The 106225-nt window shown below is 52.4% G+C and overlaps 2 protein-coding genes across 5 annotated transcripts; one reads left to right on the forward strand and one right to left on the reverse strand.

Moving 5' to 3' along the window:
• The first annotated feature begins 16187 nt into the window (after positions 1–16187).
• Positions 16188–75558, forward strand: HK1 (hexokinase 1). Of its 4 annotated transcripts, none has more exons than XM_040975876.1 (18): positions 16188–16381; positions 38402–38564; positions 47983–48131; positions 51992–52111; positions 54026–54121; positions 54505–54604; positions 54691–54874; positions 59481–59636; positions 60862–61095; positions 63210–63514; positions 64562–64710; positions 64972–65091; positions 66383–66478; positions 66909–67008; positions 69938–70121; positions 70470–70625; positions 73153–73386; positions 74653–75558. In XM_040975876.1, exons 1-18 carry the CDS (start codon positions 16322–16324, stop codon positions 74795–74797), a joined length of 2751 nt encoding a protein of 916 aa, XP_040831810.1. In that variant the 5' UTR covers positions 16188–16321; the 3' UTR covers positions 74798–75558. The 4 variants fall into 4 exon arrangements, with proteins under 4 accessions (XP_040831810.1, XP_040831813.1, XP_040831812.1 ...); XM_040975879.1 differs by lacking the exon at positions 16188–16381 and adding an exon at positions 18886–19031; XM_040975877.1 differs by lacking the exon at positions 16188–16381 and adding an exon at positions 30010–30115.
• Positions 75559–77139: 1581 nt separating this feature from the next.
• TACR2 (tachykinin receptor 2) lies at positions 77140–85622 on the reverse strand. Its single transcript, XM_040976076.1, has 5 exons — positions 85231–85622; positions 81920–82114; positions 79453–79606; positions 78874–79070; positions 77140–77529 (listed from the first exon to the last, which is right to left on the reverse strand). Exons 1-5 carry the CDS (start codon positions 85620–85622, stop codon positions 77313–77315), a joined length of 1155 nt encoding a protein of 384 aa, XP_040832010.1. The 3' UTR covers positions 77140–77312.
• Positions 85623–106225: the final 20603 nt, after the last annotated feature.

The following is a 106225-nucleotide window of genomic DNA, read 5'->3' on the forward strand; positions in this document are numbered from 1 at the left end:
TGCCGTGGCGGGTGGGGGTAGGGGAGACACTGATTGGTAGTGGATGGTCAGGCTGAAAGGCAGTTATCTGTGTTGTATTCCTTCCTGGCCGCCAGTTTAGTTCTTCTCAAAGTAGACTAGTCATCTGTCCATCCTCTTCCTCATGGTGCCAGGGATATTGGGATAGGGTGCAAATACAAGTTCAAAACAGAATTTATGCTATTCTTTTGTGCTCAGCTATATTTTGGTTTATCTGAGTTGGAGCGTCTGTTGGCATACTCTTCTGAGTGGAATGGTTGGCTTTGACTTTTCTATTTAGAGAAGAAATTAGGCAGTGTCCATTTGCTGGTAGGCATGGGAGGATGGACTGGAACTGGATGGAGCTTGTGAGAATATGCAGAATGGCTGAATGAATGAACATACAACTGGCTGAATATGATGAGGAGCCTCAGAATGGAATAGGGAATTTATCCCTCTAGAAGCTAAGTAGATCCAGGGCTGGGCAGTAGTTACTATCCATGAAAAACAGTGATAATTTAAATGCAAGGAGTACTGAGGAGTCCTCAAAAAGTTTGTGAGAAATACCTACTATAAAAAAAAGCTTGGGGCCTGGCACGGTGGCCTAGCAATTGAAGTCCTTGCCTTGAACGCCCCGGGACCCCATGTGCTCGCTGGTTCTTCTGCTCGCCGGCAGCTCCACTTCCCATCCAGCTCCCTGCTTGTGACCTGGGAAAGCAGTCAAGGACGGCCCAAAGCCTTGGGACCCGGCACCCACATGGGAGACTTGAAGGAGGTTCCTGGCTCCTGGTTCCGGATCGGCACAGCACCAGCCGTTGAGGTCACTTGGGAGTGAATCATCAGACGGAGGATCTTCCTCACTGTCTCTCTTCCTCTCTGTACATCTGATTTTGCAATACAAAAAAAGCTTGAACACATATTTCATTTGGTTTTTCTTGCGCCAAAATAACATTATCTTTTAAATTTACTTTCCATGAACTATTTGAGGTACTCTCCTATCTGGTTCCTAAATTTCTTCCTAACCCCAATTAAGTCATGAGTGTAGGACTTAAGAAAAGCCACATGGGAGAGGTGACCATGACCTCAAGAACCCCGGAGGCTGGGCCAGACTTGGGAATGGGGTCCTAGGGACCTGACTTTATCATTTTCCAGAATATGGGCCAGTCTGCAAAGCCAAGCCTCATGTTAGCTGGCTCGGCTGGAGGCAGCGTGTAACTCAAAGCTTCCATCACCTTTGCCCCTGTTTACTAGAAACCTTGTAAGTGTAGGATCCTTTCTTAGGCTGGAGTTAGTGGCTGATGGTGTGTTCACAAACAACCACAGATGAGCATGATTTTCATTCTTGTCAGTTTTGACCAAGAATGATCAGGTTTGCCTTTAAGAATCCAGAGAACTAAGCTTACTTCAAGAGAGTCAGAGGGAAGCAGATTTTGTCTTGAGCATCACCAGCCATAGATGGCAAGGCTGCTGTAAGAGTGACACATCATTCATCCAGGTCTTGGGTGGATACCTTGGTCTGAAGGTTAGAATTGATGGAATTAAGCATGGGCCTTTGAAAGGTGATTAGGTGTGAGGACAGAGCCTTGTGAAAGAGATTAGTCCCCTCACATAAGAGGCCTCAGGAGGAGTCAGGGTGTGGTGTGCTGGTTTGAGCTGCTGCCATGATGCTGTCAACCTAGAGTGGAGCTCTGGTTCAAATCCTGACTGTTCCACTTCCTACATAACTCCTGGTGATGCACCTGGGAACACAGTGGGGATGGCTCAAGTACCTGGATGCTTGCCACTCATATGCAAACCTTGAATGGAGTTCTTGGTTCTTGTCTTTGACCTGGTCCAGCCATTTGGGAGTGAGCCAGTAGTTGAGTCTCCCTCTACTTCTCCCTCCTTTTGTCCTTCCTCCTCTCCCTCCCCTATCCTCCTCTCTCCCTTCTTTTGGTCACTCTGCCTTTCAGATAAAATAAATAAGTCTTGAGATTGCGTTGTGGCGTAGCATCACAACATGTTAAGCTGTTGCCCATGACACTGGCATCCCATAAGGATGCTACCTTGAGTCTTGGCCGCTCCACTTCTGGTGCAATTCCCTGCTAATGTGCCTAGAAGAATTGGAGGGATGGCCCAAGTACTTAGGCCCCAGTAATCTACATGGGAGACCTAGAAGCCCCTGGCTGCTGGCTTCAACCTGGCACTGCAGTCTACTAGGGAACAGGTGGTATGGTTGAGTGGGAAACATTGGCAGCCACCCCTAGGTCTTCACTAAAGATGGTGAAGGGACAGGAGGTTTTGTCTTTGAAGGAAGCAAAGGAGGAAGAAGAAAGGAAGTAGCCTGAGACATTTGTTACAACCCCAGCACGAGCCAGAGGTCAGCCTTCTTGATTTTGTCCACTAACCTGGGCAGGTTTTAAGACCTAAGTGCTTTCATTAGTGCTGAGCTGTGGGTGCTTTGCCCATAAAATAGTTAAGGCTTGTGGCTAAAGAGCCCCAAGTTTAAAACCCAGCCCTGCTGCTGCAGCTCCATTTGCACACGGATTAACTCGTCCATGCTTCAGTCTCTCCATCCATGACATTATTTCTCCTTCTTTGTATTATTGGGAAGCTTCTAGCCGTCCACATGCATCAAATCCTCAGCCCCATGCCTGGTACACATGAGTGCTCAGTGCACAACGCCACCATTGTCATCACCTCTCATCATTGTTGTCTTCCCCGCCATTGCCACTATTCCTGTCCTTCTCACTCCAGGTTCTTTTGGGAGCTCAGTGGCAATAAAGCATTTCAAAGCTAAAAGTGCCATGGCACTTGCCCCCGAGGCCCTCATCCCTCCTCCTTCCCAAGAACCTGAGCACAGGCTGTCCCCCTTTCGGCCCCCTGGTGCCTCTTGATTTTATGACAAACCCATCTTCTCTCTCCTTCTGTTCTCAGGACCTCAACTAACCAGCTATAAAACTTTCCCAGAGCATTGTTCCCAAGGAGGAAGAGAGCTACAGCTCCCACCCATACCTGCTCTGTGCCAAGAATCTGCATTTGGGCTGCAAGGAAAGCTTATGTTCTCTTGGGAAAAATGAAAGTGAGCCCAAGTAAAGAACCAGCCAAGCTGTTGTACATCCTCCCAAGGCAAGTGGGCAGGCAGCCTGGGTGTGCACGCCCCAGTCACACAGCCATCAGGCCCTGTCTGGCCTTTTGTATTAAGTGGCTTGCTGTCCTCCTCAAAATGGATAAGGAAATACACAAACCTTAGGATCTCAAAAGGAGAACCCTGGAGGTGAAACTCATTTATGTTACTGAGGAGGGCCAGGGAAGAACAAACACTGTCCCAGAGTCACCGAGCATAACTGGAAGGGACAAAATATAATTGAATTGTGGATTTGTTGGTTGTAAAATCAGTATCCCTAAATTCAGGTTAAGTACCCCAAGCAATGAGACATCTAATTTGAAATCATGGTTGTTAGGGCACCTGGACTAGAATGCTTTAGAAGGGAAGTGTTTGGTTTACTCAGATGCTCTAGATCCCAAGGGAGTGGGAGGCTCCCAGTTCTGAAAGAGCTGGGCCAGTCTGAAAGGAATCCATGGGCTTCCCAGGCCATGGAATGAGGGGACAAGGTGGCTCCCACAGAAAGGCAGCACTAACTATAGACTGTCCCCTGTGCAGGGCCATGGAAAATGCCACCGACATCTCCATGATCTCTAACCAAGTCTTCAAGAGAACTCCACTCTGCACAACCTTTACACTGAGTGCTCTAGGACTGCTTTGGGCTCCTCCCCGGCTCCCAGCCCCCGGAGTAGCAGCAGTGGTACTAGGGAGGAGAAAGGGAGTAGCAGCAGCTCTTCCTATTGAGCCTGGGAGCCTGTCAGAACTCAGGCGGATCCCCTAGAGGGCGCATCTGTGACTCAGGGCAGTGCTTGAACCAGACTTCAAAGTTGCACTGGTTCAGAAAAGGAGGCCAGAGTGGCTGTGGGAACTGTCACCTTTGTCAGGCCGCATAGCATAAGTTGGAAAATTTCTTTTTTCTTTTCTTTTTTTTTTTTTTAATAAAAACAAAGTTAAACCCTAAATGACAAGCTCTATATTTTATTTTATTTTTAGATTCATTTTATTTGAAGAGCACAGCTACAGAAAGATGGAGGGAGAGACGCACAGAGATCTTCCATCTGCCTGTTCACCCCCCAAACAGTTACAACAGACAGGCCAGGCCAAAGCCAGGGACATCTGAGTCTGCCATGTGGATGCAGAGACCCACTTGCTCATCTTCTGCTTTCCCAGGAGCATTAGCAGGAAGCTGCATCAGAAGTGGAACAGCTAGGACTTGAATCAGCACTCATATAGCATGCTGGCATTGCAGGTGGCAGCTTAACCTGATGTGCTACAGCACAGACCCTGAAAATCTGTATTTTATATTCAGTTGTTTTCTGCTTTGGACTATGTCAGATGTATGGATTTTGTTAGCACAGCTTGAGGTAGCCCAGGTCACCTGTCAGTTCCCCTGCAGAAGGAGCTAATGCAGAAAGCAGATGCAAATCAGAAGCCATACACTTCCTGTCATGTCCCTGCAGACCTGTCTGTTCAGGCACGTTCAGCCAAAGTGTTTTCACAGGCACTTTACCTAACAGGTGTGTTTTAATGCATAGGCATGGATGATTCCACTTGGATAAGATGTTCAGGACAGGCAAATCCATGGATATAGAAAGGAGCATCATGGTTGCAGTAGCTGGGAGAGGTAGAAAGGAATAAGTGTTCATGGCTGTGGGTTCCTTTGTGGGGGATGACAGGTGTGTTGGAATGAGTGCTGATGGTGACACAGTCCTGTGAATATTCCACAACCGCTGAATGTTGCACTTTAAAGGGTGAATCTGGGACCCCCAGATTAAGTCTACACCTGCAATTCTGTTATCCCATTTTGAAGTCCTGGCTGCCCCGCTTCCCATCTAGCCCCTTCTCATGTGCCTGGGGAAAGTAGTGGAAGGTGAGCCAAGTATCTGGGCTCCTGCATGCACATGGAGACCGGAGTTCCTGGCTCTGGGCTTCTGCCTGGCCTAGCCTTGGTGGTCACAGACTGAGGAAGTGAACCAGTAGATACATGGTCTCTCTGTGTCTTTCCCCCTCTCTCTGCCTCACTCTGCCTTTCAGATAAATCTTAAAAAAAAAAAAAAAGGTGAATATTTTGGGATATGAGTTATATCTCAGTTTTTAGAGTTATAGAAGTTTAGTTACATATATAATAAGTTTAGCAATGTATATAATATATATAATATCTTATGTACAAAAAATAACCTAGGGGTTATGGGGTAAGATTAAAAAGTCATAAATATAAGTTCTAATATTTTCTTCCCTTATCTCAACAAATTATTTTGTGTTTCCCCAAGGAAGTGGTCATTTAAACACCTTTGAATGGGCCACATCCCCAGTTAGAAGTCAAGTGAATGTTTGGCCCTAGCGGTTAAGCCAAAGCTTGAATGCCCGTGGCTTGTGTTAGAGTACCTAGTTGGAGTCCTGGCTTCATTCCTGATTCCTGCTCCTGCTACTGTTGTGTCCTTGGCGGCATTGCCACTTTGTAGTAGGGCTAGTAGTTAGATCACTTTTTCCACGTAGGAAACCTGGATTGAGTTCCCAGCTCCTTTGACCAGTCCCAGCTCTGTTTGTTATGGGTATGTGTGTGTGGAAGATGGAGCTCTGTCCGTCTTCCTCTACTTCCCAAATTAATGAAGAGAAACCAAATTTAAATAACTAAAAACCAAATTTAAAAACTATTATTTAAAAACAAACTAAAACTTGGTTGGTGTTGTGTTGCAGTGGGTCAATGCCATAGCTTGCAATACCTTGCATCCTGTATTGGGGTGCTTGTTTTTGAGTCTTGGTTACTCTACTTCTGATTCAATTCTATGATAGCGCTCCTGGGAAAACAACAGGAGATGGTCCGAATGCTTGGTCCTCTGCCCCCACATGGGAAACCCTGATGGAGTTTGGGAATCTTGGTTTAACCCTGGTTCAACCCCAGTCGTTGAAACCATCTGGGGAATGAACCAGCAGAAGGAAAATCTCACTGTTTCCCTTTCTCTCCCTGTCATTTGGCTTTTCAAATAAATTAATTAATTAAAGAATCTAGGAGTCTGGTGTTGTGACATGGTATATTAAGATGTTACCTATGATACTAGTATCCTGTGTGGGCATCCCAGTTACTTTACAACTGGCCCAGCTCCCTGGTATTGCACCTGAGAAAGCAATGGAAGATGGCCCAAATGCTTGAGCTCCTGCCATCATGGGGGAGACCCAGAGGAAGCTTATGGTTCAGAGTGGCCCATCCTTGACTCTTCTGGAAATTGGGAAGTGAACCAACAGATGGAAGATTTTCCTCTGTATGGGTAACTCCACTTTTCAATAAGTAAACCTTTTTTTTTTTAAAAAAAAGATGGAACTTAAGTGAGCAGCTCTTTGTTTGTTTATTTGTTTGAAAGACAGATTTTACAGAGAAGGAGAAAGAGAGAGAAATCTTTCATCTGCTGCTTCACTCCCCAAATGGCTGTAACAGCCAGAGCTGAACTGATCTGAACGGGGGGGCAACTTCCTCCATGTCTTCCACACGGGTGCAGGGGCCCAAGGACTTGAGCCATTCTCTGCTGCTTTCCCAGGCTGTAAGCAGAGAGTTGGATTGGAAGTAGAGCAGCTGGGACATGAAGCAGAGCCCGTATAGTATGCTGGTGCTTCAGGGTAGAGGATTAGTGTGCCTTCATGCCAGCCCCAGCCCTTTTTGTTTTGACAATTGTTTTGAATTTCAGTAAAACCGACAATGAATCATTCAACACTAGTAACAGTTAATTTATATTGAATAGTCAGTGCCAAGCATTTTATTCTGAGGATTCTGTTTATGTAATAATATTTTCCAAGCCTGTGGGCCTTGACTACTTTGTTAATATCTATTTTACAGTTGAGAAAACTGAGCTTCAGATAGTTGAAGTAGCTTTTCCATAGTCAAAGCTATTACGTAGACCAGAGCTTTAAACCAAGCAGGTTGGCATTGGCACCGTCTGATTTCAACACCTACTGTGTGCCAAGAAGTATAAACACACAAAATTCATATGATAGAACTGTCTGAGTCTCTCCTCTCACATAATACCCTGGGGAGAGCAGATTAAATATGAATGTTAAAGCAGATCTTGCTTGATTTAGCAAACCAGTAACAAAAATTCCCACAACATTTGTGTGTGCCTTTGGGTTGGGCTGGGCTGGGGAGGGTCTGAGGTGTGAGCAGTGACAAGTGTTTTTGCTATGGCTCTGGCAGAGTTCCCCTCTGCCTGAGCCTCAGGGGTTGACAGGGCACCCAGCATTAGCCAGGACTGTAATCACCAACTCTTGGCTCACTCCCCTTAGAGCTGGGAGGGCCTTGCCTGGAAGTAACACACTGGGATCTGCAGCACAAATGGACTTGCCTAAGGGCAAAGCACTGCACCGGTCAGCTGTGCAGGACCCCTCAGTGACAGCCAAGTTTCTACTTAGGATATCTGATCTGTGTTAAACAAGCATGATTACCTCCTTCACTCAGCATAACCTCCTCCAAATTTGCCCATGCCATTGCCAACAGCAGGGAGTCCTTGTTATTAAGGCTGGATAGTACTTCATTAAAAAAATAGATGTACATATTTTCTGTATCCATTCACCGTTCACCTACTTTATATATATAAATGTTTATATATTATTTATTTATTATCATATAATAATAAATTACTATTAATATTATATTGTTATATAAAATACATTATATAATATATTATATATTGTTATATATTATTTATATATATACAAATGTTTATAGGTGTTTATGTAGCACTCTCATAGCTAGAAAACTAGGTTTTAGTCCCTTAAAACTTCCCATTTACGTTTGTCTGGTATGGAAAGCAGTGAAATGGTGACGGAGAGCACACTTGTGAAAAAAATTTGTACCTTTGAAGATTTGGAGTCTTGACTCATTCCCATTTCTACTGGATTCCTTCCCAAAGCAGGTACCCTCTTTAGATCTGGCTGGCCACAAGGGTGTTAGCTCCCAAACAAGGCTCTAGGGAGTTTTCTTCTAGAACAGTGTCCTGCCAGAAGCCTCTGGACTCACCCTGTTCCTGGCTTGGCTTTCCCAGTTGGTGAGGACAGAGGCAAGACTGCCAGACCCTGACCCACTACCTTTGAACTTGACTTCTCTCCAGGCATTGGAACCTCTGCTGCTGAGGACAGCGGTGAACGGGACAGGACTCTGACAGCACAGACACCTTCACCACCATGGGGCAGAACTGCCAGCGAGGACAGGTAAGCTGGCTCTGGCCCTTGTTGGCTGCTGCTTTCCCCAGGAGGGAGGGGTTCACAGAGCACTGCCTGATCAGCACCGTCTCTTGGGGCTGCAACAGTGAGTGAAATGCCCCCCTTTCTCTGCTCACAGCTCATAGCCTCCCTACCCCACAAGGCTTTGTGAAAGTTGAGTTCCATCCTGTGTCCAACACCCAGGTTCTCGTGCAGAGTCTAAGGTGCCTACGTGGTTTACAATGGGGCTGGGGATCAGTAAGCACATAAATCTGAAGAATCAATTCATACATTAATCTGAGGATGCCCTTTGTCCAGTAGACCCCCATGGCTGTTTGCTTCTATCTGCTGGCACCTCACAAGCATGTTGGAAGTCTTCCTGGCTCTGGGAAAAGAGGTGAATTTCCAAGCCAGAAACTTGTTTGGGGTGTTGTTGCCACCTCTCATGGCCCACACCATCCCCTGCCTGTGCCTTCCTAACTTTGCCAGCCCCAGGCAGACTGCCACTCAGGGTTTAAAGCAGGCTAGACCAGCCTTGGAGAGGTAGCACAAAGTAGTCAGTGTCACAGGCACCATGTGGCAATCTGCAGGTTTGGGCGCTGGAGTTCAATGTTGATTGTGGATCTGAGGTTAGCAGGTAAGGATCCAGAGAGGATCATGGACTCCAAGGTATCAAATGCAAGGCAGAAATCCAGGAGTTGGAAATTGGTTTGATTTCTCAAGTACATTTCTCACTTAAAAAGAAAAGATGTATTTGAAATGGTTGCAACAACTCGGGTTGGTTCAGGCTACAGCCAGGAGCCAAGGACTTCATCCAGGTTTCACATGTGGGTGGCAGGGAACAAGTACTTGGGTCTTTTTCTGCTGCTTTTCCAGGTGCATTAGCAGGGAGTGGGACAGAAAACAAAACAACTGGTACTTCAGCTTGCACTCTATAATGGGATGTCAGTATTGCAAGGGGTGGCTTAACTCACTGCACCGCAATGCCAGCTCCAAGTTCAGTTCTTACTGTTCTGTTCTATGTCAGTCAATAATGTTTGCTATAGATTCTGCCATTTAATAAGTGGTTGAGGCAGATGTGTGGCACATCAGGTTGAGCTGCCACCTGTGACAACCAGATCCCATATCAGAGTGCTCATTGGAGTCATGGCTGCTGTGTCTTCCCAGTTTTCTGCTAATGCATCCTGGGAAGGCAGTTGAGGCTCAAGTGCTTGGGTCCCTGCCACCCCACATGCAAGACTCAGATGAAGCTCCAGCTTCTGCCTGAACCAGTCCCAGCTGTTGCAGGCATATGGAGAATGAACTAGCCAGAGGAAGATACCACTCCCTCTTCTATCACTCTGCATTTCAAACAAACATAGTTTTAGCAAAAGAAAAAGGAAACCATAGAAATCATGGTCCTAGGGAAGTAAAAGAAAGGGTGGGGAGACCTCTAGGCAACCCATTTACCCAGCAGCATCTAGGCAAGTTCTCCACATGCCCAAGACTCAAACCATCTAGATCTTCACCTGTACCCCACAGACATGAGCTTCCCATGCAAGGGCTCTGTGGCAACCTTGTAGATGTCCCAGGCTTATGTGAGAATTTGGAGAAAGACTGCAGGCAAAGGTGCTGTCTGCTGCTGGCTGGCAGCCATTAGGCAGACCATGAGAGAGACCCTGAGCAGAACTTAAAGTAAAAGTAGGAAATCAGCATAGCACAGCCTTTCTCAGGCTGGACCAACTCAACATCTATCCATCCTTAGGAATATGTGGTTGGAGGGCCCCCATTTTCTGTGTCTTAAATTATACACTTCTGGGTCCAGCATGATGGCTCAGTGGCAAAATCCTTGCCTTGTATGTGCCGGAATCCCAGCTGGGTGTTGGTTTATATTCTGGCTGCTCCATTTTCCATCTAGCTCCATGTTTGTGGCCTGGGAAAGCAGTAGAAGATGGCCCAAGACTCTGGGATCCTGCACCTGTGTGGGGGACCCAGAAGAAACTCCTGGCTTCAGATCAACTCAGCTCCAGCCATTGTGGCCACTTTGGGAGTGAACCAGTAATGGAAGATCTTTCTCTTTGTCTCTCCTCTCTGTGAATTCTTTCCAGTAAAAATAAATCTTTAAAAAAATTATATATATCCAAGTATGTGAGGGAGAGAGACATATAGACATTTAAAGACAGAGACAAAGCAGAGACAGACATGCCCCAGCTGCTGTGTTACTCCTCACGCGGCCACAGAAGTGTTGGCTGGACTGAGCTAGACTGGGCTGGAGTGGACTGGACTGGGCTGGAACCAAAGCTGGGAGCTAGAACTCAACCCAGGTCTCCCATGAGATTTTGGTGGTTGGGGGTCACTCCTGCTTCTGCCTCCTAGGTTCTACATTGGCAGGAAGCTGGAGTCAGAAGCCAAAGCTGGCTGTTGAACACAGGTCTTCCTATGTGGGACACGGGCATCTTAACTGGCATTTTTAACTGCGAGGCCAAATGTTCCACCTCTCAGGCCATCTTGGTTGTATTTTTTCTCCCCTGGTTTCGCTTTGATTTCACACAGAACTGCAAGGGTAAGTGGAGACTGGCAGAATCCTGTGAGATCTCCAAGTTGGCAGCACAGTCCTTTGAGGCCTCTAGTCAGGACTGATGCATGTACCTGTCCTTGGACCACATCTGTTCTGGCATGGGGTTTCCCAGGAAGGCTGTCTCTAGCAGGTCCCGGGTTGAAACCAGGACTGCTTCATCCTGCCAGTTGGAATGAAAGTGCACAGCCAGGCTCTGATCATCTGACTGATCTCCCTTCTTGCTGGCTGTGATGCAGGCCTGCTGGCCACATGAGTGTCCCCAACATTCATTACTGGAGGTCTGATTTCAGTCTGCCTGGGAGCATTGTAACTCATCTCTCCAGTCCCTTCATGGCAGCTTAACTAGACTGTGGGTCTCCAGCAGAGACTCATTCATGGCAAGGACCCTAGGAGCAGCAAAAGGGAGCGGGCCCCCCAAAATGCATGCAATCCATTGCAATTATCCTACTGACCAAACCAAGCCACATGGCCATCCCCAGAGCCACAGTGGGTAGACTCTACAAGAGCATGAACTAGAAGCAGTTACTGTGGCTATTCCTGGCAAACACTTTATTGTGCCCTCCAGCTATGATCTTGAAAAATTTCATGTGGGCTTTTGTCTGGATCAGCTGCAGCTTCACCAATCCATCAGAGAAGGGGAGTTATACAAGAGCAGGATGGCAGATCCTTCCCAGACTCTACCAAGTGCTAGCTGTCCCTCCATGGCCCTGTTCCCTTCAGAATCACCTAGAGAGCTCTGCATCCTGCAGTTTTGAGACAGTGGGAGATAGTCTTGAGGCTTGGTGGGGCTGGTGGTTGAGCAGGAATTAGAACCCCGTGGTCTGTGGGACAGCCCCTCTCTGGGCCTCTCCAGCAGGTCAGCGGGAGCCGTACTTTTACTGGTGATGACACATCTGCCTTCCCAAATGGACTGTGAGTTTCCTGTGGCAGAGCCTCTGTTTTATAGTGTTAGTCCTCCAGAGCCTAGCACAAGGTGGGCACCTTTAGAAGCACCCAGGAAGTATTCATGTATCTGCATTTGTAAATTGCATATTTCTGAGCTCTGGTGAACTTCATGCAGAAAATTGTTCATTTCTGTTAGAATTTGCTTAGACCTTTCAAGGTTGTTTGAGCACCTTACTTAGGAGCATTAGTATGTTGTGATTGCAAGTTGCCTTAAGAAGCTTTTTTTTAAAGATTTATTTATTTTTATTACAAAGTCAGATATACAGAGAAGAGGAGAGACAGTGAGGAAGATCTTCCATCTGATGATTCACTCCCCAAGTGAGCACAATGGCCGGTACTGTGCCGATTCAGAGCCAGGAGCCAGGAGCCAGGAGCCAGGGACTTCCTCCAGGTCTCCCACGTGGGTGCAGGGTCCTAAGGCTTTGGGCCGTCCTTGACTGCTTTCCCAGGCCACAAGCAGGGAGCTGGATGGGAAGTGAAGCTGCCAGGATAGAACCAGTGCCGATATGGGATCCCTGCGCGTTCAAGGTGAGGACTTTAGCCACTAGGCCACGCCACCGGGCCCAGAAGCTTTTGTAATACTTCATCTTATTCTGCCTCTCTTTCAGGCCACAGAACCTCAAGTGGCAATGCAGCCACCACTCACTGAAAGCAAGGTAAGAAACGTTCTTCTCATTTCCTCTGTAACATTGACTGTGAAATGTAGATATTGCATTGACAATTTCTTTGGGGCATTCTGATCATAGTTTGAAGCTAGTCATACAGCTCTACTGTGGATTGCCTGGAGGGGCAGCAGGGACCTCTCACCTACTCTCTTCTGGGCCAAGCATACCTCTCCAGGGCCTCTGTTACAAGGCTCTCCTTCTTAGCTGTTTATTGGAAGCAAAATGCTAAGCATCAGAGTCACACACAGGGCCCATGTGTGCCAAAACTGCATGGTATACAGACAATGGGAGAGGCCTGGCAGAGGATACGGGAGGATCTCTCCTGCCTGTCTCACATGTGTAACATCAGGCTGGCCAGGAAATTGGCCTCTGGCCCCTCTGCACTTCAACACAGAAATATTTCACAGCATTCCTACTGACAATCCCATGTGGCCCCAAGTCAAAGTTTCCTGGGTTGTTCGCAATGCCTCCCCTGCCCAGGTACTTTGTGCCTTTAAAACTTTGTGCCTTTGTGATCCAGTGGGGCTCAGTTATGTGAGGGTAGTAAAGACCTTAAGAATCTGCTTCTTGGGAGAAGGGCTGGTGCCTTTGTTTCCCTCTACCTGGGCCTATTACCTGGTCCCAGGTGAGACCCAAGGCTGTGTGTGGATTCATCACCGCCTCTGCCCTGATCCTTACTCCACCTGTTAAGTAGCAACTTTATTGTTCTTGCAAAAATGAACAAGAGGACGTTCTCAGTCTCAAAGGAGTTAGGGCTGAGAAATGAAGCTCAGCATGAAAATAAAAAGTTGCAACACTGAATGGCAAGATAGAAGGTCAGTGAGATGTGGCAAGACTTGCAATCATGATGCAAATGAATGTGCCAGCTCAGAAGGGATGTACTAAGCTGAGACAGCAGCAAGTGCAGGATTGTGGATGGAGAAGCTGGAGGAGGCTGATGAAGTGGACTAAGGTTGGTTGCCCAGGTAAGGGACTCTGGTATTCTTGTTGAGCCGTCACATGATGAGATTGGTTTTGGTCTTCAGTAGCCAAAAAAAAAATGTTATTTTTTTTTAAGGTTTATTTATTTTTATTACAAACTCAGATATACAGAGAGGAGGAAAGACAGACAGGAAGATCTTCTGTCCAATGATTCACTCCCCAAGTGACTACAACAGCTGGTGCTGTGTCTATCTGAAGCCAGGAGCCAGGAGCTCTTCCAGGTCTCCCACGTGGGTGCAGGAACCCAAAGCTTTGGGCCGTCCTCAACTGCTTTCCCGGGCCACAAGCAGGGAGCTGGATGGGAAGTGGGGCCGCCAGGATTAGAGCCAGTGACCATATGGGATCCCGGGGCGTTCAAGGCGAGGACTTTAGCTGCTAGGCCACCATACCGGCCCTCTACTTGCGATTGATTAATCTGTCGATGGGAAACCTGCAGGTAGCAATGGCTCACTGTATACTTGCAGAGATTTGTGCCCAACACATTCTCACCAGCAGGATTTCCTGGACAGTTAGTTCCAGAAGCTGGATTGAGGGGAGAGCTGATATACTGGGAAGGGCCTTGTCTTGGTTTCTTGAAGTTGCCATACCATCACAACCTGCCAGCTTAAGCAACGGAAAACATTTTTAAATGTATTGATTTATATCTTATTTGAGAGGTGAACAGAAAAAAAATCTCCCATCTGCTGATTAGACTACAAATATCCATAACAGCTGGGGGCTGGATCAAGGCAAGGCTGGGAACCAGGAACTGAGTCCAGGTCTCTTATGGGTGGCATACTCAACAGCTTGAGCTATTGCTGCTCTATCCCAGGGTACAGTATTAGTAGGAAGCTGTATCCCAAGCAGCATCTTACCTGCTATTCTAAACACCCAACCCCAGCCACAGACACTTGTCAGGGGAAGCTGGTTCTGCAGCTACCTCCAGACTGGGGCGCCGATGAGGATAAAGCAGAAATAGACATTGTGAGATGAAGCCAGACTAGCTCTAGCCTGCTTTGATTTCTCTGCCTTGCCCTATGTGTGTATAACCAGTGATTTGTTTACTGTCACCTACAGATTGTGGGCAAGGATTCTGCCTCTGCTACTTTTTAAAGATTTATTTATTTATTTGAAAATTGGAATTACAGGGGAGAGACAGAAATCTTCCATTTGTTGATTCCCTCCCAACTTGGCCGCAACACACAGAGGGGGATCGCATCAAAGCCAGGAGCCAGGAGTTTCCTTTGGGTCTCCTATATGGGTACAGTGGTCCAAGTCTGAACCACTTTCCTCTGCTTTCCCAGGCCATTAGCAGGGAGCTGGATTGGAAAGTGAAGCAACCAGTACTTGAACCAGTACCCACATGGGATGCCACCACGCCACAAGGCGAAGCCTAGTTGTCATTGCTTCTTGGTGAGAAGCAAATGTGGGACACATGAAATGCTTTACAAATATTGGTCGAGGGGATACATGACCAGAGGGGCACTTGAGAAGATTCAGCTTGGGAGAAACATTGAATTCTGAGTGCTGGGCATGTCTAGGGTTTTGGAAGAGCTTTGGGGAGAGGTGGAAGCTGAGGCTCAGCAAGGGCTTGTTGAAACAGACTATGGGTGTTTGTGAGCTGTTCCTCAGGAGGTGGCTCTTCTGTGAAGCCAGGCTGAAAACCAGGAATCAGCAAGGTCAACATTCCCTCCTGGGGTACCTACTCAGGACATGCAGGTCTCCAGCTCTCACCTCTCCACCAGGTCAAGATTCCAAAATACCCCAGGGCTGGAATTTCTTTTCTGGCTCTCTGGTCATCTTTGAGACCTTGGTAAACTTTACAAGCACCATACCTGCATTGATTGGTTCAGAGCAGATAATGATATTTGCTCTTCTAACCTCACTAGACTGTTACCTGGAGAAATGAGGCAGTTAATAAGAAGGCACTTTATAAACTGTCAATGTTGTACAAACACAGTTGCTGTTCCTGCTGCTCCCAGGGGTGGGGGTACAGTTTCCATCTGCTGGGCAACATTTCTGCAGTGCTCCTGTTGCTGCTGCTGTGGGTCAGGTGGGAAACTATACCTGCTGACACAGGATGCAGCCCACACTCTCCTACAGGCAGGTGTGTGATTTTCTTAAGTCATTCTATATTCATTTTATTAAAAAGGCTTGCTGGTTCAGTCCCTCAAATGCCTTCCAACAGCTAGGACTGGGTCAGGTTGAAGCCAGGAGCCAAGAACTCAATCTGGGTCTCCTTAAGTGGGTGGCAGGAGCCCAAGTCACGGAGCCATTGACTGCTGCCTCCTAGGGTATGTGTGAGCAAGAATCCAGGCACTGACACTGGAAAAAGGTCCCAAGTGGTGTCTTAACCAGAGCACCAAGCACCTATCTCAGACAGGTATATTTCAAGGCCTGGCGGCCTGTTAGATCACCTTACCCTAACCCAGATGGGAGAACCATAATAACTGAGCCAAGTTCAGGGTACCTGAGGGAGAGGTCAGGGCCAGCTGGAGGGGTAGGGAACTAAAGACCCTTTGGGTTGAGGTTCTCCTGGGAGTCCAAGGAGTAGGCACCAAAGCTGGGGGTAGAACAGTTAAGTGACAGTAAAAAGAGGGGGGGACAGAACAGAACTGAAAGTAGAGGGGACACTTGCAGGGCAGCATGAGCTCTGGCCTCAGGGAGCTGTCTGATTGGGGCAGATAAGCCCAGCCCCTTAGGAGACAGAAAGCCCTATCACGCAGGCGGTTGTGACCTAGCGTCACTTATCTGAGGCCCCGGCTGCACTGGGTGGCAGGGTGGTATGGACAAGGCTCTGGCTTGGCATCAGAACTGGGTCTGAGTCCCGGCTCCAAACGCACCCAAGCCGACACTGGGCAAGATGGCCCACTGGCTGCAGCTCAGGCTCCTGGTCTGTCACCAAGAGCCTTGGTCCAGATCCGGATGGACTCTGAGCACAGTGCATGCCCAGTCTGTGCTGGGGCTGTGGCCTGGGAGCCTGAGGTGAGTAGCTGTGGACAGATGAGGCTCTGTGAAGAAGGTAGGTGAGCTGGGTCTTGGCAGAGAAGGGACACTTGGTCATGGCACGCAAAGAAACAGGAGCAGGGCACTAGAGGAACAGCCTTGATGCTGGAAGGTTGGGGAGAGGGCAAGATTGGGGGAAATGGCTTTGCTGTGGCCCCTGGTACAGGAGAGATAATGGTAAAGATGGAATCCGATGACAGAAGAACTGGGACAGCAGGCAGTGGACCAGGAAGGATGGGACAAGGCAGGGATTTGGGGACAAGCCCACAATGTGATTAGGTGGCTTTTTAGCAGGGTTAATGTGGTCTGGAGCTCCAAATGAGAGGTGGTATGGTGGGGAGCCAGGAGCCAGTGAGAACAGACCAGAAGATTCCTGTGATATTTCTATCCTGGGAGCTGAGGGATGGGTCAGGCCTAGAGCTGGTTCTCAGTAAACACAGACAGGCTTGGGGGCCTGCTTGTACTCACTAGGTGGGAAGCAGCGAGTCACCTTCAAAGGCAGCTGTGCTCTTAAAGGCAGATATCCTGCTGGCTACTAGATGTCTCAGGGTAACCAGGTCAGAGAAGGGTTATAGCTTGGGTGTGTATGTGGGGGGTTACGTGCTCTTGACTACTGCACTGGTCTGTGCAACTTGCAGAGAGCCAGGCCTGAGCTCGGTGTGGGGGATGGAGCCATCGGCAAAGCCAGAGCCTTCCTCCAAGAGGAACGTTGGCAGCACCACATTCGAAGCAATCAAATCAGTCGGTGCTCGAGAGCCAGCTTGCTCTCATTCTGACCATGAAGGGGCTGTGTTTGATGTGTGCCAGAAAATAAAAATTCTCGCTGTTTCTGGCAGCAGCTGCTGCTGCTTATCCGAGGGGCAGGTCCAGTTTCTGTGGGGCCAGAAGCTTAAATAATGTTGTGGCGGAAGAGATGAAGTCTTTTTTAGAAAGGAACTCAAACATAAACATGAAGATATAAAACTGCTAGGCCTACCCAAGGCCTAAGAGGAGGGGATGCAGGGGCGAGGCCTCATCCACTTCCCAGCGTTATTCCAGGAGTCTATTCCCTAAGTGGCCATCAGAGGCAGGGGTTTAGCTATACCGTGCCATGGCAGCAGGGGATAAGGGCTGGGCACTGTTAACTCTGTCTTACGGGCTGTTTCTCTGCATTGGTCCTGGACAGGGGTGGGGGCTGTGCCCTGGCTCTGGCTTCAAGAGCACCAACCAGACTCCCCAGGTGGTAAGGGTAGCTGCCAGGACTTTGGAGGTTCTTGAGGGCTCTGTCCTGGACCCAAGTCTCTCTCATCTCCCTTTCCAATCAACCCACACATTTGCTAGGCTTGGCTAGGGTACCATGGGAACCCTCTTCCCTTGGGACGAGTGGACTCATCTCAGATTACCAAATGGTTCTGCTTGGTTCCATAGCCATTGGAGAAGTTGGTAGTCCCCAGGGGTGGGCAGGCAATAGGTAGTTGCACAGAGCCCAGCTCTCATTCTGTATCTCCCATTTGCTGGCTGCACAGGGTCCAGCAGGACTGAGGCCTCCCTAGGGCTTGGTTTCCTCAGCTGTTCAGTCAGCCTGGACGGCATCCAGCACACACAAGGCCATTATCAGTCCTAGGAGCAGACACCTCCTCTCCACCCCCTTGAACCGGTTTTGGCTTTTGGTGAAGGGGAGAACTCCCTGCCACCCCACCTAATTTTCTCTAATGAAGTGAAAAAGAAGGCAGCCCTAGACTCCTGCAGGGCCCCCAAACCAGAGAGAAGCCAGGAGGATGGAGACTGGCTTAGAGGCCTGTGCCCAGGTCCTGCGCTGCAGGCATACGCCTTCGGGGCAGCTGGTGGCTCAGGGGTGGGCGCGCCGGGTAGAGGCTGTCCAATCTGCTAGCTACAGTTTGGGTCGAGCGGCCCTGGACTATGGCTAGGCCCATGAGGACCCTGACGGATCGCCACGCTCAGAGTGAGGGACCAGGGTCCCGCAAGAGCCAACTGGAGCAGACACCCAAGTGCGAGGTCGCCCCTGGCGCGCCCGCTTCCGCCCGCTTTCCACGCCCATTTCTGCGAGTCCCCTCCCCGCGCCTCCGCGTCCATGGGCATCCCCTGGCCGAGGCTCCCTTTTCCATGGAAGGAGCTTGCTCCCAGCCTCCGAGCCGGGTGGCGCCTCCCACTCGTGCTCCGCACCACCACTTGCGCCCAGGCACGGCGCCTCCACGCGTGACGGTACGCGCCGCTCCCCTACGTGGGGGACGTGCCGGGTGATGCGGGCGTCGGGGGGGTGGCCTCGGCGCGTCGCCCGCCCCCTTTCCGGTGAGAGAGGGCGCGGCCGCCCCCTCCCTCCTCGGCCAGGACGCCGCGCCCGGCGCTGCAGAGGCGCGCGGCAGCCAATGGGCGCTGAGGAGGGGCCGACGGGTGGCTGTCACCCTGCGGGGCACGGGAGCGCGCGAGCCGCCGCCGCCGCCGCCGCGCCCGGGCCCAGGGGGCGGAGCCGCGGGCCGAGGGGAGGAGGCGGAGCGGCTGCGCCGCCGCAAGAGGACCACTGCTCGCCCGGCCACCCGCCTGCCGACCCGCGCGCCCGGCCGCCAGCATGATCGCCGCGCAGCTCCTGGCGTACTACTTCACCGAGCTCAAGGATGACCAGGTCAAGAAGGTGAGTCCCCGGCCACCGCGCACGCTCCTCGTCAGCCGGGGCCGGTTTCTGCCCGGCGAGGGGGCTTCCTTCGCGCTGTTCTTCTCTCCGGCATTGTGTATGCGAGTTGGCGCGGGCGGCGGGGCGGAGACCCCTGGGCTGGGCTGTTGCTGGCCGCAGTGTCCTTGAGACAGGCCGAGGGATGTCCGATGGGCACCCCGGGCACGCGGGGCTGGCTGCGAGGGGGCAGCCTTTGGTACCGGGCCTGTGTGCAGGATCGGATCTCCCGAGGGTGATAACCGGGATGCCGAGGAGGTGAGGCGGCCGCGGGCAGTCGTGCTGGCTGCAGGCCAGGCGCTCGGTGTTTGGGGTTCCCAGCGGGAAACGCTGGGCTTGCCCAACAGTTGCAGCTGCTCTTTAGGCTGAGGACCAAGCGACCTGCCTGGTTTTCCGGAATGGAGAGGGCTGCGTAGGCCACCGGAAACTTTGCTCAGAGGCCTTGGGTCTTGGAGTCGCACGTCTCAGTGGAATTTTTTATTCCTTTTGAGATGTAATTTCCAGCCAGCCCGGGAGCTCTCAGTAGGAGACCCTGGGCGCAGGCTGCGGACCGAGGCCTTGGCATGTGTGCTTGTTCGCTTGTGGCCTGTGTGTTCCGGCTCAGGGATGCAAATGCGGCTCTGTTCTAAGGGAGTGACTACCTTTGCTTGAGGTCTGCCCTGTGGCCGAGATCTGAAAGGTGTTAACATTCCCTCCCTCCTAGCCTTGTTTGCAAGGCACAGCCCAAGCTGCAGGGAGTGGGTTTTATCAGCTCCTGGTGTGGCTAAGGCTCCAGACCCACCCACCTGGGTGTGAGTGACTTCCCAATCTACCAGGGATGGACCTGCCAAGTCAGCCTGACTTTTAAGTTCATACAGGGAGTGCTTCCTACAGGTGAGAGGGAGGAGTGGCAGGCCTTGATTTGCTGCCCTGCAAGTCACATGGTGTCCCCAATCCTCTGGTCTACCCAAGACCACCCTTTCATCTGAGCAAGCAGGAAGCAGGCCTTCTGAGAGCCGCAGCTCATCCTCAAGGTCACCCTGCCAATGAGAGGTGGAGCCAGGGTGGGGTCTCCCCCCTCCCTCTGCTAGGACGCTTGACTTCCTCCTGAAAGTCAGCTGGAGAGAGACAGGCAGGCCCCTGGGGATCCTGCTTCTGAGGCTGATTCTGTGCTGTGGGTGGGGATTGTGCCATGACATGCCAGGGGACTCAACACCTTCTGCCAGCCGGCATGCTGGTCTCCCTTCTGGCTGCTGACCTGGAGCCGTGTGTGCCAACACGCTTCATCACAGCCCCAACGTCCTTCCCATGGGAGGAGGCAGGCCAGTTCTCTAGCCATGGCCGAAGCAGACTATACAGGGGGAAGCCTGCTCTTCCTCCTGAGCCTGCAGTGTCCACACCCTGAACCACTGCCTGCAGGGCTGCTGGCCCAGGGTGTTGTGGCCTCCGGGGGCTGAGTTGGCTGAGGCTGGCCCTGCCCCTACCCTGGGTGGGATGTCTGACTCATCAGCTGGTGGCCTGTGTCTGGGGTCAGTTCAGAGCTCCCCACCATTGCAGTACCCTGGCTTGGTAGTGCCCATGTTCCCCTTACCTGCTCCCCAGCAGGTGGCTAAGGATGTGACTTATAATTCACATGTCCGTCCTGAGGTTATAACTCTGGGGCTGCTTCTCTTCTGGCCCCAGAACCTTGCTGGTGGAGGGTTTTGAGGCCAGAGCTTCCTCCAGATAATATTAGCCGAGGAGAATGTCACGTAGGTTTTGGCATGCCACTCAGGTACTGCCAGGACCTGCAAGATATGATGTGTGGTATGGTCCCCAGGAGTCTTTGCTGTTCCCCACTGATGAGCGTACAGGTATGGGGGAGTCACACCCCGCTACCCCAGGCCACGTGGCTTGCTAGACACCAGCCCTTTCTCCAACACTCGCATGGTGTATGGGAAAAGAGTGGGTAGGAACACTGGACTCTAAGCCCAGGGCTTCCCATGAGGTTGGGTCCTGCCCACCGCCCCCAGGTGTGGGTGGCCATGATGATTCAGCCTTTGGGGTCCTGGAGACAGACCTGGTAACCTGGAGGTGGCAGGAGGGAAAGTGGGTGTTGCAGCGGAGTCTTCCAGTTATTGAGGACACAGACAAGCACGGGTCTCTTGGCTGCCTGTGTGGTGTGGCAGCCGGGCAGCCTCCTGCAGTCGGTTCTGGGCTGAGGTAGTGCAGGTGTCCCACTCCCCATGTAGAGCTCTGTTTTCCAGACTTCACACACAGCTTTAGCAGCTGCAGTGAAGAAGTGTCCTGGCATGGGGCTGAGCCACGCCTCAAACACAAGCTTCCCTTCCACTCTTCAGGGCTTTGTGCAGGAGAGGCAGGCACGGGCTTGTGTGTTCTTTTGACCAGTACCATTCATCAGAAGCCCAGATGCTTGCTAGCTTGGCAACTGGAGGCACATCTTGCCACCTCTCAGCAACTTTCGTGGCCTGGCCTCTTGCCAGCTCCCTCTGCTTGGGTTGGTTGGTAGGAGCCTGGAATAGGGCAAGGGTAAAGCAGATGCTTGCTTCTCAAAAGACTTGCTTTTCTCCAGGTTTTTCCATAACCTTACATAGTCCTTGCAAGTTAGGGGAGCAAGCAGGTGTGATTTGGGTAATGTCCAAACCCAGGCATCCTTGAGCTTGGCCTATAAGGTTTGGGAATCCAGGGCATGCAGGTATTCTAGCTGCCCAAGCAAGTATTGGGGTGAGAGCAATGAAAGTTGCAAAATAATGCAGACCTCTTGCTCTAGGGGTTGCACTGCCAGTCTGGGAGAGCTCAGGCAGCCAGGGAGAGCCTTATTGCTTAGTGAGTCTGCATTTTGTATTCTCTGTCCCCACCTCCGTGCCTGCTCCTGGGGTTTCTGCCCACGACAACCCCCGCTGCTTCAGCTGCATGGATAATTTGGGAATGTCGTGAGGGGATGCACTGAGCATACTGGGTGGCCATGCTGTGCTTTCACATCTGGCCACGCTGCACGCTACTCCCACGCTCCTGCTGTTCTCTGGAGAAGCCACAGGCACAGCCACAGGCTCTTTCCCTAAAAGACTGATTTGGCGTGACTGGGTCCGTCTCTGGTTGTGTCTGCATGCAGGGAGTCCTGACCTAGAATTAGCATTGAGCATGCCTGAGCAGCTCCAGGGAAATCTGGCTACACAGACCCCTGTGTTCAGTTGTCCTTGGTTATGGCCAGACTGCTGGCATCTCCTCATTGATTGATGGACTTCTGGAATGAAACCTTGCCCCAGGAATCCAGTTGTTTCTGTAGAAATTCTTGGGTGTATTCTGTATGAAGTATTGGGCAGGGCTGACAACTGTCAGTCATGTGGATGTGGTCCCTGGGCTCAAGGGGTATAGGTGACTATATATTACAGGCGCCATGCAATGTGGGCAGTTCATTGAGACCTGCCCGTGTGTCCTGGGGAATCACTCACTCTGGAACAGCTCAAACCAGGCTCCTGAAGTTATTCCAGGAGGGGATGCAAGTAGGCAGCCCTGTTTGAGCTAGCAAGTCAGGTGCCTACCACCTTCCAGACCAGTAAACGGAACTGTGGGATCTGACGAAACCACTTCCTGTGCAGAGCTGTTTGCCTGGGACCTGATCCTTAAAATGAGTGTACACTTTTCTGATGGATAGGTTTTTGCTTCTGGAAATAACATTTATTGTTCATAAGCAGTATAAGTGGCAATATTATGCTTTGCAAGGTGGAATTAAATGGGCAAATCACTCAGATGTGATTTTACTTTTTGTTTTAGTGATCTGTTGTGTCTGCACATGCTCCCAACACTGGGTGGGTGTCCTAGCAGACATCAGTTTGTAATGTGATGTCTGTAATTGATAAACTATCACAAGTGTCACATGCACACAAATGTGTTAACATACGTGTAAATGCATAGAGGCAGTCATTGGCGTTTTCAGAGACTTCCTCAAGGGTGTCAGGACAGGAAGCAGTATTTCTGATCTTCCGGAAGCTCCCTCCCCTCCAGAGAGAGACAGAGGTTTTAATCCCCATTTAGAAACCTCCAACAAAGGCTCCTCTGGAAGAGATAAGCAGTTTTTCCCAGGTCACAGGAAAGTCAGGAATGGCTCCAGATGACTCTGCCTGCTTCCTCTGCATCTCTTTTCCCTTTGGGAGGGGAAAAACAACCCATCTTAAACTTGGGTTTACCATGGAATTTTAAAATTCCCTACACAAATCAGCAAATAGAAGAGTTAATTTTTGTACTGTGGACATGAATGAGACTGAGCTGAGCATGACACATATCCATGTAGCCACTTTTTGGCTTGAGAAGTTACAGGCACAATTGTAATTGTTACACACACCGTGGAGCGTCAGCTAGTCCCACCTCCCATCCATCCCATTTGCTGCTTTCTCCCCAAGAGGTGACCTTTATTCTGAATGTCACTGCCTTGCAAGTTTGTATATATCTATTTCCTTATGTGTGTCATCTAGAAACAGAGTTTTACTGTTTGTGGTTTGGAAAAGTGTCCTGCTTGCATTCATGCAATATATGTTACTTTGTATGGTTTTGAATTTATATAAGGTAATGCTGTATTATGCATTCTGCTGTAACTTGCTTTTTTTTTTAAGCTGAACATGTTTTGAATATTTTTTGGCATTGGGGGGGTGGGAATCCATGTAGCTATTTCGTTGAAACTGTTTTATTTCTGTTCTCTCATTTGTAAATACTCTACAGCTGATTTTACCCTCTTGATGAACATTTGCGTTTTAAGTGACCGCTACAGCTTCTCTCTGGAACATAGTCCTTTAGCAAGCCTGCCCTGGCCGTAAGCTGCATGCCTTGGGCTGGAACAAGCAGGTGGAGGAGTTGTGCATATTTCCATTTACATGGCTGTACTTCAGCATCATGCCCCTCACTCACACTCCTGTCAGGAGCAGCCCTTGGTGTTTGGTCAAACCTTTGCAGGTTCCACTCCCATCACTTTGGTGGAGCTTAGTTTAAAATTAGTGCACTTCCTAACTTACCTAGCTTATCAAACGACTCTTGTTGCTGTCCATAGGCAGTGAAGTGGATGAGTGATGGGACAGCCGTGAGCTTTTTATTCTGCTGATTGCTTCAGGGTAAGGGGAGGTCCATGAAGTGCTGGGGATGGGGGTAGGTGTAGAGGAAGGCTTGGGTTGACTGGCTGTGGCTCTGGTGCTGGGGGTGATGCGCCCTTGTGCTTCCCACTCCGGCACTCCCCCTTCCTTGGTGGCTGCACTGGGTAGGGTTTTATCAGTTCCCTAAATGAGCCTGGCCCTTCCAGAGATCACTGCAGGCAGCAGCCTCTTCCGTAAAAGGAGAAGGTGGCTGCCTCCTGCAGTTGGTAAGACAGAAACCTGAGGTCTGCAGCCCAGCTCTGCAAATGGGAGCTGAGCAGGAAATGGGCTTGCCTGCTAGGGTCACAGAATCCATGCTGAGACCTTCAGGGTGCCTTCCTGGGGCATTCAGCCTTTTAAAGTGCTCAGCCTTGCGTCTCTTTGAATTGTGATTAGTGACAATATTGATCGGAAGCCCCACCCTGTAATGCCACCAATTGCACCTGCCTGGGAATGTGCTGTAGGCTGGCTTCCTTCATGCCCCACCTCTCTGGAGGTGGGTCCTACCGCCATCTCCCATGCCGCTCAATAGGAAATGGTGGAGTCTGCGTCCAGAACCATATCAACGTTTGACTCAGCCCGTGCTGAATAGCTGTAAGTCCCATAGCAGTAAACTCACTATTTTAAAGTGCACAGTTCAAGTTAAGAGTTTTCTAATCCAGTTCACAAGGCTTTGCCCTGCCCTCATGACTATCAAATTCCAGAATGTTTCCTTCACCCTCCTAAAATAAATCCTCTCCCAGTAGGAGCCATTCCCCATCTTTCCCTCCATCCAGCTCCTGGCAACCACTAATCTTACCTTTGTAGGATTTACCTCTTCTGGGCATTTTCTGTTAATCTATAAATGCCATGTAGCATAAAGTTCTCAGGGTCTGTCTGTGCTATAGTGTGTCTGTACTTTTTTTTTTAAACAAAGCAATTCAGTCAAGTTGGATGGACTTTAGGGTCTGTTTTTTTTTTTTTAAGATTTATTTAATTTTTATTGGAAAGTCAGATTTATAGAGAGAGGGAGAGACAAAGATCTTCTGTCCGGTTCACTCCCCAAGTAACTGCAACAGCCAGAGTTGCACTGATCTGAAGCCAGGAACTTCTCTTGGGTCTCCCAGGCGGGTGCAGGGTCCCAAGGCTTCCAGGCCACAAGCAGGGAGCTGGATGAGAGGTGGAACATCCAGGGCATGAATCAGTACCCATACGGGATCCTGGTGGTTGCAAGGCAAGGATTTAGCCATGAGGCTATTGTGCCAGGTCCAGTTGATTGCTTTTTATGGCTGAATGATAAAACTTAGTTATTTAAAACAGTTTGAGTTCTAGTTCATATATTACAATATTATTACGCACAGCTGAAAGTATCTTAGGAGGTTTATTCCAGTGGGGCAGGAACGGGGCGGGGGGGGGGGGGGAGGGGGGGGGAGGGGGTGAATGTGGTGATCAACGGAAAAGGGGAAGGGAGGCCAGAAGAGACAGAGCCGCACCTGGGGGCCTTTTTTTCTGCAAGGTGTGGGGGGCAGGGTTGGGAGGGATTGAGGGCAGGCCCCAGGGGATTGGTGCCTGCAGGTGAATGCCTAGGGATGACTGGTGAGTAGGCAGGGTTGGGGCTGGAAGATTGGGGGTGGGATTCTCCGGTGGAATGCCAGGTTACATCTGATTGGTGGATGGCTAGACTGGCGCGAATTTAATGAGGAAGAGGAAATGGCGCCAGGTCCAGGGTGGGATATTTTGTGTAACTCCTTACAAAACCCCCATCATTTCTTTGTGCCAGGCTGTTTTTACCTATTGATTCTTAGGGATAATGCTGTCGTATCTTCTGGGTATCACTCCAGGAAGCCATCCTCTCAGACGTCACAGGGGTGAAGTGACTGGCAGGGGACCCCTCACAGCTCTTGAGTAATGGGGACCGGAAACTCCCACCTCGTTCTTTTCCACCATCCCACAATGACTGGTTTGCTAATGTGGGTGGGGAAGCAGGTTTGAACGGGGAGGCTTGTGTGTGTGTGTGTGTGTGTGTCTGTCTGTCTGTGGGGGGAATGATGGGGCTGGCAGAGCAAACTTGAGGATCCCCCTGTCTCTGGCCCCTGGGTCCTCAGTGACTTATTCCTGCCCCACACGAGCGCTCTGCCTGCTGCTTGCCCATCCACTGAGGTCACAAGTAGTCATGTTGTGCCCAGATTGAGAGCCCCAAAAATCACCTGGAGTCTGAAATCAATCCAAGTGCACAAGGAGGGTTTATTTAAGTTTGGCATGTCCGAGCTTGGGTTCTTGGTTGAGAGTAGGCAGCTGGCAGACTGACCGGCTGGCTGGCCAGCCGGGGGCCAACACCCTTTGCTAGAGTGTGGCCCTGAACAGCACATTTGCAAAGTCTTTATAGGGCAGTCCATAATAGCTTGAAAATGGGCAATTCACAATAGCCTGCAAGGTGAGGGGAAATACCACACATTCCCTACCTATCTCGGCTGGACAGCCCATGAGCAACTAATGTAAGCACCCACTTAATTACTTGGAGCCACCCATGAAATAACCAGACTTGGGTGGGCCTTGATTCATGAGAATTGGGGCTCATCAGTGCTGAAGGTCACATAGGCCGTTTGGCCTGCAAGCTCACACAGTTTCTTAGTAGCCATGAGCCATGAACAAATGGTTGGGATTTTGATACTGAAGTTCCTCAGTCAGTGTGTTGGAGGAGTCCCTTCTGCCTGTGAAGGAAGTTGGTCATTTGCAGTGACATGACTGGGGCCTTGTCCTTGTTTTCAAATTTCTCCCCAGTCCCGCAGCCCCCATCTTAGAGAGGGCTGCCTGCCAGTAGAGGGCAGGGCTCATTATAATGCTCGCTTCATCCTGTCTGGTCATGCTTTGAGCTGCCATTGATTTCATCTATTGATTGACATGTGGGGTCTGCCTTCCCTCTTGTGATTCAGCCATACATCTTTCCCCTGATGTCTCTGGGTGTTTAGCAGAGACCCCATCTTACTGGTACAGACTTCCCCACAAGATCCTGGATATTTTGCTACATGCTTATAGGGTGGTTGGGTCCTTCCAGAAGGTGAGTTGGTAGGAATCTCTTCTTCCTGCCTCTTACTGAGGCCCTGGGGAGGGTGGGGGAGAATGGAGGCAGTCTTATAGGGGGAAGGGGCGGCAGAAAGCAGGGGAGCCAGGATGGGGACAGGCCTCCCTGACACCTCTGTCTTATGTTTACAATAACTGGAGCTGTCATCTGGGGCTTCAGAACCAAAGTACTGATGCTTGTCCTTCCCCCCAGATGTCCCTTGGCATTTAAGGAAGCAGCAGATGTGACACCTGTCCCACCTGCAGAAAAGTGTGTGTTCAAACATCAAGACACAGAGTTTGAAGGACGAAGCCTGCCAGGTTCCCGCAGGTCACTGCTCTTCCACCCACATTGTCATGGCCTGTTTCTCCAAGTCTTCACTTGCTGTGAAGACTTGTCTTGAAGAACTTCTTACATCCTTGTGTTTTTCTTGCGTGAGTCTGGTGCTCGTTTTGGAGCTCCAACTGTGAACCCAAGGTGTGCAGGAAAGGGCTTCTCCTGGCAGCATGTTCTGTCATGCAGTGTCCTCTCAGTGGATACTGTGTGCCCGGAGCAGCAACCTTCAGCCCCACATGGCTGTTGTGTGCTCCAAAGGGGACAGATCTGATTTCAGAAATGCTAAGTGTGAAATCCACACAGGTATTCCCAACCTTGAAGTATGGAGAGAAAGCAAGGGTTCATTTATAATTGTTTAGTGTTAATTGTGTGTTAAAGTGCTGTTTGGATATATGGCATTAAGTAAAATACTAAAGTAAAGTTCATGTGTTTTTTTCTTTTAATGTGGTGACTAGAAAATTTATTTTTTAAAGGGTTATTTATCTGAAAGGCAGACTTAGGGAAGAGAAAGATCTTCCATCCACTGGTTGATTGCCCGGATGGTGGCATTGGCTGGCGTAGGCCAAAACTTAGAGCCCTATCTGGGTCTCCACGTTTTTGAGGCAGGGATCCCAGCACTCGGTCCATCTTCTGCTTCTTTTCCAGGCATGTTAACTTGGAGCTGGTTCAGAAGCAAGTAAGTTTGGACCTGAACCCATGCCCAAACTAGATGTTGGTGTGGCAGGCAGAGGTTTAACTTGCCGCACCACAATGTTGGTTCCTGGAAAACTGAAAGACTGTGTGGCTTGCACTGTATACTCTTTGTGTGGAGTTTGGACCAGCCACCTGCATTAAAAGCAGTGGCTGCCTGTGGATCCTCAGGCCCCAGTTTCCTTACCTGCAAGGCAGGGAGGCTGGAGTCTCTTAGAGGCCCTGCAGCTTGCACAGTAATGTTGAGGGGTCGTCCAGCTCTCTTGGCCTCAATTTACTTATCTGTCAGATGCGGTAAGCCATTCCAGATTGGCTGTCTTCTGGATAAGAGGTAGCAGAGCTGTGAGCCTGGCCTTTGCTGTGAACTGTGGGACCCCCATGTCCATATGGCCTGGACTCCGGTGCCTTTGATAGTTGAGGGCAAGGGGTCAGTTTTCAGTCTTACTGCCTGTGCTGACAGGTACAGGCACATGGAGGAGTGCTCAAGATCACAGAGGGAGGTTGGGTTGTCACAGGGAAGGCAGCCCTGTCTGCTAGCACTCCAGGGCCCCTCCTCCCTCCTCTGGTCTGCAGGGATCCAGACTTCAGGAGCTGTGAGACTGGATGCTTGTCTGTCCCAGATCCTGGGCAGGGAGAAGGCAGAGAATCAGCCCGTTGTTCCTGTCCCGCCACATTCCAGGGCTGCTCTGTTCCCCTTGAGGGACCTGGAACCTCCTGTACTCTTAGCAAGTTAAGGGTTGGGCCAAACTTACCAGCCAGAAAGCTCCTGTTTGTAGGTACCAGGGTCACCAGGAGGACCCTGAGTGTGACTTCAGAGCCTCACACTAGTCTCCCAATAAGAGGGATCTTGGAGTGGGGGAAGGGAAGGGACTGAGTTTGGAGTTCCAGTTGTAGCTGCTCTGATGGCTGGGTGGTTAACTGCAGAACCCCATGGTTCTTTGTTGTAAGATAGTGTGGATGAAGTGTCCTCACAAGTTGTGCAGAGTTGGCTTGGGCTGCATCTGTGTTCTCCATCATAGAAGCTGAGCCTCCTCCTCAAGAGTGGGAATCTCACTCAGAGCAGGTATTTGGTAACACCTGCCACTAGTTCTGGCTCTGTTAATCCACACTCTGGGAGGCAGCAGTGATGACTCAAGTCCTTGTGACCAGCTCTGGCTGTTGTGGTCATTTGGAGAGTGAATCAGTGGATGGGAAATCTCTGTCTGTTTTCAAAGTCAATAGATGAGCAATCAGGATCTCCCTCCTGATTGGTGTGAGTTCTTGGATGTGTAAATAAGCCAGCTGGTAGTCCATGTTCGTGGAAACAGCCAAGATTCACAAACACAGACATCATGACAAGCAAGCCACTGGGACAGTAGGAAAGAAGCTGGCATGGGGGAATCTCCCCATCATGGTGTTTGTGCATTCCCAGGGACATGGCTCTCTGCTTTGAAGATATTCGCAGGCATGGGGTTTATTTTCTGAATGCATTAGGAGGCTCCCATAGGAAAGTGAGGGAAGAAGGAATAACTGCCTGGGACTCGGCCACAATTCAGAAGGAGAGAGAAAGAGGCTGGGGAGAAGGGCTGGGCTATTCGGGGAAGAGTTCTGCCTTGGCCTTATCTGAGCCAGCAACCCTCTAAGACCTCCCACCAGTGGCCTCACACCCTGCCCAGCCCAGCCCAGGAGCACACAGAGGGCCCTGGAAGACATGGCCCCTGCCCCACTGGCACTCATGAGCTAGCTGGAGGCCTGCACCATGTGCGTGTCCCTACAACCTCAAGGAGAGATACCTCCCACGCTGTGTCCCTTGGATCTGCAGTGGACACTTGGGGCCAAGGGGATGCTGAGGAGAGGCACAGACCGTGTGGGTGGGGCGGATCATGGCAGGTGCACCGGACAAGGTGAGTTGGGAAGAGGGGGTGGAGGATAGAGTCCAGCGAGTGGTTTCTCTGGCACAGATCTGGGGCTTCTGGCTGGCAGTTGAATGGGGTGGGAGGCATCCTGAGGGGACCTCCCTAGGTCAGAGGTCTTGCTTATACCCTCTATGCTCCTCCCTGTTCAGAGTTGGGCTGCTAAGTGCGCAGGAGAAACTTGTTTCCCCTGCTGGCACCCAGCAGTGAGGGTGCCTGGCAGCTGAAAGAAACCACATGCAGAAAGGGGAGTCCGGAGGCCCTCGCTGGTGCAGGCCGTCTGGAGTATCTGGCTGAACCAGGCCTTTAGCTGGCTGCGGCTTTTGAACTTCCTTCCTAAGACTAGGTGAGAGAGGAAAAGAACAGGCAGGCAGCTTGTCACGGGCCTGGTTCCGGAAGTAGGGAGCAAGGCTTCCCACGTGTCTCCCTGGCACTACATGCTCTCAGCAGGCCTGGCGGTGGGGGTTGGGACACGCAGCTTTCACACTAATGTCTCCCGTACTCTTGGCTCCTACATGGGCACGCTGGGCTGAGAGGAAGGAACACAGGGTTTGAAGAGCGTGGTGCCTGCCCCACCAGATCCCCACTGGATAGTGGGTCACTGTGGCCCATGCAGGAACCTCCCAGCCTTGGGACCTTGGAAGTAATGCTATCCGCCCTACTTCTGTAGACTACCCCGGGCAGCAAAGGGAATTCTTCACCTAGCACAGTTCCAGGATCAGGCTCATTTGATGGATGGCAAGGCTAAGGCACCATGAGGCCAGCAGAGCCTGAGTCAAAGGTGGGTGTCTCTGGGGCTCTTTCTGTGTTTCCCGTGGAAGCAGGTGGGGTCCTGAGGGAATCTTGGGTGAGGTTTCCAGTGCTTATCTGAGGGGCATTTGCCAGAGGAACTTAAGAAAGTGGAGGAAGGTTTCAAACCAGAAAGTATTTATGTTGTAATTCACTTAAAATTGTTAATTTTGTTTGTTTTAAAAGAGATAGAGATGGTGGGGGGGAGTATCTTCCAATCTGAAGCCAGGAGCCTGGAGCTTCTTACAGGTCTCCCACATGAGAGCAGGGTCCCAAGCACTTGGGCCATCTTCTGCTGCTTTCCCAGGCACATTAGCAGGAACCTGGATCAGTAGTAGAGAAGCCAGGACTCAAACTGGTGCTCATATGGGATGCCGATGCCATAGATAGAGGCTTATTAACCTATGCCATAGCACTGGCTCATGTAATTTTTTAAAAAGAGCAAAATTAAGAAACTGTATGTATGTGTGTGTGTGTGTGTGTGTGTGTGTGTGTGTGTGTGTGTTTAGGTATAAAAAAAAAGCCCTAGCACATAAAGCTATGATAATAGGAATTTGTTTAAGGAGATTGGGGAAGGAACACTTAATTTTTTTTTAAAGACTTTAATATATATGTATTTGACAATCTTTACATAGTTAATTGGGGCTAGGGTCAAGGGCTACAGGAAAGTGGGTAAGACTATTGTTTCCACATTATTGCTTTTTTTCTGCTCTGTGTCTGGGGTAAGAGGGGAGATAAAGGGAGAAGCCCCGCCCAGCCTCCCACCCTTCCCAGGTCCTCAATGTGGGGCATGCTCCAAGGGTCTTGCTCAAGTGGTTTGGATAGTTCAACAGTTATGAGTTGCTGCCAATCTCGCCATTTCAAGCATGATGAAATCGCTGCAGAATCCACTGGTTGACATAGTCCATCTTAGAGTTCCCTTTGCCCAGATTTTCACTGCCAACATATGGCTGGGGTGGTTGATCGATTTGTTCTGTCCTCTGTTGTGGTGCCAGGTATCCTCTGCAGGTTCTAATAGACTACCATATCCTCCATGTGCACCTGGATATGCTGACCACTGCTCCGTCTGAGCCACTGAGGAGGCTCGGCTCTGGCGTTTGCACTCCATGGCAGACCATGGGACCTGCAGTTCTTTTCATGATTGGAGTTCTGAGTCTTGTTCGATTGGGGAGATCCCTAAAGAAACTAAGGTGATCCCAGACCTGATTCTTGTGTGTGCTTGCCAGTACAGGCCCGGCACAGTCCATCACCTTAATCTGCTGGTGGCTGCAATTGTTGCTGCGTCAGTTCTGTTTCCAGCCCTGTCTTCCACATGAACTAATGGGTGTTGCAGTCCAGCCTGATTCTGCCCACCTAACACTCAGCCCTCACAGAAACCAGTGGGAGCTGCAGCCTAGTTGGAGCGACCCACAATAACCCCTACCAGGCCCGCCCCCTGCCCTGCTTCCTGTGCTTGCCTGTATGTAGCGCAGACTTATCCAGCCTGTCCCATATCCCATTCAGCTCTTCTACATGTCAATGGGCATTGAAGCCTGGTTCAGTCCAGCAGGGCCCACTAACCAGTCCACGTACATACTGGTGGGCGCCATTCTGTCCAGCCAGATTTGCCCTAGTCCGGATTTTCATGCTCTCCAGTGAGAGTGATAACCCAAGAGGGAGGTACCCACTATTTCCCTCCTGGGCCCACTCACAGACCGTGCACTTTCTAGGTGGTTCTGCAGTTTAACTTGACAGAATTAGCCCACATCTGCCAGCTGATGCTGTGGCAAAGCTCAACTAACTCTTACCCATTCAGATTTATGCTTGTACCAGTAGACAGTCAACCAGCTCACATGAGGCCCACAGATGTTGTAGCCCTGCCCAGTCTGATCTGCCCCCATCCTAACTCATACTTTCCTGTGGGTGAGGGGGGAACACTTACTTTTTACTTTAATGTGTTTGTACATTACTTGAATTTTTTTGGTGGTAAGTATATATTGCTGTTGTTAATAAAATAGTTCTGCATCTTGAAGGGGTTTTGCTAGAATCTTTGGTTTGCCAACTTTCTTGGCACCCTGCTGCCTACTTTTAGTTTTCTACAGACTGGGTCGGTATCATTTGCAGTAGATGCTGTTTTAGGCATTTAGGTGAAAAGAGTAGGAGGCTGGTGGTTATGCCACTAGGCAGGGTGACAGGGAGGAGGTGACACGGAATGCTTTGTTGCTAGGAACCTCCCCATGGTCTTCTCATGGCACTACTGCCTCCATCTTAGCAAGTGAGGGAAGCATAACTTGGGCTGAGTGGCTTATACCAAGTTACGCAGGTAGTGAAAAGGCGTATTTTTGCCCTGAGCCTGGCCCTGGTTGTCCACAATCCCACGCTCTCCGCGCTCTCCCCACTGTGTCTAAGGAGAGGCCCTGAATGATGGGTTTAGGAAGCCTGGCTCTGAGGCTCAGCTGCCACTTACAGATCCTGTGATCCCATGTGAGTCATGGCTTTGTGCTTTCCGCTCTTACTAAAGTGCAGGTAATGAGATATTTCCTGCTTGCTGTACTGGCTTGTGGTGGGCAGGAAGGGTGAGAAAGTGGGGGCACTAACTCAGCAAAGCACCTATGTTGTGCTCAGGATGCAGCATCTGTGGGCTCCTGCTGTCTTTCCGGGAGGTGCCATTGGGATCACACAAGGCAGGTCATCTTGAAACTCGTGGACAGTGCATATTGGGGAAAAGCTATGCATGGATTATCAAATGTTTTTGCACCCAAACTGACCTTTTCATTTCACCTCCATGAGCTTTTGGAAAAGCTCCCATAAGCAACAGGGCTGTGTGTGGCCAGCACAGGCATGCACACGTGGAAGCGCTGACCGCTGCCGAGGACACTCACAAACACATGGGGACCCAGCCTCCCCTTGGCCTTTCTAGGAGAGAACCCAGGGTCTGAGGCCATGGCCCTGCCCTACAGCTGGTGTCCCTGGGCTTTTGCCACCAGCTCTCTGTCTGTCCAGGCAGCGTCTCATTCTGCGAAGTTCGTTTTGGAGTCCTGGGTGCAGCAGCTTCCATCTCACTTACTTTTTTCCCCTATCCATGCCTCACGAGGGAGTAGACCAGAGAGGAAGTGATGGTTTCCATGGCTGAGCTCCTTCTGCGGAGTTACCTATGGTTCCAACACCTCCTACTGTGGTTGGCTCGCTCACCTGGGCATGTCTAGACTTGAAATTTCGCACTCCTGGGAGCAGGACGTGGACCTGGGGTCGGGTGCAGACATGTTTGGGTTTAGCCTGGTGCCAGGCTATTGGGTTCCCTCCTGGGTAGATAGCTCTGGGCCAGGCTTTGCTCGCTTTGTGCTTAGGGATCTGCCTCCTCTGGGGTCCAGCTTTGGGAGCTGCTGTCAGCTCCAGGGCACTCTTGGTCCCCAGAAGGACAAGTATCTGGACAAAATTTGGGAAGAGTGTCTGTCCCGGGCAGCCAGCCTGGTCCTACTGCACAGGAAGGGCTATCTCCCTTCAGGAGGTGATGGAAGTGGTTCAGGTCCTGGATGTGGGGGAGGGAGTCTCATGAGTGTCATGCAGGAGTTGGCAGAGCACAGTCTGCCATGGGGCATCTGGTGGCTGGCCCTGGCTTCCTCCCAGTCTGCCCGAATCATCTGTGCTTATGTCAGGGCTCCGCTTAGAGCAGCAGAGGGTCCCGGAGTTCCAGATGTTCTGTAGGTGGAGGTTTGGGGTAGAAGCTGCCCAGAGGAGGTGTGGTACTGGGCCCTGCCCATCATCTAGTGTGGGCCTGGGTTAGGGGGCTGGAGGGATTATGGGCACCAGTATGTATCCAGCATGGCAATGGCTTGCAGACAACCTCCTGAGTAAGGAACAGGCTGTTGGAGATGAAGGAGGGGGATGGGGGGAGGCAGAGAGAGAGTGTGTGTGTGTGTAGGGGCCTGGGAGGGAGAGAAAGAGGAAGAGATCTAGAAAAGTCCCAGGACAAAATAGGCCTTGGGGGATCCCAACTGCAAAGACTGGCCAGTCTTTCTTGCTAGTTTCCTGCGAAGTGTGAAGATGCAGGAGTGCCTCCTTCATGCCCTCTCCCCACCACCTCCTGCTTTCAGTCTGCCCTTCCCATGAGGCCAGGGGTGGCCTAGGTGGGTGCCAGCAGGGCTGGTCTGACCAAGGGGAAAGGCTCAGTGCTCAGCCAGCTGCTAGGTGCCCAGGGAATGTCCTACAGGTGTCTCGGCGTGCTTTCCTCCATCAGTTCCAGCTGCTTACAGGGCCACACAGTCTGTGGGATAGGTGTCACCTGGTCCAGCATGGGCTGAGCATCCATGCTGGATCAGCTGACCTTCCTGGCCTGCCAAGGATCTGCTAAGGGAAGAGGGGGCGTCCCTCCCTTGTTCCCATTCACATGTAGCCCTAGCTCTGCCCCAGTTGTACCCTAATGCTGACCTTAGTTTCCTTGGCCCTTCCATTGAAGGTTTCAACCCCACTGTGACTCATAAATCCAAACAAGAGAAGTCCTCCCCACATAGAAACTTGGTGGCAGAAAGTGGGGCAGATGTTTTCCATTACCCCAGTTTGCCTTTGCATTTGAATTTCATGACTCTGGGATGTCCTGAAATAATCAAACTTCTCTGATCAGTGTCTGCATGCTGCACTGCCCTCAACTTGGCCGAGACCTTCTTTTCTAGAAGCTTCTCTGTGCAGGTGGAAAACCTCACGACTTTACTGCCTGCCCTTTGCACTGTAGGGGAGCCAGCTTTCCCCTGGAGATGGGAGTGATGCTGTGGAGGAGCCTTTGACCCCCCCAGGTACAAGCTTTCATGTCCCTTGCTGTGTGGGGCCTTGGTTTCTGCGTCTGTATAATGGGGGGTCAAGAAACCCGCCTTCCCAACCCCAGCAGCTGAAATGACGGGCTGCATGTGGAAGCACTTGATAATGCCACAAACCACCGTATAATTAGAAAGTCTGACCCCAGCCTCTGGCTTTATCGGAATTCCTCCTTTGTGCCAGGCGGTTGGGTGGGTTCTAGAGGTCTGGCCAATGTATTTCCTGTCCCAAGGGGAAGTGCAGGTTGACACTCACAGTGCCACTGGTGGAAGGGAGGGTGATTGTCAGACATGTCTGGGCTGGACACTGTGGTGGCAGCACAACTCCGGAGGCAGTGGTTGTCTTGCTGGCCCTTTGCTCTCACCTCCTGCAGGCAGTTGGTTTTTCAGAAGCACCATCTTGCCATCCATCTCTGGCCAAAGCCATTTCAGTTTTCGCTTGTGTGGCTGCTTAGGCCCAGCATGGGATGCAGCTCACGACCATCCTTGTAGTCATCTCGCCTCTGCTTGATGTGTTTTGCATTGTTTTCTGCTCATTGCACAGACTACCCTCCCTTGCTTTGACTTCTCGCAAGCTCCAGTTTGTTCCTGGACACACTCTTAACCTTGTTTCTGTGACTGCTGCGCCGCTGCCCCTCCACCATACTGAGGGCTGCTGGTCCTCTGTGGCCAGCTCCAGGAGTGAAACACAGCATATTTTCCTCCCAGCATTGTGATGCTGGCAGCTTCTATTCCAGCACATGGTGGTTTCTGGCCTGTCTTTGTCTGAAGAGAGAGAGAAAAAGGTGGTGGCATAGCAATTGAAATCAGGGCCAGGGATCAGCTGGCTACAAGGGACCAGCAGGGCCTTGGTGGGGAGCACCAGGCGTGGAGACCAGTGTGAAGGGGCTGCCAGGACAAGGGGTGCAGAGGGACTTTGTGTCCTTGAGTTGAGACATTCAGCCACCTTGAAAAGAGAGCACGAGTTACTGTTCAGAAGTGAATCAGCATCCAGGGTTTTCCAGTTTCACTGGGTCATAAATCTGCCTCTCCATGTGCTGGGAGCTGGCTGCATGCAGAGCTGCACGTCGAGCACCCAGGAGGTCAAGCCAGGCACCGGGAGATCCAGGTGAATTGAATGCAGACACGGCCTACCAGCTCCCTCAGCCTGATGGGCTTGGTCATTGTCTGAAGGAGGTAACATTTGATCATAACTGTGAAGGGGAGATTTGGATGGCCAGGGAGAGAAGGGAGGCCGTTTCAGGTTGGGGTGACAGCAGTGGGAGAGGCAGGGTGGCAGGCAGAGGTAGCTGCATCCTTATTGGGGTAGGCAAGGGAACAGGGCTACGAGTTGATCAAGTTTGCACTTTAGTTAATGCAACTGGGGTAGAGAGGGTGGGTTTGCGGAGAGACTGAAACTGGAAAACCATTGCAGTGGTTGAAGCACTTCGTGGTCAGGCATGTGGCTCTGGGCTTTTCAAGCTGCAGAGTGGTAGAAAGAAGGCCCAGTGAGAGGAAAGGACTTAACAATGCATATGGAAGGCCAGTGCTTGAGGACAGGTGTCTACCCCTGTGCCAGGCAAAGCACACACGCAGCAGACGCTTCCAGAGGAAATAATTGGGAAGGTACTGTGAAGAGCAGTTTTGTGACAGCCAGTGGCGATGCAGCAGGCCCAAGGTTGGAAGCCTAGAAGTTTCAGGAACATGGGGCATCCAGAAGAGAAGCAAGTTGGGTTGGCTTGGGTGTGGTTCTGTTTGGAGTCCCTGGTACACACAGATCCTGTACATGGGTGTGGGAGTCCAGGGGCCATTTCCAACAGTCTCAAGGGTGGCATTGAGGTCTCTGTTCTGAGCCAGACCTCCATCCTCTGAAGGGCTCTGGGCTTGTGACTACCGTTTGTACCTTCCTGTAAGTTGTGCCCATGGAAGTTTACCAGCCGCACCAGCTCATGAACAGGTGATGCTTGTGGAGTGCTTGCAGTGTTCCCAGCTCAGCTGCAGCTCGTCTGACCTTACGAACTCCTGTGAATGGGCCCAATTATCGGCTTAATTTTGCACTAAAATCCACAGGGACTGGGATTTGAACCTAGGTGTCGGCCCTGGAGTCCTCATTTTTTTATATATTTATTTATTTTAGAGATTTATTTGTTTTTTTATTTGAAGGGCAGAGTTACAAAGAGAGGAGCGACACAGTGATCTTTCATCCACTGGTTCACTCTCCCTAAATGGCTCTAATGGCCAGAGCTGGTCTGCAGCCAGGAGGCTCTTCAGGGTCTCCCATGTGTGTGTAGGGGCTCAAGGACTTGGGCCAAGCTCTGCTTGTTTCCTAGGTGCATCAACAGGGAGCTGGATCCAAAGTGGAGCAGACCAGACTTTAAGTAGCACCAATTGGGGATGTTGGTTCTGCACGCAGCACTTTGCCTACAGCACTGACCCCTCCATGTAATCTTTTCAGGCTGGGAAGGACAATGAAGATGTGCAGTGCCTTTGGATGGTGAGGAGCCCTGGGGCTTCCAGCATTTTCCGAGTCTGCTATAGGCAACATGGCTGCTGGAAGTCCCGTGACCTCTCGTGTGTTCTTTGCCAGTGTCTGCTCCAGTGCCCGCAGGAATTGGCCTGTCTTGATCAGGCAGGAACCTCTCTCCTCCCCAGTCTAGCTAGAGCTGCCGTGATCTGCCTGTGCCTCTACCTCACTCTCCTTGCTTCTTGCCCTTTTCCCCAGATTGACAAGTACCTCTATGCCATGCGACTCTCCGACGAGACCTTGATAGATATCATGGCTCGCTTCAAGAAGGAGATGAAGAATGGCCTCTCTCGGGATTCTAATCCAACAGCCACAGTCAAGATGTTGCCAACATTTGTGAGGTCCATTCCTGATGGTTCTGGTGAGTCTCTCACCCAGAGATGGGGAACTGAGGGCTGAGTGCTCTGGGCAGCCCTTCCAGCTTTCTTCTGTTCTTTACTCACTCACTCACTCATTTGCTGCTTCACTTAGTGTTCTATCCATCTGGTCTCCCATCTACTCATCCATTCTCCCATGCACTCATCCGACCACTGTCCGTCTGCAGGGCATCTGGCAGGTGCCATGCGCTTATGTTGTTGGACCAGGTCGATAACCTGGTTGCTCATCTGTGTAGTGCCGGGTTGGTGGTATCACACCTGCTGTGTGGGTTGTTGAGTGTGAACTGCTCCAGAACAATGAAGAGGTCACTTCAAGCAAGTCTGCTTTAGTGTACCAATGTCTACCTATCTTTCCATACCTAAATAAGTCATCATCCTTGGTGGCCAAGTAGGCCTTAGGCTCACGTTTCTGTTTGAACAGATTTCATTGATACTGAACAGAGAGACGGGGGAGGCAGGATTAAAAAAAAGTCCTCTCAGTCTGATTGCTCCCTGAGATTTGGAGGCATGTCTGTGCCTCTTCCCCCACCCCAGGAGTGGCATCAGTCCCTGGCCTGGGCAGAGGGGCAGTGGGAGCCCAGCCAGCCCCAGCTGCTGGGTTGCAGAGGTGGGTGTGGTACCCGCTGCTGCTCCACACAGACTCGATGGGAGCTCCTCTGAGAGCTATGTTCCAGGCTGTGGCTGGGCTTCCTTGGAAGGCATAGCTTTTGGGAGAATGTTGTTTCTCCTGGGGTGACAAGTGCGTACCTCATGAGTAAGAGCCTTGCATGCACCTGTTGTCCCTTCCCTGCCCTGGAGGAACCGGGGAAAACAGTCATTGATATCTCATTAAAGTACCTTGAAAGCAGCCTGCACAGCCAGTGCCAGGCAGAGCTGCCGCAGCTCTAGTGGCCACTTATGAACCTTGGTCCAGGGACAGCCTGCGGGGCAGGTAGCCTCCACGGGGAAAGCTCTCCTGGTCCTGCTGCCATCTCCCGAGCCCTGGGTGCCACTCGGACATGGACAGTGAGTGTGCTCTGATGGTTCTTTGTTGACAAGGCGCCTGTACCTTGCCTCTTTGGCTTCTCTTGAGGGCTAGTTACCTAGCTTGAAAGAAATTGTTTTTTAAAGATTTTTTTTCATTTTTATTAGAAAGTCAGCTATATAGACAGGAAGAGAGGAATATCCTCCATCTAATAATTCACTCTCCAAGTGGCTACAGTGGCCAGAGCTGCACCAATCCAAAGCCAGGAGCTTCCTCTGGGTTTCCCACTTGGGTGTAGGGTCCCAAGGCTTTGGGTCTTCCTCCACTGCTTTTCCCAAGTCAATAAGCAGGGAGCTGGATTGAATACAGGGCCACTGGGATTAGAATCTATATGGGATCCCGGTGCATGCAAGGTGAGGACTTCAGCTGCTAGGCTACTAGGCCGGGCCCTGGCTTGAGCTTTTAAAGAACTCCTGAAAAGAGTGCCAGCCACCAGAGGGCACAGAGTAGTTCTGTGCCCGCTCCCAGCCATGGGATGGGGAATGGGAGGGTAATGGATGTGGGTGTGGGCAGTCCCTGGGAGTCTTCCTGGCTTGGGTCACTCTGACCCCCATGTGCCTGGTTTCCAGGCAGCCACACAACTAATGGGATTGAAAGTCTCCTGTTGTGAGCCAGGGCAACCGGCCACTGTAGCCCATTCCTTAGGACAAGGTTGGGGACTCAGGTTCACTCTCCGTGCCCCAACAGCAGATACCAAAGGCCTGAACAGTCCTGCAGGAGAGAAGCCGCTTGCCCTGGTTGTTCTCAGCACAACCATCTTGTCCCTGGCCTCGGTTACTGTCCTGCACCTGTTCTAAGGCACTCGTCTTGCTTGTGATGAGAACTTTGAAATCAGCGCTGTGCAGCTTGGGGAGAGCCGTTGTGAAGTATCTATGTCTTTTTTCTGTTCTTGTTGCTCTTTCTCTGAGGACAGGGGGTCTCCACTGTGCTAAAAGGTGTGGACCTCGTACAGACAAGCCTGTGGGGTTGCAGCCTGGGCACCTGCCTGCTCTGAGCCTCACCTTTGATGTGGGGCGTAGGGCAGGTGTTGAGGGGTCTTCAGAGGCACCATCTGGTGCTGAGAGCTTAGGGCACAGGGGAGAGGGAAGTGACCTCGTACAGGGGCCCACCCTCCCTGTGCAGAGAGCCTGGCTGTTCCTGTACTCTGCACCTCATTTCCCCAACCCGGTACCTCTCCCATGGGTCAGCGTCCCAGGGCTGTCGTATCAGAGGGCCACCAGTCAGGTGGATCTAACAGAAACATGTTGTCACACAGTTCTAGAGGCTGGAAGTCTGAGACCAACGGTTCTCCAGGATCATGCCTCCTCTGAGACTCTGGGTGGAGTCTCTCTCTGGCTTCTGGCTGGGGCCACCTGTTGTCCTGGCTGTGCCTCACCTGCAGCCGCATCACGTGGCCTTCTCTCTCTTCACATAGGACTTGGGCTAGAGGCTGCTATAATGGCTTCCCTTTTTTTAAGATTTATTTGAAAGAGTGACTCAGAGATCATCTATCCCCTAGTTCATCCCCCCAGAGCCAGGGATAGGTCAGACTGAAGCCTGAGGCCAGAAACCCCACCGAGGTCTCCTACATTGGATGGCTGGGACTTGTGTACTTGGGCCATCCTACCCCACCTCCCCAGGTGCATTAGCGAGAAGCTGGATCAGAAACATCTGGGACTTGAATCAGCACTGTTGCAGGCAGCCGTGTAACTTGATTTACCACAAGAATAGCATCCAGCCCATTCCTAACGTTTGTGGGTGGGTCCATTTCATGAGCCCTAAGTCCCCCACTGTGCTTGGAACGGCCCCTATGGCCACACAGATTTTGACCCTGATGCCAAGTCTGATCTACTTAACTTCTGATGTGGTCTGTGCCCCTCACCTGCCCTTACTGGGCACCTTGGCCATCCAGGACTGAAGAGCACTCTGGGCATCACCAGGATATGAGTTTCCCTAGGAGGAAGTCCCTGGTGTGACTCTACAATGTTAATCACCGCTTTGCTACATGGTAATTAGTCAGCCTCAAAGTTAGCAGTAATCCCAAAGCACAGGAGCAGGACTGGAGCCACCCTGAAGGGAGCTGCTGGGAGACACACCCCCGCCTGCTGGGTGCTGACGGGCTTGCCAAGGTGGGGGGAGAAGCAGGGGCCTTGCCTCTCCTGTTGGCCTTGGCCCTGGACTGGACACCAGCTTGAGAACCCTCTTGTTTTTCCAGAAACGATTTTGAAAGCATTTGGTACAGACATCTGATGACACATCAGCCTTAACTTTCCTCCCTCTGGACATGAATTACGAGGTTTTTCTTTTTCCCTATTCTAGAGTAGTTCCTACATTAGATTTCTAAAATACTTATTTGAAAGGGAAAGTGACACAAAGGGAGAGACAGACAGAAAGATGAATCTCGCGTCCCCAAATGGCTGCAATGGCTGAGGTTTGAGCCAGATTGAAGCCTGGAGGCTGGCACTATATCCAGGTCTCCCATGTGGGTGGCAGGGACCCAAGTACTCAGGCCATCTTCCCTTGCTTTCTCAGGTGCATTAGCAGGAGCTTGATCGGAAATGGAGCAGCCAGGACTGTGACCTGGCACTCTGGTATGGGATGCTGGCATCACAGGTAGCAGCTTAGCTCACTGTACCTATCCACCCCACCAGCAGCCTCAGTACATTAATTTTTAAGCAAAACCCTGAAATGGCTTTAAGCTGTTATGAATGCTTTTGAGGTGGAGAAGGTGTAAATAATAGATGAAAAGAGGAGAGGATTACAGCCTTCTGACAAGCTAGACAAGCCCCTCCTCGGGCCTCCTGGTCCCTGGGGAGGGCCGCACCTCTGGGTACAGCTCCTTGGAAGACCTTGCTGGCCTGGAGACTTGTTTATGAGACCTCTCCCTACTCCTCTTCCTAAGGATGTTGGAGATACTGGTGGAGCTGGGTAGTCAGTGAGGGCAAATAAAGTGGGACATTTCCTTGTTTATGCCTCACAGGTTTTAGCATGGAATTGGCTAGAAGTGCACCATGATCTTGTAGAGCAGAGTTGGGGCGGGGCAGTCACAGCTACTCCTGAACCCTGAACGTACACAGTTCTGCTTGCCAGCCAAGGGAAGATGGGTACCTCCCTTCTCTTCCTGAGGCATTTGAGCAGCTCCCAGCCTTCTTATTGGGAGGGATTGCTGAGTTGCCTTGTAAATTTTCTGCATGTATGAGCTCTTCAGAATGTCTTATGCTGTAGCTGGGGCTTTAAAAAAATTAATTATTGGAACCAACATGGTGGCATAACAGGCTGATCTTCTGTCTGTCGATGCTAGCATTTCTTGTGGGCTCCAGTTCAGGCCTGGCTTCTCCACTTCCATTCTAGCACTCTACTATGACCGGTGAAAGCAACAGAGGATGTCAAGTCCTTGGACCCTCATACCTGTGTAAGAGACCAAGAGCAAGCTCCTGGCTCCCAGCTTTGGATCAGCTCAACTCTAGCTGTTGTGGCCATTTGGGGAGTGAACCAGTGGATGGAAGATTCTGTCTGTAAAATCTGCCTTTCAAATAAAAATAAAGAAATTTTTTTTTTATTTGAAAGAGAAAAACAGAGAAAGAGCTCTCTCCCGTCTGCTGGATCATTCCCTAAATGTCCCCTGTTGATGCTGAGCCAGGTCAAAACCAGTGAAACTAGAACTCCATCTGGGTTTTCCCTGTGGGTGCCAGCGACTTAGTTACTGGAGTCATCACCTAGTGCCTCTCCAGGAAGCTGGAGTGGAGAGCAGAGTGTGGACTTCTACCAGGCACTGCTATGGGGTGTGGACACCCGTTGTGCTAAACACCCATGTCCTAGCGGGGTTTTTGGTGAAGGCATAGATGTGTCAGTGAGTGGCCGGCTGGCAAACAGGAGGCAGCACCCGCATAGCTCCTGAGCAGTAAAGGTAGGCACTTGGTGGAGACTGGGGTTTTGTTTACTCTGTCCTGGGCAGGCCGCCACTTGAGAGAGACATCTGTCCAGTGTTTGTTCTCCACTAATTGCCAGTGCTAATAGGCTATGTTAGAGAGTGAAGAGTAGCCAGGGGCCCTTCAGATATTAGTGTAATGAGCTTTCGCTGGGTGAGCCGCTCTCCTGGCCCCTGTGGAAATGGGAAATAGATGAGGAAGTGGCAGGTGGAGGCCTCAGGAGCAGGAAGGTGGTTTCGGATCAGAGTTGAAAAGGAAGTAGGAGAGCAACCCAGTGTTGCAGAACTGAAGTTAACAAGTACATAAAGCAAAACCCTGTGTCCCTGGCTGGATCCCGCCTCTGCTGCTCTGGGAACTCCTTCCCACTTGCTCATCTGTGAAGTGGACCTGATAGTCCCATAAGGCTGTCATCGAGGTGCTTCCTTTGAAAGTCCTTTGGAAACCATAAGTCGCTGTCATTATTGTAATTTCCCAGCTGACTTTGCTGCGCTTTTAGGGAGAAGTGTTTGCTCACCAGTGCATCTGGAGGACCCTGCCTGTCACAGCTATCTGTGTCAGCATAGCTCCCCTGAAGGAAGCAGCACAATGTTTGTGAATGCACAGGCATCTCGGCAATGTTAGATGTGAGGGTGATGGAACAAATGGGGACACCAAGCCCAACTGTGTCCCCCAACCGTCCAAGACAGTCAGAATGTGGGTCCCATGCAGGATGCAGTGACCCTGCAGCTCTAAATCTGAGATAGAAGGGGCAGTAGACCCCCTTGGTTCAGGAGAGCAAGTAGGTATTTGGGGGCCACATTCCTGAGTAAAGAATATTGAACTTGGGAGCCTTGAGGTAGCTGAGAAAAATCCGAGTCAAGTCAGTTTAAGCAAAAGAGAAAATTCTAGGCTCTGAGAACTGAAGGTTCAGTTGTCAGTTGGTTCCTGTGTCCAGGGAGTCATCTGTCTGTCAGCCCAGCTGTCCTTCGTGCTGGCTTTGTGTGTGGGCCCCCCTTTCGTTTAATGGTGGTGCAGACACTGCAGCCCCAGGCAGTTCCAGGCTGGAGCAGACTCTGCTCCCCACAGAACCAGCGCCTGCATTGGAAGAGGGTTGTGACTGACAGACAGGAGTCAGGTGTGCTTCCTGAGCACGCCTCAGTATCTGAGATAGGTATCCCTGGTTGCCCCTGAGTCAGGTGCTTGAATCACAGGTTGGTCTCTGCGGAGCCTCGAGCAAAGGCGTCAGCCATACCACCAGCCTCTTGGACAGAACATGGGAAGATCATTGCCTAATGAGATATCAGACATCCCCTGGTATTGCCTAAGGTCTTGTTGCCCTAGAGAAGTCATCTTGGACATGCCTGGCAGAGGAGAGAAGCCAAAGGACTGTGTGTTGTCCAAGGCAGTTTTTGATTTATTATTATTATTATTTTATTTTGATGATCTTTACATTGTTGATGAGGGTTCAAGGGTGAAGAGCTACTGGAAAGTTGGTAAGACCATTGCTTCCACATTCTCTTTTTTTCCTTCCTGTATCATTCAGCCTCCCAGCCATCCCAGGGATCCCAGTGTGGGGCATGCTTCGAAGGCACTGCTCAAGTGCTTCCGATAATTCAGCAGTTCCAAATTGCAGCCAATCTCACCATACCAAGCACAATTAGATTTTTCTAGAATCCACGGGCTGACGTAGTTCACCTTAGAGTCTCCGTTTGCCCAGCTATTTACACTGCCAACACTTGGCTGAGGTAGTTGATCCATTTGTTCTGTCCTCTGTTGTGGTACAAGGTATCCTCTGCAAGCTCCAATGTACTGCCATATCCTCCATGTGCACCTGGATATGCTGACCACTGCTCCGTCTGAGCCACTGAGAAGGTCCAGCTCTGACACATGCACTCCATGGTCAGACCATGGAACCTGCAGTTCTCTTCATAGATGGGGTTCTGAGTCCAGTGATTGAGTTGGGGGGATCCCCAAAGAAACTTCATCTGAGGTGATCCCAAAACTGATTCTTGTGTGTACTTGCCAGTACAGGACCCGGCACAGTCCATCGCCCCAATCAGCTTATGCACATGATGGGTACCATTGCTGGGTCAGTTCTGCCTCCAGCCCTGTCTTCTACACAAACAAATGGGTATTGCAGTCCAGCCCAATCCTGCCCACTACATACTCCCACCACATACTCGGCCCTCATGCAATCCAATGGAAGCTGCAGCCTAGTTGGAGCAACCCGCAGTAACCCTCTCCAGGGCTGCCCCCTGCCCTGGTCCCATACCTACCAGTATGTACAGCAGACTGGTCTAGTTTATCCCACATCCTATTTAGCTCTCATACATATCAATGGGCATTGAAGCCTAGTTCAACCCAACTAGCCCCACTACCTAGCCCAGACACATGCCGGTGGATGCCACTCTGTCTAGCCATGTCTGCCCCAGTCCTGGTTCTCATGCTCACCAGTCATAGTTATAGCCCAAGAGGGCTGTGCCCATTGTTTCCCTAATGGGCCCATTCCACTCTCCAGGTGGTTCTGCAGGTTGACTTGACAGAATAGCTCCCAGTGCCAGCATCTGCCAGCTGATGCTGCAGCAAAGCCCAACCAACCCACACCCAATCTGGATTATGCATGTACCAGTAGGAACAGTCTGACCAGCCAGGCTTGTCTGTTATCGAGGTTACGTGCAGGCCAACAGTTGTAGTAGCACTGTCTGATCTGGTCTGCCCCCATCCCAACTCAAGCTTTCCAGTGAGAGCAGTGACCCAGCAGGGAAGCCCCATGCAACCTCCCTACTGACTTTGTCCTTTCCCCTCTGGGTCTCACGTGTGCTGGTTGTGCGTTGCAGCCCAGTCTGGCATGACTGACCTCAACTTGGCATTTGCCAGTGGGTGCTGTAGCCTGGCCTTGCCCAACGCAGTCCCCATTCTAGCTCATGCTGGTGGGGCTGTAGTCTAGCCCAGCCCAGCCTGTACCCAGTCCCAGCCCTCATGTGTTGTGACTGAACCTGGTCTGACCCTCATTCCATTCTGGTGCTCAGGTTCACCAGCGGGTGATGTGAACCGAGCTAGGCTGTCACATCTACAGGTTTGCATGAGCCAGGGATGGGAGCAGACTGAGCAGGGACTGGGGCCAGGGCAAGTCAGGCCAGGCTGCAGCGTACGAAGGTAAAGGTCACGACAGGTGAAGGATTATGCCAAGCTGGGTTAGAGCAACCACTGAAACATGTAAGATCTATGGCTGGGAACAAGCCTGCTTGGGATACCCTGGGGACACCCTGGCTGGATTGTGGTTCCCACTGGTGAGAGCAGGGGCCATAGTGGGAGATGCATTCTGGTCTGGATATGGATGCAGGTTTTTTTTTTTTTTTTTTTTTTATTTCTATTGGAAACTCAGATATACAGCATTCCAAAACTATAACAAAGGTGTGTCAGGAGCTCATGGTGTCTGTGGACTCACATGCAGAGATCTGTCAACTTTATGTGAGAACACTTTTTTTGTTATTTCAACAAAAAGCCTTAATTTTTTTTTTTTTTTTAAATCAGGGTATCCAAAACAATCTTGGGGGAAAAAAAACTTTCCAGTTTCAAAATTGACTGCCAAGCAGCAGGATTTGGGATGCTGTGGTACGGGTCTAAGGATGGATGCAGGTCAGCTGAAACAGACGGAGTGCTCAGAGAGGGGTGACTCCATTGGTGGGTCAGTTCATGGTGGCAGAGAGCAGCATAGAGGTTGCCGGGAACAAAGAGGAAAGCAGAGGGAAGTGGCCGTTACTGCTCCATGCTTTCCGTCTGGGCTGATGAAAGCCTTCTGGCAATGAACAGCGGTATCCATTGCACAATCTCTTGAGTACTCTCTGTGCCCCTCAAGGAAGCACCCAAATGTGGTTTCTGTGGCAAGTTGTATGGAATGTGTGTCTACCACCACCACCAAAAACAGAGGAATGGAAGTTCGGGTGAGCAGGAATTAGTCTCATAGTCAGAGTACAGGAACTGAGTCCCAAGTGTGCAGTGGGATCTGGCTGTGGGATTTCCTCTTGAGTTTAAATGCTAGATTATTTGTACTAATGGACAGCAGTGCTGTTTTTGAAACAGGGCATGGAGCTTAAGCAAGATGGCCTAGGTGGGGTCTGGTGCTTCATGTCATATTTCCACTGCCCTGTGGTAGGGGGTGAAAGACTGAATTGCCTAGGAACACCTATGGTGCAAAATCACTTGGTCAGACTCTGTGAGAGCAATTACAGATGGGACTGGAAGTCCAGTGGGTCTATGGCAGTGAAGGGGATGAGTGTGTAGGGCCCACAACTGAGATTTTTTTATGGTGGATAAGTTTCCCAACCTTGGTGTGGGGGCACCAAGAAGGACTGGGGTTTCTGTCACCCACTCTGACTGGACCATGCATTTGCGTGGCTTTGTTTTTTGGCTAACCGTTTTGGAGCAGGTGGGATGGGGCTTTCTGCTGACCTTGGAGTCTGATGCGATACCTGTTTTCTCCCTGGACAGAAAAGGGGGATTTCATCGCACTGGATCTTGGTGGATCTTCCTTTCGGATCCTGCGAGTGCAAGTAAATCACGAGAAAAAACAGAACGTCCACATGGAGTCTGAGGCCTATGAAACTCCTGAAAACATCGTGCACGGCAGTGGGAGCCAGGTGGGTTCTGGGGTGCCTCTGGCCATCAGACTTCTCTGACTGAGCCCCTGGAGGAGATACTGGGAGGAGTCTGCAGCCGGTCTGTCTGGACAAGGGCTTTTGGATGGGCAAGCGTGGTGGCTCCTGAGGAGGGCTGGGCAGTACTTGGAGAGGTGCCCAAATGCTTGCTCTTGCGACAAATGGGGAGAAAACATCTGTAGGTACTGGAACTTTCTCAGGGTGGCAGGAGTGAGGAGAGGCCCTGGCTTTGCCAGCTCTGAGCCTCCTTCCCTGCAGCCCCAGGACTGCTTCTGCAGCAGTTTGAATGTAGCCCTTGTAGGAAATGTTCCTCCTCCAGGTTTGGGCTCCATGCCCCACAGGGTGTCGCTGAGGCTTCACGGAGCCAGCATTCAAGTTCCTAGACCCCAGGTGGCCAGGGAGGGCCCCTTCACCCACTCCTGTCTGGCTGGCTCCCAGGAAACCCCTTGGGGTTCTATATTCTTTGGGTCCCCTGAGCCCAGCCTCTCCTCTGGACCTTTCTACTCTCCCACCCTGTCCCCGTGTCCTGAATGAGGGCCTTGGTCCAGGATGCCGACTCAGGGTGTGCCAAATGTTTGCTCTAGGGAGAGTGTTAGCACGGCAAGTTGATGACTAAGGCTTCCCGAGAACCCAGTGGTTCTGGGGTGGACTTTGAGGTGAGACCCAGGAACCCCTCCCCTGGCCTCAGTGCACATGGGTGGGACCAGAAACAGGCTGCCAAGCCTTTCTTTATCCAGGGACTAATCCTGGCCTATGACCTGCTTCCTGGAGTTTAGGTGAGCACCAAAGGAGACACTGTCCCTGGAGTAGGTGGGGTGACTTGATGGGCAGCTACTGAAGTGTACATGTGTCACTCAGGGGCCAGGTCTACCTGTGGGTTCCCCAAGAGCCTTACATCTCTGGATTGTCAAGACCGGCCACTTCATCCCATGTGTGCATATGACGACCAGAGGACAGGTTTCCTAGCTATGGCCAGTTGGCAGCTGCATTGGCTCCGTTTTGCAGGTGGCTAGCGGCTTGGCATTCTGCTTGTACATTTGGAAGCTTGCCCTGGCCCAGCACTGTGTCCCTGTGGTTCCAAGTGACCCGATCCTGGTACCTTCAACCACTGGGACTCTTGGCATGTGCTCTGTGGGCTGACCCTTTAGGAGCCGGTGGCAGGGGCAGGGCAGGTCTGCAGTTGCACATTCAATGCATTTACTTCCACAAGAACTTCCTTTTCACCACTGCTGCCCTTCCTAACTACCCTCTTCATCACTCCCAGCCTCTGCCCTCTCCTTCTCTTCTCAATCTCAGGAAACGTCCCCCCACCCCCATTTTTTTTTTTTTTTCTGTTGTCTCTTTGTCTCTGTTTCTTCCTTTGCCTCCTTTGAGGGATATAATAATGACAATGGTAATGTAGGGTTACTGTGCAAACGTAGTACTTGCTTGAACTTACCTAAGCACTTTATGTGTATTACCTCATTGGGTCATCACAGTAGCTCTGGGGGGTGGATAGGTGTTGCTGCTACTCTTATTTTTACAGATGGGGAAATTGAGGCTCATGTTTCGTAATGAGCCACATGGTAGAATTAGGACATGAATGTAGGCAGTCTAGATCCAGTTGCTGTAGTTTCAGCAGCTTGGAACTTGGGGCCTGAGCTTTGCCTTGTTTGTTTGATGGTGTGGTGGGCAAGAAGAGTTGAGCAGGGAGGGGAAGAGAGCAGGTAGTTGGAAAAGAGGGATGAAGCGGGGGTTCCCTTGCAGGAGTTTGCTGCTGGGCTAGAAGTACATGTTGGTGGTCCCTTCTCCTGAGCCCTTTCCCTGGCCCAGACAGTGCCCCCACTTCCCTACAGAACCTTCTAAGGTTGGACTCACAGATTGAGCAGTAGCCACTTCTGGGGACAGCTGCCCTAGAGGGGATTCCCATCTTCTGTCATGTATGGGAATTTTCAAGAAGATGGTTCTCCCCTCCCCGTCCAATTTGAAAGGCAGCATTAAAAAGAATCAGATATGTTCCACCCACTGATTCTCTTCCCAAATGACTGGAATGGCCAGGAGCTTCTTCAGAGTCTCCCACATGGGTAGTGGGCTCCGTGGGCTTGGGCCATCTTCCACTACTTTGCCAGGGTCATTAGCAGGGAACTGGATGGGGAGTGGTGTCTGGGACAGGATTTGGGATGCCAGCGCCATAGGCAGTGACTTAATCCACTCCCCACAGTGCCAGTCCTTCGGGTAGATTTGGTAGATTTTTTTTAACCTCTTTATTTTGGATATTAAAGTTACAGGTTTGAAGAAAAGCAGAAACAATCCCTGCATATGCCTTTCATGCAGTTGTTAATTCTTTCCTTTATCCTCATCCTCTTACTTCAAATACATATGCACAGGTACATGTACATGTGCACACATGCATGTCTGCACACATACACATGTGCTCAAAACTGTCCCAGCGTCTCAGTGCAGTTCAGCTTAGGTACAAATGCAGCACTTAGAAAATACCGGTTATTTAATTTGGGGAATTTCAAAACCTAAATGCTGAATGAGCTGCTGGAACACTAGTTCATGTTTCTTTTTAGACACTTGAGTTTTGAATGGTGAGAGTCATGGCTATCTCTTGCTTGTTGACCTAAGACAGAGGTTAACCCAAGGATGGCTTCCTGCCTCTGACCAGAGGTGTCCCCAGCAGTTCCCCTCCCTTCTCAGCAGAGTGCTGTGCCTGTGGGAGGCAACCGCAGGTCCTGTCTGTGCAGATCCGGTCCTGCAGCCTGGGTTCCCCTGGGCACCAGTGCCAGCCTGCCCTTCTTCCTTCTGCCCCAGCTGGTGCTGGGGAGACTGGAGCCTCTGTGCAGATAGTGTGGATATGAGGGTAGACTTAGCGAAGGGCTTATATCAGTCGCCGATATGGGTCATGAGAAGCTTAGCTGAGCCTCAGGGAGGGAGCGGGGTGAGGCTCCACAGGCGGGGGGGTGCCCGCTATAGTGGGGACCTGAGGAATGGGCACCTAGGGCTACAGCCCCCAGTCTCAGATGCTCTCACTGGGTTTTACTTCATGCAAGCACAGAAGCTGACATTAGAGCTGGATCACTGGCATCTGGGGATGGTTGGAAATGGCAGCAAGGACCCTTGACCCCTGTCAGGCACGTGGCCTGTAGGAGCAGACTGGGCAGCCTCATGAGACTGTGGTTTGCTTCTTCTGGTCTGTCCTTCTGGGCACCAGGAAGCTCTATGTTTGTGTCCATCCTTTGTGTGGGGAAGGTGGCGTGAGGTAGAGGGTGGCAGGAGAGTGGCATGACTGCCCAAAGAGCCCATGGATGCCCAGGCTGTACTCACAGAAGTAAAGGCAAGTGAGGCTTTTCTACTAACCTCTCCTCTGGTTGGAAACCAAATGGGATCTTCTGGTCTGAGTGGGCAGGTGAGCCGAGCCAATAGGAAGGTGGGAAGGCAGTGGGGAGTGGGAGCAAGGGGGAGCCTGAGTGCCAGAGCCTTGCATGTGGTGACATGGGTGCTGGTAAGGCATGGTGGGGGCAGGGGACAGCTTGTGAGGATCTAATGAGTGCTGCCCTTCAGATGTATCCCCTGTGTTGGGTTACACTTCATACGGGAGTAAAGTCACCGTCTGACCACCTGTGAAGTCGCTTCCTCTGGCACTCACAGAGGAGCTCTCTGCCAGTTTTCTGTGACTTTCAAGTCTTCTTGGTACCCAGTGACTAATCCTGGATCCCCCCCACCCCCTGAACAGTTTCTCTCCGACATCCACACACAATTCCGGGACCTCATTCCCTGCCCCCCCCCCCCCCCCCCCCCGTGCTTGGGAGGGAAGCAGAAACCTGCCCCACCTGACCGCCCTTCCACACCTGCTCTAGCTTTTTGATCACGTCGCCGAGTGCCTAGGAGACTTCATGGAGAAAAGGAACATCAAGGACAAGAAGCTGCCCGTGGGCTTCACCTTCTCCTTCCCTTGCCGACAATCCAAAATAGACGAGGTAAGAGCGCCCAGGAGCCTGGGCCCTGCAGACACGAAGGGACTGGTTTCCACCAGCCCCCAGCCCCGCTTCCTCCCTGGGTGCCCAGTGGTGTTGTGTTGCAAACATGGGCAGGAAATCAACATGTGGTGCTGATGCAATGCTTGCTTTATCAACTGCTTTCATTATGGACATGCATTTAGAGTAAAGTCCTGGCATTTGTGGCTACCAGATCAGCAGAGCCATCTTATTGACCCTAAACAAGGGAAGCAAAAGAAAGTAGGTCACACACGTCCCAGGCAGAGATAGATCTGGAACACCTCCTTGCCCGTGAGAGCTGGGGGTTGGTTGAGAACAGACTCCAGTGGGCGGTGCCTCACTTGATCTGCCTTGGTCATTTAGCAGCCATTTCCTGAGTGCTAACCTTGGGCCAGGCACGAGGCCAGGCCCTAGGAGACAATAGCTAGGGGAGGCCGAGCCTACCCACCCACTGGAAGATGAAACCTTCCAGGAATGAAGGTGTAGCAGGGAGGGGTGGGGAAGAGCCTGCAGGGTGGAGCCCTGGTGCTCAGGATGGTCTGTGGTAGGTGTCCCACCTACCTGCTTTGCTTCTCATCTGGGCCAGGCTGCCTTGTGAGGCAGTCAGTGGACCACACACTCCCAGCCTGCCATCCAGGGCACCTGTGCATGCTCCTCGAGGCTGGCTTGGCCCTTGGAAACTGTCTAGGTATACGGCAGCAGCCTAGATCTGCAAGGCAGGCCTGGAGAGTGGAGGGAACGGCTCATGAGGCAATGGACCCAGCAGTGTTGGAAGATGCTGGCCATGCCTCCTGGCTTCTGGCACCACACTCATCCCACAGAGTCCAGGGGCTGTGCCTGACTCAGCCACAATGCTGCTCAGCAAGGAACCCCTCCCCAAGACCTGGCCATGGCAGCCTCCAGTCTGCACAGCTATCATAGCAAGCGAGGGTAGGGCCTGAGTGGAAGGGGCCCCATTCCTGTGTCATCCAGGAGGTCCACAAGGCCCAGACAGCCATGTTCCCAGCTCCACCATGTTCATTGGTGGCTAATAGCATTGCTCTGCATTCCCACCAATAGGAAATCCAAAATGGAGTCATCCTGTATGATTTGTGCAGTCAGTCCTCACAGACGAGTTACCCAGGAGGCACAAGTCCCAGTTATCAGCATCATCCCAAGGTGTCCAAGGCCTGGTCTTGGCAGTTCAGCAGCCAAAAATTTTCCTGGCCTGCTGCTTCTCTTTCTACTGTGGCCCTGGATCCTCTCCCGGGGGCTGTGGAAACCTAGGTCTGGTGGGAATTTATCTTGTTCTTCCCCTTTAAAAAATTATTTTCAGCTATTTGGGAGTCAGGGGAGGGGGACAGAGATCTTCCCTCATTCCCCCAGATGATCACTACAGCTGATGCTGGGCCAGGCTGAAGGCAGGAGCTTTGAGCTTAGTCCAGATCTTTCATATGGGTGCCAGGGACCCAAAGACTCTAACCATCACTGCTGCCTTCAAGTTGCACATCAGGAACAAGCTGGAATCTGAAGCAGAATTAGCTCAAACCCAGGCACTTAGATACAGGGACGCAGTTGTCCTTAATCACTGCACCAAATGCTCACCCATCCTGCTCTGTCTTTAAATGGGGTGTGGCTGCACAGCTGATGCCATGTCCCTGTGGCATGCTCTGCCTGTTGGTAGCTGCTTTATGCTGCTGCAAGCTGCATGTTGGGAGTGGCTTCTTCCCCTTGTGGTAGACCCCAGAGAAACCATGTGAGAGTGCATGGGAGGTGGACCAGAGCCAGGCTCCATCACCCAGGAGACCTGGAGAAAGCTTCCCGGCCCAACGGCCTCTGCCTTGTCTGCATCCTGGAGCTGCCCTTCAAGGACTAGTATACCCTAGCTTCATCCTACCCTCCGTCTGTCCTTTGCAGGCCGTCCTGATCACCTGGACGAAGCGATTTAAAGCGAGTGGCGTGGAAGGGGCAGATGTAGTCAAGCTGCTGAACAAAGCCATCAAGAAGCGAGGGGTATGTCCTCTTGGATCCTCCATGTCCTGGCTGTGTGTATGTGGGCTAGTGGGGAAGGAAGTCTGTGTCCCAAGATACAGCTGGATCCTGTGTGGGAGCTGGGGGTAGACAGGGTGGGGAGTATTGCTGGAGTCTGTGGACTCCGGCAGATCAGGGCTAGTCAGAGCTGTCACAGTGCTGCCCATGGGGCAGGCAAGGGATCACTGCCTCCTGGCAGACTTTCCGGGCTCAGCAGGAAGCAGGGGTCCCTGGCTGTGTGGTGTGCTCACTGTCAGGGCACTGGCACCACCCACAAGTTCAGGGTTGGCATGGAAACACGAGGGCTCCTACCAGGTTCTTGTAAGCAGGAGAGTAGTTCAGAACACCCCATTCTGCCTCCCCAGGACTATGATGCCAACATCGTTGCCGTGGTTAACGACACGGTGGGGACCATGATGACATGTGGCTATGATGACCAGCAGTGTGAAGTCGGCCTGATCATTGGTAATGGCCACCCTTTTGCTTCTGGGCAGCACTGAGCACCTCTGTCTCAGCTGGGTCATGGCTTCTCTCCATGTCATCTCTCCCAGGCACTGGCACCAACGCCTGCTACATGGAGGAGCTGAGGCACATTGACCTGGTGGAGGGCGACGAGGGAAGGATGTGCATCAACACCGAGTGGGGGGCGTTTGGGGATGACGGCTCCCTGGAAGACATCCGCACTGAGTTTGACAGGGAGATCGATCGGGGCTCCCTCAACCCAGGAAAGCAGCTGTGAGTAGAAGACATGGGGGACTCTCTGGAAGACATGGGTGGATGCCCAAAGCCAGGTGGCCACAACCAGGAAAGGCCATCATGCTACATGGCTTATCACCCCTTGATGGGGAGAGAGGCATGGCTATGACATCAGCTGCTTTAAAAGCCCACTCATACCACTTTGCTGTGTTTTTGTTTTTAATTTAATCCCATTTTAATTGAGTTGCTGTACATGGCTTTGAGGTTTCAGCACACTACTATGGATTGTGTGCACTGTAGGGTGGGAGGGCTGTGGCTAGGCTGAGGCAGGGATGCTGAGCCAGTGGGGAGAATGTCCATCCACTGAGTGCATACTTGCCAGGTGCTTTGTGGCACTAGGCCCCCAACATTCAAAGCCGCCCATTCCCCAACTCTGTGCTTACTGTCTAGAGGGAAACTGAGTTGTGCAGACCTCAGGGAGCACAGAGCACAGAGAGCCCTCCCATGCCTTGATAGAGGATGTCTTGCTTAAGGGTCAGTTGTCCCTGAGAGCTCCTGAATACTGAGGTCAAAGTGACGTTATTCAGGCTAGAGATGTTGCTGCTTTGAGCTATGTCCTCTGCCACGCCTGCATGCTGCCTGCCCTCATGGCCACCGAGCCTCCCACCAGCCTTAAGCCAGGATTGGTTGTCTGCTGCTGGTTTACAGAGAGGTGGCTGGTGACCTTGTGCCCTCTATGTTCTGATACTAGAGAGAATTTTCAGTGATGTAGTCACACCAAAAATCTTCATCTCCCAAGCTGCAGAGTTGCCCTAATCAATCAGGTGGCGTGATCAAAGCCCAGCTAGCCACCCAGGGGTGGTGGTGATGGTGAATTTATTTATTGATTGATTGATTTGAAAGGCTGAGTTAGAGAAAGAGAGATTTCAATCGCTAATTTATTCCCCAAATGGCCATGACAGCTGGGGCTGCGCCAGGCTGAAGCCAGGAGCCTGGAACTCCATCCAGGTTTCCCAACATGGGTGCAGGGTTCCAAACACTTAAGCTGTCCTCCACTGCTTTCCTAGATACATTGGAAAGGAGGGTCGATCTGAAGTGGAGCAGCCAGGACTCGAACTGGAGCTCACATGGCATGTGGTATCACAGTTGATGGTTTCACCCCATGTACCCCAACGCTGAATTTCTAAGTGCATGGATTCCCAAGTTCTCAGATCCCCAAGTGGAGCATTTGCTGCTCGGGTTGGACTAGGGGTCCAGCTTAGGGTCACAAGGTCCCGGGCCCAAAGCTCCAATGGCTGAAAATGTTTTGTATTGTTTCTCTTTGGTCCACTGACCTGGCCCCTGATCCTAAGATATTTTCTATGCTTATTTGTGTTTTTTTGGGAGCTGTGGTGTGCTTGGTTTCCCCACACTTGCACACACCTGCAGGCACCACTCTGCATCTCCCAAACCCTTACGTCTCCTGCAGTCCCAAGCAGGTGTGGCCCCAGCGCTTGCAGTTTGTAGCTGCTGTTTGTTGCCCTACCTCATCAGAGGTCTGCCTTCTGAGCAGCTATGGTTCAGATGTCTCTAAAGTGCTGCCCCACACCTCCAGGCTGACCTAGGAACTGGGCGTCTGTGGGTGGATGGATGGTTGAAGGATGAATGGCTGGGAGGTGGGTGGATAAGCAGGAGGATAAATCCAAGAGGGAGAAAGAAGCCTGCCTGCTCCTCATGAGTCAGCCTTCCTAAAAGACAATTCCAGAGAGAGGTGACAGATTCCTTTGCTGCCTCACGTGTTTCTGGGAATAGCTGTTGACCTTGGGAGTGTTCTGTCCAGGCAAAGTTCTGCTCCTTTCTCAGTCTCCTTGCTGGATCTCTGGGTCTGTGCTGAGTGTCTTCTGAGGATTGCGGGTTCTTTGGAGCTGTGTGGGCCACTGGCTGACAGGGAGTGGGTGCTCCCACCTCTTTGTTGAGGTTTGACCTCCCGGGGGCTTGCTGTTTTCTGCCTTGTTTGAAAGCATGAGGCTTTCAGAGTAAACAAAGTTTGAAAACTTGGTTGGGTTCGATTTATGCCAAGGCTGTTGGTGCCCATGTGGGCTCTAGACTGCACCTGTTCCTTTCATTCGTTTCAATTGAACCTGGCACTTAGTAGTGTCTGCTGTGCATGTCACAGATTGAGAAGGATAGTGTCACAGTGGCACAACAGCTCTACCTCACCTGGGGTGAGCATCCAGGACCCCATCCTAACCCCAGAGCTGGGTGGTCTCTCTGAGAGGGATCAAACTTCTGCCTTTCTCTGCTCTGCCCTTAGGTCCCAGGCCTTTGGTGTCCCTGTTAAATCCCTCTCTCCTGTAGTGGATTTGGGTTCCCTTTCCTTTCTTTTTCGCTTCTCTTGTCCCTTTGCTCTCCATATCGTGTCTGGAACCTCAAATCTCATTTTCCTGTGGCTTCTTAACTTGCCCTTCACAGTGTAAGGTAATCGTTCTGTGGCCATGGCCGTGGCTGTGCTTGTGGCTATGGCCATGGTGGTCCTTGGGCCGGCTCCTGTGTGCTTTCTCTGCCTCCTTTCTTCCTGTCCCTTTGCCCATGCCACAGACTTTTTAGAGGGCTCTAATGTCCATCTCCTGGCTCTAGGTCTCTTCCTGCCAGCTGGAGCAACCCCAGTTGCCAAGGGGGTGGGGGTCTCCTTATTGGCATGTAAGGTCTTGCTCATGACCACCAACCTTGCCTCAGCCCTGCTGGGCGACCAGGAGGCAGCACAGACACAGCAGCATGGCCTGGCCCGTACTGGTGGGGAGCATAGCTCATCAGATTTCTGTGGCAAAGATGGGAACTCCAGAGCCTGCTTGAGCAGAGAGGGTTAGTGTGGGGGAAGGGCGGTGCTGGTTGCAGCCACAGCTGCTCAACTAGAGACTGCTAGAGGGCAGACTTTTGCCCTTCAGCCTCATTCTTCTGGAAAGTGCATGCATAAAAGATCACCATCTAGGGAAGACCATTCTGGGTGTTGCTAGAAGGCAGGATGAGAAGCGATGTTTGGAAACACTTAGAGGCTGTTGTCAGCTGCTCCCTATTGGCTCTCAGCAGAGAGACACACTGGCCCAGAGAGGAAGTCAGCTGAGGTGGAGAAGTGGAGGCAGGCTTAGGAGTAGGGCAAGGTGACTACCAGTTTGGCTGGGCTACCTGACACCGAGGGACTCCACTTCTGAACCGGCAGAGCCACACGGCAGTTAGAACACAGCCTCTGGGGTTCTGTGCAGTTGGGTTCAGCATGGGGAACTTGTTAGCTTTGTACACCAGCAAGTTACAGTGCCTTTATGTTTCTCAGTTTTCCAATCCGTGAAATGGGGAGAATACAGGTGCTTTCCTCATGGGGGGGTGTAAAAGGAATAAAATAAGGGCCCTGGACAGTTGATAGCAGTCAGACTCGACACAGGAGGGGACACTGTCCTTGTCCCCATTTACCCAGGCAAGGAGGCCGAGGCCCCCGGGCTGTGCCTGAGCCGTCTGGGCATGTGCAGCTCCTGCTGGCTCAGAGATGCCAGGCTGTTGCGTGGGCGCTCAGCAGCACCCAGGCAGCCAGGACTCCCTCCCAGGGATCCTCGGCGTGGCCACAGCCAACATGGTCCTGTCCAGTCCTGCCAGCAGTTAACACAATGAAGACTGTGTTTCCAGCAAGGCTCTGCGCCATGCTCTGGGGCAGGGCGGGACATTCAGGCCCCAACTGCACCCCTTGCCTCCCGGGCCTGCCGACCAGAACAGCTTGTTTGGCTGGTCACTGCCGGCTCCCTCGGGGAGCCTGTTTCCTTCTAGGGCTGGCTCTGGCTCAGATATGGCCGCAAACGTTGGCCTCTGACTTAGCCTTCACGTGCACGTGTATGAGTATCACCTGCAGTCTTGGGCTGCATGTGGTCTCCTTTCTTCCAGCAGCATTGGACTCAGAAAAGTAGCTGCTGCAGCCAAAGAGCCACCCATCATACCACACTCCCTGGCCCCAGGGAGAGCCAGTTCACTTTCATTGGCCTGTGCCTGAACATGGCCAGGTTGGTGGAATGAGCTTATTGGCTTTGAGTTTAGGATAAGGTCAATTGTGTCTTGGGCCTGGCACCTGATCATAGTAAGGCTAAACCTCCGGCTGTGGTGCCAGCATCCCATATGAGCACCAGTTCATGTCCTGGCTACTCCGTTTCTGTCCCAGCTCCCTGCTTATGGCCTGGGAAAACAGCAGAGGATGGGTCAAGTACTTGGGCTCCTGTACTCATGTAGGAGACCCAGAAGAAGCTCCTGGCTCATGGCTTTGGCTCATTTCAGCTCTGACCATTAAAGCCATGTGGGGAATGAACCAACAGTTAGAGGACCTCTCTGTCTCTTCTCTCTGTAACTCTACCTTTCAAGTAGAAATTATTTTCTAAAGTGTGCCTTGTAGTTTTGTAAGAGCTTATCCTCCTATAAGCCTTCCCATGTGCTATGTCCCATGTAGACCATGAGGTTGCTCCTGCCCTGTGGCGTTCCCTGGGCTACCTCTCGCTGGAGTTGGCTTTCCCTCTCCGATGTAGTCACCCACGAGCTGGGCTTGCCCGCCAGCATGTGCCTCCTGTGCTGCAGATTTGTTCTGGCATTGGTGCCCAGGAAGGACTGACAGTGCCCATGTGTCTTCCTCCCGCAGGTTTGAGAAGATGGTCAGTGGCATGTACATGGGGGAACTGGTCCGGCTGATCCTAGTCAAGATGGCCAAGGAGGGCCTCCTGTTTGAAGGGCGAATAACCCCAGAGCTGCTCACCCGGGGCAAGTTTAACACCAGCGATGTGTCGGCCATTGAGAAGTAGGTCCTACACCCCCAGTCCTGGTCCTGAGCGTGGTGGGGAGCTGGAGGAGGGCTGTGGGCTGCTCAGTACTACCAGTGGCACTTGAGCTATTCCCCTGGGCTCTTTGAGAGTTCGTTACTGCATGGTCCAGGTAGCAGCAGGTACTTCATGGGTGACCTGTCTGCTCAGCAGAACAGCCCTCTCTCCCAACATCTCTCTGTTGGCTGCTGGGCATAGCAGGGACTGGGAGGCTCTAGAGTCACGGGCAGTCAGGAACAGCCTCCCATTTCTCTTGGCCTATTTCGGGTGGCCTCTTGGTCACCAAGAAAATGAATCCCTAGAACCAGCTCCAGAATGCATGTGAATTGTAGTGAAGCCCTCTCCCCAAACACATCATGCCAACGCAGATGTCAGTGACATCCGCTCTGCCATCCACGATCCACAGCTCAGCACTGTGGTGGACTCTGAGCCTGTGTTGAAAGGAGGCCCGCATTGTGGGATGTGGGCATCTCACCAGGTAGATATAAGCTCCCTTGCATGCTCATTTCATTTTTCCATACATTTTCAAGTACCCCTGTAAGCATGTGTTATATTTTTATAAAGATGTCATTTACACTCATACTACACTATTAAATACTTGACTCAACCAACAAAAGGTCCAAAAGTCACATAAGCAGAAAACTAGAATTTGAAGTACATCACAAAAGGAAGGACTCCCAGACTCCACGACAGCTAGATTCCCAGAGTCTTGTGAACCTGTTTCTGGGGTGCAGCAACTGCATCCTCCCCCCTCATTCTCCTGTTCGTAACATGTCATAGCCCAGCCTGATGTTTTCCCACAACTATCTACTCTGCTTGGGCACTTGAATATCAGTTAATTCACTTACCTGAAAAGCTGAGACAGAGCTCTCCAATTGTTTGGTGCATGTTACAATGCCCCAAAGATCCAGAGCTGGGCAGATCACTCAGTCCGTGGGCAGCAGGGAGCCAGTCCTTGAGCCATCACCCTGGGCGAGCACTAGCAGCAGGCAGAGCTGGGACTCCAGGATCAGATGTGGGCCTCTGAAGTGATGTCCTAACCCCTATGCCAGACACCTGCTGCGTGACTGACAATCTAATCCACATCCTACAGGCACCTGCCAAGGTTCCTGGCTTCTACCTGGCTGGGAACTCTGGGCCTGGCATGCTTCACGTTGCTTGCTGTGGTCCTTAACACCTGTGTGCCGTCCTCTCCCCTTACAGGAACAAGGAAGGCATCCACAATGCCAGGGAGATCCTGACCCGCCTGGGCGTGGAGCCATCCGATGACGACTGTATCTCCGTACAGCACGTGTGCACCATCGTCTCCTTTCGCTCAGCCAACCTGGTGGCTGCCACACTTGGTGCCATCTTGAGCCGCTTGCGTGATAACAAGGGCACGCCCAGGCTGCGCACCACGGTCGGCGTTGATGGCTCTCTTTACAAGACACATCCACAGTGAGTCAGCCATTGGCTGTCATTGGCATGTGATGCCCATTGAGGCCTGGGGCCTCCTCCTCCTGGTCAACTTCTGTACCTGTTTGGGTACGAATGTCCTTAGCCTATTGTTGCTGGTGTTGCTCTGTGCCCCATCATCTCTCCTCATTCTGCCACAGCTGCCTCAGGGACAGGGCAGAGTGTGTGTGGTTCCTTATCATAGTGTGGATCCCACCAGCAGCAGCACTTGTGTTCTTGGTGTGGAAGCACCTGTTATAATCGCCTAAGTACTCAGATGCCACTTTTTAAAATTTACTTCCCTACTAAAGTTGTATTTATTTTGAGAACAAAGAAACAGAGAAATCAAAATTTCCCACTCACTGGTTCCTTCCCCCAGAGCCCTCCATGGCTGGGACTGGACCAGGTCCAAACTCAGAGACAGGAGTACAGTCCTGATGAATGGCATGTCCCACATGGGTGCCAGCAACTCAGATGAGCCATCATCACTGTTCTCCAGTGGTCTGCATTAGCCAGAGAGTGAAATCAGGAGCTGGCACTTGGTGTTAAACCCGGGACCTGGGATATGGGGGGCCTTAATGAGCAGGCTGCATGTTATTTTTAAGTGAGCAGCTTGTTGACCGTTGGCACCTTTCAAGCCAGAGGCAAGGTATGGATTCCAAGGCTGCCCCTTGATGTGGAAGCTACATCCACGGTCTGCAGGCTGATCTCAGCTTCCACAGACTGCGTGGGCAGGAAACCTGTGGCTCAAACCTGTGGGTCAGCTGTGCGTTGTGTCCATTTCCCCGGTGACTACCTGGGACCTGATTGGTTTGTGCAGGACATCGATGTTTCCCTGTGTGCATAGAATGTGCATGTGCATCAGCATCCAGGTGCTATATCTTCAAGCTAGTTTCTGTGACTTTGACATTGAACATGTCCTGGCTCAGGCTCAGACGGTTCTAAGGGACAGAGGTGGAGCCGCTTGGGTGATTTATGCACTAAGTTCATAGTTTTACCACCTTTTCAAAAATTAGTAAAAATTGTTGATAATAAAACCAGCCATTTTTTTCTTTACTTTTATGATTTATTGATTAATTTTTTTTTTTAACAAGAAAGCCTAACAATTACATATTGAAAAGCTTTTTGGCCTGGCACAATAGCCTAGTGTCTAAATCCTCACCTTGCAACCTCTAGGATCCCATATGGACTCTGGGTCGTGTCCTAGCTCCTTCACTTTCCATCCAGCTCCCTGCTTGTGGCCTGGGAAAGCAGTTGAGAATGGCCCAAAGCCTTGGGACCCTGCATCCGTGCGGGAGACCTGGAAGAGCTCCTGGCTTCGGATTGGCTCAGCCTTGGCCTTTGTGGTCACTTGGGGAGTGAACCAGCAGACGAAAGATCTTTCTGTCTCTCCCTCCCTCTGCTTATCTGTCTTTCTAATGAAAATAAATAAATCTTTAATTTTTTTTCAAATTGTTGTTAAAAACACATAACATGTCATGCAAACCATTTTTATCAGTTAAGTTTTATTTGAAGGACAGAGTGATTGTGAAAGAGGAGAGAAAGATTGTCCATTTGCTGGTTAATCCTCCAAAAGCCCATGATGGCCAGAGCTAAAGCTGAAGCCAAGAGTCAGGAACTCCGTTAGGGTCTCACCTGGGCGGCAGGAAGCCATCATCTTGGGCCATCTGCTGTCCTCCCAGGTGTTAGCAGGAAGCTGGATCAGAAGCAGAGGTGGAACATGAACCCTAGTGCCACGATGTGAGGTGTTGGCATCCCTGGAGGTGGCTTAGCCCTCTGTGTCACAGCGCCTGTCCTCCTGCGCCACTTTAGAGTGTGCAGTTCAGAAGATGCACTAGCTCCTTGTTACATGGAATACAAAGTCGTTTAGGGCTGCAAGTTTTTTTGTGTCTGATGCTGACATAACAGAATCCTTCCTCCTTACGTGTGTGTGTGGCCGGCCATGTCTCATGTTTCCTCATCTCGGTTGCTATCTCTTCTGCAGCCCATGTGCGTTAAAATCCAAGGCAAGTATAGGTGGTAGCCTCCGAATGTAGAGAAGAGGGAACTCCATGAGCCCCACTCCCTCCCCAGATAGCGTTCCAGCTCCCATGACGGGTCTCCCTCCCTCTCCCCAGGTATTCCCGGCGTTTCCACAAGACCCTGAGGCGCCTGGTGCCCGACTCGGATGTGCGCTTCCTGCTGTCGGAGAGTGGCAGTGGCAAGGGCGCTGCCATGGTGACGGCTGTGGCCTACCGCCTGGCTGAGCAGCACCGGCAGATCGAGGAGACCCTGGCCAACTTCCGCCTCACCAAGGAGATGCTCCTGGAGGTAAAGAAGAGGATGAGGGCCGAGATGGAAGCGGGGCTAAGCAAGAAGACACATGAAAAAGCCGTGGTCAAGATGCTGCCCTCCTTCGTCCGCAGCACCCCTGATGGCACTGGTGAGCTGGCGACCCCCTTCAGCCTTCACTTCCTGATTTGTCCACTGACTTGTTGCATGCATGGTTGGGGGTCATTAGCATTTCTGTTGCTAGTTGCATTAGCCTCCTGCCTTGGCACTGCCTCAAGCCTCGGCTCTGACCGCTGTAGAGGGTGCAAGTGAGGCTGAGCAGATGCTTGGTAAAGCATCACTCCCAAATGTGGCAAACCTATAGGGGCCCCCTGCGCCCTGGTGGGGGGCCTGCAGTGGGGATGGGATGGTGGGGAAAGGTGGGGGGAAAGTATCCATTCCCCAGGGATGAACTTGCTGGCCCTCTCTAGAGCTAGGTCCTGTGAGGAGTCAAAAGAGCTGCTTGGTGGAGCCTGGGAGCAAGGCATGTTTGTGACGCAAGTGTGCCATTCCAGCTGTGTGGCCTGAAACCACCATCATTTGGCACTAATGCTTGGACAGCTGGGACAGTACTGCTCATTGGGGCTGGGCTCTGCTGCTCGGCTGGACTCGCTCTGCCTCTACAATCGGCTGGGAGGCCAATCTCAGGCTGCTGGGGTTTAGGGTACCTGGCTAGGTGCCTCTCTCTCCAGGGGGTTACCTGGCTGCACACAAGGGAGAGGGAAGATTCAGGCCTCCAGGAGGCCAAGACTGGAGGCTGACTCAGATTTGCCTCTGAAGCCACTCAAACCAAGCCAGATTCCCAGGAGGAGCAGCCTGCCTCCTTTGGTTACAGTGCCAAAGAAGCCGGGAGGGCCGCTTCTGCAGGTACTTAATTGTGTTGGCATAAATCACTTTGACTCCGGGCACCACAGTTAGGTTCTTTAGGAAGCCCAGCAGAGTTGGTTTCTGGTGGCAGGTGGTTCAAGCCTTGGCCTTTGGCCCTTCCACATGGCCCAGTCCTCCAGTAAGCCTGTGCCATGCAGGAGGGAAGGATTCTAGCCGCTCACCCTGAGTTACCTTGAGGGTTCCCTGCTGGGAAGGCTGTCATCTTGGAGTCCCTGGCTGCCTCAAGTCTGCGCTCCACTGTTGGTGACATTCTTTCCTTTGCTTGCTCCAGAGCACGGGGACTTCCTGGCCCTGGATCTTGGAGGAACGAATTTCCGCGTGCTACTGGTAAAAATCAGGAGTGGGAAGAAACGCACGGTGGAGATGCACAACAAGATATATGCCATTCCCATCGAGATCATGCAGGGCACAGGCGAGGAGGTGAGACTACCCTGCCTGGCTCCGCTGTGTAGCCCACACCTACCAGTGGCATAGGGGGTCCTGGGATATCCCAGACCTTCCCTGTGATTCCCCACAGCTGGGCGCTGTGGTCAGCTCAACCATGCCTGGCCTGTCAGGCTGCAGGAACTGGGCAGTCCTGGAAAGGGGAGCTGCTGTGTGTGTGTGTGTACGCGTGCACAAAATTGAATGCTGCAAGGGTAAAGGCGGAGACAGCATGGGTGTCCCTCTTGCCTCCTGAAGCTCTTTGACCACATCGTCTCCTGCATCTCCGACTTCCTGGACTACATGGGCATCAAAGGACCCCGGATGCCACTGGGCTTTACATTCTCATTCCCCTGCAAGCAGACAAGCCTGGATGCGGTGAGTGTGGGGCAGGGCCAGCTCCTCTGAGGGCCACTGCCAGCCTTGGAGTCATCCCTGTGTGTGGGACTGACTGCTCACATGCCAGGGGACTGGCCAAGGCTCCACTCATACCCCGGACATCTGTTGAACCCCCTCCACTCCTCTGCTGGCATGCCCTGATCCTCTGCTTATGATCTTAATTACAACTTGTCCCATGATTGCTGGTGGCCGCTGGGGAATGTCCCATCGAAGGTCAGCTGGGCACTGAGCTCTGGGTACAGAAGCAGGGATCACAGTTTTGGCTCTTAGGGAGCCCCCATGTGTTTACCCCCACTGGCCAAGGCTGTGTATTGGACTTGGGGGTATTGTAGGCACAGGGAACCCATTGTGCAGTCACCCAGGCAAGACTGGACATGGCCCAACCTGCTGAAGAGCTGCAGGTAGCACTGCGTATCACAGGAGGCCCTGGAGTTGGTGTCCAAGGCCATGGTTGAGGGGAGAAAGCCAGGTGAGGCCTCCTGCCTGGCTCAGAGCCGCTTTTCTTTTTAACATCTTTGGGCATCAGCAGTTGCATCTGTCTCCATTTGGAGTTTTTGTTTTATTTTTTGTCAAAATATTTTTCAAAGATTTTTTTTTTATTTGAAAGGCAAAGGTACAGAGAAAGATCTTTTGACTTAATCCCCAAAATGTCCCCAATGACCAGAGCTGGGCAGGTCCAAAGCTAGGACATGGGAGCTTCCTCCTGGTCTCCCACCTGAGAGAGCCTGTGCTGAGCCATCCTCTGCTGCCAGGATATGAACTGGCACCCATGTGGGATGTTGGTGCCATAGACGGATTCTTAGCTTGCTATGCCACTGTGCCAGCCTATCTGGCAGGGTTTTTTGAAAGGTCTGGTGACTTTTTAAGAAGCAGTTTATTTATGCCCTCACCTTGTTTCTGCCATAGGGAGGACACCCCACATTCCCACCCTTCCTCCCCATAGTGTATGCTGTCATGACAGTGAAACTTTGCTTTAGGGGACCTTTGGCGACATCAGTGGGCTGAGAATCAAGAGATCTGGGATTTTGTCCAGTTAGTTGCCAGTTGATGAAAGCCATGGGTGCCCTGGGTTTCCCCTTTGAGGATTGGAGGGGCAGAGGTGGCTAGCTGGAGTGCTGTGAGGACAGGAGTGGAGGGGAGGGGCGGCCTGCTGCACTGTCCAGGATATAGTGGTTTATGTTGCAGAGTCTGGATCCCTGTCTGTTTCCTGGTCCTGGGCAGGGACTCATGTGGGTCACATGGTGCCTCCCCTGCCCCATCTGGGTTTCAGGGCATCTTGATCACCTGGACCAAAGGCTTCAAGGCTACAGACTGCGTGGGGCACGATGTGGCCACCCTGCTGCGGGAAGCCATCAAAAGGAGAGAGGTAACGGTTGTGGTGCAAAGTGCGGTGGGTTGTACAAAATCCATACCATGCAGGAATGGTGACCAGACGGTAAAGGCTCCTTGTTGCCTGACTGCCAGGGGCCAGGCCGGGGTAAGCAGCCAGGTTGATCTTTAGCAACATATGACTCAATGCACATCTAGCAAGAAAAGGCATCCCAGATAGCGGCCATGGCCTGCCCCCACTGGCAAGACCTTGGCATCCTGCTATCCAGTGCAGCAGCACACAGGTGTCCCACACTGCTGCCCCAAGGCTGCAGCAAGCCCAGGCAGGCCATCAAGGAATGGCCCCTGCCTTTTGACCGTGGCCCACCCTAGGGATTCCTAATGGCCGGGCAGCAGAGTGGACTGGCAGTTATTCAAGCCAGGCAGAGCTGACCCTTCCCTATAGCCATGCCCCCTTCTCTTCAAAGGAGTTTGATCTGGACGTGGTGGCCATGGTCAACGACACAGTGGGCACCATGATGACCTGTGCCTATGAGGAGCCCACTTGCGAGATCGGACTTATCGTCGGTGAGTGTTTTAGGAGGTCTCCCTGCTTGAGGAAGGGAGGCCCGGGGCTTTCTGGTGAGACAGTGTCCCTGGCAGTCCTGTTGCCACCCCAGAGTTCAGTGCTGGTGAATCCTGTGGTTCTCCGAGGGTCCCTCCCCTATCATCCCACTCCTGTCCACTGGCTGATCCAACACTGAAGAGTTGAGCTGTCCAGGTAGGAGACCTCATGGACTCACCCTGCTGGGGTGGACACAGGCCCATCAGGGCAGCAGCTCCGCTGGGCCAGTGTGGCCGGCTAAGCATCTGAGGCTCCAATGGCATCAGCTCCATTCTTCTCCTGAGGGAGTGTCTGACATGTCCCTGGGTGATGTTTGGGATCTGCAGCTGCTGCAGTGGGTTCTGCAGGTTGCTTGCTTCTGTTCCACTGGCAAGGGTCTGGAACATGCAATCCATGATGCACAACACCAGGGGTGGTCCTGGTTCAGGGTGCTAGGGAATCACCTGGCCTGGCTGCCGTCTGCAGAGTCTTCCTGCACAGGGAGGTACTGCCTCGGCTGCCGGGGCCATTGGCTGAGTGGGAGGGGCCTCTCGCCCTCCCCCCAAGTGCTGGATGCCCTTCTCTTTTGTTGTGAAGCCACTTTGGCTTCTGCAGAAATTCAGAGAGGGAGCAACCCGGGAGGGAAAGATTGTCCAGGGCGGCTCTGGGCTCTGTCTGCTCCTGCACCAGGCCGCTCCCTCCCTGCTGCTCATGGCCAGGCTTGGGACAGTGACACAGCACATTCCCCCAGCAGCCAAGGCCTCACCTTTCTGCCTCCAGGGCCAGGCATGCCCAACAGGGAACAGCCTTAGAGGATGGCCTTGGCACCAGACTCCAGCCACATTCAGAGCAGTCATTTTCTTCCCTTCATCTTTTGATTTCTTCGCTGGGTTCCTCCCAAACCCGCATTTCAGGGTCCTGGCCCTTCTGGTTTCCAGTTTGGATCTAAGAGCTATGGATACCAAGAAGAGGAGAGCTGCAGGGACATTCTTAAGCATTTGTGAATTCTGCTTGTTTCTGCCTAGCAGTTAAAACTGCAGTGAATGCTTCACTCCCATTTCTTCTGTGTGCATGTGTGTGTGTGTGTTTGTATATTTGAAAGGCTGAGTTACGGAGAGCATGGCAGGGTGTCTAAACAGAAAGGCTGGCACAAGGCTCGTTGGATTCACTTCCACGAGGACTGAGCCTGGAACAGAGGAGCATTTCCTTATGTATGTGTTTAGCTTGTTTGTCTCCCTAGCATGGCTACAAACATACATTTAATTGGATATTCTGATGCTATGTGATGGTTATGGACAAAAGGTTGCATCAGCATGCATAGTTCTGGTAATGTTTAACTGGTTTCCCTTAATAGACCTAATATTTCTTTCCCATACATAGTGAGCTGCACAGTGACTGGCACTGGGTACCATCATCCCGTGGTAGCATTTCATCCTGGGAGAGACTACTATCATGAGAAAGAGAGAGAGAGAGAGAGATTTTCTGTCCTCTGGTTCACTCCTCAAATGGCCACAACAGCCAGGGATAGGCCAAGCTAAATCCAGGAGCCTGAAACTCCATCCGGGTCTCCCATGTGGATACAGGGGCCAAGCAACTGGGCCTTTCCCATGTCATTAGCAGGAAGGAGGCTGTATTGAAAGGGAGCATCAGGATTGGAATTGGGGCTCATGGGATGCCAGCATTCCAGCAGTGGCCTAACCCCTTGCCACACAGCTCCAGCCTCTCTGTTTCTTAGCTCCTTATGGACTGGAACAGCATACAGACTGTGATCCTGCCCCAGCCCTCAAGGAAGTACAGTTTTGGCAATAGGCTTTAGTGAGTTTAGGACCAGAACCTAGAGGCTCCAAAGCCTGTGGAAGCCACACTGCAGACCATGTGCACACCCAGGGGAACGAGCCTCTTCCCTCGGGCAGTGGTCAGCACTCATGGAGTTCTGAGCCAGAAAGAGGGGGAGAGATCATCTCATCTTGAGAATGGCCCCTGGGGTCGCCAAGGACATTGCCCTTCCCTCAGCTCGCTGCAGCTGCGTTCCAGGCCACACATGGACAGCAGGATTGTTGAATGGGCGGAGAGCACAGCCACTGTGATGGCTATCGAGGTGGACAACACCCTGGTGTAACGTATCATGTGCGTAGGCATTCATGTGTTCCTGAAATGCACCAGGAGTAGGTGTCACTGACGTGTGAACATCAGACAGCCGTGTCCCTAGGAGATAGGGCCTGTGGCACCACAGTGGTGTTGGGCCACTGGACTGTATGCAGGGTATTTCATGGTGGTGATAGGGAGGTGGGTGGTGGGTATAGTAGTTAAGGGTTTTGTAGTCACATCAAGTCCCAGCTCCTCCTCCCCGTCCTGCTTCCTGCTAATGTGTAGCCCAGAGGTAATGTAATGATGGCTTACACAGTTTGGAGAAGCCCAGATTTAGTTGCTGGCTCCTGACTCAGGTAGGGACCTGTTTGGGGAGTAAATCAGCAAATGTTTGTCTTTCCAAAAAAAATTTGGTGGAAAATAGATTTCATAGCTATGTTAATTTTGGTACAAAAAATTCTTCGAAGATCCAGGGGTTGGCATGGTGGCCCAGTAAGACTACTTCCTGTGATGTCAGCGTCCAACAGTGTCAGTTGGAGTCTCGGCTTCTCAGGGCGGTCGTGTGTTAGCATAAATATGGCCCTGCCTGGGTAAGCGTGAGGCTCACTGTGAGATGAGTCCAGCAGACACTGTTTGGGTGGCTGACCTCACATTCCCTGTTTACATTTCACAGTTTTCCTTGGAAACCTTAGGAAAGCAGAGCTGTGGCTTCATTCATCTCAAAAGCATGCCCCTTGTCCGTGGGCTCAGACCCTGGGGCAGTCCTTCCCCACCCCCACCCCTGCCTGGTGTTGGGGTACTCACCACCCTCACTGTGTGTCCCAGGGACGGGCTGCAATGCCTGCTACATGGAAGAAATGCGGAACGTCGAGATGCTGGAAGGGAACGATGGGCTGATGTGCATCAACATGGAGTGGGGCGCCTTTGGTGACAACGGCTGCCTGGACGACATCAGAACCAACTATGATCGACTGGTGGACGAATATTCCTTAAATGCCGGCAAGCAGAGGTATTTCAGACACAAGAAGGGCCGTGAAAGCAGGTGGTCATATCTGACCTCTTTGCTGAGGCAGACAGTGCAAGCAGGGGCGGGGTCTGGCAGAGGTTTGGATACTGGCCCCTGTGATTGGCTGCTTCTCTTGGCTTCTGGTCTGCGGACAGCAGAGGGCTGACAAGGATAGTAATATGATGATGGAGATCCGGGCGGTTCTGCTGATGAGGGAGATGGAGGAGGCCCTGTCCTTGCCGGTTGCCCCGTCTGCCTCTGCACAAGGCAGGGCAGCCGTGAGTGGGCTGCCCGAGGGCTGGCAGTGGCATGGTGCCTTGCCCTGGATGCCCAGCCCGCGTCCTGTTGCAGGTACGAGAAGATGATCAGCGGCATGTACCTGGGGGAGATTGTCCGCAACATCCTCATCGACTTCACCAAGAAGGGCTTCCTCTTCCGGGGGCAGATCTCCGAGCCACTCAAGACACGGGGCATCTTTGAGACCAAGTTCCTCTCTCAGATCGAGAGGTGAGCGCAGGGGCTCGCCCCAAGGGTGGAACCAGCTGGGTTGTGATGGGGTTGGCCCTGGGGGCGAGGGGCTCTCCTTTGCTGAATCCTTTTATTGGGGGTCCCCTGGCTTTTATGCGGCTTTCCTGCTGGGTGGACATAGTTCTTGTGGGATAGGAAGGATACAGTGCAGGTGCTTGGCTGCCTTCCTTTGTCTCATGCCATGAGCATTTCACTCCTACCTTAGCCATGAGGAGGAGAAAAAGGGATCTGAGAAAGCGAGAGCATTTGTGCCGATGGCACCTGGGTCTTAGAAGGCTTGTGGTGGCTCTGCACAGTCACCTACCAGATCCTGCAGGTGCTTCTGCCCAGGCAAGGCTGCTGTCAGTTGCATAGCTCTATGGCATTGAGCGCTTGCTTGCCTTTTTAAAAAAAATTTCTTTATTTTAAAGGCAGGGTTAGAGAGCAAGAGATGGAGGGGAGCGAGAGAAATCTTCCAGCCTCTGATTTACTCCCCAAATGGTTAAGAATGGCCATGGTTGGGCCAGGTCAGGATCCCAAGTCTAGGTTTCTCACATGGGTGATAGAGCCCCAAGCCTAATAGTAAGGAAAGTCGTCATAAAGGGAAAATTGTTCTGTATGTAGCTTCTGGAAATGTTTAAAACAATTACTAGTTAAAGTGCAAACAATAAAGTGAAGAAACAGTTGCATCCTTTACAATAACGCAGAGCAAGTGGGGTGGGTGACAACTTTGGCAGATCTGGTCTTGAAGCCTGCCTGCCCAGCTGGCCATGTTTTCAGCTACTCAACTCCAGCCTCAGTATTATCATCTTTTAGATGGAACTAATCAGGGTTGGTGCTGTGGTGTAGTAGGTTAAGCTTCTACTTGGGGTATCGGTGTCCCATATGGGCACCTTGCTCTTCATCTCTGACTCAGCTGCTTGCTAATGGCTTAGGACAGCAGCAGAAGATGGCCCAAGTCCTTGGGCCCCTGCACACACATGGTGTTGGGGGAGACCTGGAAGAAGCTCCAGGTTCCTGACTTCAGACTAGTCTAGCTCCAGCCATTGTGGCCACTTAGGGAACAAAGCAGCAGATGGAAGATCTCTTTCTCTCTCCTATTCTCTCTGAAAATCTGCCTTTCAAGTAAAAATAAATCTTTTAAAAAAAAATGGAAATAATCCTTATCTTTAAATCCCACGAGGAAGAAAAGCCAGTCTGGGGCCATGCAGCCTGTGCAAGGTGAGGGAAGGGGGCCATCAGCCCTGATGGAGAATGCAGAGGGAGCTGTGATGTATGACCTTCCTGTGACGCCGCTGTTTCCCCACGTGCTCCCTCCCGCCAGGGATGGGATGGCCAGGTCCTCTACAGCAGGGAGCAAGCAGGGCCAGTCTTCCGAGTGGTGCTGGCAGTATGTATCCAAAGCCCTGTGACTCGGAAGCGCATCTCCAGGAAATAATCCAAACTGCATACAAAGATTAATAAATATGAAACTGCATCAGTGTTTATCTTGTGTGAAGGAGAGACAGCAATCTTCTCCCTGCTGGTTTATGGCCTCCCTCCCCAAAGCCTATGCAGCTGGGGCTGAGCTTGGCTGAGACTGTGAACCTGGTGCTCCCTCTGGGTCTCCCCGGTAGGTGTGATCACCCTCTGCCTTCCAGTATGCACAGCAGCAGGGAGCAGGACTCAGAAGCTGAGCTGGGACTTGAACCCAGGGGCTCCAAAATTCAATGCTGACTCCTAGCGGCATCCTTACCACTCTGCCAGATGCCCCTCCTCAGGTGGTGATTTCATAATAGCAGGCACTTGGAAAGGAGTGAGATGACCACAGACTGCCTGACGCCATGATGCTACAGGCCTGGAATGGGATGCTAGCTCCTCCATTTCTAGTCCTACACACCAAACAGCTTGTCAGGCATCACACAGGTGCACACAATAGGGAGAAAAAAGGAAAGCACGTGCATGCAAAACATGGTTCCCTGTCACATGTTGTAAGCATGGCATCCCTGTAAGCTGAGAAAGGCAGATGGGGTTGAAATCTAATGAACGGAGCATTTGCCGAGGCATTGGAATGGTGGACAGGTTTCATTTCCCAACTTTTCAGCTTTCGAGATTTGCCAAAATTCAGCATGAAATTGTTAAAAATGGAGTTTATCTATTTTTTTCTGAAATGTATTTGTTTGCTAGGCAGAGTTACAGAGAGAGAGTGAGTGCTAATCTTTCTACTGTTTAAATCCCCACATAGCTATGGCGGGGTCAGGCTAAAGCCAGGAGCCTAAAAGTCTATCCAAGGCTTCCATGTGGGTGGCAGGGGCCCAATCCCTTGGGCCATCTTCCACTGAATTAGCAGGGAACTGGATTGCAAGTGGAGCATCCAGGACTCAAACCTGCACTCCTACGAGATGCTGGCATCAAAGGCAGTGATTTAACCCACTGTGTCACAAGGGTTGTTTAAAAGGGCAAAAGAAGCCACAACCCTGTAGGTGGTGAAGTGCAGTGATCTGGGGCAGTCCGGCTTCACCCAGCCTCTGTCTTTTGTCCGTTGCAGTGACCGGCTCGCGCTGCTCCAGGTGCGGGCCATCCTCCAGCAGCTGGGTCTGAACAGCACCTGTGACGACAGCATCCTTGTCAAGACCGTGTGTGGGGTGGTGTCCCGGAGGGCTGCGCAGCTGTGCGGCGCAGGCATGGCTGCCGTGGTGGACAAGATCCGTGAAAACAGGGGGCTGGACCGCCTCAACGTGACTGTGGGCGTGGATGGCACACTCTACAAGCTTCATCCACAGTGAGTGGGGCCTCCCCTGGGATAGGCGAGCTCAAGGGGAATGGAATGACTGGGGATGACAGGGGTGACGGCAGACAGGCACACCTGCAGCCCGTGAGTCAGAGACCCGGGAACTGGGCCGGGGCAATGATCAGCGTGACGGGGACCCTAGGGAGGGGACAGGTACAAGATGTGGTTTTTGTTGGCCAGGTCAAACCAGCCATAGCATGACCCTCTCCCCTTGGTGGGGGGTGGGGGGTGGGGCGTGGAAGAGGAGGTCAGAGTCGAAGTGGCCAGCCACAGCCCAGCCAGCCAGGTGCGCTGGGGAAGTAAGAGACGGGCACCTGTGATCTTATTCACCTGCTCTGGAGACTTGAAGGGCAGGAGCAGTGTTGACCCTGGCTTTGAGGATGGGGCATAGCCTCCTTTAGTTTAAATGTCTGATTCCCATGCCAGAGAGAGGTGTGGGACCCTGTCTGCAGGCTGCTCATCACATGTCCTGTGACTAGCGTGACCCTGGTACCTGGTGTCTAAACTGGGATGCTGTAGCCAGCAAGAAGAGTGTTCCAAGTAACTACCCTGGACCTTCCTGGATAAACTGGGCTCCTGTGCAGCCCCCCAGGCCCCATCTCCTCTCTGTGGGACCCTGGCTTGGGATGAAGCAGTGAGTCTTGCTCCACCCTTACCTGTCTCTCCACCTGCAGAGCTGTCCTCATGGTGGCATGAGCTGGGCTCTGCAGCTGTGTAGCCCCAGGCTCTATACTGAGGCTGCCACATAGAATCTATGCTCAGTTGCTTCAACCCTGCCAGGTCCCTCCTTTGTGGATGAAAAATGGTGCACTGAACGCGTGGCATCCTTGGCAGGTGCTCAACCCTAGACAGCCATTCCTCCTGAGAGCCTCATTGCCCTCCAGCGTCCTGAGCTTGGCCCTGCTTCCTATTTTGGCACACCGTGCCAGGAGCCAGGATCACCCTCAGAGGGGCACCCTCCCTGCACTGGGGTTCCTAAGCTACAGCTGCGGGTGGGGAATGTTTGATCCCACAGAGCTTTGGTGCTGCTTGTTGGAATTCAGGTTCCTGGAGGTGAGGGTTTGTCTGTCACAGTTGCCCTCAGCCTCCATAGCCATGTGTGGGATGCACCTGTGCCTCCTTGCTCCCAGCGGGGGCTAGGTCATTAAACCCACTCTGCTTCCAGCCACTGCACTAGCTAGCCCTTGTGTCTGCAAGGAAGGCTCTGGTCTTTCTCCCCATCTCCACCTTCTGTTATGTGCTTGTTGTGTCTCTTAGCTTCTCCCGAATCATGCACCAGACCGTGAAGGAACTGTCGCCAAAGTGTAACGTGTCCTTCCTCCTTTCGGAAGATGGCAGCGGCAAAGGGGCGGCGCTCATCACGGCCGTAGGCGTGCGACTCCGGGGAGAGCTGGGCAGCTAAGAGCCAAGGGTGGAGGAATTCCCCCGGCCCACTGCCCTTCCAGCATTTCTCTCTGCCAAGCAACGACCCCTGTTCCTCCCAGTGTGCGGTGCTGGGACACGCTGGCGTCAGAGCCTGCCACCGCCCCGCCGCCAGCACTGCTGCAGCAGGGAGAAAGACACCACCCAACTAACGGTGTATAACCTAGGGTACAGTGTAGAGTGTGTACTGCTGGTAATCTCTCCCCTGGATTCCTCCTCAACTGCCCTGCCACTCTGCATGATTTGATTTCAACCTGGTCGTCCGTTCCCCACATGTGATGTGTAGTGGCATCCATTTCGACTGTATGCATTTACCCACCTGATTATTTATTGGCTCGAGATGAAAAATCACAGCACCTTGCCTCCGAAGCTCGCCGTTGGAGTCCTCTCCCCTCCCCACGCCGTGTGACATGTCTATTATCACCAGCAGACACTGCCGGGCTTCCACCTTCCGGGACATGCGGCCTGGAGTGTGGACATGGCGTTAGCCGCCCCTCCTCCATCCCGTCAGGATGCAGCAACGCCCCTAGATCGTGTGTCTGTGTACCCCCAATCCTAGCCACGTCGTTGGCAGTTTTGGCGTTGTTTGTCTTGCAGGGGGAAGGTGGACCGTCCTGGGGGAGATTGTCTTGTCTGTGTTTGGGTCAAAGGAACCAGTCAGCCCTCCATGCTGTCATTGGAATCTCCCATCGCTTCTGTGAGCCATGTTGTATGATCTAGTAAACTTTGTACCGATTCAAAGACCCGTGTCACACTTCATCCCTGGGGAGTATGCAGAGCACCCAGCCAGGTCCCCAAACCACACCTTGGGGTTTCTGCAGGAATCCAGATAAAAGGTTGTGGTCATCAGCCCCTGGTCTGCCCCTTGGGTCAGCATAGGGACTTGGGGACCATCTGCTTCTGTGCAGTGTCACAGAAGGAGTCTCTTGTCATAATGACTGGCACCTGCCCTGCCAGTTTTTCCTCTAGGCCCAGGTCCTGCTGCCCCCACAAGAAGGCAGTGGTGGAAAGCCATGCCCTCCAGCCTGGCTCATGGGACCTGCTGGGGTTTAGTGAGATGCCAGGGTAGTGCTGCTATGTGCCCCCTGCCGTCCCTTTCCATCTCTCTCGGTGCCAGCCTCCCAGAAGGAGATAAGGCCCTGCCTGCCTGCCTGAGATGGAGTCCTAAAGCAGCCCAGCATGGCAGGCTTGCTGCTCTGTCTCCCTGGCCTCCACCTGAATTGGACCCTACCCATCAATTGGACAGATTTGGCCCTTACCAAACCCTTTTCGTCCCATAGACACCATGCTGCATTTTCCCGCCAGCTCCTCAGTAGGTATCATACCCATGTGCCCCCCAGACACGCCAGACCCAGCTCTCAGAGGCTTCCCATAGACTAACTATGTGCCCACTTGGTTTAGTGAGGTCAGCCACTTTATTTGGGGTCCTGGCAGTGCCACTACCTGGCACAGTGATCTTTGTGAGGACTATGATAAGGTGAAGAAGTTTGGTGTGTGTTTTCAGGGTCATACAGTTCTCTTTGAGGAGCCCAGGGTCGGGGACAATGAGACAGCTAGCAGGGAAGCATGCGCCCCTGCCTGGGGAGGACTCGGCCAGGCCTGGAGCTTCCTGGTGGAGACACGTTTGACAGTGTCTGCCTGTCAGCCTCTCGCTGTGGAAGTGAGGGTGGGAGCCATGTGGCTGGCTGGCAGGTGGCCTGTGTGCAATGACTGGCAAGAAGCTGTAAGAACTGGGCCGTGGTTCAGTGAGCACCAAGCTTGTGTGTGGCCTGCTGGTCCCCTCATATCACATTCAGCGGCTCAGCCTCCTGGTGAGAACAGGTGAGGGTTCAAGCGTCTTGGCAGGCTCTCCGCCTCCATCTTCCAGGGGCTGTGCTACATTCCCAAACTCTGAGCTCTCAGCCGATGGGCTTGGCAGGTGGCCAGCCGCCTCATGGTGTCTTTAGTCTGATGAGAGGTCAGTGTCGTGGTCTCACACTGCCCACAGACATCCTTTACTCAGCATGTCCAAAGTTTACAAATGTCTGGGAGCCAGATCTCGATTTGGAGTTTGACTTTTCCTGGGAAGCTCGGGGACCCTGGCAACCGTGGGCCGCTGTGAGCACTGACAGCTTTACCCAGGCAGGTCAGCTGCCATCAGGTCCTCGGAAAGCTTGTCCACATCGCTGCAGTCTGCACCTCCTCTGCCACCAGAAGTCAGCACATTCAGGGTTCTTCATTCTTCATTTAATTTAGCATTTTATCCGATCTTATTACTGTTTGCTCCAGGAAGGCACTTGAGCTTGTGATTCCTGGAGCAGGTGAAGGCACGTTCTACCTGGAGCGCTCCAACCCCCATGGCTCCCTTGAGGTGCCACCCTGCCATGGGGAGACTCTCGCTCCATGCTGTTTTCTGTGGATGTGGCAGACATGGTCTAGACTGTCTGGTCTGTCCGCTTGGCTGGCTGCTTCTTCAAGGATGCTAAGCCTCCCGCCTCGCAGCCAGGCACAAGGCTTCAGAATTCACAGGCAGCCGTGTCCTGGGCACCTCCAGCCTGCCCGTTGGCAACCTCGGAGGGGACCACCTCCCCAGCCAGGAACAGAGTCTCTTTGGTGTGACACCTGTTGACCCGCATGGAGAGGGACGGTGTGTGTGTCAGCTCCAGTCTATCTTCCTCAGCTGGTGTGACCCAAGGGCAGCAGCGGAAAGCCAGGCGGAATCCTGAGCGAAACCTGGAGTGGGGGGGTGGAGCAAAGGATTGGAGTGTGGGAGCTGTGTGTGTGTCGGGGAAGCCCTACCCTAGAGGAAAACCCTACTCTGGTGCTCAGCGGCTCCTGACGTGGGATTGGAAGCCGCCAGTCTGGCCGATGGGTGACTGCAGATTTGGGCCATTTCATTACACAAGAAAATGAACACAGTTGAATGATGGAGGCACAGCAGTCCTCCAGCTTCTCTAAAGGAGTACCTGGAGGCTGCTCACAAAACCTGGGGCTTGGGCCCAGTGGGCACAGTAGGTGTGCTCTCCCAAGGGGCTCACTCCCTACATGTGGTGCTACCAAGCCCTGCTTAATGAATGGCTCCCCATGGCAGCCCTGATGTCCCCACATAAGCCGGAGGAGGAGGCACAACGAGAGAAAGGATCAGGTTGGCAGAAGAGATGCCAGCTGCCTGGGGCAGAGCAGACAGGAAGGAGTCCCTATGTCAAATGGGAGAGCCGGTGTGCATCTGCCCAGAGGCTGTGCACTTCCGTGACCCTGCACAACCACCTGCCCTGGGTTGTTGCCTTATGCTGCTACAAGACTCCCAACTGGGGCCCTATGCCTCACATCCACAGCTGACATGCCCCCACCCTAGCTCTCAGTCACCCCTGCCACCCTCAGCCAGTGTGTTTCAGCTCCCCAATGGGTCAAGAACCTGTTGGCTCTCACATGCCACCTCCCTGCCATCACTCTAGCTGGCTTTACTATAGCCAGGGCCCGACCACAGCCAGCTAAAGCCACCCATCTCCTGCCTGGGTGACTGGTAACTTGTCCATGCATTGCTTGTCTCCAGGATCTAGTTACCATGCAGCTCAGGCCTGGTTCTGCTGAGCTGTGGGCACAGCCCGTCCTGTCTGGGAGTGCCTGCTCCCAGTCTTGGCTACCTTGTGCTGGTCACCCAGCTCCCTGCTATTGCACCTGGGAGGCAGGGATCCCTGCCGCCCACGTGGGAGACCTGAGTGGCGTTCCTGACTCCCATCTCTCTCAGATACGGTCACTCTGCCTTTTAAATGAATTTTTTTTTTAATGTCAGGAGAGAAGCCAGCCCCTCCCCAAGTTTCCCTCCAGTGCCTCTTGGTCCTCCCTTGTCCTACAGGTGGGTCCTGGAGAGAGCAGGGACAGGCAGACCAGGAGGGCTCTGGCCTGGACGAGGCTTTGGGGAGCAGGTGGAACTGAAGCCAGGCCCTGACCAAAGGGTGGGTTGTGCTGAGGGCCCACTAGGAGGATGGAATTGCTGCCTGGGGTGGGAGGAGGGTAGGCAATGCAGGGAGCCCTTCCCATGGATGAGGCAGGGGCGAGGCACACAGGTGGGCTCACCTGTGGTTGAGGCAGCAGTAGATAATGGGGTTGTACATGGTGGAGCTCATGGCCAGCCAGAAGAGGGCCAGGTAGACCTGCTGGATGAACTTATGGCAATAGATGTCCTCCTGGAAGTGGCCCAGCAGGAAGTAGAGGTGGTAGGGCAGCCAGCAGATAGCGAAGGTCACCACCACCAGCACCATGGTCTTCACAAACTGGTACAAGAGCTCAAGTTACTCCTCTGCCCCAGGACCCTGAGCCCCAGCCCTCCCAGGGCAGCTATGGGATGCCCCTCATGCCAGTGTGGGCAACCCTACATCGCTGGGCAGCCCCAGCCCCCCTGCAGTATTGGTGGTCCACCCTTCAAAGCCCCCACCTCCAGCCCTAACCCAGGGCTGTCCCCTGTCCTCATTCCCGGAAGCCCATCCAGCCCAACAGGTCCTGGAGGGTAGATGAGCATTGTCCTGTTCCTAATCCCAACCTCTGGGGAGCCCCTGAGCCAGCCACAGGGTTCCCAGGCTGCTTTCCCACTATCGCCCCCACGTCTTTGGGTGAGCAGGGGAGGCTCCCCAGGCTGGCCCTGCCCCAGGAGCTCACCTTCTTCTTGGCCCGCAGGTGGCGCAGGTTGGCGCCGTGCGCCTCATGCCTGGGCACCGCGCGCTTCCAGAGTGTGAGACCGATGATGCTGTAGGCGACAAACATCACCACCAATGGCAGGAAGTAGATGAGGGCGATCACCGTGAGGTGGTACCTGTGGGGAGAAAGCCAAGGGCCTGGGCAGTGAGCTGCCAGCCACCAGGTTCCTACAGCCTGGGACCGCAATTGCCCCTGCTGGTCCGCACCACGGACAGAGGCTTTGGCGTGATGCAGAGAAAGGCTAGGGTTCGTTTCCTCTGTCACTAAAGGGCCCCCAGCGTTAGCCCGGCTTCCGTCCAGGTGACACATGCTACCAAACAAGGAGATAAACAGGAATGAGAAAAAGTGAATTGAGCACTGCGTTGGCTTAGAAGTAAAGACACTATTAAATACCAAAAGGGGAAGCCATGTGACTTATCCCACTCGTGTCACAATGTGCCATTTGGGCTGTTCCTTCTGGAGTCCTGTATGTAGGTATGCCATGGATGTGCACATGTGCATGCATGAAGCTTCTGTGTAGAGTGGCTGGCATCAATAGGACCCCTTCCTGTATGTACCCCGGCAGCAAAGAGTAGGACACTGGGCTTTGCCATGTTGCACACACTACTGTGCCACCTGCTTCCTGCCTGCATGCACTTGGGGGCACCACAGTGTCAGCAAGACCCTGGCAAGTGTCCCTCATACCCCTGCTTGGTCCTTGGGTGCACACGGGGCTGGGCTGAGAGCATGCCTGGGGGCTGTGGCTGTTTCTGGCTCTGGGCTCTGAGGACTGATCAGCTGAGACCTGGGGAGCAGCCAGCCAAGGGCCCTGCTTGCTGTGGGCCTCTTCCTGGCGTTTTGAGCCCCGCTTGCTCACTTTGGCAAGTGCGCCAGTTGCACAGGCCCTGGGGGCTCCTGGATGCCCTGGTCTTCATGTGCGATCTAGATGGAGAGTCCTGACAAGGAGCAGGTGAGAGAGGGCGGGGGAGCCAGCCCAGTGTCTGAGCTAGGGACAGCTAGAGGACCAGGTCACCTGCCCCAGAGTCCAGAGACAGAACTGAGGCCCAAAAAGGTACAGGAACCTGTGTGACAGTCAGAGCTCTGCAGACTCGATGGGAACCTGGACAGCACCTTATTCGGAAGCACAGGACTCTGATGCAACATGTGATTTTTGGGCTACGCAGTGCTCGCCCTAAGTCTCAGTCTTCCCATCTATAAAATGGGAAAGTCACCTCTCCATCCTGGCTAAGAACAGCCCTGCTCCACCCCCTCATTCTTGGCCCAGTCTGAGCTTTGGGGTGCATCAGGATGTAACCTGGGGATCACAGAGCAAGGGGTCTGTGTCAGACACTCCCCTACCCAAGAGGATAAGATGTCCTCAGCCAGGCCAGGCATTCCCCAGTCCTCTCCAAGTCTAAGGAGCACCACTGTGTGGCTCTGCCTGCCCAGCCCTGCCCTGTTGTTCCTGGCCCTGCCCTGCTGTTCCTGGCCTACTGCAGGGCCCCAGGCACCGTGCACAGGGAGCCAGACCTGGCAGTTCAGGTACCTAGTGGTTCCCCTCTCTCAGGGAAGGAAGCCCACGCATTAAGGCAGAGGAACACTGCACCCTAGTGGTCAGTCCCAAAATACCACCCGCCCCGGGACCAGCAAGAAGGTGCTGCCATGGGCCCCAGCCTCAGTGAGAGTAGGGGATGAGATGGAGGTCCAACCCTAGGCTCCTTGGCAGACTGCCAAGTATGGAATGGCTTCTCTTGCCTGACGTTCAGGACGGATGGAGACCAGGAGGGGAGGGGTGGTGGAGGGAGTGGAGGCAGGGGCTGAGTAAAGGCTGGGTTGTCATGGTTACCTGGAGGCCCTGGTGCACATCCCTACACTTGCAAGCAGCTGGGACTCTGTTGCCCTGAAATTGGCCACCTCCAGGTTTAGTTTTCTTGTCCCTGTTTAAACTACCACACAGCCCCATGGAAGTAATGGAATGGCCAGGAGACTGGGCTTGGAAACACGACAGCCTGGGTTCGAATCCCCCTTTACTACTTACTCATGGTGCACACTCATGGCACATGAGTTAGTTTTCCAGTGCTCCTATTGTGCAGAGAATGGAATGGTTAATATGTGCAGCCACCTGGGAGCAGGGCGAGCACAGGTGGGATGATGTGACAGCCACGTGCACTTGCAAGAAGCTGCACTTTGCCCTGAGGTCTTTCTCTTGGGCCAGGGAGATACAGCCCCATCTGTGTCACCTATACTGGCTTCCAGGTATGGTGAGGGAGACCCCAGACACTCTGCACACCTGCTATGGCCACATGGAGTGGGAGGAGTACACGCACGCTTAGCTGAGGATCATTCCCAGTGACGATGCTCACCCATTGGCCCAAGTGCATGCCTGCACACACATGCACATGCATGAATACGAGTACACACACACAGCACCCCCCATGCCAGGCCTTACAGGAGGAGCATCTTGCCTCCACTGTCTTCAGGCCAGGCTACCACACACTTGGTAGCACCCTGGTCCATAGTGATGGTGGAGTAGAAGCACTGGGGGAAGGCGAGGGCCAGGGCCACCAGCCAGATGCCAGCGATGACTGCCTTGGTGCCAGGCGCTGAGAGGCGGGGCTGGAAGGGGTGCACGATGGCCATGTACCTGTGAGCAAAGGTCAGTGTGAGTAGTGGGCTGCCTTCCATCAAAGAGGCTCTCATTCCCTCTTCTCCCCCAGAGCCCAGACTCAGAGGGGAACATTCCCGCAGAAGGCCACTGGAGGGCACTGGCCACACTGGCTGTCCAGCTTAGCGCAGGCCAGAGTACCCAGCATTAAGTCTGAAGCTCAGCCCTCTGTCCGGGTGCCCCAGGCCCAGCCCACTTCTGTTCAGGAACATCAGCAGAGCTGGAAGCCTGCAGGAGGAAGCCCGGATCAGTGCAGCTCACCGATGCAGGAAATGCTGTCCACACATGCATTGTCCCGTTTAGTAGTCGCTAACCACACATGGCCAATAAGCATGAGAAACGTGGTTAGTATGACCAAGGAGCCACGTTGCATGTTTCAATGAATATGTGAAGGCAGCCCCCTGCCCCCAACTTCAGGCTGTCAGGAGCAGCAGCCTCTGGGAGAACTGCTGCCTGGCATCCTTGTGCCCATGGGCTGTCTGGTATTGGGACAAGGCACTCCCCTCTGCCCCCAGGCTTCCCCAGCCCTACAAAGTCCTGGGGCTGGGTGGGACTAAGGAAGATGAGTGGGAGGGTAGCTCCCTTCCTGTGCAAGCTCACACATCCTCTGGCCTCTGCCCAGAGCCCGTGGTTCCTCCTGGTCCCACCCCTCACTGTGGATGGATCAGGAGTGAGCGCCTCAGGGATCTTGGGTACCAATACAGGTGCCAATACAGGTGAAGCAGCTGACCCCAGGTCAGCTGGGGGCATAAACTCCCTGGTTGGGCCATGGACATGCTGCTGGGCAAGGGGCAGGTCCTGCACCCTGGGATTCACACCCTGGGCCCCCAGGGCCCAGCAAATTACCTGAACCCCTCCAGTATCCTTGCCTGTCCCCAGGGGAACAGGCTGCTCAAGCTGGGAGGGCTGCTGTGAGAAGGAATGGAGCACTTGGGCTGCACTTGGGGGACCCTGGGAGCTCTAGATTGGACAGTGTGGTCATTTCTAGTTCTTCATTGCCTTTCAATGCAGTGCATAGCTAGTGCCATGGCATAGTAGGATAAACCTCTGTCTGAAGTGTTAGAATCCCATATAGGTGCCAGTTCAAATCCCAGCTGTTCCACTTCTGATCCAACTCCCTGCTAGTGGCCTGGGAAAGCAGCAGAGATGGGGTCAATTTCCTTGGTCTCCTGAACCCATGTAGAAAATCCAGAAAAAACCCCTGGCTTTGGATTGGCTCAGCTCTGGCCATTGTAGCTATTTAGGGAGTGAGTGACCCATTGGATGAAAGATCTCTCTCTCTGTTTCTGCTTCTCTCTGTGCAATTCTGCTCTGCTTTTCAAATAATAAAAATAAATGAAGTTTTATTTAAAAATTCACTGCTGAGGGCTTTGGTCCTGGGTAATGCCCGGGACAAGGCCAGCATGAGAGGATGTGGACCCCTCCCTGACACCTTCTGGGCACCGACTGGCTGAAGCTCTGTGGCCAGTGAGCATTCCTGCCCTGCTTCTCCTTGCTGCCACGGGGAATGTTCTCCCTGGAGCTGAACATTTCTCCCACTCCTGCCCCACCTCCCCAACCAGGCCTGCCTGGACAGCCTGTGCAATACTCAGGCTACGTCTCCCCCTGGCCCATGCCCCCAGCCCATTGGGTGCCCCCAATCCTCTAGAGTGTCTCATATTCAGGGACCTTATGCCTGTGCTGGCTGCTTCAACTCACAAGGTTTTGCCCCCAGCGGCCAATCAGCAGAGCTAGCTCGCTTGTGGTGTGAGTGAAGGTGTAAAGAAATGAATGTGTGAGTGTCTGGTGTCATCAGCCACCCCGCTCTCTTGCCTGGCTGGGTATCCAGCAGACCCCTCCTGCATAGTGGCCTGTGGCCTCGCCTGGGCCCTAGCCCCACACCTCCCACCCACGCCCTGACAGTGGGAGCCCTGGGAGGCCCAGGGATTGGAGCTGATTGTCCTGGGTTGGGTGTGCCCAATGCCTGGAGCTGCTTCGAATGTACACCGAGGACACCCAAACGCCGGCTGGGGGCCGGCCAAGCAAACCACAGTGGGATGTGCAGACATGCGGCAGTGTTAGGATGTGGGCTGTCAGACAGGGAGGGAGCAGGGGTGCTGAATGTCCCTGACTGAAGGGGTGGCTTCAAGGCCACCGGCTCACCCCTGCCTCAGTTTCCTTGGCTAAAAAATTACAAGGGTGTAGGAAACCTCTGTTCTGGGCAGGGTCGTTTGGATCTTTACAACATTGTGTGCGGACCACATTAAGTGGCACACTCAGAAATAAGCCTGGTTCTATTGAATTTGGAATTCTGCCTGCAGCTGCCTGTATAAACAAAACTGGACTCAATGATGTTGTGGGCCTTTGATTGGCCGGGATGCTCCCACCCTGGGGATGAAGGAGGCTTTAAAGATTTCTTTTTTTAGGTGCCATGAGCAGGAGAAAATGTTTCCTGAGTGCAATCCTTGGGGAAGTTTCCAAAGCAATGTGCTGAGCAGCTGGGTGGAGGGCTGCCGGAGCCCATGGGGTGGGGACCCCAGGGAGGACCTGACAGGGAGGTGATGCCCAGGGAAGGGGTTCTCAGGCGCCTCGCTGCCCACCATCACTGCCAGTGCCTTTTTCCTGCAGCTCCAGTGGCTGTCTGAATCATGTTGCCCCAGACTCAAAGTCTCCTATACCCAAACCAGGCCCTGCAGGTCCCCAGCAGCCCTCGGGGACTCGGGGTGGGCTCCCTGCTGACTCCTGCACCTGCTGGCCCAGGGCTCCTGGCCAGGAGGCCACAGGTGGCAGCCACTAGTGAAAACAACAGGTCCTATTAGAATTCCGTGATCAGACAGGCTCAGTGTGGGCTCACGCAACCTCACTGAGATGCAGAGATAAGAGGACAGCCCCGCCAGCAGTGTCCTTCCTGGGTCTAACCTTGAGCTAACTTGCTCCCATCCTCTAGATACAGTATTTGGAATTGTGGCTGGATCTGGAAGGCAAATTGTGGGGTTTCCTCCAACCCACTGTGCCCACAGACAAGCTGCTGCCCCACCTCAGTGTGTACCCCAGCAGAATGGGGTGTCTCTCCCCACCCCAGCTGCCCCACCCAGCTGCACCGGCCACATTCTTGCCTGTCGGCTGCGATGGCCGTCATGGAATAGATGCTGACAAACATGGCCGTGATGGGGAAGAGGTTCTGGAAGTAGCAGAAGGCGCGGCCGAAGTACCAGATGTTGTGGCTGGCGTAGACAAAGTTGAAGGCAGCGTTAAAGGTGGCCATACAGAGGTCAGCCAATGCCAGATTCACGATGAAGTAGTTGGTAACTGTGCGCATCCTCCGGTGAGCCAAGATGATCCAGATGACCGTGGCGTTGCCCACCACGGCCACCAACACCAGGGCTAGGTAGGCTGTGGCCCACAGGCCCAGCTGCCAGCCAGGCATGGAGAAGGCCGTGATTCCCGTGGCATTGCTGTCAACATCAGATGAGACGTTGGCTTCAGTCACAATGTCACAAGCACCCATGGCAGCTCCTCAGTGGGGGACGAAGGGCCGCAGCTCCTGGATTGGCGGTCCTCCTTGGTGTGTAGGTACACGGGATGGGAGTGAGGACAGGAGGAGATGCAAAGCAGCAAGGTGCAGCTAGGGAATCTGAGGGCCCCTTGTCTTCCGGCCCAGACAGATGGGTTAGGCAGAGAACAGCACCTGGCACACAGCCATGGTCGGCCCCTGCTCTCCCCTCCCAGCAAGGCTTCTAGCGTGCCCCATGCAAAAGTGGGACTCAGACCGTGCACTGAGAGCAGAGCGCATCCCCCAAAGTCATCAGCTCACTCCCTTTGCTGAAGAGACGAAAGGCTGGTGCTCACGGAGGGCTGGGTGGAGCGCAGCCAGCGCTGGTGCTCATGGAGGGCTGGGTGGAGCGCAGCCAGCATGGAACCCCGGAGCATTCCCTAATGCTGTTCAGGAGACACCACGGCAGGTCAGAGGGGCAGATGGTGGGAGGCTAGATCCCACAGGTCACCCGCATAGGATTCAGGGTGCAGGCTGGGTTGGGAGGCCCAGGCATGCCCACGACTCTGCCAACTGCTAGCCCTGGCTGCCGTTCTCCACCCCCTAGTAGGGGTGCTGCCTGCTGCTGAGGTGGGGCTTCGGCGCCCGCCCCTTGTCCCACCCCCTGCTTGCACGGCTGGGCCTTGTCTGCTGGAAGATTTAGTACCAGCCGCGAGGCGGGGAGAGGCCCTGGGTAGATCAGATCGGCTGCAGCCCAGAGCGGAGTGGGGGTGGGGGGCTGGCACAGAGGGCACAGCCCTGGCTGCGTGTTTACATTCAGCCTGGCACAGGAGCTGCAGCTAGCGGGTGACTGTGAGTGAGCACTCAACGCTGGGTTGAGTCTGAGCTGGGCTTGGTGACTCTGGGAATTTCTGAAAAGCAAATCTTAGTGAGAGATTCAGAACTCGCCAGGGGTGTCAGGGTGTTTATGAGGTGGTGGGGTGGTCAGCTTGCCACTGGGAGAGCCCCTGTATGCTGAGAGCCTACTGGTCAGGGGTGCTGGGTGCCTGCCCCGCTTCCACCTGCTGTGGGCTGACCTCTGGGGTCCCACCCATCTCTACCCTTTGGTTCCCTGACCGACATGCAGATGGCCTTCCAGCTTTTTTGCTTTCATTAGTGAAGTTTCAGGGTAATTCCATAGTCCTAAAGCCTAAGGCAGAGAGAAAGCTGGCTGTCCTGGGTGAGGTCACTGGGGCTGATGGGGTAGGGTGGGGACGGTGAGAGGACCAACTGCCCCATTCGCAAATCAGAGAACTTGCCGTCTGTGTGTGAGGTTTAGATGAGATCACACTGCTCAACACAGGAGCTGTGCACGGAAGGCATGACCTGGACTTGTGACCCCAAAGGAGCCCTCCTCTCCTTCAAGATGCTCAGGGCTCCACGGGAAGGAGAAGAGGGGACCCGCTGTGTTTCTAACCAGGTCCCCTGTGGTGCTGCTACCCTCATGGGTGATTCAGGGGTCTCCCCTTGAGAGCCACCGTGAACCTCAGGAGCTGGAGTTTCAAGCCCAGAGAGGGCTCCTCTGGGGTTGCCCTGAGCTGTCTGCTGGGGCCGCTGACCATGTATGCTGGACTTCAAGTGGCACTGAGAATATTCTGAGTGACACTCATGCGCCTGTGTAGCATGGTCAATGAGGGTGGGGTCAGCCCCAGGCCCAGAGTACACCTTGCTAGGTGCAGGGGGGTGGCCTATGCCACAAATCCCAGCACGGTGGCCTCGCGGCTTCCATGGCTCTGCCCGGCACAGGCTAGGTGTCTCATGGCTGATCCTCTTGCCCAGCCTCCTCCTTCCTGCTTCCCCACGGTGGGTCATTTCCCTCCCACAGGGCCCGCTGGCTGAGCTGGGAAAAACATTCTAGGTGTGGAGTAGAACAATGATTATGCTTCCCAGGGAACTTCAAAAATATGGAAAAAGAATCCAGAGATGTTTGTTTGCATGCCAAAAAAACAAAAAAAAACCTCTTACACCTGTGCACCACATTTCCTAAATACATTTTCTACCAGTTTCAGAGATCCCTCATACAACTGCAAAATAATTTTGTATCCAAATAAACTTATTTTGAATCCCCTTTTTCATGAACTTTTTGAAGTCCTTTCGTAAAACTAACTTGAAAAGTCATGAAGCTAAACTATTTGCCAGAAGCAAGCGTGTGTCCTACATTTTTCTGAGAGTGAATTTCTGGATAAGATCACCAACAGCCATCATGGAAACTGTTCTGTGGTGTCCTGCTTTGCAGCTCTGTCAGGCCAGTGACTTTGTCTTTGGCAGGAGGTGTTTCCTGGGATGCTATGCCACGGGTTTATAAAGGATTATAAAGACCTGAGGCTGGCCAGCTCCGCACAGAACCAGCTGGAGACCTGGCCAGGCAACATGGCACAAGCCTGCTCGCTCCCTGCAGTGGGCCATGGTGCCCAGTGTGGCCTCTGGCCCTGGCTGAAGGGCCTCTGCCCATGGTCTGTCTGCATGGTGGCAGCATGGTCCACACTGGGGCGCCTTCCTGGCTTGTTCTCATGCAGCTGAGTGTGCCTGGAGGACAAAGTGTGGGGAAACAAGAACGACAGCTCGGCTCAGCCCCCCGCACACTGCTGTCCTTGCCTCCCACGGTCCGGTGCTGCAGCCAGAATCTGCGGGGCTCCGGGCCCAGACACAGTGCAGGGCTGGGATGCCTGAATGTCACCAGTCACAGGAGCCCAGAATAGTACAACGTCCCCACTCCCCCTCTGTCCCATCACCTCCACTGTGTACGTAAGGGGGATTACATGGGGCAGCTATTAAATCTGAGCTTTTATTTCACCCTTAAATCATATGCCTGTGGCTTTCCAACTATGTGCTCTGTACTTCGCAGCTCCCCAGGAAGCAGAGGCCACCCAGGACACGGCAGGGACGCTGGGTGGTGCCGCCTGCCTGGAGCCACTCTGGAGTCAGCAGCTGGATGGTGGTCTTGGAGGAGGCCAGTCTTGGTTCAAGGACAACAAATAACTTGCCTTCTTTTGAGCTCTTGTTGACACATGGTTAAGTGTCAGACTGGCAGGAAACAGGGATGAAGGTTGCCTATGTTCCAACCTGGGGCCCCCTGGAAAAGTATATACTGCTGCTGAGACCAGTGTGCAGGCTGATGGCAGAGGGGCCACCGGGAATGACGGCTGCGCAGGAAGCAGGAGTTTGAGGAGCAAGGAGCTGAGATCAGAACAAGCTCCTCAGCAGCCTAGGACAGCCCTTCCGAGGAAGAGAGTGGGCAGAAGTGACCAGATCTTTTCTCGGCCACAGCCATCGCTGGATGCCAGCTATCCCAAGGAGGGCTGTGTCTGTTGGCAAGGCAGATTTTTGTAGCCAGGCATCTGGGGAGTGGCAGCTGAGGGCTCTCCAGGGACAGCATGGAGGACAGTGTGTGAAAGTACCTATTTCAAGGACCTCCTACTAACTTGGGTGACTGACCTCTAGGCCAGAGGCCTGATGGCCAGGGCTGAGTCAGCGGACAGCACTGGGGGCAACTTGGTCACCTTGAGTAGTGTCAAGTGCTGACTGAACTCACCTGGGTTGGGTCAAATGAAGACAGCAGGGACAATGGGGTGAGCTTTTCACACAGCTCAGTAAGTCCAGTTCCAAAGGCCACAGATCGTCCGGGGATTGCAAGGCTCCTGCACATGATGGATGCCACTGGCAGGTGGCAGCTGCTTCTTTTTTGGCTTTTCCTCTAAACTTTCTTGAGGAAGAGCAGGTTTGTGACTTTTGAAGTTTTCCCAGTTTGAATTTTAGATATTTTGTTGACCCACAAACATCTAAGACTGAGAGCCCTGATCAGGCGTCTGGGTTAGAAAACTATGGGACAGGAGCCTCCTACAGGGGCTGGCTCAGGTCCCACCGCCAGCAGTGGAGGTGCCAAGGCTGGAGGTCTTGTTTTGTTGTAGTGACCTCCCATCTCTGGACAAACATTAAAATCATAGCCTGGCTCTTCCCTCCTGTGTCTCACCAGGGGCTCCTCTGAGCCCACACATTGTCTTCTTGTCTCTGGTGTCTAGGAGAGTGGCCAGCTGGTTGGTGATGCTCTGTGGATTTACCTGAATGAAAGTGATGAATGAGTGGTTGGTACCGTGGCATTAACACTTTAAGCCTTCATTGTGACACCATGTGGATACTGAGTCAAGTCCCAGCTGCTCCACTTCCCATCCAGTTCCCTGTTTGTGACCTGGGAAAGCAGAAGAGGATACCTAAAGTCCATGGGACCCTGCAATGATGTGGGGAGACCCAGAAAAAGCTCCTGGCTCCCAGCTTTGGACCAGCCTAGCTCTGGAAGTTGCAGCCATTTGAGGAGTGACCCAGTGGATGGAAGATCTCTCTCTCTTTCTTCTTCCCTCTCTCTTTGTAACATTGCCTTTGGGAAAAAAAAGGTAAATAAATAAAATCTTAAAATTATAAATGAAATTGGGACCTTGGGGCTTGAGTGAAGGGAGCTCCCAGCAGCGTGGGGGCTGCTGGGAGTACCTGAGCCAAGTCAGACTCAATGCTTGGGGCCCTAGTCCCAGCCACCACTGCCAAAGAGTGAGAGCGTCCAGGGCTTGCTTAGGCTTGAGAGTTTTCTCCCTTCACAGTGAGCACACTGTGAAGGGATCTCTTGGGTGCTCGGGTTGGTGCCTGGCTCAGCCCAATGCTGCCATCTTGGGCTTGCAGGTGGCCAGAGCACCAACTGGCACCAGGCTCTGCCTGCTGGCCACCTGGCAGTGAGTTCTGGGATCTTGGGGATGTAGAATTACTGACTCAAAACATTCATTGATAAGGCCACTGTGTGTGTAGGTGAGGAATGAATCTTGAGCAACCCCCAACTACAGGGCCATTGTACTTGCAGATGAGCAAGGGGACTGAGACCTGGTATTTGAAGGGGAAACACCTGAATGAAGATCTGTATGGGTCAGACTGATACACCAGCCCACACTGGAGTCCTGAGTAGTGTTTGTTAGCATGGAACATTGCTGACCATCACATGCCAGTCCATGCAAAAGCTAGAGCTGGGGACCTGTCTAGCAGTGCTAGATCCCAGTACCTGACTGAATGTTGGAACAGGGAATGGGTCACATTAGGCAGGCCCATGACACTAACCAGGTCTGGGGGTAGATTCTGTGTGGGATATGTAGGCTCAGTCCTGTGGAAAGGAAAGTCCTGCTGGTTACCTCAACAGTTGGGGTCAGGATGGGCTGAGCTAGGTTTGACCATGGAACTCAGTGGGTACAGGACCGAGAATAGTCTAGGCAGATCCAGGCTGCAACCCCCACATGTGCATCCTAAAACAAGGTGTGAGGTGGCCCAGGCCATAATACGCATCATCTTATACAAGGCCAAGATGGAGGGGCAAGCTATGCTGGACAAGGCCCTAACACCCACTGGCATGCATGAGACCTGGGTCTGGGAGTGGGCCAAGTAGAGGAACATGGGAAAATCTCATATTGTGTTATAGCTCCTACTGGTAAGCACGTGGTCCAGGCATGTTGGGTAATCTGGGTAAGGTAGCTCCAACTGTTGGCCAATGTGTGGCTTGCTTTTGGAAAGGGGTGGACCGGGCAGGGCCGAGCAAAAATTAGCTCATGGCAAGTGCAGAAACCAGACTAGAGCACAGGTCATGCCAGGCTAGGCTGTCACACCTACTGGTTTGCATGGGACCAGGGATCGGGGCAGACTGAACGGGGCCAGCTTCCAGCACCAGCCAGTGAGAGCTGCGACTGGGAGCAGGCCGGGTCAGGCCAGGCTATAGCATACAAAGGCAGAGGCCAACACAGTTGAGGTGCTATGCCAAGCTGGGTCAGAATAAGATCTGGCTGGGAATAGGCTAGGTTGTAGTTCCTACTAGTGACTGCAGCGGTCAGAGTGAGGGCTGGCTGTCTGGTCTGGATATGGCTGCAGTGTCCCTCGGCATAAGTGTGGACTGGGTCTGGGGTGTGCTAGACTGGGCTAGATTCTAGCACCCACTGATACTCTTGAGAACTAGGGTAGGTATAGGACAAGCTAGGCTAGGTCTTTGCCCCTGCTGAGCCATGTGTGATCTGTGTTTGGGTGTGGGTCAGGCTTGGCTGGGCTGTAACACATAACAATAAAAACCAGAATGGGTTGAAGGTCAGTCAGGAAAATCCACTGCTCCTGCTAGGACAGGAGGTGGACTAAGTAGGGTTGGCCCATGGACCCACCGATGGCACTAGATCTGGCATTGAGAGAGGTTCTGATGGAGGAGCTTGGGGAACTCCTCTGTAGGGATATAGTCTCTGCAGGTAAGCACAAGAACCACAACAGGGAGCAGCCCAGACCAGGCCAGGGAACGGTACCCACCAGCATACATTTGGTGTAGGTCGGGGTGAACCAGGCTGGGCCAGTTCACATCACCTACTGGTGAATCCAAGTACCAGAACAGAGTGTGGGTCAGGCCAGGTTCAGGCGCAACAACGCCAGTTCACCTGAGGACCAGGAGTGGGGGCCTGCTGGGCTGGGCTAGGTTACATGCCTCAGCAGCATGAGCTGGAATTGGGGGTAGGTCAGGTTGGGCCAGGCTACAGTACCCACTGGCAAATGCTGAGATGAGGCAGCAGACAGGACCGCAGCACCCAACCAGCACACGTGAGACCTGGGGGAGAGTGGGTGAACCCGCTAGGGGGGCTGCAGGGAGCTTCCCTGCTGGGCCACTGTTCCCACTGGTGAGCCTGAGAGCTGGGATTGGGGGCTGCCACAACTGTTGGCCTGCACGTAAGCTGGATCAGGGACAAGCCAGGCTGGTCAGACTGTTCCTACTGGTACATGCATAATCCAGATTGGGTGTGGGTTGGTTGGGCTTTGCTGCAGCATCAGCTGGCAGATGCTGGCACTGGGAGCTATTCTGTCAAGTCAACCTGCAGAACCACCTGGAGAGTGCATGACCTGGGAGTGGAATTGGCCCATTAGGGAAACAATGGGCACCGCCTTCTTGGGCTATAACTATGACTGGTGAGCATGAGAACCAGGACTGGGGCAGACATGGCTAGACAGAGTGGCATCCACCGGCATGTGTCTGGGCTGGGTAGTGGGGCTAGTTGGGTTGAACTAGGCTTCAATGCCCATTGATATGTATGAGAGCTAAACAGTATGTGGGATAAACTAGACCAGTCTGCTGTATATACTGGTAGGTACGGGACCAGGGCAGGGGGCGGCCCTGGAGAGGGTTACTGCGGGTTGCTCCAACTAGGCTGCAGCTTCCATTGGATTGCATGAGGGCCGAGTATGTGGTGGGAGTATGTAGTGGGCAGGATTGGGCTGGACTGCAACACCCATTTGTTTGTGTAGAAGACAGGGCTGGAGGCAGAACTGACCCAGCAATGGCACCTATCATGTGCATAAGCTGATTGGGGCGATGGACTGTGCCGGGCCCTGTACTGGCAAGTACACACCAGAATCAGTTTTGGGATCACCTCAGATGAAGTTTCTTTGGGGATCCCCCCAACTCAATCACTGGACTCAGAACCCCATCTATGAAGAGAACTGCAGGTTCCATGGTCTGACCGTGGAGCGCATGTGTCAGAGCTGGACCTTCTCAGTGGCTCAGACGGAGCAGTGGTCAGCATATCCAGGTGCACATGGAGGATATGGCAGTACATTGGAGCTTGCAGAGGATACCTTGTACCACAACAGAGGACAGAACAAATGGATCAACTACCTCAGCCAAGTGTTGGCAGTGTAAATAGCTGGGCAAACGGAGACTCTAAGGTGAAGTACGTCAGCCAGTGGATTCTAGAAAAATCTAATTGTGCTTGGTATGGTGAGATTGGCTGCAATTTGGAACTGCTGAATTATCGGAAGCACTTGAGCAGTGCCTTCGAAGCATGCCCCACACCCCACACTGGGGTCCCTGGGAAGGCTGGGAGGCTGGATGGGGCTTCTCCCTTTCTTTATTCCCCACCCCCTTCTCCCAGACACAGGAAGGAAAAAAAGAGAATGTGGAAGCAATGGTCTTACCAACTTTCTAGTAGCTCTTCACCCTTGAGGCCTCATCAACAATGTAAAGATCATCAAAATAAAATAATAATAATAATAAATCAAAAACTGCCTTGGACAACACACAGTCCTTGGCTTCTCTCCTCTGCCAGGCATGTCCAAGAGGGCTCAGTATGGTGGGCCGTTGGCCATGCCCTCATCAGTGACAGCATCACTGTTCACCCAGGCCACCCCTTAGGAGACCAGCTCTGGGCCTCTCTGCCTGGGCATTGCTGGCCTAGCATTGGGGACTTCAGTTGGGATGGGGAGTGGTGGCTTTGCCAGGAGCCCAGCCGGCGCTGACGGGTCCCGTAAACAGTGTGAGCAGCAGGCAGGCAGCAGCGGCCCAAGAGCTGAGTGTTTACATCTGCCGCCACGCTGGTGCGCCTGGAGCTTGAGGCTGTCAACACAAAATGTGTTTATCTCCCCCGCACGGGGCTCCAGCTCTATCTGCCCATCTATGGCTGGCAGAGGAGGAAGTGGGCAGGGCCTACTTAGCAGCCATCACCTTACCTCCCCTTTCCTCAGACCTCCGCCCAGTCCGCCCCACCCACCGCGTGCATTGCAGGGGATCGATCTAGCAGTCCCTCCCCCGACAGCCAGCCTTAGTGTCCCAGACTAACCTAGAGCTGGCATATATGGCAACAAGCACTGTGCCCTATGTGCAAGTGCCCAGGCCCTAGCCCTGTGCCGTAGCAGGCCTCTGGCAGAGCAGGCACCCTGTAATGGAGCTCAGAGCGAGCTGCCAGGGCCAGACATCCCTGATGCTTCCACATCCCAGATCCAGCCCTGTGAAGAGAACGCAGCATACTCAATGCCAAATGGGTGGCACCATGGAGTGTCAGGCATGACTGGGAGGGCTGTGATAGGCAGGAGGGGGCTGACAGAGTGGCTCCTGGAAGCAGGGCCAGGATCCTGAGAAAGGTGGGAACAGCCCAGCTGGAGCCCAGGGATCCTGCAGGAAAGCTAGGGGACACACCCCTCCTCTCCCAGCCTTGGGGGCTCCAAGAAGGGTACATTCCCCACTCCTTCCCAGATCAGCTCCGTCTTGACTCCAAGACCTCAGCTAATGGAACTAGCCGGGCAACCTGCCTCACCCCCACCTCACCTACCCTCACCCTGGGGCTAACACAGTGCCCAGGCCTCTGGGGTGAATGGGGCCTTTGTCCTCACCGCCCCCCTACTCCCCAGGCAGGGGACACTAGAGGTGCCTCCTGTCCATATTTCTGCAAGGAACCAGAGGTGGTGGGACGGAGGTTGCTTCCCCAGACCCTCTCCTTCCCTTGTGTGGCCATTGCCCCCCAAACCCCTGTTCTCCCAGCCATTGCAAGGTGCTCTCTCCTCCCTTGCCTCCTGGGAAATCCTGTTCGGGTTCCCCCTCCAGCCCCCTCCAGGCCGCCCCCCACCCTCTGCTCTTTGATGCATCTTTGATGAGGTCCAGCACATTGGCAATCAAAATCCATTCTGCCTTCCTCAACACACGGAGCTCTTTCATCTTTGGACTTTCCTAGGATGTGAAAAACATTTACATTCCACCCTTCCAGCCTAGGCATGAAAGGCAGGAAGCAACGAGAGCTGTTTCCTGTGAAAGCCATCAAAAACCCCAAGGGGGGATGGGGAGGTAGGATGAAAGCCAGTGGGGAGAGCCTTGCATGCCCTTGCGAACCCCTTAAATGTCCTCTCTCCAGAAGGATGGACCAGCTAGGGGACCCGCCCAATGACTTTCTTGATCTTCCTGACCACCCCCCAACCCTGCAGGAGGCCCCCCTAAGGACATTTGCAGAATGTTTTTTCCACTCACCTCTTCCCAGGAAAGCAGAGCCTGGCTGTGTTAGAAGTGGTAGCTCAGCTCTTGGCTTCCCTGCTTGTGGCCTGGGAAAGCCTTGGGATCCTGTTCCAGGAAAAAGCTCCTGGTCCCTGGCTTCAGATTGGCTCAGTTCTGGCCTTTGTGGCCATCTGGGGAGTTAAGTAACAGACGGAAGATCTTCCTGTCTCTCATCCTCTCTGTGTGTTTGACTTTCCAATAATAAATAAATAAATAAATAAATAAATCTTAAAAAAAAAGGATAGCTGATTGCACGATCACTTTGGGTTACTCAAGTTTAAGTTCCTAAGACACGGAGGATTTAGAAGATGACCTGACTAGCGGAAAACAGGACTGAATTCATGTGTTCCACACCTTCAGCTCACCTGGGACTCTAGTGTATTAGTTCCTGTCAGACCTCATTGTCTAACATCTACCCTAACCCAGTCCAGGTCACAATTAGCATTACATTCTCCGTAGCATCCTTCTTACTGGTGTTGGTATTACCTTAGTCTTCTTCTTCCTCCATGGTTGCTATGGTGATCTTTAACAGATGCCGGTCTGGGGTGAGTGTTTGGTACAGAGAGTAAGATGTGGAGTGCTTGGGTTTGGGTCCTGGCTCAGCTTTTGATACAGCTTCCTGCCACTACACCCTGGGAGACAGCAGGCAATGGCTGCAGTACCCTGGCCCCTGCTAGCCACGAGGATGGAGTTCCTGCCTTCTGGCTGTGGCCTGAGCCAGTGCTGGCTGTGGGCATCTGATGAGCAAACTAGTGGAGAAAGGGCTCCCTCTGTCTCATCTGTCTTTCTCTGTGCATTCCTTTTCCAGTACTAGAAAATAGATATACTTAATTTTTTCTTTTAAGGAAGCCAAACCAAGCCAACTTCTCCTTAGTCAAGACGTTGGGGGTCTCAGTCTAAGGGCCCATCTGACAGCACTCGGTGCCAGGTAGTCAGCACCGTCAGACGGAAGATCTTTTTTCTGCTTCCTTCTCTCTGTAGAATTGCATTTCCAATTAAAATAAATCTTTAAAAAAGACTTCTTAAAAACTTTATTAGAAAGATTTGCAGAGAGGAGACAGAGAGATCTTCCATCTGTTGGTTTACTCCCAAATGGTTACAAAGGCCAGAACTGAGCTGATCCAAAGCTAGGAGCCAGGAGCTTCTTCTGGAGCTCCCAGGTAGATGCAGGGTCCCAAGGCATTGGTCCATCCTTGATTACTTTCCCAGGCCACAGGCAGGGAACTGGATGGGAAGTGGAGTAGCCAGGACATGAACCAGTACCCATATGGGATCCTGGCACTTACAGGAGGAGATTTAGCCAGTTGAGCCACAGGGAAGGCCTCAATATGGTCATTTTCTATCTCTTGAGAATTCCCGAATTGGTGCTTTCCCTGTCCTCTGCTTCTCCTGGACTCCACCCAGGAACCCGCCTGGCTCCACACGCTCAGGGACTGTCCCCACTGTGATCCTGGCAGTCGTTGGTGTTCACTCAGAGCCAACCAGGTGCCAGACAGCTGAATGAATGACCTAGGTTCTCTGACCTCACCTTTCCTGACCTGTCAAATGGGGCTGCTGGCATCATTCTGAGAGTTAGGTCGGTTCATCTGTGCAGAGTGCTCAGGGTAATATCTGGTCCTTGGGGCTCAGTAAGCAACCTCTGCTGTTAGCTTATTGTAGGCCCATTTTACAGGTAGTATTCTATGCATAAGCTTATTTGACCTGACTCCAGAGCCCACACCCACTGTTTCCCAACCTCTGACGTACTTATGCCCAAATTCCTCCTGAACCTCCTGAGAGTGGAATGTCTGACCATTGACGTAACCCACTGATTCATTCATTCCTCTCAGGCCCACACAGGCCTCCTCCTCCTCCAGGAAGACTGCCAGGATGCTCTCTCAGCTCCCCTACCCCAGAACTTGGCAGGTCCTTCTGGAGAACACAGACCTTGTCTATTTTGTGGGGGACAGAGGGCGTCAGTCTGGACTGAACTTATGATCATCACAAAGACACAAGAAACACTTGAGCCCAATAAGGACATGGAAGCTCATAAGCAGGAGTCCTTGGAAGCCAGGCAGCGGCGTCTCAGCAGAGCTGTCTGTGGTGGCATCATGCCCTACTGCCCTGTGTCTCCCTGTCTGGAACCTACTGTCTCTGCCTATGGCTGGTGAGCATCATATAGCAACAGCCCCTCATCCAGAGGACACCTCAGTCCCCCCAGGGCCCAGGATGGGCTCACCTGGGAGAACTGGCCTGTGCATTAAGGAAACAGCATGCCTCATTTCAGCCCTGATCCTCTCCCTTCATCCCTCCCACTGCTCAGGTGCACAGTTGGTAGTGTGGATGTCTGTAATGCATAGATGGTGACACTAGATGGCGGTGTCACTGCTTTAATCCTTGTGGTTTTTCAGCTAGTGATGGTGGCAGCCAAGAATCCTGTTGATGGAGTCCTGCTGCATTGTACTGCAAACCTGCTGCCTCTAACAAGCAGGTTCTCCCATGCAGGCCACATCCTCCTCTCTCTGAACACTTCCATCCAGTTACCCAAGCCAGAAACCTGAACTTGCCACCTGCCCCCCCGCCCCTCTGTCCATACCATGGCCTTCCTCTGTCCTTCCGCTGCCCCAAACCTTAATCTATCCTTTGGCCTGCGTCCTCATGGCTTGTTCTCCCCACTCCTCCCTCTCTGATAACACAGAGTCTTCATCATCCTGAATATTCTGACTCTCGTCCCAGGGTTGTTCATCCCTTGACAAATGTTGGAAGCATTTAGAGATGCATTTTCTCTTCAAATGTGGGCTTGGACACACCTGTTTTAAATTCTCTCAAATCCATTCTGTGCTGTTTGCTACTGGGGTTCCCAAGCTGGGGCTGACTCCTGCCTACAAGCCAAAGACTTCAAAGGTAGATGGTTCAAGGAAAATCAAAGAACAGTTTTTAACCAGGAAGTGAAGGTTGCCGAGGGCAGGTGAACTGGGTGAGTGTACGCGTGACTGTGGCAGGGGCTGGGGAGCTGGTGCCTGGCGAGCCGCTGGCCTGTTCTGCAGTGGCTGTACCTGGCCCATTCTGCAGAAGGACAAACCCAGACTTCAAGGACAAACGAACCAGCCATGGTCCTGCTTCTGATAAGTAGCAGAGAGCAAATTGCCATGCAGCCCTACCCACCGTCCTCGTCTTCTCCCCTGCCACTTTCCCCTTCTGCCATAAAATTTTTATTTATTATTTATGAAAGGAATGATTATATAGTTTAAGAAGACAAATAATACCGTAATAGCAATAAAAATACTTCCCGATTCTCCATTCTTTTCCCCAGAAGCAACCAATTTCACTTCTTGCAATCACTTTTCCAGGATTTACATCCATCTGTCTTAATACAATAACAATAGTCTTTCTTAATTTGTTAACTTATGTTATCTTGCTTTTTTTAGAGTTGGAAAGATATTTTTGGTTGCTCTTTTTTATTTTTAAATTTCTTGTTAAAAGTATTTCTTTTAGGGGGGCCAGTGCCATGACATGGTCAGCTTCTGCCTATGGCACAGGTATCCCATAGGGGCACCAGTTCAAGTACCAGTTGCTCTTGGAGAGCAGTTGATGGTGGTCCAAGGCCTTGAAGCTCTGCACCCATGTGGGAGATGCAGAGGAAGCCCCTTGGCCCCCGGTTTTGGTTCAGCTAGCTCTGGCCATTGCAGCCATTTGGGGAGTGAACCAATGGTAGATTTCTCTCTCACTCTTTCTCTGTAACCCTGACTTTTAAGTAAAATAAATAAATCTTAATTTTTTTGTAAATATTTATTTCTTTGAAAGACAGAACTACACAGAAAAAGAAAGATCTTCCTTGTGCTGGTTCATTCCCAAAATAGCCACAATGATTAGGCATGTGCCAGGGTGCAACCAGGAGCCATGAGCATTTTCCTGGTCTCCCACGGGAGTGCAGTGGCCCAGGCAATGAGGCATCATCCACTGCCTTCACAGGTGCATTATCAGGGAACCGGACCAGAAGTGGAACAGCTGGGAGTTTAACCAGTGTCCATATGGGATGCTGGCATTGTAGGCGATGCTGTAACTTGATGAATCACAGTACTAGCCCCAATTCCTTAAACTGCATGAAGTCTTGCATGTTCAACGTCCTGTCTTACACAAGTTATTCAGACCATTATATTTGCCTTGAGTTATCGTATCCCTGTAACTCGCAGATTTCAGTTGTAATCTTTATATCTTCATGTTCTAGAAAATCTGTTACTTTAACTGTACTTTTCTCACCGACTGAGAATGTTTTGCAATTTTCTAATCTGTGAGGGAATTTTATGGTCAAGTTGTTTCTTGTTGATTCCTAATTTTATTGGCTCTGATCAGCTTATCTTGTTTGTGAACTCTCTGCTTTTCAGAATTTGTTAGCTTCCACTCTGGCCAAGCACATGACCAATTTTGGTAAACTTTCCACAGACATATTAAAAGGTTGTATATTCTATACTTGTGATGTTAACATTTCTAAAGTATTTGCTAAACTGGGTCTTTTAATTTTATTACTCACTTCTCTATGATTATTGTTTGCTTATTTGATCTCTCAACTTTTAAAATAAGTTTATCAAAATGTCCAACTATGTATTTTTTTTTAAATTAAGCTTGTATTTTATCATTGGAATTCTTACCCTATGTGCCAGCTGCTAGACTATTTGATACATGAAGATTCGTAACTTTTTCATAGGTTTATATATATATACTTTGTCCTGTTTTATGCTTTTGGTCTTGTATATCACATTGATATTAATACTGCAATTCTGATTTCTTTTTACTTGCATTTGCCTGGTGTTTCTTTGCAGTTATCTGTTCTCAACTTCTTATATTTTTGTTATTTTCACATCAACAACATGCAACTAGACTTTTTAAAGATTCATTTATTTTTATTAAAAAGGCAGATATAGAGAGGAGATACTGAAAGATCCTTTATCCACTGATTCACTCCCCAAGTGACTGCAAAGGCCGGAGCTAAGTCGATACAAAGCCAGGAACCAGGAGCCTTCTTTCGGATCTCCCATGCAGGTGCAGGGTCCCATGCTTTTGGGCCATCCTCGACTGCTTTCCCAGGCCACAAGCAGGGAGCTGGATGGGAAGTGGGTCCACCGGGAAATGAACCGGCATCCATATGGGATCCTGGCATGCTCAAGACAGGGACCCTAGCGGTGAGACTACTGCGCCGGGCCCAACTCTACCTTTCAAATTAAAAGTAAGTCTTGTGGTTGCCTGTCCCTCAGATGTAGTTCAGCAGAATGAGGCCCTGGGCTGCTCTTGCCCTTGGAGATGCAGGGCCCCTCCTGGCTGTGTCACTGGCAGCAGCAGGTGGTAGCAGGAGGTGATTCCTCATAGGCTGGGTCTCAGACGGCCCAGCATTCACCAGAGCTGTGTTTATGAAGGTTTTACTTCCTGTGCAGATATTTTCTGTCTAAATAGGTGTTATAATCCAGGTGTGACTTATCTGTTTGCAAGCACCGGCCTTAGGGCTCTCTTGGAGGTATTCTGACAGCTGTTAGGGGTTTCTGGTTCTTAAAAAAAAAATCATCTATGTCTCTATCATCTATCTATCTGCTATCTATTTGAAAGGCAGAGTTAGAGAGGGTGGGCAGAGGGAGAGCTATTCCATCTGTTGTTTCACTCCCCAAATCACCACCATGCAGGGACTGGGCCAGGCTGAAGTAGGGAGCCAGAAACAGCATCTGGAACTCCCTTATGGGTGCAGGTGTCCAAGCATTGGAGCCATCTTCCTCTGCTTTTCCAATGTATTAGTAGGGAGCTGGATCAGAAGTGACACAGCCAGGACTCCCAACACCACTCATATGGGATGCTGGTACTGCAGGTGGCAGCTTAATGTACAGTGACTTAACCTGTTATGCCACAATACCAGGCCTTGTGAGTGGTTTCAACAGTGGATGGTGAGTGGCTTTGAACCCAAGGGATCCTACAAATGATCAGAAAAGGAACAAAATAGGTGCTTTTGTTCTCTGCAACTTTCTACTCAGTTGCTTGTGTGGACCGTGGGCTGTGGAACCTTGTAGCACATTCCTGGGTTATGTTGAAAATCGGTGAGCAGGGCTAAATTACAGGGCATGTCTGACTTCCTAAGAGAGTGAAATGGAAGCCTGAGTTAGTTATTGCAAGGATTTCTGACTCCCTCCCTCCCTCACTCCCTTCCTCCTCCAGCTGGCTTTGATCAACAGGCACACTAGGGCACTTGTGATGTGCCAGAGCGACCAACAGGACTGACTGCTGCAAGGAGGCTCTACTGCAGCTTGCGGATTAGTGGTGTTGGAGGGGAGGCCTAGGAGAGGAAGATCAACCCCTGGCTCCGGATGGTGATAATGACATGATGATGATGTTGGAGAAGATAATGGGGAGGGAAAGAGGATGGAAGGGAGAGGGAGAGAAGTTTCCATCTACACTGCTGGGAGCAGAGCCCGTTTTGTTACTGTAGGGCTTTGTGTTGTTTCTGAGCTGGGTGGAGAAGGACTGGGATTTGCAAGAAAGTACACACTGCCCTGAGCTGAGGAAGAGAAAAGGCTCCGTGGAGAGTACACAAATGGGGAAGGAACCCGAGTGTCGGGCAGGTCCCCGAGGGGACTGACAAAGTGCTTGCAGAGGTACCGGCCTGGTTTTTGGTGGGAGCCTAGTGAGAACTGTGTAGTCTGGAACGAGGCCCAGGGGACCACAGGCTGGAACCTGCGTGTTCCCTGTGCTCGGCACCCCGTCAGGCACCCAGAGCTTGTGGTACGATCTGAAAGAAGGTGATTGGACAGCTCCTTGGATGTGCAAACTCCATCCAGACAAGCCTAGGAGCTGGCATGCCCCACTGTACGCAGTGACAAGCGTGGTCCAATGTGTGTGTGCTACGGGCCCACAGTGGCTGCAGCCCCCACCCCTGGCATGTGCTGTGGCCTGCTCCCTTCCCTGGCCTAGACCAGCAGACCCATGAGTGCTTCCTGAGGGCAGAGCTGCCACCCTTTCTCCTGCCCACCTCCCCAGGTAGCTCTAGGAGCAATCCAGACCCCACTTTCTTGTTCCCCACTCTCGGCACTTGCAGTGGCTTGCTCCCCCTGAATCCATGTAGTGGCCACTTGTCCTCACATTCGTGTTCCTGGTGAGACCATGCGAGGTCATTAGGACTGAATGCATCATGAGAGTGGGAGCCATGGGCTGACCTTGGAGGTTGTGTAAGGAGAAAGAGAGAGACCTGAGCTGGCAGTTTGCTCTGTGTCATCATGTGCCAGCCTCTGCAATGTTGGGAGGCAACGTAAGGCTGTCACCAGGGTCCTACACCACAACACACTCCTGGACTTCAAACTTCTATTCCCCCAGCCTCAAGTACTTTGTGACAGCAACAGACGACAGACTAAGACAACACACGCTAGTTCCCATAGGACTTAGCTCCCCTCCCTGCCCCCCCTGCACCCTGAGCTTGCTGGAATTAGCTGTTGAGTGACAGGTGGAGCATCCCAGCCAGCCAGCCACTCACCGTGTGAGTCACTGGGCCTGGCCTCACCCCCCAGCAGCCCATGCTCCCTGGCAGCTGTCCCAGATAGCCAGGCTGAACCCTAGGAGTCTACTGACCCTTCCTGGGGACAGTGCTGAGACACGGTCCCTGTCCAAACTCTGGGAGTGCCTGGAACCCGCTCAGTCAGGAGGGCCCTGTCCCACAGCACAGGGGGCGCTTTCTCCGCCTGGAAGCAACCCCTGCATTTCCCGTGCAACACTTTGCTGCCCTGGGAAACGTGCAAAGGATGAGCATGGGAAACTGACAGAACTAAAAATGGCTGTTCCGCATGTTGACCTGTGTGTAACCTCATTGGTCTTCAGGAAAGGAATATGAGAGAATGCTTTTGCTTTTAAAGCATTTTATTGTGGGTCTGTTGTGATGGTTTATGGCTAAATCCTCTGCCTGCAAGTGCCAGCATCCCATATAGATGCCAGTTCATGTCCTGTTTGTTCCACTTCCCAACCCAGGCTTGTGACCTAGGAAAGCAGTAGAGGACAGCCCAAAGCCTTGGGACCCTGCACCGTGTGGAGACCCGGAAGAAGCTCCTAGCTCTTGGCTTTTGATCAGCTCAGCTCCCGCTGTTGCAGTCACTTGGGAGAATGAATCAGCGAATGGATATTTCTCTCTGTCTCGTCTTCTTTCTATAGAGCTGCCTTTTCAATAAAAACAAATAAATCTAAAAAAAAATTATTGTGCAAGAGAGCACCAATGCCTACCACACTCGTGTCTGGCCTGAGCAGGGGCCATCTGGCAGCATCTCCATCAGTTCATGCCAGGTGAGACTGTGTGCCTGAGTCCCAAGGTCTCCCTGACTCCTGCACTCGCCACCATCTCAGTCTGGGTTCTCTGACTCCTTTGGTGATGGTGAAGTAGCCCAACCTCTTCTTTTCCTATTTGTTTTCAAAATTAAAAATAATAATAATAATAAAGATTTATTTGCCTGGAAGGCAAAGGGAGAGAGACAGAGGGAGAGATGCAGAGATCTTCCATCTGGGCCACTCCTAAGATGGCCACATGATCAGGACTGGGGCAGACTGATTCCAGGATCCTGGGACTCCATCCTGGGTGGCAGGGATGCAAACACTTGAGTCATCTTCTGTTGCTTTCCCACGTACAATAGCAGGGATCTGGATCAGAAGCGGAGTAGTTGAAGTCAGGGTCGTGGTACACCGGGTTAAGCCATCACCTGTGACATTGGCATCCCATATGTGTATACCAGTTTATCCTGCTCCACTTCCAATCCAGACTCCTGCTAGTGTGCTTGGTTAAGTAGCAGAAGATGGCCCAAGTGCTTGGGTCCTTGCCACCCATGTGGCAGACCAGGCTGAAGCTTCTGGCTTTTGGTCTGGCCCAGCCTCTGCTTATGTGGCCATTCATGGAGAGAAACAGCAGATGGAAGGTCTCTGTCCCTCTGCCTTTCAAATAAAGAAATAAATCTTTCAGGAAAAAAATTTAACAAGTGGAGCAGTTGGGGCTAGAACTGATATCTGTGGGATGCTGGTATCACAAGTCAACCTGCTGCACTACAGCCCCAGCGCCTGGGTAGTCTACTTTGTAGTCGAGTGTGCTGATACCTGGCCAGCCTATCTCCCAGCACTGTACCCGGTGGCTCCAAAATATAAGGAGGGGGACAGGCACCCTGTGCTGGCAGCCCTGACCCCAGAGGACAGACGCCTGGGGAGGGGACTGCCAGCACAGGGCCCATGCTTGGGCTGTGAGGAAAGCACGTGGTTCTGATGGGCTCTGAGGTCTGATTTGCCCCCGGGCCCAGTACACTCAGAGCCCACATGTGGGGCTGGGCAGGGGAGTGTCTACTGGCATAAGCCAGGCTAACTATTCTTTGTGATTTGGTCCAGTCTGCCCAGAAGGAGGCAGGAATCTCCTGGGGCCTTGACAATCCAGACCAGAGTGTTCTGGGCTGTGAGCTGTGGGGAGGGCAGTGTAGCAGCCCGAGGCAGGAATGGGTGCTGAGGACGGATGGAGAAGCCTTTGGGTCAGTCAGCCCTCTGTAGACCTAGCACCATGGGCAGAGGTACAATGAGGAGATGAGGTGGAGGGGCAAGGGTTTTTCAAAGCAGCTCTTTAGGGATTCCCATAACGGCCATGCTTGCCCCTGGGGACACTATTGGCTTTTCATTGGCAGTTTCTGCGCTGAGTCCCCTCGGCCCCCATGTCACTTGGGTGTTCTCACAGACAACTCTGGTCACAGGGCAATCATGAAGTTGTGTAATTTTGCAAAGTTAAGCACAAAATCTAACCAGTGTTCTCAGTGATTTTCCGCTTACATAAGGCAAACACAACTTGGATGTGGTTCATTTGCTCTCTGAATGAATTAGAAACCAGTTCCTCCAGCAGTATTTCCCCAAGCAGCTTCCGAGGGCCACCGTTTCCTGGGGATGCTGACCGCTGGAGCCCCGAGGACATGGGGCTGTGTCTTCTACCAGGAGCACGAGGGGCATCAGCAGGGGCATCAGCAGCACAAAGTTGGGTTTTAACTGCACCATCAGTGAACTTGGGTGAAGGCTGCTTGTGCCTGTGAGAAAAGGTAGCTGTCTTCTGCCCTCTTGGAGAGTCCCAGCATGCCATCTTCCCAGAAGAAGTCCTAGGTCATTTTTCACCCTCCTGTAAAACTCTTAAAATCTCAGGGATGTTGCTATTTTGTAGTGACCTACAGTGGGTCCAGGTAAAGTTTGAAGACTAAGCAGTATTTGAGCATATTGTTCAAATTTGCTGTTTTTTTAAAATAGCCATATAGATTTTTTTTTTTTTTTAGACTGGGGCCAAAGGCGGGAACACAATTGAGGTCTTCCTTCAGCTGCTGTCTCCCAGGGTCTCTGTTAGCAGGAAATTCGAGTAAGGACCTGAGAGTTATGAACCCAACACAGTGATATGGGACATATGTGTGTCAACTGCTAGACCAAATGCCCATCCCCGCATGCTTTAGTCATTTCACTGAGCTGCAAGAGAGGTAAAAAGCACATTGCTTTCTGGGTCAGGGAACATTTAAATTCCTGATACAGGAAATTACTGATACTGAATCTGATACAGGAAGATTAATTTCTTTCTCTGAACTTGAGCTTCCTCATTGTCCAGGGGAGCTTAACAACCAGAAACCCCGTGGTTTGTGAGAAGCAAGAGGTGATGATGTGAAAGCCCAGTTTCCAATGCCTGATGCTGAACTGGGATGCTGGCCGAGAACAAGGGCAGGTCCTTGCGAGCTGAAATGGATGCAGGGCAAGAATGGCCCAAACTCTGAGCCAGGACAAG

The sequence above is a fragment of the Ochotona curzoniae genome, unplaced genomic scaffold, assembly GCF_017591425.1.
Source record: "Ochotona curzoniae isolate NIBS_2020 unplaced genomic scaffold, NIBS_Ocur_1.0 contig_2692, whole genome shotgun sequence".
In the NCBI taxonomy this organism is placed as follows: domain Eukaryota; kingdom Metazoa; phylum Chordata; class Mammalia; order Lagomorpha; family Ochotonidae; genus Ochotona; species Ochotona curzoniae.

Coding starts and splice junctions, on each gene's coding strand:
- HK1 (XM_040975879.1), top strand. CDS start 18,969: ATGATCGCCGCGCAGCTCCTGGCGTACTACTTCACCGAGCTCAAGGAT. Junction 54,122..54,504: donor AAGCCATCAAGAAGCGAGGG/GTATGTCCTCTT, acceptor CTGCCTCCCCAG/GACTATGATGCCAACATCGT. Junction 73,387..74,652: donor CTCTACAAGCTTCATCCACA/GTGAGTGGGGCC, acceptor TGTGTCTCTTAG/CTTCTCCCGAATCATGCACC.
- TACR2 (XM_040976076.1), bottom strand. CDS start 85,622: ATGGGTGCTTGTGACATTGTGACTGAAGCCAACGTCTCATCTGATGTT. Junction 82,115..85,230: donor ACGGCCATCGCAGCCGACAG/GCAAGAATGTGG, acceptor CTTTGCTCACAG/GTACATGGCCATCGTGCACC. Junction 79,071..79,452: donor ACCTGCGGGCCAAGAAGAAG/GTGAGCTCCTGG, acceptor CTCTTGTACCAG/TTTGTGAAGACCATGGTGCT.